This window comes from Podarcis pityusensis (assembly GCF_964106645.2).
Source record: "Podarcis pityusensis genome assembly, chromosome: 3".
In the NCBI taxonomy this organism is placed as follows: Eukaryota; Metazoa; Chordata; class Lepidosauria; order Squamata; family Lacertidae; genus Podarcis; species Podarcis pityusensis.
This window is the reverse complement of record NC_138026.1, coordinates 3,241,550-3,385,072: the sequence shown is the minus strand read 5'-3', so window position 1 is coordinate 3,385,072 and position 143,523 is coordinate 3,241,550. Positions and strand designations below refer to the sequence as shown.

The 143,523-nt window shown below is 43.7% G+C and overlaps 6 protein-coding genes across 7 annotated transcripts; 4 read left to right on the top strand and 2 right to left on the bottom strand.

Moving 5' to 3' along the window:
* Nucleotides 1-9,725: 9,725 nt before the first annotated feature.
* LOC308472503 (cysteine-rich venom protein helothermine-like) lies at nt 9,726-32,415 on the top strand. Its single transcript, XM_080997497.1, has 8 exons — nt 9,726-9,834; nt 14,409-14,470; nt 21,730-21,849; nt 22,860-22,947; nt 27,419-27,567; nt 28,342-28,436; nt 31,738-31,826; nt 32,141-32,415. Exons 2-8 carry the CDS (start codon nt 14,411-14,413, stop codon nt 32,263-32,265), a joined length of 726 nt encoding a protein of 241 aa, XP_080853623.1. The 5' UTR covers nt 9,726-9,834; nt 14,409-14,410; the 3' UTR covers nt 32,266-32,415.
* Nucleotides 32,416-60,208: 27,793 nt separating this feature from the next.
* On the top strand, nt 60,209-107,387 carry LOC308473027 (serotriflin-like; the record flags this gene model as incomplete). Its single annotated transcript, XM_080998276.1, has 12 exons — nt 60,209-60,223; nt 61,771-61,827; nt 62,751-62,855; nt 84,026-84,113; nt 94,686-94,775; nt 97,388-97,449; nt 97,910-98,014; nt 101,258-101,345; nt 102,827-102,975; nt 103,496-103,590; nt 105,542-105,630; nt 107,134-107,387. The coding sequence occupies 12 exons, from the start codon at nt 60,209-60,211 to the stop codon at nt 107,259-107,261; spliced, it is 1,071 nt and encodes a 356-aa protein (XP_080854402.1). The 3' UTR covers nt 107,262-107,387.
* LOC308472516 (cysteine-rich venom protein pseudechetoxin-like) lies at nt 67,288-71,804 on the top strand. Its single transcript, XM_080997516.1, has 5 exons — nt 67,288-67,333; nt 67,714-67,862; nt 68,303-68,397; nt 70,756-70,844; nt 71,670-71,804. Exons 1-5 carry the CDS (start codon nt 67,327-67,329, stop codon nt 71,678-71,680), a joined length of 351 nt encoding a protein of 116 aa, XP_080853642.1. The 5' UTR covers nt 67,288-67,326; the 3' UTR covers nt 71,681-71,804.
* Nucleotides 84,569-89,900, top strand: LOC308472514 (serotriflin-like). Its single transcript, XM_080997514.1, has 5 exons — nt 84,569-84,970; nt 86,163-86,311; nt 87,667-87,761; nt 89,023-89,111; nt 89,547-89,900. The coding sequence occupies exons 1-5, from the start codon at nt 84,940-84,942 to the stop codon at nt 89,669-89,671; spliced, it is 489 nt and encodes a 162-aa protein (XP_080853640.1). The 5' UTR covers nt 84,569-84,939; the 3' UTR covers nt 89,672-89,900.
* A 3,245-nt stretch (nt 107,388-110,632) lies between the features above and the next one.
* FAM161A (FAM161 centrosomal protein A) lies at nt 110,633-126,192 on the bottom strand. Of its 2 annotated transcripts, XM_080997381.1 has the most exons (7): nt 126,011-126,189; nt 123,916-124,151; nt 121,232-122,416; nt 119,053-119,220; nt 118,775-118,874; nt 117,597-117,757; nt 110,633-115,167 (listed from the first exon to the last, which is right to left on the bottom strand). In XM_080997381.1, exons 1-7 carry the CDS (start codon nt 126,143-126,145, stop codon nt 114,933-114,935), a joined length of 2,220 nt encoding a protein of 739 aa, XP_080853507.1. In that variant the 5' UTR covers nt 126,146-126,189; the 3' UTR covers nt 110,633-114,932. The 2 variants fall into 2 exon arrangements, with proteins under 2 accessions (XP_080853507.1, XP_080853508.1); XM_080997382.1 differs by lacking the exon at nt 119,053-119,220 and having other exon boundaries at nt 126,011-126,192.
* A 2,760-nt stretch (nt 126,193-128,952) lies between these two features.
* CCT4 (chaperonin containing TCP1 subunit 4) lies at nt 128,953-143,160 on the bottom strand. The gene is made up of 14 exons (XM_080997418.1): nt 142,910-143,160; nt 140,833-140,885; nt 139,853-139,942; nt 138,421-138,529; nt 137,206-137,348; nt 136,450-136,571; nt 136,228-136,360; nt 135,464-135,603; nt 134,839-134,935; nt 134,328-134,438; nt 132,003-132,133; nt 131,675-131,909; nt 129,401-129,514; nt 128,953-129,111 (listed from the first exon to the last, which is right to left on the bottom strand). Exons 1-14 carry the CDS (start codon nt 143,040-143,042, stop codon nt 129,097-129,099), a joined length of 1,626 nt encoding a protein of 541 aa, XP_080853544.1. The 5' UTR covers nt 143,043-143,160; the 3' UTR covers nt 128,953-129,096.
* Nucleotides 143,161-143,523: the final 363 nt, after the last annotated feature.

The window sequence follows — 143,523 nt, the reverse complement described above, 5'->3', positions numbered from 1 at the left end:
TCGAATACATGACATGTTCTCCCCCTCCCCCAGCAGTTTAACTCAAAGATTTATAGGGGCTGGGGGATGCTGGCAACCAGCCAGCCCCATCACATGCTCCCACTTTGGGGACTAACTGTTACCACCTGCCTGAGGGGCCCCACCCAGCAATACTTGCTCACAGGATCACTATTTCACGTCAAGTTAAACATTACTGGCAAACATTCAGCTGGCCACACTTTCTACATTATGACTTTAAAAGAGGGCTGAAGAAATGGAAGCTTACTACTAGCAGTACATGTGAAAAGGATCCTAGGGGTCTTGGTGGACCACAAGCTTAACATGAGTCAACAGTGTGATGCAGCTGGAAAAGGAAAAGGAAAAGGAAAAGGAAAAGGAAAAGGAAAAGGAAAAGGAAAAGGAAAAGGAAAAAAGTTAATGCTATTCTAGGCTGCATCAACAGAAGTTTAGTGTTCAGATCAAGGAAGGTAATAATACCACTCTATTCTGCCTTGGTCAGACCACACTTGGAACACTGTGTCCAATTCTGGGCACCACAATTTAAGAAGGATGTTGACAAGCTGGAAGGTGTGCAGAGGAGGGCAACCAGAATGATCAAGGGTCTGGAAACCAAGCCTGATGAGGAGCGGTGGAAGGAGCTGGTATGTTAAGTCTGGAGAAGAGGAGACTGAGAGGAGATATGACAGCCATCTTCAAATATCACAAAGGCTGTCACATGGAAGAGGGAACAAGCTTATTTTCTCCTGTTCTGGAGGGTAGGATCGGAACCAATGGCTTCAAGGTACAAGAAAGGAGATTCTGACTCAACATTAGGAAAAACTTTACAACAGTAAGAGCTGTTTGACAGTGGAACAGTCTCCCCCGGGAGGTTGTAGACTCCCCTTCCTTGAAGGTTTTTAAGCAGAGGCTGGATCGTCATCTGTTATGGATGCTTTAGCTGAGATTCCTGCATTGCAGAAGGTTGGACTAGATGATCCTTGGGGTCATTTCCAACTCTACAATTCTTATGATCTCCCCACGGCGTGCTAATTAGGCTTTAGGGGATAGCTTGTATTAAAGCTAAGGGGAATTTTTTCCCTAAGCCTAATTGCTGGGGGGGGTGTGATTTTTAGAGAGGCATGGATCATCCCTCCCTACATACTGTGATCTACATACATACCCACTTCACAGCAACTAGGCTTACGGGGAGACTATTATCTTGGTTTCAAGTCTTTTTTTTTTTAATAAGGTAACCTTCCCTATGGGGGTGATTAGTGAGGTGCATGGCTATTGTTCTGTGCACATCGCGGCCCCCCCATTCACCCCTTATGACAATTAGCCAGCTTTGGCTGGTGACCGAACTGTACTCCTATCTGGACAGGGATAGCCTCACTACTGTTGTCTATGCTCTGGTAACCTCTAGGTAAGGTTACTGTAATGCATTCTACATATGGCTGTCTCTGAAGATGGTTTGGAAACTTCAGCTGGTGCAGAATTTGGTGGCCACTCATAGTACACCAATCCTGGCCTGATTGCAATGGCTGCCAAATAGCTTCTAGGCCCAATTCAAAGTGCTGGTTTTGACCTATAAAGTCTTAAATGGCCTTAAACAGCTCAGGACCTCAATACCTCTCTCCATATGAACCTACCTGGACTCTGCAATCATCATCTGAGGCCCATCTTCTTGTGCCCCCTCCACAAGAGGTCCAGAGGGTGGCAACATGAGAAGGGGCCTTTTCTGCAGTGGCTCCTCCCCCAAGGAGGTTCACCTGGCGCCTTCATTATACACCGTTAGGCACCATTCCTCTTCAACCAGACTTTGGCTGATTATATCTTTTAATATGTGCATGTGGGAGGGGTCAGGGGGAGTGGGATTATTGGTTGGTTTGGTTTTGTTCTTGTTCTTATAATGTATTTTGTCTTTTTATCTTGTATTTTTATGCTGTGAGCTGCCCTGAGATCTACGGATCAAGGGCAGTATACAAATGTAATTAATTAATTAATTGAAATAATAATGGTAGTAGTAATAATAATAATAATAATAATAATAATAATAATAATAATATAGTGGTGCCAGTGTAGAGGGCAGAGTGATCAAGACTGGTGTTAGCTAGGAAGGGAAGGGAGAAAGAGTGTGTGTGTGTGTGTGTGTGTGTGTGTGTGTGTGTGTGTAAATGAATGCATAGAGATGAAGGGTGTTTATGGGCGAGAGAATTATGGATAAAAGGGGTGGATCCACATGTCCTGCACACTTTGGGATCTGGTTCCTACCTCACCCCTTACTGGTATGCAACCCGCAGCAGAGTAACCCTGAGAAAATCCTCTTTAATTACTTGACATTTAACACGAGGCAATATTGCAACATAATGAATACACTTTGTTCTTTTTTTCTGTGAGAATATTCACCCTAGAAAACAAAAGCCCATCACATTATTGACAGAGGCTGTTCACTGAAATCTTTTCTGCTATTGTTCCAGCTGCAAAGTAAGTTTAAGGAGGAACTGTTCAAGCCAAAGATCTCCTCTTGTGTTCAGATATTGACCATAACCAGTGATTACTGGTTATGAGTCAAAGGACATTATGCACAGAAAAACCAGATTCAGTGCATGTCTGTGCTGCTGCCTGGGATACTGTGCACAAGTGAGTCTTGCCTGCATGGTTCCCTTCTCCCTTACAGCAGTGATGAGCTGCACAAACAGAACCCTTTCAAAAGGCTACGCGGGAGCTACAATGGGGATATTTTGTCTTCCCCTTCACTCACATTGAATAAAACAACAGAACCCTTCCTGAAGACATATAATCATGCAATTGAGTAATGTCAGCTAAAACGGAAATCACTACTAATCCTCTTCCACTCCTCCTGCTACCGAGACAAATAAGGAAACCAAAAAGCTGCTTGAAGGCACAACTGAGAACAAAACCTGTACAGCCTTTCAGGACACTGTGTGCTAGAAGTACATCTCTGTCTAGGCTACAAGCTCAGGTCAACAAGCTTCGCTGGCTAAAGCATCGCCAAAATGCACCAGACAGCTTAACAAAGAACATATCCAGAAGATCTATCTCTAAAGATCTTTTACATTGTCACGAGGGCCGACCCAAGGCATCTTGCTGCCTGAGGTGAAGCACAAGATGGCAAACCTTACTTCCATGTACCAAAACTGGCTAAACTGGCAGCTGAATCTCAGTTCAACCCTGGCAATGGAACAGCATCAACCACCACACCTTTGTGAGGGGCAGGCTGATCATGTGGCCTGCACAGCTCTGCTGCCTGAAGCAGCCACCTCACTCTCCCTAATGGTAGGGCTAGGCTGGGCCACCCTGCCATTTGATTGGCTTATGCTGCATTATGAGCTGGGGTAACCCAGTCAAACAATGGGGTACAAACAATAAAATTATGAAGAGGAGGTGGAAGATGAATGCAGCTATATCAGTTTAATAAACAAATTTCTGTCCTACACATTCCTTAACTTACTTATTGTTCAAGTTGAAAGCACCTTCTACAAAATAAATGGACATGGCAGTCATTGCAAGACTGCCAATGGGGAGCATTTATAGAAGTTCTTTCTTGTCAAACACATAGCCACCAGGAATAGGACTCAGTAAGAATCTTTCTCAGTGATGTGCTAGTTGTCTACATACAACATTGTGGTATTTTTCATACAGGAAAGCATTCCAAAATTAAATCCTTCACTGATACCCTGACATGATACAGTTGAGGAAGGATTTTACTGTTTGTTTCACTGATCACATAACTCAGTCACAAGAGAGGAGCTCAGGAAAGGATATAGGGGTACCTTGTTTGTGGGCAAAAGAGTAAGAGGCAAGTTTGGGGATAACAGAACCACAGTATGATTAACTATTAACTATTCAACTGGATATCAGCTTCAAGCAATATCTCACATTGCAGGCCTTCCCTTTGAAGGGGCCACAAGTGATACTATATATGAAGGTTCAGTTCATGTATTATGGCCAAATTTGTACTGTAATAATGATTAATAATGTTAATGATTCAGCTAATTCCCTGGTGACCCATTGGAATGCGGAGTTAACCAGGGCTATTGACTGTCTGGCTCTGAAGCGCCCTCTCCGATTGCATGGAGCCCGGACAGCCATGTGGTTTCCCCAGAGCTGAGAGCGATGAAACAATTGTTGAGATGGCTAGAGCACCGGTGGCTATTAATCCAGAATGCGGCAGTTAGACTGGTGACTGGGAGAGGCCACTGAGACCATATAACACCGGTCCTGAGAGAGCTACAATGGCTCCCAGTACATTTCCAAGCACAATTCAAAGTGTTGGTGCTGACCTTTAAAGCCCTAAATGGCCTTGGTCCTGTATACCTGAAGGAGCGTCTCCACCCCCATCGTTCTGCCCGGACACTGAGGTCCAGCACCAAGGGTCTTCTGGCGGTTCCCTCACTGCGAGAAGTGAGGTTACAGGGAACCAGGCAGAGGGCCTTCTTGGTAGTAGCGCCTGCCCTGTGGAACGCCCTCCCACCAGATGTCAAAGAAATAAACATATATCTGATTTTTAGAAGACATCTGAAGGCAACCCTGTAAAGTTTTTAATGTTTGAGTTTTTTTGTGTTTTAACATTTTGTTGAAAGCTGCCCAAAGTGGCTGGGGCAACCCAGTCAGATGAGCAGCTTATAAATAATAAAAGTATTATTATTAAAATTATTGACATGTTGGCAAAACACAAATGTAGCATTTTTTCTAATTAATTAATTAATCGAACTATCTGTATAAATACATTTTACGATGTGCTATATATTACATAGTTCTCAATACAAATATCATATTTTTATTATAATGATTAATTGTTAATATATATATGGCTTATATGCCAAAATGACTTCTAAGTGGTTTACAATGATAACATCGATCCACAATTAAAATACACAATTAAAACATCCTCACTTGAAATATATAATAAAACAAACAATAAAAGTAGCATCTCACTTACAACAATTAAAGACAAAAGGCAAGTACAAAATGGAATCATTGTTCCAAGATCTCTTTTAGGACCTAAAAGATTGATCTTGCCTTGATTGCACTTATATTTGAAAATCTGTATTCATTTAACTTTGTCGATCAAACTAGCTACCTCAGGTTAAGGCTATTCAGAGAAGAAGAAAAATGAGCAGATGTCTTGAAGTTTTAGAATATGCTTAGCAGTCCATTCCTTAAAAAACTTAGGTGATCTGGCTCAGGTAGATTTATTTCAGAAATAGGTAACAATTGCATTGACTCTGTATTGAAATAAAATATAATCTGGATCTTTCCCCTGCAATCCATGCATTGTTTTGTTACACAGGGATTTTTGCAAATGAGCAAAGTTTCATCTTGGAAACTTCCTTAATAGTTCTTTTATGCCAAGCCCCAAGCCTCTGTCACCAAAAGAGAAACCAGGAAAACGGCCTGAATATTTACTATCCCATGAAGAAAGCCTTTCCGCAGAACCTCTACAGAACCCTCTTTGGTTGTTAGCACTCTTCAGGCAAAGCTCTCAAAATGGTTTACACAGGAATGAAAGAAGAAAACAAATACTAACCAATAAAAATAATTGTGTGACCGTTGAAGTGCACACACACACACACGCACACACGCACACACAAACTTAACAGATAACAAAAAATGAATGAATGAGTTCTTTTTTCTCCTCCCCAAAAAACAAAACAAAAAAGGAAGAAAATGTTTATTTCCCCTCACCTCAGAATATATTTATTGTTTTTTTCATATATTCAAAGAAAGTGTCCAAAAAGGAGGCGGCTGGGTTAAAGAGCTTGCCAGATGTGCTGCCTGCAGTGCACCCAGCAACTTCTATAGAACATTTCTGAAAAAAGAAGGGACCCCCTTTTCCCCCCTCACACCTCTTGGTCAGTCTTCTTTCCACCAGTACTACTATTCCAAGAATCTTTTTCTTTTTATATTTTTTAAAAATGACTTTTTAAAGAGCAGGCGCACAAGACTCCACAGTTGTGCCAACCATCTTCCACCTCCCAGAGTGTTTCTGGGCTCCCCTGGTGCCAAATATGGCCTCCTCATTCACATCACAGGAGACCCCTGAGGATGATTCTCCTTCCCTTTCTTTGCCTTGGGATACTGTCCAGAGAATTTACAAAATTCAGTCAAAACATGGACATTCCCTAAGGTGTTTTGAGGGTTATGTATATGGATCAAGAAATGTGCACATTTCCCCTTTCATGGGAGGATTATGTGCACGTTCTCCATGAGGTATAAAGAATGTGCCAATACCTGCTCAATTTACATTCCCCTTTACATACACACACACACACACACACACACACACAATTCTAGACACATTCACACCATACATTTAAAGCACTATGGTACCACTTAAAAATTCATGGCTTGTCATGGCCCTCCAAATCCAATACATCTGTATTCTTCAGTTGGCACCAAACTCTTATCCAAGAAAAAAAGGCGGCCTCGTAATATAACTTTAAATCGGGTAGGCCAAATCACCACCTCACTTTGATGTCAATTAGTAGGGTGTGCTTTATACTTCTTTCTGGAGATGTGCTACTCATTTCCACTGGGAAAGCATAAAAAGTAACATTTCCTGAACGATATCCTGCTCTCCAGTTTGGTGGCTTTGGCTCCAATCTAGCCTCAAACCTGGATAAGTATCACGAAGAAGGAGCAAAACCTTTGAAGGTGGGTAGACTTTGCTGCAACAAAGAAACTTCTGAGCTCTTTCAACAAGACTCTAGCTCAGAGAAATTAACAGAAACCTCAAAGAGGAGACATATCATCTGCTGAGCAAAGCGCTGTAGCCGAACAATTAACAAAATCACATTTGTGATGCTGATAGTGGAAGTCGTCATTATTACCGGAGAAGTTCCAGTTCTGGGTCAGATGGCTGTGCTTATGGAAATCAAACCACAAAATAAGTTTTTTGTTTTGCATGTCTGATGCTCCTCTTTATTCCGAGTGCACCTGGGAGAGGTCTCATGTGTGCCAAGGAGTTCTCTGAACATGATACATGCACAGTGAATGTCATTCAGTGAATAGAGATTAACTTTCTCAAATATAGTGGAATATTACAAGAGGTTCAAAGCAATGTTTCCACCTGTTACTGAAATTGTTTACCCTAAGATGCAGTTTCCTATTATTTTGCTTTACTGGCAGTCTACGATGATACATGTTAAAATATTTTTGCACAACCTAATTCTTCTGGCTAGAGCCACATTGGATCAACAAGTGTCACCCTCACCCTTATCTCATGCCACCAACACTCTCTTCATAGGCATCCTGAAGCCAGGCTTCATTACATACTTAACTTTCTCTAACATACTTCAGCCTTACTATCATACCAATGTGCAAGGATAGAGAGGTTGGCAAAGAAACGGATATTTTACAAGTCAGGAGCTTGAGAAGTTCAATGTGACATTGTTGTTTGTGTGTAGGGGGATTGTTTTGGTTTTTTTTTTGTTAAATTTATTACCTGCCTTTCACCAGCAGGTCTGGGGGGGGGGGGCATTTGCAACAATTTAAAATTCAGAAATTCAGAAATTAAAAACATGGGCCTCTGGTCCTATTGTGCTACCTAAGTCATGTAGGTCCCATGGCAGTCTTGAGCATGTCTCATAACCATACAAATGAAGGCACCTCATGTAATTGCAGCAGCTGCACCTTTTTGAACCTCACATCCTTAAACTGCTGTGAAGAATGTGAGGAATGTGGAATCCATCATTTGCACTAAAGACAAGAGGAAGAAAATGCTGGGCACCTTTAAGCCCCTGTAAGAGGCATTTGCCAATTAATGGTTCTCAAATTATCTGGAACAAATCTTTCTTCCGCTTTTTTGCACTGGAGCAAGGCTAAAAGGAAACACTAAGTCTGAAATAATTCATGAAGCAGAAGAGTAGATGTTTGTGCCTGTCCTAAGCCTTATAGGTGACAATCCTAAAGTCACTTGCCAGGTATTAGTCTCCATTGAAAATACTGAAACTTACTTCTAATGAAACGTATATAGGATTGTATCGATAACTGTGCTTTCCCGGGTAAGCATTAAAAAAAAAAATCCACCCCACTGTCACTTAATGTAAAGAAAGATAGCTATGCCAGCTCTAGGAGTGATGTACATTAGGGTGTATCCTGAGAATAATGAGACTTTGGATCCACCAGATCCAGGCCCTCATCTAGCACATTTGTTTTCAGTCCCACTGCCTATGGAGAATCTCCAGTGGTTTGGGCATTTTCAGCCATTGCACTAGGGAGACGGCAGCCTGTGGCTCTCTTCCAACAGTCCCTCAACTGCTATCCCTGAAGGCTTGTTCCCTAAATAGGCATAAACAATTCATAAAACTGTTACTATGTTGTATGAAGTGTTACAAGGATCCAGAAAAAGTGAGACGCCAGAGCTGATGGATTCGGTTACATGAATCTGAAATAAGAAGGTTCCATGTGCTTCCAGACTGTAAACAACTGCAGAAGATGATAGGAGGAAATCAAAGAGGGGGGCAATCAGTAATTGAGTCATACAAAATTGCTTTTCAAAAACTGTGAGCCATGGCAAGCTGGAGGAAGCCATGTATAAGTGTCAGGCAGCAATGGATCCAATCCCCACAGCAGGTCGCCAGGAATGGATAAGACAAGGAAAAGTTCTTACCAACTGCTTTTCATTCAAAAGTCACAGAGAGAGGCTTGGAAATGCAGCCTCTTGGAATAGTGGTGTTGCCCTGAGTCTCCACCCCCTCCCTCTCTCACATTATGCGCCATCCCTACGGGAGCTGAGATGTGTCCTCTGCCTCTGAGCTCTCTGCTCTCCTACTTTCCAGGCTCACTGGGTTCTGGGAAGGGGGTCTGGAATGCTTTCTAAAGTCACTGTGCCATCAGCTGTCCCCCCCTCTTGTGCTTCCTCCTCCTCCTCTCCCATTATTTCCCAGCTTTCCCTCTCATCTGCCTCTGAGCTGTGATCCCCCTCAAATCCAAAACTGTCTTCCTCTTCTCTGGAAGGGCCAGGCTGGGGAGGCAGTCTCCACCATTCCTCCTCTTCCCAGTCCCTGACAATAAGCCTTGTTTATACAGTACAATCCCCTTTGTTTGCACAGTCCTTACTGTACCAAGTCACGTTTGCGCTGGTAATTATACCATAACAGACAGAACAAAATAGTTCTACAAGTTTTTCTCAGTCGATTATGTTTGAAAGATAACAGTAATGTATGCTTTCATAAATGACGTTCCCATCAAACCAGGTTTGACGGCAGTAAAATGGGCATAAGCCAAACAGAGAACTATTTTATATTCTCCTTGGAAAACGAACTTAGCCATCAGTATCCTATTCCTCATGCAGTATTCATTATGTGAAGAATTCCTTATATTTTCAACACAAAAAGTGCACTCTGATTTAGCTGAAAATTAATAATCAATGTTAAGTTTTAAAAAATGGATTAGTTTGATATTGTTGGTAACCCAGCCTCTAGTAAAAATGTGTTTGGTTTGGGGGTGACTTTTAGTCCAGTTCAGCCACTCGTTATGGAAAGCTCCTGATTTATTTTCCTTTTTGTCTTTTGCAGAGGAAAATCAAGTTGTTCCTCATCTAGCACAGTTGTAGGGTTATAACAGCAGTAACATTTTCAGAGCCAGGAAAATATCAGGAAATAAAAGCTATTACAAAAACAAATATTGCAAGAAGACAGTGACACAATTCTCACATCCTACTTCACACAGCCTTTTCTGTGACTCACATTGCAAAGCAGGAAGCAACAGAGGTAGGGGGTTATATGTATATATATATATTCACTGAAGCAAGAAAATCCACTCATTTTCAAAGGAAGGAAACTGCCTAAAGGTACAACGAATTCTTCTGAACTCCCTAGAAAAATAAAGGTAAGTTATATTGGGGATATCACCAAAGTTACATTGCTGTGGTGCATATCGCTTAACTCAGACAGTGTTCTATAATTATTATTATGTTTTTAAACTTCCGTTTTTCCTAGAAGCTCCAGGTAGCGCAGAGCCATAGTGGGGGGCAGGGAAGGGGGGTTTGGCCCTGGGCGCACATTTTTGAGGAAGCGCAATCATGCTCCCCCACAATGCTATGGATATTGATGGTAAAACCACTGGACTAAGGGATGGGACGTTTTTTGCAAATGAAAGAGGTACAGATTCTGAATCATTTTGCACAGGAATATTCTGATGTAAGAGTTGTGTATGGTTGAGACAATGGACTCTGTGGCTTGCACTGAGATTGCAGCAGCAGCATCCTGCGTTTGTCTAGAAGGCAAATCTGTCACACTGTGGTGCCTCTCACTAAAAAAAAAAAAATTAGTAGCCAAATATATGTGGTTGCACAGGTATAGCTTGTGCTCTACTGGCCTTAAAGATGCCTTGGAGGTGCTTGCCCCCTAGACTAATTTTGCCTTCTAGACTAATTTTCACTAAAGTTCCATGCTGTTCTATAGTATTGTCACCACTGGATTTGGTGGGTCTGTAGCAATGCTAACAAGAGCAAAGATTTAAAGTGGACAATGGCCTGGTTGACACATCACAGTAAGCCAGAGTATGGCCATATTATTATTATTATTATTATTATCATTATTATTCCTATACCACCTTTCATCTGACAACACAGGGCAGTTTATAATATAACACAAAAATGCATGCCATAGTAACCAAAACAGTAACTCCCTGTATACACACAGTTTAAATTGTCATAGATTTAATTAGCCAAAGGCCTGAGCAAATATGAATGTTTTTGCCTGGTGCCTAAAGATATGTAACAAAGGCACCCGGTGCGCCTCCCTGAGGAGAGCATGCCACATGGATGTGCTGGTTCCCAAAGAGGTGCTTGCACCCATTTTGGGGCCTTTTTAATTTGATACAGGACAGCTGCTAAGCCAAGGTTTAACCCAGAATTGTGGTTAAGTTCACTCTTTATCCATGAGGATGGACTGATATGATTATTTAACTTTTTTCCTCCTTTTAAAAAATGTATCTACTCCTTACAAGCTTCTGGATAGATCAGAAATATTTTTCAGTGATAAAAAAGTGGCCCTGTGCATTGGCGCTGGAGAAAAACCTCTCAATATACTGTTTTAATGTGCTAGCAAGGATGTTTTTCTCATAAATACCACAACAACTTGTTAACTTGGAGACCCAAAAATAACACAAGTCCTGGGGAATGATCCTGTTCTCAGTTTCTTGTTATTGACATTTTGTATCTCTTTCAAAATATTTCCAAAGTGTTCAGAGCCTCAACAGTAGACAACACATTTTAAAAATAAAAAAGAACTAAATGCCACTGTCACTCATTCCTATTATAACCCTTCTTTTTCAAAGAGCTCTCCATCAGCAACTGCAAAGGAGAGCAAGTTCGGTTAATGAAAAATGTCACTAGCGGAACAAATAACTAGCATTAACCATTCAGAAGTATAGGTTCTCTGATCATTGCAGAGGGCTCATGATGACACAGCAAGCTCAGAACAATTCTCAGATTCCTGCTTACCTATAGTACTTAGTTACAGTTCCCAGCTCAGAAGGAAACAAAGTTCTGGTGTACTATTAGGAGAGGCCGGAGTGGTAGAGGGCAGTCATGGATCACTGCTCTGTGGCAGCCTTTTTCTCTTACCTTCAGGTGGGGGGAGGGAGAGAGCGATAAAACCTCAAAATATTTGAACTACTGTGATGTGCTGCTTCCTGATCTCTCTCTCTCTCTCTCTCTCTCTCTCTCTCTCTCTCTCTCTCTCTCTGTGTGTGTATCTGTTTCAAATAGCTGGCTTCTACATTAAGGATTTATTATGTATATTGTTATAGGATTGGGGTCGTGGTGGTTTAGATGATATCCTTGGATCGCAGCCAAGCCTGTGATTTTTTTTGAATCTAGTAGAGGGAATCTGCTGAGCTGCTTGAACCTGTCTCTTTTGATACGATAATGGGGCTGGTAGACATCCATTTACTTGTTAGACAAGATGTGTTGCCAAACAGACAACTGAGATCTGGGGATTGGGCCTTTCTCCTGGCTGGGTGTTATGTCATCCTAAGAAGCAGGGGATAGTCTAAGTGTAAGCCAAGAGGTGAAAGGACTTAGAAAGGCTCCCCTTGTTCTCAGCTGAATCCAAAATTATGGTTTTGGATACTCACCCACCCAGAAACTAACGAGGAGGCAAGATCTGTTACAGTGTAAATGCTGTAAGTCCCTTCATCCTATGCTTGGATTGTATATATGTGTAAAAGGCCCACATATCCTAAAGATATCACAGTCTCCACTGACCCAAACTGTCCTGTTTTTACTGGGACTTACAGAATTACAGAAGCTGCCCCAGGTTCTGATTCCATCCCAGGATGTCCTGTGATTTCAGCCAAGGGGGTTCCGCACCTTTGCCTGCTGGCCAGCTGCTGCCGCCCACCACACACACACACACACACACACACACACAGAGGGCTGCAGCATTCTGAAGTACAACACCACTTCTGGACATTTGTCACTGCGGCCCTGTGTGTGTGTGTGTGTGTGTGTGTGTGTGTGGCATTGGGCAGGCGACAGCAGCGGGCAGGTGAGTGGCGATGTGCAGTGGCACGCAGTGGCAGGCATGGACACGCACAAGCTGGTAAGGTGGCAAGTGAGCAGCAGTGGCAGGAAGGGGGGGTATGGTGTGAGCTGGCCAGCGGTGGTAGCAACAGTGGTGTGGTTTCTTCTTGGGAAATATTGGAGCATATGCTGACCTTCATTCCAAGGAAACTAAACCCTTCATAAGTAATGGCAAAAAAAATGAGAGGCACAAATCCAAGATGGGTGACACCTGGCTTGAGAGCAGTACATGTGAAAAGGATCTAGGAGTCTTGGTTGACCACAAACTTGACATGAGCCAACAGTGTGACGCGGCAGCTAAAAAAGCCAATGCAATTCTGGGCTGCATCAATAGGAGTATAGCATCTAGATCAAGGGAAGTAATAGTGCCACTGTATTCTGCTCTGGTCAGACCTCACCTGGAGTACTGTGTCCAGTTCTGGGCACCACAGTTCAAAAAGGACACTGACAAACTGGAATGTGTCCAGAGGAGGGCAACCAAAATGGTCAAAGGCCTGGAAACGATGCCTTATGAGGAACGGCTAAGGGAGCTGGGCATGTTTAGCCTGGAGAAGAGGAGGTTAAGGGGTGATATGATAGCCATGTTCAAATATATAAAAGGATGCCCCATAGAGGAGGGAGAAAGGTTGTTTTCTGCTGCTCCAGAGAAGCGGACATGGAGCAATGGATCCAAACTACAAGAAAGAAGATTCCACCTAAACATTAGGAAGAACTTCCTGACAGTAAGAGCTGTTCGACAGTGGAATTTGCTGCCAAGGAGTGTGGTGGAGTCTCCTTCTTTGGAGGTCTTTAAGCAGAGTCCTGACAACCATATGTCAGGAGTGCTCTGATGGTGTTTCCTGCTTGGCTGGGGGTTGGACTCAATGGCCCTTGTGGTCTCTTCCAACTCTATGATTCTATGATTCTATGATTCTATGATTCTAATGGCATCCCAGGAATCTCTTGCCACTCAGAGATTAGGCTGCATGTAGCAACAGGTAATTTCCCAAAATTTCACATGGAAACATAGCACAAGTGTTCTCTCCCATGGATCATGATAACTCTCAGCCAGGCCCTGTCTTTGTAACTCTAAGGGCTTATCTACACTTCCTCTTGTTCTGCTACTTTTCCCCAGGGAAAACCACTCTTTAGCATACAATCAGAGCAAATAGAAATCAGGTTTCTCACAAACTGCTGTTTGTTCCAATTTGGAGCTAAAGAGCAGGTTTTCCCTGGGAATGGAGCAGGGCAAGGGGGAAACTGCTCAGATTTGTGCCTAGAAATTGTGGGTCAAGTGGAAAACCACTTGGACCTGTGCTTTCTAGACATGGGACAGGTAGAAGTGTGGACAAAGCCTTAGACACATAGTAACCAAGACTGCCATCCTTAGTTTGAGGACACATGGTTAGGATTGTGCTGTACCACGGTCAAATATTTACACTTTCTCTTAACACTAAATTCTGTCATTCAAAACAATAAATTGTGACTTACTGAAGAGGCCTCAAATCGCTTTAATGATCCCTGAAGGAAATCTCTACTCTAGCTAGACTGCCCAGTGTGCTGCTGTAGTCATGAGTTTTCTAAATCAGGGATGGGTTGGAGCAGATGATCTTTATGCCCCTTCCAACCTGATGATTCTGTTATTCGTGGGGAGAAGAGGGACCTGCCAGATCTTTGAAATTTACTCAATGAGTAAAGCAGGCTCCCTGTTTCAGAAGGTCAGCCAACTTACAGAGGCTTATGAAAATGGCAAGCAGGGGCACAGAGCTGGCATGCTCAGCCCTAAGGGGCCCCCTCACATAGTTTCAAATTACACAGGTAAGGTGGGTGTTTTAGTGGCATAGATATATTGCAGTTAAGATGACAAATGTGTCCTGGTTTCTTTGCTTTTCAGCCATGATCCTGCTCATTTTGTGTGCATGCCTGGCGGCAGCGCTGCATCAATCTGCTGCACAGGTAGGACCTTGGTTTATTTGTAGAATGTGGGGTGTTCATAAAAGGCAAACTGGTTCCTGATGTTTTTGCTAAGGCCACCTATACTAATCAAATCCAAGGAGATCTTGCCAGGGAGTGGGAAAGCACTTTCACACCCACCCTTCAAGGTTCATTGAGGTCTGTGCTGACCAAGCTTGACATGAGCATGTCTGTGCAAAATAGCCCAAAGCTGCCAGGCAGGTGCCCAACTTGCTCCCTTTTCCTCCCTCCATATTTTTTGCTACCTAGAGAGCAAAATCCTGCCCCAACCAGGCTCAAGGTGCTTTCCTGCTGGTGACTGCAGATAGAACCCATCTGCCTTTGCTAGGCCAGCAGACAAGACGCTAGATGAGCTTCTTTCAGAGAAGACTTTTAGAGAACTGATTTCACAGCTCATACCGCTCTGGTGAGTCACATCCAGAGGACAGAGCACTAACAAATGGCCAAAGGAATTTGAAATTAATTATTCTCATTTATTACAACCAGATTATAGGTTTGTAATTTTCTGTTTTTAACTCTTCAGTTTTTGTAGGGTTTTTTTTTAATTATTTCTGCTGTATATTTGTTGTTCCCTGCTGCTGTTTTAGTATTAACTTATAAATGACTTTCTATTATTCTCCAAAGAAATACACAAAATGTTCAAAAAGGAGGCAAAGGGATTACAAGAGAGTTCACAGGGAATAATATTATTACAGTAATACACGATAAATAAGCTACTTTACAAATTAAACCTACTATGAACACTTTAGATTTATTATATTTTTTTATAAGATATTTATTAAAGTTTAAACATTACAAAGAAAAAAAAGAAAAGAGAAACAAAAGAAAAATACAAGCAATAAACAATTACAAAACCTCAGAAACAAAAATAAATACAGTAATACAAAACATCAACAATACAAAAAAGGCAAAAAACAAAAAACAAAAGCATTTAAAAAACCCAAAAAAGAACAAACAAAAATAAAAAGGACCCTGTATTTTCATGTCCTTATCTTTCATTTGCTTATTTCCTCGACTTCCTCACACCTCCTTTTTTTGTATTCTAGTTCAATTAATTATTCCAGCAAGTTCTTTCCCTCTTTCTCAAATTTAGTTCCATAATTTATCTTAACACAATTTAGCCTTAAATTTACCCCTTTACCCAATGTTGATCTATTCATATTTAATTCTTTATAGTATTTCTACTAAAGTCATGTAGCTTCTTTCCAGCATCCTTCTAACATTCATTAATTTTAGAATATTTCTGTAAATATACTTTAAATTTTTTCCAATCTTCTTCCACCGACTCTTCTCCCTGGTCTTGGATTCTGCCAGTCATTTCCGCCAATTCCATGTAATCCATTAGCTTCATCTGCCATTCTTCCCTGGTAGGTAGGTCTTGTGTCTTCCAGTGCTTAGCAATGAGTATTCTTGCTGCTGTTGTGGCGTACATGAAAAAAACTCTGTCCTTCTTTGGCACCAATTGGCCCACCATGCCCAGGAGAAAGGCCTCTGGTTTCTTTATAAAGGTATATTTAAATACCTTTTTCATTTCATTATAGATCATCTCCCAGAATGCCTTAATCTTTGGGCATGTCCACCAAAGGTGAAAGAATGTACCTTCAATTTCATTACATTTCCAACATTTATTATCAGGCAAATGATAAATTTTTGCAAGCTTGACTGGTGTTATGTACCACCTGTAAATCATTTTCATTAAATTCTATTTTAAGGCATTGCATGCCGTAAACTTCATACCAGTGGTCCATAACTGTTCCCAGTCAGCCATCATAATATTATGTCCAACATCCTGTGCCCATTTAATCATAGCAGATTTCACCATTTCATCCTGAGTATTCCATTTCAACAGCAAGTTATACATTCTTGACAAATTCTTAACTTTAGGGTCTAACAATTCTGTTTCCAGCTTTGATTTTTCCACCTGGAAGCCAATTTTTTTATCCAAATTGTACGCCTCCATTATTTGGTAATAATGGAGCCAATCTCGCACTCTGTTTTTTAATTTTTCAAAGCTCTGTAATTTTAATCTGTCACCCTCTTGTTCCAAAATTTCCCAATACTTCGGCCATTTGGCCTCCATATTGAGTTTTTTCTGGGCCTTTGCCTCCATAGGTGACAGCCATCTTGGGGTTTTATTTTCTAACAAATCCTTATATCTTATCCAGACATTAAACAGTGCTTTTCTTACAATATGGTTTTTGAACGCTTTGTGTGCTTTGACCTTATCACACCACAAATATGCATGCCAACCAAATACATTATTGAAACCTTCCAAATCCAAAACATCCGTGTTTTCAAGAAGCATCCATTCTCTCAGCCAGCAAAAAGCGGCTGATTCATAATAAAGTTTTAAGTCTGGCAGGGCAAATCCACCTCTTTCTTTAGCATCAGTTAAAATCTTAAATTTTATACGAGGCTTCTTGCCCTGCCAGACAAATCTAGAAATATCTCTCTGCGACTTCTTGAAACAGTCCATTTTGTCCAAAATTTGCAGTGATTGAAACAGAAATAACATTCTTGGCAATACATTTTTATCACAGCAATTCGGCCTAGCAACGATAGCTTCAAATTTGACCATATTTCTAAATCTTTTTTCACTTCAGTCCAACATTTTTCATAGTTATCCTTAAATAGATTCACATTCTTAGCAGTCATATTGACCCCTAAATATTTCACTTTCTTAACCAGTGTCAGACCTGTCTCCCTCTGAAACTTCTCTCTCTCAATCACATTCAGGTTTTTCTCCAGAACCTTAGTTTTCAGCTTAAAACCAGCTACCTGACCAAATTATTGAATCAATTCTAATACTCTTTTTGTACTTGATTCTGGCTCCTGTAAAGTCAATACTAAGTCATCTGCAAATGCTTTCAGTTTGTACTGTTTAGCTCCCACTTGTATACCTTTAACCAATTGGTCCCTTCTAATCATATTTAACAGAACCTCCAGGACCGAAATAAAAAGCAATGGAGAGATTGGACAGCCCTGTCGTGTTCCTTTCTCAATCTTGAATTCTTCCGTCACTACGTTATTCACAATTAATTTAGCCTTTTGTTCTGAGTAAATTGCACCTATGCCATTTCCAAAACTTTTACCAACCCCCATCCCCGATAAATTCTTCTTCATAAAACTCCAAGAAATATTGTCAAAGGCTTTCTCCGCGTCCACTAAATCAGAACTGCTTTAGTGTTAATCTTCACTTGTAGCTTTTCTAGAATATTAATTATATTCCTCGTATTATCAGACAAATGCCTGCCCGGGAGAAAGCCCGCTTGGTCTTTATGAATTTCTTCTGCTAGCACCTTTTTTAATCTTTTAGCCAAAATGTCTGCAAAAATTTTATAATCCACATTAAGCAGTGATATGGGACGGTAGTTTTTAAGTTGCGTCTTTTCAGACTCTAATTTTGGTATAAGTGTAATGTATGCGTCTTTCCACGACTCAGGTGCCCTTTTCCCTTCCAATATTTCATTACAGACTTCCTTTAATGGTTGTATTAACCATTCTTTCAAAGATCTGTAGTATCTAGAAGTCAGTCCATCCGGTCCTGGAGATTTACCTAATTGCATATTCTGAATGGCCCCTTCTACTTCCTGATCCATTATTTTATAATCTAGCATTAATTTATTTTCTTGGGAAATTTTTTGTAGTCCATTTATTTCCAGAAATTTATCAATGTCCATTTCATTCTGCTTTTCTTGTGTATATAATTGTTTGAAATACCTCTGGAAGCACCTTCTAATTTCAGCTGGATTCTGTATATTCTTTCCTTCCACTTCCAGATTCGTGATAGTATTTAATTTTTGTCTTTTTTTCAATTGCCAAGCCAGCAGTTTCCCACACTTATTTGCCGATTCAAATGTCTTTCGTCTCATCTGTTTAATCTTCCATTCTATTTCCTGATTCATCATTTTCATATATTGTACTTGGTAAAGCTTTATTTCTTTTAAAATTTACTGGGACTTTGGTTTCGCCCTCAGTTTCTTCTCTCCTTCCTTTATTTTTTCCAAAATTTTATCTTTTTTCTCATTTTGCATTCTCTTCTTAATTGCATTCTGTTGTATCAAAAAACCTCTCATTACGGCTTTACTTGCGTCCCAGATTACTCTTTTTTCCACTGTAGTGTTCATATTCATCTCAAAATAATCTTTCAAAGTTTTTTGGGCCTTTTTAATAAATTCATCATTCCTAAACAAAGAGTCATTCATCCTCCATCTGAAGGAACCAGTTGGCATTAATTTCATTTCCATCTTCACAGCATTATGATCAGAGCTGGTCTTTGGGCAAATTTCAACCTTGCTGATCTTTGGAGCCAGTCCTCTAGTTACCCAGATTTGGTCAATTCTTGTCCATGTCATTTTTGCCTCCGAGAAGAAAGTTCCCTCTCTTCCCAGAGGATTCTTCATTCTCCAAATGTCAATTAAGTCTAAATTTTCAGTCATATCAAAAAATGGTTTTGGTAGTCTTCCATCCTTGGTGATTGTTTGTCTTTGTGCCTTATCCATATTCGTAGATACAACACCATTCATGTCTCCCATTAAAATCATATTGTAATCCAAATAGTCCATCAAAATTTCATGTTGCTTTTTGAAGAATTCCGATTTCCCTTCATTTGGTGCATAGATACCTATCACCAAAAATTTATCTCCTTGAAATTGGATTTCAATTGCTACAAGTCTTCCTTGTTCATCTTTAAAGATAAATTTAGGTGATAGGTTCTCCTTTGCGTAGAGAACCACTCCTCTTTTTTTAACTTTATCCGATGAAATAAATTCTTGGCCTAATTTTTTGTTGCTTAATAATTTCCTGTGTAACCTTGTCATATGCATTTCTTGTAAACAAATCAAGTCCAGTTGCTCTTTTTTCAATAAATGAAACACTCGTCGCCTTTTCTCCGAAATGTTAAGGCCATGCACATTCCAGCTCAGGGCCTGCAGCGCCATCCTGAGACTACTTTGGTACTCCTCCAACTGCCCCCAGATCTTGCTCCTCTTCTGTTGGTGGTAGCGTTGGCTCCTTATCAGGGGGGTCCAATCCAAAAGACAGTGATGAGGTGTCCAAGGTATCCAAAGTATTTTTTTTTTGCACTTTAGATTTATTATAACACTGCTATTGTCTTACAAAAACCAAATAAAAGCATGAAATTGATTCCTGTCCTTGATATCCTTAACATTTGATATCCTTAACATTTATCTGATGAATTTAACTGATAAATTTTAATCACAGGGTCTCAATTGCTTTGCATATATTTATACACCTTGATTTTATCCCCATCGTTGTTGTCAATTTTATTATTCCTAACGGTTCCCATAATTTTCTGATCAATTCTATTTTAGCTGGTTTTCTACTGTCTTTCTTTTTAGCAAATAATATCCATTCAAAGGATATATACAAGACTTGTGTCTAGTGCTTTTTAGATACCCAATACTTTACAAAGTTCAGTAGATGCATGAATGGGTTAATAATTACGGTAAGCCCACAACTTAAGCAGGGGTTACATTGCAGGGCTCATGCCTAAAGCCAAAATCATGTAGAGTCAAAGCACATTGGGTTCAAAGGTGGGTGGGATTGCCAAAGTCATTTTTTCCTGGAACCCTGCCCCCTTTCCACCTCTATCTATCTATCTATCTATCTATTGCCACAAGTTTAAATCTGTATGCACACAAGTTGCAATATTACTGTATTGCAGATATTAATATTGTGCAGCATGAAGCAATTGGATGCATATAAACTGAGTCCTTTTGGAACAAAAATTGTCCAGACTCATAAGTATTATTCAAAGTTTTACTAACCAGAACTTCTTCAAAAACAGGTACAAAAACATCCATGTTTTTCATCCAGAAAGTTTTATAAAACATATGCATATTCAAGCATAGGTTCTTCTTCTTAAATATATAACTTAATTACAATCAGAGCTGAAATCAAGGCTCTGTTTTTCCCATGGCCTGCACTAACCTGCATCGAGCCGAAGGCTATGCAGCTTCTTGAGACGCTTCATCATCACATCCTTCCCTGACTGTGCCTGGGAGCAAATGGCCAAGCCAGCTCCCTTTCAAAATGGTGACTTTGCAATGGAATACCTTAATCACATGATCAAGGAGAGTTAAACACTCACATGAACGCTGGCAGAGAACAACAACTTAGCTAGAGCTCAGAGAGAGCTTCCTTCTGGCTTAGTAGAATTTTCCAACGTTAAACCCTTTGTGACATACATACAAACATCCTCCACTCCAATGTGCAATTAAACAATTATATTAACATACTGTACTCCAGTTTGGATGACTTCGTTGATAAGCACAATTACCATACACCAAGCACTTTCTGCCTCAGGACAGCAACCCCTCATGTGATAATAGTCATTTTTCTTTTCTTTGAAGAAGCAACAATGCCCCCCTCCCATTTACCCAATATTTTACTTCTCCACAAAGTTTCTTTCTTAAACAAAAAGTCCCATACTTCATCTGTGGTTACAGTCTGCATATTTTTCTTCTCTTTTTCTCTATAATGGAGTTTTCCTTGATAATTCTCTTGTAACATTATTCTTGTTCTTCTCTACTGTAAAAATTAAATGCTATTTTTAACTGTTAATTTATAAGTTTGTATTTAATAAATTTGGGTCATTGGTTCAAATATATGTCTCCAAATGTAAACCATTCTGGGCTGAGTTTATTTTCATGTGACCTATCAACTAAAAAAGATTTATTTGCTGGGAACTCTTATCTGCATCCCTGTGTTAGCTTGTCAATAAGGACGCAGTCTCAATTTCTTTTCTTTCTGTTTCACTTTATGTATATAGTGTACATGATTCACATTTTAAAAGTTGCTCCATAAATATGAACACACACACACCCCATAAAAAAAAACCCCCATAATGGCTCATTATTGGACCAGGGCATTATGCCTTGAGTACTTCTTCCTCCCTTCTCTTGCAAGCTTTGGTGTAAGATTTCTGGGGTTTACTAAACCATTGTTTCCCATTATGCCTCAACCAGAAAAGTGTGGCTTAAGTTGTAAGTGTGGTTAGGCTATGGTTTGCAAACCAGCATTTGGTTGATGCTTAATTCACAGTTTCCTAGTTCTGATGTAATGGGAAACTGTGGTTTAGCAAAGCCAGAAAACTTGCAAAGGGGAGTGAGAGAAAGGTAGAGGAGGCAGAGCAGGAGGAAACACACAGGCACAGGCCATGGTTTATCAGTCTGAGATGGTTGCATCTGAACACTTGGCCACTGTCTCTTTGGTTGCAGGTCTCTGACCATTTCGCTAGTTTGAGCACCATCAATGAAGACCAGAAAAAGGAGATTGTGGACATACACAATAAGCTACGGAGAGAAGTCCAACCACCTGCTAGCAACATGGTGAAGATGGTAAGACACATTTTGAAAACCCAACAGAAATGTATTCAGGAACAATACTGGCATTTTTAAAATTAATTGCTGGGGGGGACCATTTGTTAAGGTAGGAAAATTATGAAACCAGAGCAAAATATAGTGGACAAGATATTGCAACATGGTTTTGTTTTTACCTGTTGCATTTTATCTAGTTAAGTCACTCTGAAATTTTGTTTTTGGTAAAAAGTGGGTAAAAAATGTAATTATTATTAACAGAGCTACAAATATCTCCATTAACCGATGATGAGTACATAAACTACTACACAAGTAAATCCAATGTGATGTAAGGATTGGAGTGGCAAACTAGGTCTCAGGAGATGCAGGCTGAAGTACCACTAAACCATGAAGCCACAGCTCAGCCTCCTGGCTCTCAGCCTAGTTAACCTTACAGTGTTGTGTGGCTGAAATAGGAAGAGCTGCCTTGAGCTCCTTGGAGGAAAGTCAAGATACACAAACATAATAAATGAATGAATTTGGCAACATTAGCCATTTCTGGCAATGAGTTTCCTATTAAGTGACCTATTTGCAATTGCTGTTTACCCAAATTCCACTCTTAAATGCTTGGTTACAGAAAAAAAATGTCAAAAACATTGCTAAATAAATCTTCCTTCCTTCCTTCCTTCCTTCCTTCCTTCCTTCCTTCCTTTCTTTCTTTCTTTCTTTCTTTCTTTGCAAAAATAGACTAAGATCCAAATGCAGTAACAAAAATGCACTTGATTCGACTAGATAAGTAAGAGAAGCATAGAAAGAAATCCTGGGAACATAATGTGCTTCTAAATACCTATAATTTTAAAAAGGCTTGATTTCTACCATTGGCCATGATTTATTGAACCAGGCTTGTGCCAATAGCTGAGAAATTGTCTTTCAGTGTTTAGCTAGAACATCAACATCACCATAGTTACAAAATCCACTGGTAATTGATGCATTTCTGGGCATTACTGTTCTACAAACTTGTAACTCACTAATGTATTTTTATCTGTACATAGGAGTGGAGCGATGATATACGAAAGATTGCACAATGGTGGGCAAACCAGTGCACATTAGAACACAGTGCGGCGTCTGATCGAACACTAAGTAAGTAAAGAACCCATCTTCCAGCAAATATGAGTTCAAACAGATTATTTAAAGTGGAATTTTGTTAGAAGACATTAAATCTATTTCATGAAGAAGAGAATAACAAATATTTAATGCAATATTTTTCTTTGGGAAAAAATAATTTGAACTTTTATTTTAATTCAGTCCAATATCAAAAGAAACGCATGAGTGGCACATTTAAAATATGCCAATTGGCCTTTGCAGCTGAATATCTTCATACCACACTTGAGGCAATATATGCAGGTCTTGGAATTTGCTCCCAACGTTTGGGGGTTGGGAATGCCTTTTCAGAACTGGAGTCACAGAAGCTGCCCTGTACATACAAACCTATCCATATTTCTCTTTTGAACCAAGCCAAAGACTGTTCTCCTTGAAATGTCTTGCATATACTCCAGTAAGTCTTCCAGCAGCCGTAATCTCTGCCATCTATAGCAAATGGTATCCAGGTAACAACCTGAGTGCTGTAAGTTATACATTTACAGTGGTGCCTCGCAAGACGAAATTAATTCGTTCTGCGAGTTTTTTCGTCTTGCGAATTTTTCGTCTTGTGAAGCACGGTTTCCCATAGGAATGCATTGAAAATCAATTAATGCGTTCCTATGGTCAAAAAAAGTCCAAACAAAGCAAAATTTGGTACAAAAAGAGTTTATTAACTGCTCTTTAAAGTCACACATACTGTAAAGAGCATTTCAAAAATTGAAGGAACAATAATTTAAGTTTCTAAACATGACAGAAAAGCATTTAAAAATCACCAAAGTGTACTGTACATACATTTCCTAAGACTCTGGGGGACAACTCGAAGAAGGTTCCTCTTCCACTCTTTGCTTCTTGCTGAAGAACCTGTCCATGGTCTGCTGCTTCATCCGCCTTTTCAGCACCTCCCTGAAAGGCGACATGACGGTCGTATCAAAAGTGTTCGCAAGGTCATGTGCAACGTGCTTGTTAGGGTGGTGCCGCTGTACAAAAGCCTGCACATCCTTCCACTTCATGCAAATGTCCCTCAGTTCTTTGGAGGACAGCCGTTCCTCAGTTGCTTCCTCCTCTTCCAGCGAGGCCTGCTCCTGCGCAGCCTCTGCCTGCAGTTTGACCAGCTCCTGGGTGGTCAGCTCGTGGTCGTGCTCCTCCACCAGCTCGCAGACGTCCTCCTCTGTGACCTCCAGGCCCATGGTCCTCCCCAAGGAAACAATCTGCTTTTTCATTTCCAGCGTAACCTTCTCCTTCTTCCTCTCGCCGGCCTCTGCAGCAGCAGTCTTCTTGGGCCCCATGGCAGCACAGCTCCTACCTTCGCAACCCCCCCCCCCCAAAAAATCAGTGTTTCACATCCAAAAAATTCAAAAGCACCAAACCTCCCAGAAAACACACAAGCTTCCAGATTCTTGTAAACCCCTTCTCAACAATTCCCTGACCCCCCCAGCCACCCACCACACAGAAATCCAAACCCAGGAATCTTTTTTTTTTTAACAACAGCAGAGTGCCCCAATGGTCACAAAAAAATAATAAAAATGCAGGAAAAAAACACACAAGCTTCCAGATTCTTGCAAACCCCTCCCCAACACCAAGTCCTTGAATTCCAAACACCCCAACCCAAAATCCAAACCCCCCCAAAAAAAAGTTTTAAAAGTTTAACTTACCAAATGGCTGCAAAAGAAGTTTTGGAAAAGCTTCAAAAATCGCCAAAGTCTTCTAAAACCTCAAAAAAGGCTACCACACCGCGTGCTATGAGTTGCTCCTCGAAGTCAAGTCGCAACTGCACCTCTTCAAGCAATGCACCCTGGGTATTAACGGTTTTACGAAAAAGGAAACAAACTTGCAAGACGTTTTCGTCTTGCGAAGCAAGCCCATAGGGAAATTCGTCTTGCGAAGCAACTCAAAAAACGAAAAACTCTTTCGTCTTGCGAGTTTTTCGTCTTGCGAGGCATTCGTCTTGCGAGGTACCACTGTATACATATGAATGCCCAAGTGAGGAACTACAGTGAAATCTTGCAGTGTTGCCATAACTTGAAAGGGAGTCTGACAGAACAGGGGTGGGGGGAAATCTCCAAGGGGGAAAGGGGGGAAAAAACACTTTTCTCCTTCCCACCATCCTGAAAGCTGACCCCACTATCATGTAAAAGTGCTGAAGTGCTAAAGTTTGAGATTGGTGTCAGCCCTGAAGTTGAGCCTTTTGTTGGTCTATAGCAGGCAGAAACTTTCCAAAGAGTATGAAAAGGAACATTTCCCCCTTCCCTTTCCTCTTCTGTCCTCTTCTGTCTCCTGAAACCTTGAGTCAGGAGCTCAAGAAGGTACCTTTCCTCCTCCTCCCCTTGTCTCTCCCTCTCTGGGCTCGTCCCCACTTCTGCCTGCCCTGTGCCCACAAAGCAGGCCCCCAAGAGGTTTCTGCTTCCCAAACACAGGTCTGAGTAGTTTTTCTTTTGTCCCGCCACTTTCCCTGAGAAAACCCACCACTCTGCAGAAAAACCAATTGTTGTTTGTTCTGATTCAGTGGTAAACGGCAGGTTTTCCCAGGGGAGGCAGCAAGACAAGGAGAAGTGTGGATGAGCCCTTATTCTCTCTCCCTCTCAGTCTCTCTGCCAACACCCTCAATATTCCATGGCCCCATGCTTCCAATCTTCTGTGGGTTCTGCAAGACAGTGATCGCCGGTCCTTGTCAGGCTATTTTGGTTTGTGCCTATTTAGATTTATTTCCTTTCAATTTTTACAAGTGAGCATACTTCTGTGTACCTTGTATGCAGAAACCTCTGCCATTTAGAGGTGGATGCATTTCACTGCAAAGCTGATAGGCTGAGAAGACCACCAGCACGCCACGTAAACAGCATTGGTGACCACATGCTTGAGATGGCAGAGGGTTTTGCCTACTTGGGTTCCACCATAACCAGTAATCTCTCCAGTGACACTAAGCTGGGCAACCATATTGACAAGGCAGCTATGGCAAAGGCTCGCCTCTCCAAAAGGGTATAGGAGAATGGGATGCTAAGGATCAACACCAAGAAGAAAGTCTACCAGGCTTGCATGTTCAGTACACTGCTGCATGGAAGTGAGTTGTGGGCAACTAACACCCGCCAAGAGCAACACCTCAGGGCCTTCCATATGTGCTGTGTCAGAAAGATTTGGGGTTGCAAAACCATGTAATGTCAGGGGAGAGACTTCCTGGCCCTTTCATTCACATACAAGAGCAGTTTGATAGTGGAATGGACCTCCACCTCGGAAGGTGGAGGGCTCTCCATCACTGGAGGTGTTTAAGCAGAGGTTGGTTGGCCATCTGTCATGGATGTTTTGGATGAGATTCCTGCATTGCAGGGGGCTGAACACAGTGATCATTGGGGTCCCTTCCAACTCTACAGTTCTATGATTCTGTGATTCTATTACAGTGGTGCCTCGCAAGACGAAATTAATCCGTTCCGCGAGTCTCTTCGTCTTGCGGTTTTTTCGTCTTGCGAAGCACGGCTATTAGCGGCTTAGCGGCTTAGCGGCTATTAACGGCTTAGCGGCTTTAAGAAAAAGGAAACAAACTCGCAAGAACTCGCAAGACGTTTCGTCTTGCGAAGCAAGCCCATAGGGAAATTCGTCTTGCAGAACAACTCAAAAAACGGAAAACCCTTTCGTCTTGCGAGTTTTTCGTCTTGCGAGGCATTCGTCTTGCGGGGCACCACTGTACTATGTTTTATGTTTACTGTCAGAGGCAGCAGGTCTCAGTATAAAGATAAAGGAGAGGTTTCAACAAAGGAAGAATGTTAAATTTTGTATTTTTTGTGGAAAACCAATAAATAAGTTTTGTTAAAAAAAGAATTAGGGGTAAGGTCATTACAGATTTATAGAAAAGAAACTAAGTCCTAGACCAGGGTTGGCAAAAAAATTTAGCCGTGGGCCAGTCCACTGTCCTTCAGACTTTGTGGCGGGCAGAGAAGCTGCACTGGGGGGGGAGCTGGAATTAGAGGTGATGGGGCAAATAGTCCTCCTCCCCACCCCCCAACCCCAGCCGCTGCGCTTACCTACCCAGGGGCCACTGCTGCTGCTTCTCGTGGGTAGACAGAGGGAGCTTGTCCACTCCGCAGGAACACCAGGGCAGCGGGGGCAGGAAGATGAGCGGCGCGAAAGGGCTGGCTCCAGAGAGGGCCTACTTAAAATGGTGCTCAGCCAGCTCAGCCCAGCCCCCTTCCTCCTCTAGGCAGGGCAGGAGAAGCCAGGAGGAGGGAGGAAGGAGGCGCCGCCGCAGTGGGGGGGGGATGGAATGGCGCAGGGGGAAAATGGCACAGCCTTAACAAAAGAATCCCCATGCTGATCCACAGATAGTCCGCGGGCTGGATCCTGAAGGCAATCGGGCCTGATCCGGCCCGTGGCCCTTAGTTTGCAGACCCCTGTCCTAGACAGTATAAATGCTACTTTTCCTGAAGCACATGCAGAAGTAGGCAAGCCTTCAAGTTCTTGTAAATAATTGTTTTTCCACTTGCAGATGGCACATCCTGTGGTGAAAATCTCTTCATGTCAACTTCCCTCAAGAGTTGGACTGAAGCCATTCTGAGTTGGTATAATGAAAGAGATGACTTTCTGTATGCTTCTGGAGCAAAGACGGAAGGAGCCGTGATTGGCCATTACACTCAGGTACTATGACACTGGTCAGAGGTTAAAAGTTTGAACTATTTATTTACAAATTTAACTAGCTGTTTCAAAAGTGTTTGGAAGGGGCAGACTAGCAAGCAGAGATATCAGTTATTATAGCAGAACAAATATAGCAAAATATGTCAGTTCTCAAAGCCCAAGAAATGTAACTGAGGATACTGTCAAAAAATTTCAAAATCAGTTAAGCCTAAGCTTGAAATTCAATGACAATATCCAAAATGCATTAGCCTTGCTGAATGTTGCGCCATGGTAAAAGAAACGTTCACTACCTGGCTAACATCTTCATACTTTTTGAGGTTTCCAATTATTTTTTTAAAATAAACTATTTTGCTATCTTAAATTTCTCAAAGCAGTTCACAAGAGTATTTGAAACAAATCACATGGACCCAAATGCCTTTGCAAGGTAGACAGAGAGGTTTTTACTCCTGAACAGCTCTTTATGGGAAGTAAGTTTGAATACATTGCACAAACTGCCGATTCTATAGGAGAGGTTTGCATCAGTGCATGTCTCTTAGACTGATTTGTGATGAATCATCTTTATTATTTACTAGGGATGTAGGAGGGGAATTCTATTCAGTTTGCATTTAAAGGCAAACCTATTGCACTGTACATGTTAGGGGAAGGTGGGATCTGTGCAATAGAATTGCAGCACGGAGATAGGATGTGAAGGGCCCATTTCAATACTCCTTAAGGTTGTCATGGTGTGCACTCAGATTTACAGTGTGATCACATTCATGTTCATTTGTGTATCTGCAGGTGGTTTGGTATATTTCGCATCTAATCGGATGTGCTATTGCCTTCTGCCCAGACCAAGAATACCAGTACTACTATGTTTGCCAGTACAGTCCTGCGTATGTATTAACAGAAGAACTTGCTGCCTCTTGCAATGCTGTTTTTATCTTTAAGTTTAGGGTTAGCAGCCAACCTGTATTCTGTACCATTGACCAATAACATTGTACTTTTTTGAGAAATCCTCACAGGGGACTGGAAAACCAGATTCAGCCAGACTCCACCCTGCTGCTTCCAGTTTCCTCCAAGCTCTATAACAGGGGTCAGCAAAAAAAATTAGTCGCGGGCCGGTCCACTGTCCCTCAGACCTTGTGGTGGGCCAGAGAAGCAGAACAGTGGGGAAGCTGGAAGAAGAGGCGAGGGGGGCAAGTAGTCCTCCTCCCCACCCCACCCCAGCCCCAGCCGCTGCACTTACCTTCCCTGGGGCTGCCACCACCACCACCGCTGCTGCTTCTTCTTGTGGGTAGGAAGATGAGCACATCAGCTCCACTCTCTGGCCCACAGGAGCAACAGGGCCAGGGCGGCGGAAGGAAGATGAGCGGCGCAAAAGGGCTGGCTCCAGAGAGGGGCTGCTGAAAATGGTGCTCAGCCAGCTCAGCCCAGCCCCCTTCCTCCTCTAGGCAGGGCAGGGAGAAGCCAGGAGGAGGGAGGGAGGGAGGAGGCGCCACCACGGTGTGTGTGGGAGGGAGAAGTGGGCAATGGAATGGCGCAGCCCAAACAAACATAATCCCCACGCTGATCCACAAACAGTCCGCGGGCCAGATCCTGAAGGCCGTGGGGCCTGATCTGGCCCGTGGGCCTTCGTTTGCCGACCCCTGTTCTATACCTATTGCCCGCCAGAGTCTGCTTCATGCCATTTATATGTTCTGTCAGTACTGAGAGGTACAGTAAGGATCCTTTTCTGGTGCATATGGGAATGAGTTTCCCTTCTCTGCCTTCTCTCTTGGCAGCAGCCACCTGGGATTTTCTTCTGCATAATGTGGTCCCCTGTGCCTGGAGGTGGCATGTGAATGACACAACTCCATGAGGGCAGCCAACTGCAGGGGTCAATCCTACACAGTTGGCAGGTTTCAATCTTGACCTCCAAAGCGCAAACGAAACATATTATATGCTCAAAGTACTACTGCTGTGTAGTTCCTTTCAGTAATTGCTTTCCTTTCTTTTCAATGCAGCCTGCAGCATCTTGCTCCTATGTGGTGGTTTCCTCTACTACAGGAGGATAGGAAAATTGTTAAGCAAAACAAATCTATTTAGTTGGGTGCAGCACATAACCTGCCACTAGTTTTGTTTACCTATTCATATTGGTGCTTCCCTACTTGCGGCCTTCCTCATATGTCACTAGGGACTCAGCTACCTTAGTAAAGAAACAAGGAACTGAATGTGTTTTAAACATGCAACACCAGATGGCGCCAGAGAGCAGTAATTGTTTAAAACTACATTTCTCATAGGATTTTTTTCTTTTGTTAAAAAGATCTAATTTTTGACTAATTTATAGCGTTTTCCCCCTGTGTTTAAATCTACCCTATGTCTCATATTCATTGCTGAATATATCTTACACAATAAACAGGTAAAAGTATTGTCTCATGGCAGTTCACTTGGCTGCCAGCAGGTGGCACTGTGAACTGCAGGGTGATGGCAGACTGAGCTCCCAGAGCTATGGGGCCGTTGCAGCCGTGTTGCAGGGTGAGGAAGGGGGCGTTGTAACCCTTTTCTCTAATCGCAGTTATGCAGAGGCTGAATATGATTCCACAACAGCAACAGCAATGAATCGGCATATCCTCAAAAAAACACTTCACAAACAGCCCTGAGACTTGACCTCTCATTAAGAAAAGAAGTTTGGGGCTTCAACCTTAGCTTAAATTAAGCCCTGATCTTCAGTGCCTGCCAGTTAAACTTTGGGTAGCAAAGCCCTCTGCTGGGAGCTGGAATGATCTGGCCGAGGTCATGTGGATTTCATTGGATGGTTACTGGAACAGTTAAATAAAATCTGTGAATTCTTTTTGCTCAAAGTAGCTAATATGGTTTGGTTTCTTCACCCCATAACCTCCAAGGCACAAAATGTTCTGTTCTGTTTTGTATTGCTTTGTTTGAGTGTTGTTGATTTTTCTGATCAAACCTGGCCATGACCCACCCCAAACAGTGTTTGTTATGACCCCTGTATGCATCCCTGATCCGGACAGACAGTTGGAGGCTGCAGTGGCATCCAGTGTGGAGATGACTCTGGCTCAGGGTTCAGGGCAGTTTAACTATGGAAGATGGGGAGACAGCTGCTGCAGATGGACAAGAACACCCAGAGGAACACCCCAGGTCACTAGGGCCTATAGGGCCAGAGTCTGGACCCTCACAGGCCCCTTCCACCAGGGGCATAGCATGGTGGGGCCAGGGAGGCCGTGGCCCCAGGCACACAATTTTGAGGGGGTGCAAACTAGGTGCCCCCCCAAGGACCCCCATCCTGCCCTGCCTGCTGCCAGGGGTCTCTGGGCCTAGCCTCAATGCTGTGTCCCTGGCCCCCTCACTAAATGGCTGCCCAGCCAGGGCTCACTCGCTCCTTGCTTAATGAGCAGGCTCGGACAGAGGGATGCAGGCAAGGGGCAACCCCAGCATGGCCCAGCCCAGCGCTTCTCTCTGCGGGCATCAGGGAGAATCAGCCACCAAGGGTTGTGTCAGCCAGCTGGGCTCCCCCTGCACAGAGGGGAAGCAGCACAGCACACCCCGCTTGGCTCCAGTGGTGAGGGCCGGGTTGGCGTGGCAGGCTCTATTCATCCTCAGCGCCCTGCCTCTGCCTGGCATGCACGTGCAGCCACCCCAGGCATCGCCAAACAACACGATGCCGCTGCGTGCCAGAAGCAAACCAGAGGTGAGGTTAAGGAATGAAGGAAGAGTGCCAGTGGCCAGGGGGTTGTCCCTTTAAGGCTCTGAAGCAGCTCTGGAGCCTGAAAGAAGCACCCGAATAGAAGGCCTCAGTCTGCCCCCAGCCTTTGTGGGAGCAAGTTACTCGCTTGGTGCCTAGATGAATGATAGAGGGGTGTGTGAATGTGTGTTGAAAGTAGGCTTTACGTTAATGTTAATGGTACTGGCCCTAACCAACACTGGAATGTGGCCCCTGGAAAGCTCTCCCGAATGCAGTGTGGCCCTTGGGCTGGAAAAGATCCCACTGCCCTGATGCAGTGGCCAACATCTGTTTTTGGAGTGGGCATCAACTCCTCTAGCCAGCTGTTCTCTTCTATACCCCACACAGCCCCTTCCCCTCCTAACATATTTGTTGTGTGGAAGATTGAGCAACTGGTGCCATTTAAGAAGGCCATCTCTCAAGACAGAGGGGGGAAAAAGATATAAACTGCTGGTTTTCATTTATCATTCCAGAGGGAACATCAAAGGCAAGATTGCCACCCCCTACGAAGCAGGAGAACCCTGTGGGCGCTGCCCAAATGATTGTGACAAGGGATTGTGCAGTAAGTTTGAGAATGTTAAACTATTATGAGGCAAAAGGATACTGGCAAACTCTGAGTGCCCTTAAAGAAGTTTGTGAAATTATCCAACTAATCCTTGTACATGAAAACCATAACCCTTCTCTTAAAAACAAATATTCAACACCAGCTGGTCCCCAGAGTTTGCTATGGTGGAAAACATTTAGTCTGATCCAGCAGGAGGCGCTCCGAGAGAGTCATTTTTGTTTTGTTTAAATTTTCTCCAGTTTGTAACTCTCTCTCTCTCTCTCTCTCTCTCTCTCTCTCTCTCTCTTTCTCTCTCTCTCTCTCATTTTTAGCCAATCCATGCACGGAAAGAAATCTTTATAGCAACTGCGCAAGCTTAAAGGATCAAGTGGGATGTGATCATCCTATAATGGGAAAGTGTAAGGCTTCTTGCAAATGTCCCACACAAATAATATAAGGCTCCTGAATTTCTTACTTATACCAACCATCTCTTTGTATTAATATAACAATACGCTTTGCTAAATTAGACTATTGTTCATTTTTGATTATCACTGATCCATAGACTACTACAGGACAAAACCATTTTATATGTAAATGGTTTCTAATAATTTTTTTACATGTAATTGTAATTGTAATTGTTTATAGTTATTACAAAAATGAATTTAACATTAGAATTTTCCTCTCTGTCTGATCTGCAGTCAAACTAATAAAGCTTTTGAGTCTGAGAAAACAAAAGAAAATGTTTTGATTTCCTTGTGACTACGGAATGTAGCAAATTGCAGTTTGACCATTTGTGTGGACAGCAACAATCCCACAAAGAAAGAGAAATGGCCAGAACTTTACTGGTTACAACTAAGCCACTTTGACCTAGCAGAGGGTGCAAGGATCCAAATATTGGGCAGCCCGGCTCTGGGCAGAAGCACGCAGCCAATCTGCAGGCTGGGAAATGTTAGTGGAAGGTCAGAGAACTTTGAGTTCATGAGCCACTATTGCCATCCTGCAGGTCACAGGCATTCCAGGGTCAAAGCTGGTTTGGGTCCAGAAGCAACACCCAAACACCTCCTCAAGAGAGTCCCCATTGAGAAGCAGGGAGCCCAATGCCTGCAGCACCTGCCAGAAACTAAGGACAACATCATCAATAAATGTAACATCCATGCCAAAAATAACAGGGCTCTGGGGAAGGCAAAATCCCCTCCCCCAATGCCCAGCTCCATCAACTGGGGACCAACCTTTCTCCATAGCAAAGGCTGAGTGCTGCAAAACAAGAATTCAATAAGTTCAGGGCCAAGATGGCAATTGTCACAAGGCATGCCAGCTCTTCTCGTTTGGAGCTGACCCAAACCAGAGGGGAGAGGCTCTTCCTGCAGTCTGCCCCGAGGTCCCACCCCCAGGAGCTCAGCTGGCCTACCTGATTGGTGCCTGGGACACAGCCATGGACCACAGTGTGGCTGGTCTGCAGAACACCATCTGGCCATATCAATGAGGCAGTCAAGGCCCCCCCCTCCCCGGTCATCACTCCATGATGCACATGATGGTCAGTTTTGACTTAGTGGCCTATTCCACTAGATTCACAAATTTGATCTTTGCCTTACCCGATTATTAGTTTTTCTGACTTTTAATAATATTACTAACATTGCCCATTCCATGGCATTTTGTGTTGTTTGTTCTTAAGCATCATGGTCCAGAGTGAGGAGAAGCAGCAAAATGTGTGCTTGGTAGGGGTCCTGTGAGCTTCATCTTCCTTCTTGCCCACCCCCACCTTGCTGTGCCATTCTGCCTCTCCTGCACCTCCTAGGTGAGCCTGCTACCCTCAGATGCTGTGGAAGTTGATGCCCCATGGTAAGACTCAGCTGCCAGCTCAATTGGCTGCTGTACATGGAATGGGATAGGAGAGGCACCGTTTTTGCTTCAGGCAGCAAACTGTGTTGGTCCAGCTCTGTACAGTGACTGTTGGCAAACTGTTCCTATGGGTAATAATGTAACTTCTGCTGCATTTGAAAGCCATTTACCCTTTTCCAACTTTCAGGTTGACGACTGGTTCATGTGGCTAGTTCAGCCTTGTTTGGAATTTATTTATTTTTTTTAAATAATATTTATTAAGAGTTTAAAAGTTACAAAAAAGAAAAGAAAAAGAGTTAAACAAAGCAAAGAAGCAAAAAGAAACAACAAACAGAAAACAACACAATACAATGCAAGACATATAAAACAAAACAAAGACCATTTTAAACAATTTCAATGTCATATCTTTCATTCGCTTGTTTCCACGACTTCCCCCCACCTCCCTTTTTGTATTCCACATCAATTAATTATTTCAGCAATTCCTTTCCATCTTCCTCTGTTTTCTATCCTATAATTATCTTAACATATTCTAACCTTATTTTATTCCCTTTAATGCTCAATTAATCTATTTATACTTAATTCCTTATAACATTTCTGCTAAAGCCATATAACTTCATTCCCACTTTGTTCTAACATTCATTAATTTTGCAATATTTCTATAAATAGTCTTTAAACTTCCAATCTTCTTCCACCAGCTCTTCTCCCTGGTCTCGGATTCTGCCGATTCCCTCAGCCAGCAAAAAGCAGATGATTCACAATAAAATTTAGAGGTGTGGCAGGGCAAGTCCACCTCCTTCTTTAGCATCCGTTAATATCTTAAATTTTACTCGAGGCTTCCTGCCCTGCCATACAGATCTAGGGACATCCCTCTGCCACCTCCTGAAACGATCCCTCCCATCCAAACCTTGCAATGTTTGAAACAAAAGCAACATCCCCGACCTCACCGCAACCCTCGTCCCCACCACAGCAACTCGGCCCAACAGTAGCAAATTCCAGAGACTTCCAGGGTCAGCGCCATCGGTAATGGCGGAATTCCTCTGACTAGGAGGAATTTGCTCTGTGGAAACCGGGTCTGGCTGTCACGGCGAAGGCGGAGACCCTTCAAAAATCACAGGAGGGTGAAGCCTGTGAACGTGGGATTCGGCGGGCACCTTTTGCGCCCCCCCCCACTCGTGGGGAACCCCGATTTTGGGGCTCCAGAGCGAAGCGGGGTGAGTGGCACGGTGCTGTGAATCGACTGCTTTTTCCACGGAGCGAAGCTGCACAGCCGTTGCCGAGGGGCGCTGACTTTTTCCTGTGGACAATTGGATTTTAAAAGTAACTACCCGTGAGTAGGATAAATTGGAAGATTTTAAAGGGGGGAAAAGATTTAATTTGGCACTGAAGCGGGGAGGCTCAAACAGGATCATAGAATCATAGAATCATAGAGTTGGAAGAGACCACAAGGGCCATCAAGTCCAACCCCCTGCCAAGCAGGAAACACCATCAGAGCACTCCTGACATATGGTTGTCAAGCCTCTGCTTAAAGACCTCCAAAGAAGGAGACTCCACCACACTCCTTGGCAGCAAATTCCACTGTCGAACAGCTCTTACTGTCAGGAAGTTCTTCCTAATGTTTAGGTGGAATCTTCTTTCTTGTAGTTTGGATCCATTGCTCCGTGTCCGCTTCTCTGGAGCAGCAGAAAACAACCTTTCTCCCTCCTCTATGTGACATCCTTTTATATATTTGAACATGGCTATCATATCACCCCTTAACCTCCTCTTCTCCAGGCTAAACATGCCCAGCTCCCTTAGCCGTTCCTCATAAGGCATCGTTTCCAGGCCTTTGATCATTTTGGTTGCCCTCCTCTGGACACGTTCCAGTTTGTCAGTGTCCTTCTTGAACTGTGGTGCCCAGAACTGGACACAGTACTCCAGGTGAGGTCTGACCAGAGCAGAATACAGTGGCACTATTACTTCCCTTGATCTAGATGCTATACTCCTATTGATGCAGCCCAGAATTGCATTGGCTTTTTTAGCTGCCGCGTCACACTGTTGGCTCATGTCAAGTTTGTGGTCAACCAAGACTCCTAGATCCTCTTTAAGTTCAGTCATATCAGGTGTCAGCTCGTATTCATCAAATCGTCCTTGTATGGATGGGACTCTCTCTCTCTCCAGTTGAATTACTTTAACTTCAGCAGCGAGGGTTTTCTCCTTAACTTCATCCGCAGTTTGCCGTATCAGGATAGATTCCTGTATCAATTTCTGGGTGGTTTCTGTTTGGAATTTATTTGCCATCATTGCAGGGTCATCATCCATCTCACTCATTCCATGATGACACTGTATACTGCTTTGCTTGGTAAGCATCCTGAGGGCTTCATTTTCCCACTTGCCCACCCCCACCTTGCTGCCCCATAAGATTGTGGGAACAACTGTGTTAATTCTCCCAGCTCATTTGTGCCCCAGAAGGATATGGAAATGTCATTGAGGAAGTCCATGTTGAGCTGTGTCCAGGTTAAACTGCAGAACACACTGGTATGTGCAGGCAAAGGAATGAATGGAAGAAACTTAAAAGTGCAGTAAAACACGTATGCTGCAGTTCTGGAATTTGTGGTTTAGGAATTATTCCAGTTCACCCAGAATTCAGGAAGAGTGGGATGTAGGAATGCTCTGGCACCAACCAGAAGAACAGCTGTACATAGCTTTGGGACTTCCTTAGTGGGAAGCAATGCACAAATCTAACAAACCTATACAATGAAAAGCTGTAATGGCCTCCCTAAACTAACCATTTCTCTTTACCTGTCGCCTCTTTTCAAATGAAACCTATCTATTCCAGATTCTCAATATAGTGCGTCTAACAAAATGATTTTTCAAGTCCACATTCACTTTGACCTTGTCATACGACATATCTCCATGTCATCCAAACCTCAAATCATGGCATTCTAATTCCAAAACCCTCCTATTTCTTAGGATCACCCACTACAGTGGAACCTTGACAAAAGTCCAGTCTATTATAAGTCGTTTTGGACTAAGTCCAATTGCGATCTGGAAATGAGTGCTCCGGGTCGGGCCCAGCTGCTGTTTTTGGGGTCGCTTTTCATTGTCTGGTTCCTGTTGAGTGTGTTTCCTTTGTTAATTGAGTCCCATTTGCTAACTGAGGCTTCCTATTTGAGTCTGCCAGCTGTTGAGTCCCGTGCACCCAAGCAACACAGAGGTGATATTTGGAGGTTTTGTTTTTGCTTTTTTAAAAATTTTAATTTTTTGCATTTTGGTTTGTGTGGCTTTTTCGGTTTTTTGACTGTGGCTTTGTTTTATGGGACTGACCTGTGACTGTGCCTTGTGACTTCGTTTTTGTGACTTGTGTTGTAACTGTGTGGAACCTAGTTCAGCTACTGGTTGACTGTGTGACTGCAAAAATGGATAAAAGTCCCCCATCCAAACAATGGCTATCATCAGTGCACGTAAGAAAAAAAAGAAATGTTAATTTTTTTCATCTACAATACTGTCTTATTTATTTTATAGTACAGTACATTGATTATTGCCTTCATTTCATGGATCAATGGTCTCGTTAGACAGTAAAATTTGTGTTAAATTGCTGTTTTAGGGGGTGTTTTTCATTGTCTAGAACAGATCAATCCATTTTCAATTACTTTCTATAGGAAAGCACGCCTTGTTTTAAGTCCACTTTGTTTTAAGACCGGACCTCCGGAACGGAATTTCCCAGCTGCCAGCCACCTAGTCGCAGCCTTGTTTCCTGGGGGTCAGAGCCTGGCACGATGGGAAAGCTGTGTCTGGGTATTCCTCTGAATGGCGGCATTTGCTTAGCCAGCGAACCAGGGAACATTCGGAATGGAAAGGAGGAGCCAAGCATTCCTCCGAAGGGTGCCATTTCTTCGCCCACGAACCACGGAACAGGCGGAAAGGAAAGGAGGAGCCAAGCATTCCTCCGAAGGGTGCCATTTCTTCGCCCACGAACCACGGAACAGGCGGAAAGGAAAGGAGGAGCCAAGCATTCCTCCGAAGGGCGCCATTTCCTTAGCCCACGAACCACAGAACATGCAGAAAGGCATTGCCATTCAAATGGTGTGCGTGGACCACCAATGGTGTGCATGGACCACTTACCTCCCGCCCCGCCCCCCATTTTATTCAAGTTGGCACCCCTGCTGCCAAAACTTTCAACTGCCTCTCCTCTGCTGTTTGGTTGCTCAGATACAGGTTCAAGCCAGGGATGTCAGCTCACATCACAATCCTACATGAAGGTTATATTGAGCTTATCTGGGGCACAGAGGGTATTTTGGTTGATGTGAATCAACAGGAAAAAGGGGTAAGTTAGGTGAAAAAATTGGATGTTATGGGATGTAAATTAGGCCACATCTTTATTGATTCCAGGTGTAGGTTGGATTTGGCTGGGGCCAAATCTGTATTGGCCAGAATTCAAAGAAAGAGATAGCGGGAAAGCCGGCTAATCCAAGCGGCTGGCACGGGAATTTCCCAGCTGCTGGCCGCCAAGTCGCAGCCTTGTTTCCTGGGGGTCAGAGCCTGGCACGATGGGTAAGCTGTGTCTGGGTATTCCTCTGAATGGCAGCATTTGCTTAGCCAGCGAACCAGGGAACATTCGGAACGGAAAGGAGGAGCCAAGCATTCCTCCGAAGGGCGCCATTTCCATAGCCAGCGAACCAGGGAACATGCGGAAGGGAAAGAAGGAGCCAAGCATTCCTCTCAATGGCGCCATTTCCATAGCCAGCAAACCAGGGAACATGCGGAAGGGAAAGAAGGAGCCAAGCATTCCTCCTGGAGTCAAGGTAATCCATTGCATTTATGGCCTTGTAATGTGTGAATAATTTATTTAAATAAATAAATAAATGAAACCTCCCTTCTTTAATTAAAAAAGAAGAGGGAGAAATGATTCTTGATGCCTTTGTTAATCATATGCCTGTGGCTTTGTTTAATAAGGTTGAATTGGACAGTTTAGATTTGGGATTTTTGTGTCCCACTTTTGAAAGACTGGTTAAAGAACAATATGTATATCTTTTCCAATCGCAAATCAATGAATGTAAGAGCTTGTTCTCAACATTCCGTCACCCTTTCAGGCATGACCAGGAAAAACAATGAAGTTTTAGCAGATGTAGGGCTGGAACTATGATGATGGGAAAGCCTTGATGGGGTAAATCAACAACAACAACCAAAAACCCTTTATTGGGAGGGGTTGTCATGTGCTTCTTTGTTGATATTGAGCATTGTCCTCGTATCACTTTATATTATACAGTGGTACCTCGGGTTAAGTACTTAATTCGTTCCAGAGCTCTGTTCTTAACCTGAAACTGTTCTTAACCTGAAGCACCACTTTAGCTAACGGGGCCTCCTGCTGCCGCCACGCCGCCGAAGCACGATTTCTGTTCTTATCCTGAAGCAAAGTTCTTAACCTGAAGCACCATTTCTAGTTTAGCGGAGTGTGTAACCTGAAGCATATGTAACCTTAAGCGTATGTAACCCAAGGTACCACTGTATAGCAAGACATTCAAGCAGTAGAGTTTAGTTCATCTGGGTAAGTGGGGCACCGTCCTACCAAGCAAAGCCTGTCCTTAGCCAGCCCCCACCTGCTCCTGCTCCTGCTCCTCTTTAGCCCCAGGGTTGCTGTTATAGACTTTGCCTATCATTGGCTCTAACTCCCCACTCCTCTTGACTCTCCTGCATTCTGCCCCCAAAGCCCAATGGGCACCATTCGGACTTCCAGCCAGCTGTCATAAAGAATGTCTCATCCTCGGCGAAGACTTGTGCAAAGAAGCGAGAGCCGTGGAAGTGTACGACCGTGTCGCAAAGGTGGTGGCCCCAAAACGTGAACGACTCAGGGAGGCTGAAGGTTTGCTTGCTGTTCAAATGCAGGAGCTCAATACGAAATGAGCAGAACTCAAGAAGGTGATTGACTGCCTCCAGAAGCTAAATGATGAGCTGGAAGAACTGAATAACCGGAAGAAAGAACTTGAGAACAGCATTGACGTAAGCTCTCAGAAGCTGGACAGGGCTGAAAAGCTGATCAGTGGCTTAGGAGGCAAGAAGGATAGGTGGACGGAAGCAGCACGCTTGCCAGGAATTTGATACACTGACCTCTTTGGGGATGTCTTCTTATCTTCAGGGATGGTGGTGGCTTCTTGGGGAGCCTTTACCGTTGATTACTGTACAGAATGTCAGAAGAAATGGCTGGCTTTGTGCAGGAGGAGAAAGTCCCATGCTCTACTGATTTCAGCCTGAGTAACACTTTAGGGGAAACAGACAAGATTATTAACATCTACATCCAGTCTCTTAAAATCACCCCGGCCACCCAGCGGTTCATCATAGACAATATGGGGGAGATATATATTGAACCCCCAACATTTGACCTTGTTAGAAGTTGCCATGAATCCAAATACTGCGCAGCTCTCATTCTTGTCTTGTCACCAGGTACTGATCCCATGGCAGGTGAGATTTCTTAAACAACTGCCTTTCAGTTGAACAAGGCGGTAATTTGCATCTTTCACTACCCACACCCTGAGCAGCAGCTCAAACTCTGACCCAGAGGAGGAGTGTACAGCCAGGTTTTTTCAAAAAAAAAATGGCAGTGCAAGCAGATGAGGGGCTGGGCCCAGACCCGGGTCCCCAATTCTAAACCTGAGCCAGAGATTCCATGGTCAGAGGCAGTAATGCCTCGCAAGGCCAGTTGCTAGAAACCACAGAAGGCAAGAGTTGTGTTCAAGTCTTACTTGCGAGTTGCGCTCAGGCATCTGGTTGACCATTATGAGAACAGGATTCTGGACTAGATGGGCCATTGGCTGATCCAGCAAGCTCTTCTTGGGCTCTTGGGAGGCCCCCAAACTGGGATCCCTAGAGGCAGTGAAGAACTGCATTTAAGACTGGAAATATTAGAAACCTAAAGGGACAGATTCACCCATCCATATTCCCGAGTGGGGAATTTAAAGTGGATCTCCCTGATCTACTGCGCTGTCCACAACACCACACTGATGCTCTCAACGTATATGTGCTGCACCTCAAAACTAGGGAACAGCACAGCATGGATTAAACAGGCACTGGCAACAGCTTTTGACCCCATGCCAGTAATGGCACAACCATTGCACCAATCATTGTGTCAGTCTGTGCGATTAAGCGGGGGCTTAGATTTATTGAAGATTTCCTCGGTATGTCACTCACTGGGCCGTTTTTGCTGCTCAAAGCACCTCAAATAACAAATGGGAGTATTTTTATGTGGTTACAAACTTGGGTCTATTTTGCTCAGATTTCCTAGGTGGCCATACAGTATAGGCAGCTTCTGTTCAAATTAACCAGAGGCACTTGTGGCTTTTCTGTGTCCATCAGAATGCAGCTGTTCAGTTTTGAGCTCAGCAGCTTTCAAATGACAGCTGAGGGGCACATTAAATAATATTTAACATTAGCGGCTCAAATTAATGTAAGACCTGGAACACACCGGTGAACTGTCAGGGAAGTTAATTAAAGATAAATATCTCCCTCTTGGATCCAATGTTGAGACATATGCCTGGGCTTCACTATAGTTTTGTTTCAGTGTAGCCTATTAGCATTGAATGGCATTTTATTGTTTGCCATCAGAAGAAGAAAGCTTGCTGTCTTGCAGACTCACTTTCCCCCCACTCTGACCTGGACAGCTTGGAACATTCCTTATGAATTAAAAGAATCTGATCTGAGAATCAGTATGCAGCAGATTCAGATGTTTCTGAATGAATATGAAGAAACCTCATTTGAAGCTCTCAAATATCTTACAGGTATGGACATTATGCCTACATTCAGACATAGTGATGGTTTCGCATCATGAAAATGCGTTTAGCATGATTTAGCTAAACCATGATTTATCATTATGAACTTGAGCATACTACAAATATTATGAAAATGAGCCCCCAAGGCTTGCACACTTCCCCTCGCCATTCCTCAGTGTGGCCATAGCAAAACAGCTGGAAAAGAGGAAGGGGAAGAGAGGAGCATGCAAGGCACACTGCAGCTCATGTGATGCTCGCTGCCTTATACAAAGTCAGTTGATTGGTCCATCTAATTCAGTATCGTCTGCTCTGACTGGCTGATACCTTCCTTTGCCACAGGCAAAGATTTCTCCCAGCCTGCTCTGACTGGCTGATACCTTCCTTTGCCACAGGCAAAGATTTCTCCCAGCCTTACCAGGATATGGCGGCGATTGAATCTGGAATCCTCCCCAAAACATGGTTTCCTATTACATCTGGGCCACAGTCAAATAGCCGCCTCCACCCCCACCATACCACCCTTCCAAGGTGCATCCAGGACTAGCCCACAGCATATGGGGATTTGTGACGGGAGTCCAATTCTGACCAAACTCCATCATCCCTGTAATGCCAGGCCAGCTAACATATAGCTACTTATTAAAGATGTCCCACCTGTAGGTTCCAATTCCCTCCTGAGCCTGCAGTATGTGGGCTCCGGTCGCCTTGTGAGCAGAGTCTTACTGGTCTCCTGTTTTAAACAGAAGGTATCTCTGTACGTTCCATAAACACCTTACCATTTTCATCCTAATGCGTTGTTTCAATCCCTAGGCGAATGTAACTATGGCAGGAGAGCAACGGAGAACAAGGACAGGTGTCTCCAGCTCTCTCTTATTTCCATAGTGTATTACAGAAATTCAGAAGTCCTGGAAAACTATCAGCTTTCCCCACAGGGGGCATATTTTGTACCATCCTTCAGTACATCCTTCGGGACCATAAGACACACCTTGTTTTTAGAGGAGGAAAAGAAAAAAAATATTCTGAACGAAACAGTGGATGTATAATTTTTGTGGTTCATGCTGTGGCCACAGACATGTGATTTGACAGTGAGTTTGGGGTAGCCCAATGCAAAAATCCTGAGGATCCATGTGGATCCGTGCTTTGCAACCATGTTTTTGCGCCACTGTGGCCCCAGGCAACAGTGGGTGCGTGATTTTTTTGGTGCAGGCTGTAGCCATGGACATGCTATGTGATCTGATGGTGAATTTGGGGCGACCCAATGCAAAAATCCTGAGGATCCATGTGGACTTGTGCTTTGTAACCACGTTTTAAGTGGGGAGGGAAGGAAAAGCACTCAAGGGACAAGGAGCACGTGTTGAGTGTGTGGAGAAGGAGGCTGCTAATAATGCGGGAGAAGGGTTTAAGTACTGAAGGGACAAGGAGCACACATGGGGTGTGTGGAGAAGGAGCTTTTCAGCGAACTGAGCGGGGAGGAGGGAGGGAAAGAGAGCATGGTACCTTTAAAGCAGCCAACCAGACAGGAGCCGCTTACACCCATGTAAGCGGCTCCTCTCCCGCTTTGCTGCATCAAAGTGAGCCACAGAGGAGGGAAGGAAGGGGAACCGTGGATCCTCTGCTCGCAACTGCAGCAGGATCCCCCCGCTATCCATAGGCATTCGCTCCATGAGACACACAGACATTTCTCTTTTTAGGAGGAAAAAAGTATGTCTTATGGAGCGAAAAATACGGTAGGTGCCAAAAAAGGTGCTTACTTAAAATGTTTTCTCTCTAAAGAGCCAGTGTGGTGTAGTGGTTAAGAGCAGTAGTCTTGTAATCTGGGGAACCAGGTTTGAATCTCCGCTCCTCCACATGCAGCTGCTGGGTGACCTTGGGCCAGTCACACTTCTCTGAAGTCTCTCAGCCCCACTCACCTCACAGAAAGGAGAACGTGAGCCGCTTTGAGACTCCTTCGGGTAGTGATAAAGCGGGATATCAAATCCAAACTACTTCTTCTTCTTCTTCTTCTTCTTCTTCTTCTTCTTCTTCTTCTTCTTCAAAAAGAGTACAGTGAAGCTGCCTGCAAGATATCAAATGGCAAGGAGTTCCAAAGTGCAGGGCCCACCGCATCAGTTTCTTCCAGATGCAGACTGGGTATTATGTGCCTGAATCCCACCCAAGACTAGCGATGGTCTGAAGGTACTCTTTGCTTTGCTCTCAATTTGCCGTACTCACAGCAACCCGTTTGCTCTCAGGGTGACTCAGGAGGGAAGCAAAAGGCACCACGGCCAGATCTCTCGCCAAACTCCTTTGCCTTGGCATTTCATTCAACTTCGCTTCTGGCTTTCCCCAGTTCCGACCATGGCAACTGCATTGTAGGATGTTGAACTAGATGCCCCTCTAGGCCCTTCTAGCTCTATGGTTCTTTGATTCTGTGACTTCATAATCCGTCCATTCCTGTGCAAAGACTTCCTTGCCCTCAGCCTTCCACTCTCTGCCCCAGATGTTCATCTCCTTGTGGTTTTAGGCCCCATCTGCACCATACATTTAAAGCAATGTCACACCTATTTACACTCTAAAATCCTGGGAACTGGAGTTTTTTAAGGGTGCTGAGAGGCAAGTTCTTCTTCCTACGGGACTCTGGGCAAGGCAGTTGGGAGGCCTTGCACAACAAACCCACTCCCCCCAAAAGTGTAAGAGATGAGAAAGTGCACTGGAACGTGTGGGATAATGCTGGCTTGATGCAACATCGCTCACATGCACAGTATACATTTAAAGCACATGGCCTCCTCCAAAGAACCTAGAGAACTGTAGTTTACCCCTCACAGCGCTACAATTCCCAGGACCCTAAACAAACTACAGATTTGTCTGTGAGATTGTCTTACCCCATACATGCCCTCTCAGACTGCTTTGATCTGTGGAGGGGGCACATAATATCCGTTCTGCACCTGTAAGAAACTGATCTTTTAATGTGGTGGCCCCTACACTTTGGAACTCCCTGCCAATTGATATCTTGCAGGCAGCTTCACTGTACTCTTTTTGGCACCCACTTAAAGCATTTTTGTTTAGACAAGCCTCCTTCTCTGTCTGAAATACTGACGTGTTTATGTTTCCTGCTGGTTTTAATTTACTGAATGTTTTCATTGTTTTTACTAATGATTTTATTGTTGTATTCTTTGTATAAACCCCTTTGAGGGATTCTGTGTTTTTTTAAGAATCAAACAGCATATAAACTTGCATGAAATGCATACATGCATACATCAATGTATGGTGTAGATGCAACTGCCGTCTAACCTCCCTGGAAACAAATCAGAATGAATGTGCAGTAAAACAAGTTGCTCAAGCCTTAAGGTTTTGTTTTGTTTTTATTTTTGAAGGGGCGATGGTTGTAGCCCAGGACTTCAGGCTTCTTTGTTTTTTTGGGTGTTGGCTGTAGCCGCACTTTTTCATTAGACAGCGCAGGCATGTGTCCCCAATCATTTAGTTGATGCGCTGGCAAAGCGCAACTATGCCCTTCTTGATCTGGGGCAAATCAGAAGTGATCTCCATGGAGACCACGTAATTGTTGCATTGGCAAGTGGTACCTCTCCCAGCACTGGTTTCATAGACGGTACACACGTACAGGTGAAACTCGAAAAATTAGAATATTGTGGAAAAGTTCATTTATTTCAGTAATTCAACTTAAAAGGTGAAACTAATATATGAGATAGACTCATGACATGCAAAGCGAGATATGTCAAGCCTTTATTTGTTATAATTGTGATGTTTATGGTGTACAGCTGATGAAAACCCCAAATTAACAATCTCAGAAAATTAGAATATTAAATGAAATCAGCAAAACAAGGACTGCAAATAGAGCAATATTGCACCTCTGAGAAGTAGAAGCATGCATATGTACTCAGTACTTGGTTTGGGCCCCTTTTGCATCAATTACTGCTCTCCCTGTGCAAAGGTCAGAGGGGGCAGGGTTTCTGTTGAGGCAGGTGATTAGCTGTGGGAGGAGCTTATCAGAGCTTGCAGGGCAGTTTGATCCATCTTTTAGATTTAGGGGAGCTAGTCTCAAACGTTTGTTGGGGGAGACCTAGGTTTCTTTTTGTGGAGGGGGAAGTTATTTGTCCTGTCTTCACGCTTTTTATGATGGAGGACCGCTGTAGCCACCCCCAACGACACGTTCTCAAGATGGAGGGGGAGGGAACAGCTGCAGTCGCCTGCGGTTCCTGCGCAATGTTTGCCATCTTGCCAAAGGTTGCAGGCAGCTTTACCTGCAGCAATTGCATGTTGATTGCCCTCCTAAAAGACAAAGTCCAGGAATTGGAGGAACGTGTAGCTATGCTCCAAAGAATTAGAGAGCTGGAGCTCTTCTTGGAAGCAGCAGAGCACACCGTCTCCACCAAGGAGGTGACAGGGGACTCCCCTGAGAAGGAGGCTAGTTCACCAACACAGGAGCCAGATATATGGAGAAACGTGACTCAAAGAAGTAGGAGGTCCAGGGTTCGCTCTGATTGTTTAGAAATACACAATCGCTTTGAGGTCCTCTCCCCTAGCATGGAAGACGAAGAGCAGACTCCATTTGAGGATCTCTCCCTCATTACAGTTGATCAGGTATATGAAGACGAGCAGCAAAGTCAGTCCTCAGGGAATGTGCAGGAACCTTGGAACGGACAGCTCACGGAAGAACCCCGACCAAACCTAAGAGGAGGCGTGTAGTGGTGATAGGGGATTCCCTACTGAGGGGAACAGAAGCAGTGATCTGTGGGCCTGACAAGATGTCTCGGGAAGTGTGCTGTCTCCCCGGGACTAAGATCCAAGATGTAACTGAACGACTGCAAGAAATCATAAAACCCACTGACAAATACCCCTTCCTCTTGGTTCATGTGGGAACCAATGACACTGCAAGCAATAGCCTCCAGAAGATCAAAAGAGACTACGAGGCTCTGGGCAGGAAATTGAAGCAATTAAATGCACAAATTGTCATCTCATCTGTCCTCCCAGTTGAACGACGTGGCCCAGGGAGAGAGGGAAAAATAGTGGAAGTGAACAGCTGGCTTCGCAAATAGTGTAAACAGGAACGGTTTGGATTCTTAGATCACGGACTGCAGTTTCTTGAAGATGGACTTCTGGCAAGCGATAGGCTGCACCTCACAACGGTTGGGAGGAATGTGTGATGGCCTGGGATTCCGAGTCTCGCGTCTCATCTAGTGATTGTCTACCCTGCTAGTGACTCTGGACTGAACTTCAGCTACGGTATTAGTACCTTCCCCCCCCCCCCCGGGACCAGCACAGTTTGCTCCCGCCACACCCGCACTCCCTCTTTGTTGGGGTGCGTTCGGGAAGAGTCAGAGGCCATGGCCGACCAAGCGGCTACACTGTTGGCAATAGCCCAGGAGAACCAGGCCTTGACGCACACCGTGCAGCAGCTCAGTAACGCGGTTACGGCACTTCAGCAGCGGTTGGACGCCCTGCCGGCTCCTGGGGCCGACGCCCCGGCTCCTGGCAAGTACCCAGTGGCCTTGCCTGAGAAATTTGATGGGGCCCCGGCCAGCTTTCCCATGTTCCTTGCCCAGGCCAAGCTGTATATTCAGGGGCGCGCCCGGAACTTCCCTGACGACCGCACCAAGGTGCACTTTTTGATTAGTTTGTTAAAGGACCAGGCGGCCGCTGCTCAGGCAAGACTCCCCCTTGCTGGTGGACTATGTGGGGTTTTGCAATCTGTTGGAGGCCGCGTTCGGCAACCCCCAGAAGGGGAGTCAAGCCAACCGGGCGATTCGGCGGTTGAAACAGGGCAAGTCCACGGTGGCCGCATACACCACGGAATTCCGGCTGCTGGCACAGGACTTGACCTGGAATGACTCTGCTCTTCGGGACCAGTATCTCGAGGGGCTTTCAGACGAGATACTGGACCAGCTGGCCACAATGGAACGCCCCACCACGCTAGACACCCTCATTCAACGGAGTCTACAGATAGACGATCGGCTAGAGGACCGTCGTCAGGCTCGGGGCCGCCGGCACTTTCAGTTCTCGGCACCAGTTTCTACCAGCAGCCCCACAGGCACAGCTGAGTCATTGGAGGAACCTATGCAGCTTGGGGCAGTGCGGCCACGCCTCTCCCCCGCAGAGAAGTCGCGGCGTCGGGAGGGGAATTTATGTCTCTATTGTGGCGGAAGCGGACACTATGCCCGGTCCTGTCCTGAGAAACGCCAGCCACAGGGAAACCGCCAACCCCAGTAGCTGATGGCCCTGGCTACCTGGGGTCCCAAACAGCACAGAATGGGGCCGCACCAATTGAACTACAACACCTTATGGTTCCGGTACGTCTATACCCTCCAGGTGGACCCTGGATTCTTACCCATGCTCTAGTGGATTCGGGGGCAACCCGCTCCTATATGGACGCTGCTTTTGCTGCCCATCATCGGGTGCCACTTCAGAACAAGCCAGAACCGGTACAGGTGGAGGCAATCGACGGGCGGCTCCTGCATTCGGGTGCCGTTACTCAGGAGACTCAGCCCCTGGTCCTGTGCCTCCAGCAGCACCGTGAGATGCGAACTTTGGATATTGCCTCCATGCCCCGGTTCCCCCTGGTGCTTGGGATGGACTGGCTGGAGGCTCACAATGTGCAGATTGACTGGGTCAAACGGACTGTACACTTCCCAGACCCAAGTTCTCCTGCTGAGACTGAAATGCTAGCAGCTGCGCCCACTGAGGAGGCTGCTGCAACGCTCCCCGCTGAGTACCGGGACTATCACGACGTGTTCGAGGAACGGGGGGCCGACCAGCTGCCGCCGCATCGGTCCTTTGACTGCGGCATAGACCTCCAGCCCGGAGCGCCCCTACCGGTGAGTCGCTTATACTCTTTAACAGAGCCAGAGCGCGAGGCTTTGCAGGACTTCTTGCGCAAGAACCTGGAGCGTGGGTTCATTAGGCCTTCGACCTCGCCCACTGCTGCGCCAGTGCTCTTTGTTAAAAAGAAATGTGGGGAGCTCCGCCTTTGCCATGATTACCGGGCCCTGAACAAAATTACCATCCCAGACCGGTACCCCTTGCCCCTTATTTCGGAGTTGCTGGAGCGGGTGCAAGGGGCGCAGGTGTTCACCAAGCTAGACCTCCGGGGTGCCTACAATTTGATTAGGATCCGAGCCGGGGATGAGTGGAAGACAGCATTTGGGACCCGGTACGGGCAGTTCGAATACCTGGTTATGCCCTTCGGTTTGTGCAACGCGCCTGCTGTGTTTCAACGGTACATCAACCACGTGTTCCAGGACTTGCTAGACAAGTACGTGGTGGTGTACCTGGATGACATTCTGGTTTACTCCCGTGACCCGGCGCGTGCTGCAGCGCTTGCGCGAGCACCGTTTGTATGCAAAGCTCAGCAAGTGCGAGTTCCATCAGCGGTCAGTGGACTTCCTGGGTCACCGACTCTCACCAGGTGGGGTGCAGATGGATCCTGGGAAGGTGGCAGCGGTTCGAGAATGGGCGGCACCTCGGAACCGCAAGGACCTACAGCGTTTCCTGGGGTTCGCCAACTATTACCGGACCTTCATTGCGGATTATGCTCATCGCACCACCCCGTTGACCCGGCTACTGCGCCCCAAGACGCCGTTTTCCTGGGACAAGGAGGCAGAGGAGGCATTTCAAGGGTTGAAGGCCTGTTTCCAGAGAGCGCCAATCTTGCAGCATCCGGATCCTTCTCAACCCTTTGTGGTAGAGACTGACGCCTCCAGTACGGCTCTCGGTGCCGTCTTGTCTCAGCAATGCGGACCGGAAGCGCCACTCTTACCCTGCGCCTTTTATTCCCGCCAGCTCCTTCCAGCGGAGCGTAACTATACCGTGTGGGAGCGGGAACTACTGGCCATCAAGGTGGCCTTTGAGGTTTGGCGCCACCATCTTGAGGGGGCACGACACCCGGTGGAGGTGAGAACCGACCACCGGAACCTGGAGTACCTCCAGACCACCCGCAAGCTGAACCAAAGGCAGATCCGGTGGGCGTTGTTCTTTTCCCGGTTCCAGTTCCGGATCCGCTACATCCCTAGCTCCCAAAACCAGAAGGCGGATGCCCTGTCCCGGAAACCTGAAGACAACGCAGACACGGTACAGCAAGCAGTACCCACCACGATTCTACCACCAGCTGCATTCCTGGCCACCCAGGAGGTTGAGCCACTGCAGGCTCGGGTGCGGGAACAGCAGCGGGTCGACGCTTGGGCCCAGGAACGACTCCGGGAACTGGCCGAAGGGTCATGCCCTCAGTATCCAGGGCTGGTCTTGCATCAGGGTCTTCTGCTGCACCACGGGCGCCTGTACATCCCACCAGGGCCGCTGCGGGCTGAGGTTCTCCGGATGACCCATGATGCTCCAGCAGCGGGGCACTTTGGGCGGTATCGGACCACCCATCTGGTAAGCCGTGAGTTTTGGTGGCCCCGTCTGAAGGCTGACGTGGCTCGCTACGTCGCTGGTTGTGATGTCTGCAGGCGGGCCAAGGGGCCTACCGGGCGACCCCCCGGCCTTCTTCAGCCGTTGCCGGTTCCACCACGTCCTTGGCACACAGTTTCTCTGGACTTTGTAGTGGAGCTACCCCCGTCTCGGGGCTACACCTGCCTTCTAGTTTTCTCCAACCATTTCACGAAGATGGTGCACTGTGCCCCCTGCCCATCCGTACCCTCAGCTAAGGAAACCGCTCAGCTGTACCTTCAGCATGTCTTCCGCCTGCATGGTCTACCTGAGCGTGTGGTGTCCGACCGTGGCGTTCAGTTCACGTCCCGGTTTTGGCGTGCTTTGCACCAGGCCCTCGGAACAGAGGTCTGTCTCTCATCTGCTTACCACCCACAGACTGATGGCCAGACGGAACGGGTGAACGCGGTGCTGGAGCAGTACCTCCGGTGTTACTGCAGCTACCAGCAGGATGACTGGGTCGACCACCTAGCCTTGGCGGAGTTCGCTTATAACAACGCGGTGAATGCGTCCACCCAGCAGACCCCGTTCCAGGCCAGCTACGGTTTTCATCCACGGTTGTTCCCGGATGTGCTGCCGGCATCTGCGGTCCCTGCGGTGACAGAGTGGCTTCAGGAGCTCCAGTCCCAGCAACAGCTGTTGATGGAGCAGCTGCGCCAGGCCAAGGAGGCGTACAAGGTCCAGGCCGACCGCCACCGCCAGGTGGGGCCGGAACTCCACGTCGGTGACCTGGTATGGCTCTCCACTCGCCACCTCCACCCTTCTCGACCTTCGCGGAAGCTGGACGCCCGTTTCACCGGCCCGTTTCCCATCGTGCACCAGGTCTCGCCGGTGGCATTCCGTCTCCGGTTGCCAGCAACCCTGAAGGTTCACCCGGTATTCCACAGGTCCCTTCTGAGTCCGGTGGCCCCACCCGATGAGTTCCACCCGAACCGTCCCCGACCGCAGCCAGTTTTGGTTCAGGGAGAGCCTGAGTACGAGGTGGAACGCATTCTGGACTCCCGATACCGCAGGGGAAAGCTGCAGTATCTCATAGACTGGAAGGGGTATGGGCCGGAGGCGCCTGCCTGCCTCCGAGAGTTTCATGCGGCGTACCCCAACAAGCTGGGTCCGGACCCTCAATTGAGGGGGGGGCCTGGGAGGGGGGATGGTCTGATGGCCTGGGATTCCGAGTCTGAGAGTGAACCGGAGGAATCCCAGCCGGCACAGGAGTCCCCGCCTCCAGGGCCGGCTGAACTGGGGCAAGGCCTAGATGCTGAGGAGCCTGCACCTGTGCCAGATCCTCAGGGGCAGGCACCAGGTGAGACCATTCTGGCCCCAGAGGTGCTGGAGGACTCAGTGGCTACAGGTGAGCCTCCCCCGGGGCCCAGTAACCCTTCGGCCTCTCCTGAACTGCAGAGGCTTAGGGCAGAGAGGCGAAGGGAACTGGTCTCTCCCAGGAGGAGTGCTCGCCTTAAGGCCAAGAGAGGCGGGGCTCCTGGGGGCCGGGACCGCCCCCGGCCTTAGAAGAAGATAAAGGGCAGGCAGCCCGGTCCCAGGTTGCGGGAGCAACGTCGTTGTGGAGTACCTGCTTTACCCAGACCTAGATCTGCACTCCCAGTGTGCCTGTTCCACGCCCGGCTTCCTGCTCCTGACTCTCCGGTGTTCCTGTTCCTCGCCCAGCTGCCCGCTGCTGACCCACCAGTGTTCCTGTTCCCCGCCTGGCTCCCTGCTTCTGCTCTACCAGTGTTCCTGTTACCCGCCTGGCTTCCTGCTGCTGCCCTACCAGCGTTCCTGCTCCCCCGCCCGGCTCCCTGTTTCGGACCTCGCGTCTCATCTAGTGATTGTCTACCCTGCTAGTGACTCTGGACTGAACTTCAGCTACGGTATTAGTACCTTCCCCCCCCGGGACCAGCACAGAATGTTTTTGCCAAAAATCTCAGAAACCTCATCAGGAGGGCTTTAAACTGACTAATGTGGGGGAGGGAGACAGTGCTCCTGAAGGTAGGAGTCTATCAATTGATGAAGATGATCATCCAAATGTCATAGACCAAATGGAGCAAACAGCACGCAGACCTAGTGGTGGGAGGAAAAAATCCTTAAATAAGAGACACGGGGGAATGATTAATGGACTTCAATGTCTGTACACTAATGCGCAAAGCATGGGAAATAAACAAGATGAGCTTGAGCTCTTGGTACAGCAAACTAAATATGACATAATAGGCATCACTGAAACCTGGTGGGATAAGTCCCATGATTGGAATGTAATAATGGGGGGATACAATCTATTTCAGAGAAACAGACCAGACAAGAAAGGGGGAGGAGTGGCGTTATATGTCAGGGATGTGAAGAGATCCAAGATTTAGAACCTCAAAGCCAAAGTGAGAGCATTTGGGTCAAAATTAAGGGAGAGAAGAATAACAGTGACCTCATTGTGGGAGTTTACTATAGATCCCCAAGCCAAACGGAGGACATAGATGATGCCTTCCTGGAACAGATGGCCAAGCATGCAAAAAGAAGGGAGATAGTAGTAATGGGGGACTTCAATTACCCGGATATTTGTTGGATGTCAAACTCAGCCAAGAGCATAAGGTCAAACAGGTTCCTCACTGGCCTTGCAGACAACTTCATTGTCCAGAAAGTGGGAGAAGCAACAAGAGGAACAGCCATTTTAGATCTGGTCCTAACCAATGTTGATGACCTGGTTAGTGGGGTAGAAGTGGAAGGATCATTAGGCGCGAGTGATCATGCTCTTCTGAAGTTTACTATACAGCGGAAAGGAGCAGCCAAGCATACTAGGACTCAATTTCTTGACTTTAAGAAAGCCGACTTCATAAAACTTAGGGAAGTGCTGGGTGAGATCCCATGGACAGTAATACTAAAAGGAAAGGGAGTTCATGATGGCTGGGAGTTTGTTAAGAGGGAGATAGTAAAAGCACAACGTCAGGCAATACCAATGAGACGGAAACATGGAAGGCGCCTAAAGAAGCCAGGGTGGCTATCTAAAGAACTTTTAACTGAGTTAAGATTAAAAAAGGATGTGTACAAAAAATGGAAAAGGGGGGAAACCACCAAAGAGGAATTCAAACAAATAGCCAGCACGTGTAGACACAAAGTCAGAAAAGCTAAAGCACAGAATGAACTCAGGCTTGCTAGAGAGGTTAAAAGCAACAAAAAAGGCTTTTATGGGTATGTTCATAGCAAAAGGAAGAACAAAGAAACAGTGGGGTCACTCAGAGGAGAAGATGGTGAAATGCAAACAGGGACACAGAAAGGGCTGAACTCCTCAATGCCTTCTTTGCCTCAGTCTTCTCCGATAAAGAAAACAATGCCCGACCTGAAGAATTTGGAGCAAATGATTCAGCAAAGGAAACACAGCCCAGAATAACTAAGGAGATAGTACAAGAATACTTGGCTAGTTTAGATGTATTCAAGTCTCCAGGGCCAGATGAACTGCATCCAAGAGTATTAAAAGAACTGGCAGATGTGATCTCAGAACCACTGGCAGTCATCTTTGAGAATTCCTGGAGAACAGGCGAAGTCCCGGCAGACTGGAGGAGGGCAAATGTTGTCCCTATTTTCAAAAAGGGGAAAAGAGAGGACCCAAATAATTATCGCCCAGTCAGGCTGACATCAATACCAGGGAAGATTCTGGAGCAGATCATTAAGCAAACAGTCTGTGAGCACCTGGAAAGGAATGCTGTGATCACCAATAGTCAGCATGGATTTCTGAAAAATAAGTCATGTCAGACTAACCTGATCTCGTTTTTTGACAGAATTACAAGCCTGGTAGATGAAGGGAACGCAGTGGATGTAGCCTACCTTGATTTCAGCAAGGCATTTGACAAGGTGCCCCATGATATTCTTGTAAAGAAGCTGGTAAAATGCGGTCTTGACTATCCTACCACTCAGTGGATTTGTAACTGGCTGACTGACCGAACCCAAAGGGTGCTCATCAATGGTTCCTCTTCATCCTGGAGAAGAGTGACTAGTGGGGTGCCACAGGGTTCTGTCTTGGGCCCGGTCTTATTCAACATCTTTATCAACGACTTGGATGATGGACTCAAGGGCATCCTGATCAAATTTGCAGATGACACCAAACTGGGAGGGGTGGCTAACACCCCAGAGGACAGGATCACACTTCAAAATGACCTTGACAGATTAGAGAACTGGGCCAAAACAAACAAGATGAATTTTAACAGGGAGAAATGTAAAGTATTGCACTTGGGCAAAAAAAATGAGAGGCACAAATACAAGATGGGTGACACCTGGCTTGAGAGCAGTACATGTGAAAAGGATCTAGGAGTCTTGGTTGACCACAAACTTGACATGAGCCAACAGTGTGACGCGGCAGCTAAAAAAGCCAATGCAATTCTGGGCTGCATCAATAGGAGTATAGCATCTAGATCAAGGGAAGTAATAGTGCCACTGTATTCTGCTCTGGTCAGACCTCACCTGGAGTACTGTGTCCAGTTCTGGGCACCACAGTTCAAGAAGGACACTGACAAACTGGAACGTGTCCAGAGAAGGGCAACCAAAATGGTCAAAGGCCTGGAAACGATGCCTTATGAGGAACGGCTAAGGGAGCTGGGCATGTTTATCCTGGAGAAGAGGAGGTTAAGGGGTGATATGATAGCCATGTTCAAATATATAAAAGGATGTCACATAGAGGAGGGAGAAAGGTTGTTTTCTGCTGCTCCAGAGAAGCGGACACGGAGCAATGGATCCAAACTACAAGAAAGAAGATTCCACCTAAACATTAGGAAGAACTTCCTGACAGTAAGAGCTGTTCGACAGTGGAATTTGCTGCCAAGGAGTGTGGTGGAGTCTCCTTCTTTGGAGGTCTTTAAGCAGAGGCTTGACAACCATATGTCAGGAGTGCTCTGATGGTGTTTCCTGCTTGGCAGGGGGTTGGACTCGATGGCCCTTTTGGTCTCTTCCAACTCTATGATTCTATGATTCTATGATCTATGATTCTATGATTCTATACTGCCTCAATGCGGCGTGGCATGGATGCTATCAGCCTTTGGCACTGCTGAGGTGTTATGGAAGACCAGGAAGCTTCAATAGCAGCCTTCAGCTCTTCTGCATTGCTCAGTCTCATGTCTCTCATCTTTCTCTTGGCAATGCCCCATAGATTCTCTATGGGGTTCAGGTCAGGCGGGTTTGCTGGCCAATCAAGCACAGTAATCCCATGTCCATTGAATCAGGTTTTGGTACTTTTGGCAGTGTGGGCAGGTGACAAAGTCCTACTGGAAAATGAAATCAGCATCGCCATAAAGCTCATCTGCTGTAGGAAGCATGAAGTGCTCCAAAATCTCCTGGTAGATGGCTACATTGACCCTGGACTTAATGAAGCACAGTGGACCAACACCAGCTGATGACATGGCTCCCCAAATCTCTTTTCTGATGAGAGCAGCTTTTGCATCTCATTTGGAAACCAAGGACCCAGAGTCTGGAGGAAGAATGGGGAGGCACACAATGCCAGATGCTTGAAGTCCAATGTGAAGTTTCCACAGTCTGTGTTGATTTGGGGAGCCATACCATCAGCTGGGAGATCAGAGTTCGACTCCTCGGTCGGCCATGAAGGTCACTGGTTCCTTGGGTCAGTCACACTCTCTCAGCCTGACCTACCACGCAAGATGGTTGTGGGGATAAAACAGGGAGGAGGCAAACTTAAGTACAGCACCTTGAGCTCCTTGAGGGCTAGAAATGTGATAATAAATAAATAAATATCCTTTAAGTCCAATATTACATAGAAAGCGAAGCATTCTTTATGTGAAATAGCCTTTGTGTGAGGGGCATCGGCAATAATATTTCCAGTTTGCATAGCAGCCAACTCCTAGGGGCCGAGGTCCCTTTGCCCCCGCCCCTTACAAAATATTTGAGGGAGCCAAGGTCCCCCATAGGTGATGGGCATTGCCATTCAAATGGTGTGCATGTGTTGCATCTTGTGGTCGGTTATGCAGGGTGGGGCTTACCTGAGCCCTCCCAATATTTATTCAAGTTGCCACCCCTGCCAGTTGGGATGCTAAAACTGCCACATCCTAAGCATAATTGTTCAGAAGAAAACCCCTCTGAGTTTGAAGGAAGCTGTTCCCAAGCAGGTATGCACAGAACTGCAGTATCAATAACCTTCCATATTTCTGAGGTGGATGGAGAATTTCAGCATGATGGGGGTACTCACAGTAGCTCTAAGGAGATTGTTGTATTGGGCAAGCAGAAACGCTTCCACTTCATCTCCTCATCAACACAAATGAAATGTTTAAATGTTTTGGGGTTGCCCTTGAATCTTCCCACCAGGCTCGCTATCCTCTCCTGCCACACCCTTTGAGAACCACCAAATTAAGGAGTCCCTGGAATTTGAATCCATTGGAGGCATTCTGCTTTTGTTGATGTCTAGTCTGATGGTGGTGTGTTTCGTGTTCTTTTCACTTTCAGACAATCCTTGCAAACGTGTAGATAATTACAGCAACTGAGCTGATGTAGCGAAGTAAGGCAGATGCAAGAAGAAAGCTTTGAGGCAGATTGTCCTGCTTCTTGCCTGCATACCACTGAAATAAAATAGGGGCATTCGTCCTCTCTGTTGAATTCTGCATTCTCATTCAAATCAGGCCATCCGTCAGGACCTTCTGGATGACCCCTTCCAAATGAAACTTGTTTTACCCACCCGGGAAGAATGGCAGATGAAGTTGATGGACTATATGGAACTGGCGGAAATGACTGGCAGAATCCGAGACCAGGGAGAAGAGTCGGTGGAAGAAGACTGGAAAAAGTTTAAAGACTATTTACAGAAATATTGTAAAATTAATGAATGTTAGAAAAATGTTGGAATGAAGTTATATGGCTTTAGTAGAAATGTTATAAGGAATTAAGTACAAATAGATTAATAGAGTATTAAAGGGAAGAATAAGGTTAGAATCTGTTAAGATAATTAAAGGATAGAAAGCAGAGGAAGATGGAAAGGAATTGCTGAAACAATCAACAGAAGTGCAATACAAAAAGGGAGGTGTGAGGAGGTCATTGAAATAAGTGAATGAAAGATAAGATATGGAAATTGTTCGATGTCTTTTAAACTGTTTTTGTTTTCTTCTGTTAGTTTAATGTGTTATGTAGTGTTTTTGTATTGTATTGTATTGGGGTTTTTTTCTTTTTTGTGTGTGTGTTTAAATTGTTGGAAAAGTAATAAATATTATTTTTATAAAAAAAAGAAACTTGTTAACAGGCTTTTTAAATTGAAAACTCATAAATTACCTTGCAAGTGTGGATTTCTTTATTTTATTGCTTGTCTAATGGGGGGGGGAGTGGACGTTGTTGGCAATCTGAAGTGTCACCCCTGACATGTGGCCCTCAGACAGTTGCCCAGGAGGTTATATGTGGACCTCAGGCTGAAACCCCCACCTTGCAGTCAGAACCTGGTGTATGCATGGCTGCTTCTGTGGTAAATGTAACTCATAACCAGACTTACCCATTGAGTAACTTCATCCATTGGCTCTGGTGGAGCTTAACAGGATCAGGCCATTATATGCTGATCTGAGACAAGCAGACTTCATAGCTTCTTAGTGAAGATATCATTGCAGGTCATTGGATCCATTTTCCAGCCAGGAACACAAGCGTGTGATCAAGGGCTCAACAGAAATAGCTAAACTTACTCTTAATCAGGTGTGTGTCTACCAAGCTGATCTCAGGACCCCTTGTTCCCAGAGGAAGTGAGAGGCTTAGCATCATTCTATAACATATTACTCTCCATCCAAACTGAGTTGCCACTCTGGTGGGCAAGCTAGAAAAAAATCATCCAAGCTGAAATCCCACTAAGAAAAGAAGAGATCTTGGTTTGACTTCCCAAATATAGCTGTTCTTAAATCTTTCAGATAAGACATGTATTGAAAGCTGGACCACTCACAAGACTGGGATACGTATGGATATCTGCTATAAGATGCATTTAAATAATCAATTCATGGTGGAAAAAGTGCTTGTGTAAATCACCTTAAGTAACCCTGAATTCGAGATGCTAGAACATTAGGAAGAGCCCTTCTTAGAAACATATTTATGGGAACAACTTAATTTGCACTGAAAAGTTCATTGCTAATATCTGTCATAACCAAAAGTAACACAATGCACCACTATGTGGACTCAATTCACAATGGGCCAGTTCACGGACAATGGGCTGGTTCATAGACTCACCCATCCAGGGATATAATATGCACACAAGGCCACAATTGTACTTCACCTGTGCAATAACCTCCATTTCCCCACTCACTTGTCAGTGGCCAGGGTTATTCTTCTGAAGGAGGGAAGGATGAAGGTCCATGGGCAATGAGACCACCAACCAGAGCCATGACTCCATCACACTGATGAAGTATTTGAGCCTACTCCCATTTTCTACCCATTTCCCGCACCAATGCATCTTGTGTAAGAAAACCAGAATGAGAGGCCAAACCTTAAGACAAGCATAGGCAAACTCGGGCCCTCCAAATGTTTGGAACTACAATTCCCATCATCCCTGACCACTGGTTCTGTTAGCTAGGGATGATGGGAAATGTAGTCCCAAACATCTGGAGGACCGGAGTTTGCCTATGCCTTCCTTAAGATAATATGTGAGATATGATAACGTATTACGACATATTATTGGCTCAATGCTTTAAAAAAAAAATCCAGCAGAAAGAAAGTCATGGTATCCCTTGTTCTAGAAGAACATTTGAATAAGAACATTCAGTTTTGAACATTATGACTTGCCACAATCCAGAAAGGACATGTAACACAGTATAAGTCACTGTATTTTGCTTTTCCTGATACATCCTCATGCTCCCTCATGCTTCAGCAGATTCCAGAAGCACATGCAGCAGAACGTATGTGCAGCAATTATGTCAGGATGCTAAGTGGACAGAAGCAATCACTGAATGCTGGAATGCCACTCAGTATGCCATCATCAACATCACCTCTGGAAAGATCAGCTGTGTGGCATCACTGCATAAACAGATACAAGCTGCCAAGGATCAGCAAATGAGGGACACCAGAACATTTCCTATCACTTCAGCAGTGCATAAATAGTGCAAGTAGTCAATAGCAGGCAGAGTCCAACTATTATCAGGAGGAGGACTTAACCCTTCCCTTGCGACAGTTCTGATCCAGGCTGGGTGACTGACACCTGCTTCCATTGGCTCAAATGGGAGCTTTACTTCCAATATAATTAGCAGGCACCAGGGAGAAATTCACCAGGGAGACTCCAATACTTTGGCCACCTCATGAGAAGAGAAGACTCCCTGGAAAAGACCCCGATGTTGGGAAAGATGGAGGGCACAAGGAGAAGGGGACAACAGAGGGTGAGATGGTTGGATAGTGTTCTCGAAGCTACCAGCATGAGTTTGAAAAAACTGCGGAAGGCAGTGGACAACAGGAGTGCCTGGCGTGCTCTGGTCCATGGGGTCACAAAGAGTCGAACACGACAAAACGACTAAACAACAACAACAAAGGGAGAAATTCTTCTGCTATAGGAAACACATAAGTCTGTATCAAAAGAAAGGGTAGCCATTATTATGCAATGCTACCTAAAAGCATTTATCTATGAATGTTAACACATCCAACATTTAAAATCCTCACATCTTCGAAAAGAAAAGTAAAGGAAGGCACATCAGTGATCTGATTTAACTACACACCTATGCAAATGAAATGGGGTGTTGATAAATTGGGTTTTCTAAACAGCTTGTGATCACATACTGCAATCTGTAATGATTCAGTGCCTTCAACCATTCATGATGGTTTGCAGTTGGTTTAGACTCTTAGGCTGCAGCTGCAAACACAGTCTGCTTTGGGGGGGAATGGGACTTGCTTGTAAGTAAATGTGCTGAGCTCTATGGGTGATGAAATGATGCCATGGGATAAAGACCAAGCACAGATATCAATCCTTCATAAGAAGTTGGCTGGCATGAAAGAGCTCACTAATAAGAAATGCTTTGTTGTTGCATAGAAGATGGTTAATAAATTTCAGGAAATAAATCTTTTTTTAAACAACATAAGAGAAATCCAAAGTTCTCCCTCAACAAAACTGTGTGATTTACTGTTGGACATTGAGTCATTCTGCAAAGCAGGAAACAGGAGAGGTATATAAGCCAGTGACATCATCCAGTGACATCCAGAACCTTCTTAAATCTGCAAAGGAGGTTATTCTGGTCTCACTGGAAATGAGAAGGTAAGATTTTTGGGGGGGATGGGGCTAGCCAGTTTATACTATAGCCTGCTATATCACATAGCCTGCCATATGAAAGTTATTTGCAACTAGAGTTGCCATATTTCAAAAAGGAAAACCAGGAAACCCCAAAATTGCTGAGCTTTTTGTTGTTGAACCAATATTTCAATTGACTTGCCTAAGATTCAGGACAAAGCATCGCCTTTCAGAGATTCCACCTGGACCTCAATTCCAAATCCGGACGTATGGCAAATCCGGACGTATGGCAGCCCTAGCTAAACACGTTAGGTTAGCTCAGGAGGAGACATCTTAATGTTCACATTTCTATTATTCATTCATTTATTTCATAAAATTTATACACCACTTCACGGTTAAAACAACAACAACAACCACCCTGAAAGCAGTTTACAAAACTCTTCTACTGAAGACTCTGCACTTAAGCCAGCTGATAAATTGTGTCCTCCTCCCAGATAGCACGTGTTGCGGTGAGATCATCAGGACTGACCTCATTGCTTGTGTGGGTGGGAGTGATTGGATAGCCACAATAACCTGATTGGTGGTCCCTCGGTTGCTGGGGTAAATCTGGCCATTGGGCTTGTTCATGCATTAACCAAGGGACCTATATATGCCACTGCACGTTGCGTTGAGCTTCCTCTTTTCGCCTCGTGCATCAGATCACCCTCCCTATATTTAGGGTCCATTATGACCTTGCTATGCCATCATGGGTCATCTGTTCTTGGGACAGGGGCCCAGTAGGAATTTTCCCATTTGGCTGATTGGCTGGTGCCACTTGGGTTTCGCCTGCCGCGTAGCAAATCATAACAATTTTGTAAGGTTTGGCAGTTAGGGATTGGTTCAGTGTGGAGTGGGGGGGTGGTTGTCACATCTGCCCCTCCAATGCGCGAAAGGTATTCCGTTAAAGGAATCCAGGGGCTCACCTTGCTTTTGTCCAATCCCCTTCCAGGGCTTAGAGCCACGCCAGAGTGTGGGCTTGAGTCTGAGCCTGGTCCAATGCTCCCCCAGGATGTTTCCCCTTACTGACCTCTGCCAGAGTCCAGTCGTCAGTGCTGCCATGACAAGGTCAGTTGCAGCTAGTCAGGAACCAATGCCTAAGCAAACCACTCACGATCTGTAATCAATAAAGTTGTGGCCAAAATTATGCCAATAACCTTAAACTAAATTCTGTGTCAATTGTGTCTTTATTTATTGGGGGAGGTCTTGGGATCTGCAAGAGCATTACCATAGTCTTCAATGGATATAATGCTAGGGATATATCTAATGTATATTTTACAAATTCCACTTTTATACCTTCCCCCAGAAGAATCCTGGGAACTATACTTTTCAGCAGGTGCTCACAATTCAGTCTGGAGATCACAGACAGAACTAAAAGACCCAGAGCCCCCAGGGAGAAGGAGATTGTGGTTAAAGCAATTTCAAGGCTGCCATTTTATGAGCATTTACTTGGGGATTCCCATTCCAGTGGGAATGACCTTTAAGGAACATGTACATCCGAGTTACTACAGGTCAATTATTCCTTCTAAGAGCCTGATGTGTTGTTTTTTTGTGGAGGATTAGTATACTATAAGATATATTAAACATTTTCTTACATTGGGAGGGTGGGGCAAAAATCTTCAGCAGTGAATTTCCACTGTTAAACAACTGGGAGTCCAAAACCCTCTTCCATCTTCTGCAAACTATCCAGAGATCTTCCATCAGATCCTGATCTGCCACCTGATCAGCCCTGCTCTGGGAAGCAGAAATCGACTTCTTGACTGCTGCCACATGAGTAGTTTGGAATCTAAACCAGCACTCAGGAGAGTGGTGCCATGTCTCAATAAGTACATTCTATATACAAACAGCAAATGTAAGGTAAAACCCCTGCTGTTATTTTGTTTTCAGAGATGATCATTCTCATTGTGTTGCTGAGTTTTGCTGCTGTGTTACAACAACCTGCTTCAAAAGTAAGTTTCTTAGCTACACAGGCATCCATGCCTAACTCTCTCCCATTTAAATCAGTAGGGGGAAAAGTGTTACTAAAATTGGTTGGGTTGTTTTCAAATCTAAGATTGGTTTGGGTCAGCCTAAATATTCTCTTTAATCAGTCAAAATGTGTTTTACTGCTTCATCCAGGAACACAATGAACTTGAAAAATATCATACTTAAGGGGAAGTCCAAACAAATGTAACTGTATTTTTTAAAAAACAAAAAACTTGATTGAATCTCGATTCTTTAAGGATGTTGTGGTTTTCAATTCCACTAAAAGTAATGGTAAGTCTCTTTTTTATTTCAGTAACTGTAGATTTATCCAAAGCATAGGTGCTGGGTGCCCAGGGCCCTGCTGCCATGGCTCCCACAACATTTTAAATGAGGGAGCCAGGCTCGGTTGCGCATGCATGCTGTCATCATGCCCCTGGCGTGTGTGCGCCACATCACCACGCCCGCATTACGTGTATGAGTGACGTCAGCATGCGGGGGGGGGGCATGATGACATAGAGCACACACACCAGAAGGGCGTGATGGCAGTGCCCAGCCTCAGGCATCTATGGTTGCCGGCGCAAGCCGGCACCACTGATCCAGAATACGCCAAAGGGAGTTTGGTGGCACTGCATTACCCAACAGTTTACAACTCAGATTTCATTTCGTCAGAGGAGCCTGACAGAGGCAAATGGGGCCTACAAAGCACTTTTTCATGATTCTTAGAGGAACAGTGGTAAAACTATATTAGCATAATGAAAAATAATCCTGTAGATAAAGACAAGAGGAATATTACTCGTTCTCTTACTTCAGGCACATGCAGTAGGAATTGGACCAGCTGAGCGAAATCAGATTGTTGACAAGCACAATGCCCTGCGAAGAGGAGTGCAGCCACCGGCAAGCAACATGCTGAAGATGGTAAGCAAGGAAGAGGCCCGATTCATGTAGGTCAGGGGCCTTGCAAAGGCTTTCCAGGGATACTACACCTCCTTGCAGGCAGAAAACCTCTCATAGATAGGACTAGATTCAACAACAGCATGAATGCCACTTACATTGAATCCTGACAAGACAGAAGTACTGTTTCTGGGGGACAGGAGGCGGGCAGGTGTGGGGGATTCCCTGGTCCTGAATGGGGTAACCGTGCCCCTGAAGGACCAGGTGCGCAGCCTGGGAGTCATTTTGGACTCACAGCTGTCCATGGAGGCACAGGTTAAATCCGTGTCCAGGGCAGCTGTGTACCAGCTCCATCTGGTACGTAGGCTGAGACCCTATCTGCCCGCGGACTGCCTTGCCAGAGTGGTGCATGCTCTGGTTATCTCCCGCTTGGACTACTGCAATGCGCTCTACGTGGGGCTACCTTTGAAGGTGACCCGGAAACTACAACTAATCCAGAATGCAGCAGCCAGACTGGTGACTGGGAACGGCCGCCGAGACCACATAACACCGGTCTTGAAAGACCTACATTGGCTCCCAGTACGTTTCTGAGCACAATTCAAAGTGTTGGTGCTGACCTTTAAAGCCCTAAACGGCCTCGGTCCAGTATACCTGAAGGAGCGTCTCCACCTCCATCGTTCTACCCGGACACTGAGGTCCAGCACCGAGGGCCTTCTGGCGGTTCCCTCACTACGAGAAGCCAAGTTACAGGGAACCAGGCAGAGGGCCTTCTCGGTAGTGGCGCCCTCCCTGTGGAACGCCCTCCCACCAGATGTCAAAGAGAACAACAACTACCAGACTTTTAGAAGACATCTGAAGGCAGCCCTGTTTAGGGAAGCTTTTAATGTTTGATGTATCATTGTATTTTAATATTCTTTTGGAAGCCGCCCAGAGTGGCTGGGGAAACCCAGCCAGATGGGCGGGGTATAAATAATAAATTATTATTATTATTATTATATTACACATCGTTTTAGAAAAGACAGAAGAGGACAAAAAGTGGGCACATATTTGCATATCATCATTTATGCGTATGTCACTATTCCATCGTACAAGCCATGCTCAATGCAATTTACATAATCAGATAAATATAACAAAATTTGTCATAAGCAAAGAATAAAACACATCCAGACATATACAACAAAATTAAATATTCCCCACATATGTCCTAATAAGATCTAAGAATAAGTATAAAGAGGGAAAGTAAACTTATATCAAGATTAAGATAAATTTTCAGGATAAAAATTCTGAAGAGAGGGAAAGGGTTTGCTGAAATGGATAATTGACTTAGAATACAAAAAAGGGAGGTGTGAGGAGATCAGGGAAACAAGCAAATGAAAAATAAGTTATGGGAAGGTTCGATTTGTTGTTGTTTTTTTTTTCTTTTGTTTTTAATTGTTTCTATCTTTCTGTTTTTTTATTGTGATGTGTTGGTTTTGTTATTGTTTAATTTGGTGTTTGTACTTTTGCCTTTTTGTAAACTTAAAACTTTAATAAATACTATTTTTTTAAAAAAATAAGAATAAGTATACAAAAAAAAACCCTCACGGTGGTGGCAGCCGAGGTGGTGGAGAGAGAACCCAACCAGCCAAGTTAAGGCAGCGGGGGGGGGGCAGCAATGGCGTGCTGAAGTGGCCTGAGTGGGGGTGGGGTGAGCAGGGAAGTGGTGTGGGGGTGGCAGTGGTGAAGGTTGGCCTGAGTGGGTGGGGTGTGTGCCCCAGATTTAGGCTAGAAGAAGTTGGAGGGTATGCTATATAGTGGCTGGATCTACACACCTCAAAAAAGCATTTCAGGAAAACGTGTTGTAAACCTCATAATGGGAAATCATGTTGGCGAAAGATGGAATTCCACAGTGTCATCTGGGGTCACAGTGTTATAACACATTTAAAACACTTTTTCTGTACTAATGTAGCTGAGTCCAATGTGTCCTGAGTTCTGTGGCCCAAGGCTCACCACCACAACTTTGCCTAAACATGCAGACTTTTCTCCCCCAGCAAGCAGCTGTGGCAGGTGGAATGGAGGCTGTCTTCTGTGAAAAGGAAGGGGCGCTCCTGGCAAGAGAGGTGTAGGAGGAAGGAGATGGGGGAACTCTCACGTCAGACATGTAGGACCACCGCCCCAGAAGGAAACATCAGTGTCTCTAATGTACACCAGGGCTTCACTAGAAGTGGGACAAGGCTACAATGCTTACGTCAGGCTAAATTTGACTTTGAGGGAAACACACCAAAGCACAAGAAATGGCAGCATACGTTTGGAATATGAATAACATTGTGCATCCATAGATTCAAAGCCCAGTGGTTGGGGTGCCCTAGAACCCCAGTAAATGGTAATGTGTGCACATCCCAATGAGTAGCTGAGAGCACCTAACTCACCATCTTAACCAGAGTTTGAAAGCTGGCTAGGGATTTGGGTGGCGTTCTGATCTAAACCACTGAGCCCCTTGGGCTTGCCAATCTGAAGGTCAGCAGTTTGAATCCATGCAACAGGGTGAGCTCCCATTGCTCTGTCCCAGCTTCTGCCCAACCTAGCAGTTCAAAAGCATGCCAGTGCAAGTAGATAAACAGGTACCGCTGCGGCGGGAAGGTAAACGACGTTTCCATGTGCTCTGGTTTCCATCACAGAGTTCCGTTGCACCAAAAGCAGTTAGTCATGATGGCCACATGACCCAGAAAGCTGTCTGCGGACAAATGCCGGCTCCCTCAGCCTGAAAGTGAGATCAGCGCTGCAACCCCATATTCACCTTTGACTGGACTTAACTGTCCAGGGGTCCTTTACCTTTTTTACCTTACTATCGTTAAGCATGGCTGGCATGAGTCAGGCAAAGGTAATGCTAAACAATGCTTAAGATCATCCAGGGACTGAGGTTGGTGACTGACTCTAGAACAGAACACATGAAATTTTGAAAAAATCAGAGGTATATAATGTTCTCCATTTTTAGAGTATGTGTCCATTCACACATTTACTACTTTTTTTTTCATTTAGAAATGGAATTCAGCTGCTGAAGCGAATGCAAAACGCTGGGCAAGCAACTGTCAATTTGCTCACAGCCCAAGTAACCAAAGAGTTGCCGGCAAGTACATCTGTCAGTAAGCACTGTGCAAAAAATTGAGGGTGATCTAAAATCTAACCCACATCTAATATACATTCACAATTGTTGCACTGACTCCGCAATTGTCATTCTGAGCATAATATTAAAAATACTCGAGGAATCCCACAGAAAGAGGCACAATGGAGAGGAATGTTCCAATTCTCCCTAACATCTGAAGTGAGAATTCCACATGCCATTCGCACCAGCCAAGCTTTGCCTTGGCACACACTGTGTCCACCTGTGATACATATAACTTTTTAAGCACAGAGGACCAGTACACTGCAGCTTCCTCCTCCCTCAGGTGTTCGAAAGAAGGTGAAACCTGAAACATTTTGCTTTTGAACTTCTCTGGGAGTCATAAAGCCACGGCAAAGGCTTGTAATATTGCAGGGTGCCCCCTGACCTCGGCTGACCAGCACTCTGAGCTTTACAATGTATTGGAATGTATTGACCTTAAATGGAGTTGTGTTTCCTCTGGGCAGTGATGACCCTATATGGTGATGGGGCAATAAAAGCCTTGACCGGATGAGGTAACATGAGACATTGGCAAACGGCCATGTGGCTGGAGAGAGACAAAGGATAATAAAAAAGCTACGGGAGGAGAGAGAAGTTCGAAAGGAGCTGCTCATACCATCCTGAAAATATTGCTGGCTCTCTGTGTCTTTATTTTATGCTAAACTGCGCCATTTGTAACGGCTGGCTCCGACAAACTTCAATATCTCTGCCTTGTTAATCACAGTAATGGAGGGAGATGGAGATGATAGATAGAGATGGGAGATGGGAGATGATGGGAGATGGGAGAGATGGGAGAGATGGGAGAGATTGGAGATAGAGATAGAGATAGAGATAGAGATAGAGATAGAGATAGAGATAGAGATAGAGAGCAATACAATACAGTGGTGCCTTGCAAGATGAAATTAATCCGTTCCGCGAGTCTCTTCGTCTTGCGGTTTTTTCGTCTTGTGAAGCACGGCTATTAGCGGCTTAGCGGCTATTAACGGCTTAGCGGCTTTAAGAAAAAGGAAACAAACTCGCAAGAACTCGCAAGACGTTTCGTCTTGCGAAGCAAGCCCATAGGGAAATTCATCTTGCGGAACGACTCAAAAAACGCAAAACCCTTTCGTCTAGCGAGTTTTTCGTCTTGCGAGGCATTCGTCTTGCGGGGCACCACTGTAATTCAGTGGCAAGCAGTGAAATTTTTCATAGGGAAAGTTAAGGTAAGAGGTGACAGCTTGCAAGGGCAATTGGGGTGATGTTGCATGTGTGACATTACGATGCCACAATGTCACACATGTGAGCATTGCACCTCCATCCCTAAGCTGGGCAGAAGCTTCCTGGGCTTTGAGAAGGAGGCGCCAGGCCTCTGACAAGATGCCAGGTGGGCTTTGGAAAGGTGTCAGGAGGGCTCTTGAACTCTTATGCCTAGTCCACTGACCACACACCACTGCAATAATTCTAAAACCCCCAGAGAGCGAGTGCCTTTTAGAAGAGACATTTACAGGCAAATATACACGTGCTAACAACAAAACAGGTGTACCTTTTGCTTTAGAATAATTATTTTGCATTCAAATGTGAGTAGCTTTAACCAACTAGCTAACCAGACAGATTTGTGAGTGGGGGGGACAAATTCTGCTTGAATAAACAAGCTTCTACCTGTTGCAGCATGTTCCCCTGAACATTGCATGACTCCTCTTGTTTACAGAATTTCCTAGGTCAGGAATCACGAGTTTTGTTAATGCTTCCCGTCTCCACTTCTAGATGGCATCTCATGTGGTGAAAATATATATGCATCATCTCACGCTACTCCATGGAATGACGTGATTCAAGCTTGGTACAAGGAGGTGAAAGATTTCAAGTACGGTGTTGGAGCAGTCCGTCCAGGGGCCGTAACTGGTCATTACACTCAGGTAACTCAAACACCGTTTTGTATCTTTGTCAAGCACATGGTTCAGCTAGTCAATCCATGCCTGATAGCCCACTTGCATCTTGGCTTGCTGCTGCCTGGAACCTCACAGAAGGAAGGAAGAAAACCGAAGAGGTGGGTTTTTCCCTCATATTTCACCCAGTACTTTTTCCATATTTTTCACACAGAAGTTCAGATAATGGATTGTCCTTATCTCTGCTGTGCCTTTCTTTCTGTTTTTTCTTCAGATGCCATTCTCATTCACAGCTTATTCAAACTTCCTTTCCCTGAGGGGAAAAATGAGGGTGCTTCAATTAGACACAACACAAAGTGATGATATTTTGGTTGTTTTTTTTAAAAAAGCTGTTAAATGTATGTTTTCCTTGCTCGACATGGAAACAGATTCCAATATGTTTTCTTGTGTGGATGTTCTTATACTTACAGGTGGTTTGGCACAAGTCTCACCTCATTGGTTGTTATGATGCCCATTGTCCTCAAAGCAGCATGAAGTACCTCTACGTTTGCCAGTACTGTCCTGCGTATGTATTATTTATTTATCTGTTTGTTTGTTTGTTTGTTTGTTTGTTTGTTTGTTTGTTTGTCGTTTGTTACCCATAGTCTCCAAAGGATTTATGTTTCATATCAGTTTTCCTTTTATATATTACAAAAAAAACCAGAAACCTGAATAAAAGAACCCTCATAAGAGCCACAGGACGCTTGGGCAGCACACTAGTACAGTATTAACTCTGCATTTCAATGGCTGCCAACCAACCAGAAAACAAAAACAGCAACGTCCTTATTACCTTTGGGCTATTTGCCTAAAAAATAAGGAAGCAGCAGTGGATTTATTTTTTTAATGACAAAGTCAAAACCCCTCAGAAAAGAATTTTCTGACATTTTATGGAAACCTCCACCACCACCACCCCCGCTCCCTTTGGATCCTCCTAAACAGTTGAAGACTTTCATTCCGGAATGTTCATTGCACTGAATATTCAGTGAAATGGACTCCCTAACTTCACCACCAGGGTGGATCCAGTCAGACCTTAACCATATCAAGTTCCTTGTGCCAGCTCTAAAATCCTAGGGAAATCCCGTGCCACCCCAGAGAATATTTGGCAGAAAACCTCCATTTGCCACCCACAACTAGTATAGAGATTCTGGGAGGCTTATTTCATTCAGCCCAATTTTTTCCTTGTTCATAGGAGCAGTCACAGTTATCATCCTCAGGAGAATAGGCAGGGAAGTCACAAAACTAGTGACTTCCCATTCACAAAACATAGATGTTTGTAACCCAGATTACATACAATTGCATTTTAAGGTTCCGTCTTATATAATTTCATCCTCTTTAACATGTTTCTTAATATATTCGGCTATTTTCTGACACTTCAAACCCCAATGTGGTCTTTGCATATGGGGAATAACTTCTTTAATACAGTGGTACCTCGGGTTAAGTACTTAATTCATTCTGGAGGTCTGTTCTTAACCTAAAACTGTTCTTAACCTGAAGCACCACTTTAGCTAATAGGGCATCCTGCTGCTGCCGCGCCGCCGGAGAACGATTTCTGCTCTCATCCTGAAACAAAGTTCTTAACCTGAGGTACTATTTCTGTCTGTAACCTGAAGCATATGTAACCTGAAGCATATGTAACCCGAGGTACCACTGTAGACTAGAAAGGGTTTCCAGTCTTCTTTAAGGATTTGAAATCTGTGTCTCTTATCAGTGCTGTCAGTTTTGCCATCTCTGCGTATTCCTAGATTTTCACCAACCATTCTTTTTAGAGGGTGTTCCCTCCTCATTCCATTTCTGTGCATTGAGATTTCTGTGCATTGCCATTGTAGTCACATACATAAATACCATTGAGGCTTCATTTGGGATTTTGCTGTCTAGTATCCCCAGTAGGAAGGATTCTAGCCTCTTGGGAAAAGCCAATTTATTTATTTTTCTTAATTTCATTATATATCACATCCCAAAAGGCCTTCGCCTCCCTGCAAGTCCACCACATATAATAAAATGACCCCTCACAGTCATTACATTTCCAACACTTATTTGATACATTTTTGTACATTTGAACTAGTTTATTTGGGGTTAAATATTATCTGTAGATCATATTGTAATAATTTTCTTTTAAGCCATAAAATGCTGTAAATTTCATTCCTGTTTTCCAAAGCTCTTCCCAGGCAGCCATATCTATATTATGTCCAACATCCTTAGCACAATTAGTCATTGTTATTTTAACCATTTCATCCTTTGTTTCCCAGCCTAACAATGATTTGTACATGTTAGAAACTAATTTCTCATCATTGTTACGTAAACCTACTTCCAAGTTTGCCCGGACTTTTTCAGTTGAAGAGTGAGTTGGCCAGTCTCCTTTTTCCTGCATCTGACTAGAACAATAAGCCAATATATTTGGGAGGCAGAAGGAGTTGCTGCCCCTCCTTCTCCCTGCATCCCACCCTGGCAGCTGAGGGTTCAGGCCTGCTCAGCTTCACCGAATGGCTGTCTTCCCTTGCTGGGAAGAGGTCTCCTTCTCCCAGCTGGCCAGTCGCTCTGGGAGGCTGACCCTGTTTGGCCTTGTCTCCACCCGACTCAGCCAAAGCCCCAATCCACCTGAATGAGCTCAATTCATTTTAGGCTTGGAGCTTCAGCAAAATCCAGTGTGCAACCCTATTCCTCACATTCATTTCAAAAATGTATGCACTGCTTGTCAAAAAACATCCGAGCAGTTTGAACAATAAAATTAAGGAAAAATTAAGAACAATAATTTACAGCACACAAAAGGTTAATACAACAGTAGAATAAAGGAACTTTCTAAAAAAAATGCATAAATAATTGAGAACAGAAAGCACAAATGTATCCCTGTTTGTTTACTTCTTATTTATCTTATTTATCATCCCAGAGGGAACATGATGGGATCACTTCAAACCCCATATAAGTCTGGGTCACCTTGTGGGGACTGCCCTGGCTCATGCGACAATGGATTATGCAGTGAGTAGAAATAACTTCAAATATTATCATAATGCCTTTTTGTACTTTAGAAAGGGCACTTAATAAGAATGGATCCCAGTAAATTTGATGGAAGCTTATTCCTGAGTAGATGTGCACAAGATTATAGACCCCATAACCTTCCTTATTCTGTAGGTGGTTGCAGGATGTCTATGTAAATGTTCTCATGACCTGTACAAGGTAAAGGTAAAGGTACCCCTGCCCGTACGGGCCAGTCGTGTCCGACTCTAGGGTTGTTCGCCCATCTCACTTAAGAGGCCAGGGGCCAGCGCTTTCCGGAGACACTTCCGGGTCACATGGCCAGCGTGACGAAGCTGCTCTGGTGATCCAGCACCAGCGCAGCACACGGAAACACCGTTTACCTTCCCGCTATAAGTGGTACCTATTTATCTACTTGCACATAGGGGTGCTTTCGAACTGCTAGGTGGGCAGGCGCTGGGACCGAACGACAGGAGCGCACCCCGCCGCGGGGATTCGAACCGCCGGCCATACGATTGGCAAGTCCTAGGCACTGAGGTTTTACCCACAGCGCCACCGGCGTCCCTTATGACCTGCACATCCACCCTTAAAAACATGCCCAATTTATTCTGGGTTCTGGGCCAGGATTGCTAAAATAATTACTAATTCAGTTCCTACATTCATTAAAACAAACTGCTAAATAATGTTTTACATGTTCTTCTTTTTCTTTTAAATCACTTTCAGTTTTGATCTTGAACTCCACTATGTCAACTAAAAATGAAAAAGTCCCTGGAGTTTGAATCCTTGGAGGTGTTAACTCTGATGTGTTCTTGTCCTTTTCATTTTTAGCCAATCATTGAAAATATAGAGATAAGAACATCACCTGTGAAGCTGTAGTGAAATCACAAGGATGCAATAAGAAGGAAATTATGCAAGAATGTGTTGCTTCTTGCAAGTGCCCCCCCCCCGAAATAACATAGGAGGTTCATCATCTTCGTTGAACTCTGCATTCTCACTTAAATCATACAATCCTCCAGTTTCTTCTGACAGATCCCGTCTAAATGAAATTTCTTAACATGTTTTTGAAACTGAAAACTCATAAAAAGTCTTGCATGCATGGATGTTTTCATTCTTTCTTTTTGCCTAATGGGGGGGTGGGGAGTTGGGGGGTAGGGTCTAAAGAGTCACAGGAGAAATAAAAGGCACACAGATGCACACCTGCAAAGGATCCCAAGAGGGATGCAATGTATGGCTGAGTAAATGCGGATACAGGAAGCCTGGAATGGAAAGGGGACAAACGTAATGATATGAAGTGCAACTAACCCACAGCTGCTCCACCTGGGCTCACACACTGGGCTAACACAGGTTGGATCCTAGGCTAATCCTGCAGCTGAAGCAATTCTGCAATACATAGCAACCCAAAAACCTACACAGCAACACATGTGCACAAGGGTCCTGGTATCCCCAGTGCTTGGAATCAACTAGTGCATTTGAACAAAAATCTCTGAACGACCGCAGAAAGTTGCTACCATAATTGCTGGGTGAACTATGGGTGAATTAAGTTAATTTGGGAGTGGGACGATTTCTCATTCATCTTTACGCTCAGTCCCTCCACCCAGTGCTCTGTAGGGGGACTCTCAGACTTATAGCATTCCGCAGTTTTTAAAATAAAAATATTAGTTGTTGCATTACCAGGAATGGGAGATGAGAAGCAAATGGTGTTCTAAGGTTTCTTTTGTTGCTAAGGTGACTTAGGTCCATACAACATAAGAAGAGTGTGCTGGATCAGGCCAATGGCCCATCTGGTCCAGCATCCTGTTTTCACAGTGGTGAATGAGATGCTGGCAGGGTTCAAGCCCAAAAGAACTCTTCCTGTAACTGGGATTCTGCGTTACTGCCTTCAGCTGTGGAGGAAGAGCTTAGTGAGTGTGGCTAGTAGCCTTCAATAGCACTCTCCTCCCTGAATTTGTCTAATTCTCTTTTAAAGCCGTCTAAGTTGGTGGCCACTATTTCCTCCTGTGGAAGTGAGTTCTATAACTGATGTGATCAGAAGGAAGGAATGGGAAGCATTTCCTGTATCTTCCTTGGTGACAGTGAGATCTCTGACAGGAGCCGTTAGAAGCTCCTGATCAGCTGCAGCAAGTCTTTTGTGAAACTCCTAGTAAAATGACATGGAGATTAATGAGGAGCAGGGGAGAAAGGAGGAGAAACTAATATTACATGCAGCCATGATACAAATGGGTGGAAATGAATACTTAAATGAGAGAAGGGATGGGAAGGGTTAATAGAAGGAATCTAATAAAGTGCAATGGGGTGAGGAGTGAAAACATTTCTCAAGCCAAGAAGTGAGTAAAAAAAGGCAATAAGTTAAGTTACCACATTATTTTTGTGTTTATACATACACACATACGTATATTGAACCTTCCCCAGCAACTGGCTAAAAGATGAGAATGCAAAGGCTCCAATGTGATGCTATAGCCCAGCGGAGCGGCACAAAAACAGGGGGAGGTTGTATTCAACTCAGTTTTACTCAAACCTATAGAGTTGAATGGACCTACCTTGGTCATGTTTATTAATTTCAGTGGGTCTGTTTGAGTGAAACCAGCTAAGTACCACCCAGGAGTTCCCACTTCCAATGTCTGGCGACAATCCCACAGGGAGAAGACTTGTCTTGAGGCAGGGCAGGGCTATAGCCAATCCGAGTGGGTGGAGGAATAACCAATGTCCTCCTCCAGTTAAGTGGCTTAAGCAACCAGAGGAGTAGCAGTATCAATCTGCAGCAGCCAAAACAACCAGGACGCTTGTAGCAAACACAGTACTTGAGTCATAAGGCATGGACTGCTGAGGTTAAGTTGTTGCAGTCCAGGAATGGCCCAGGGAGCTCACTTGGGCCTCTAATAACAGAGATGGATTAAGGAGAACCCCCAGACAGCATACCTGCTCCTTCAGAAGAAGCACAAGCCCATCCAGTATAGGACGTTGACCTGTCGTCCAGATAGAGAGCCACTCTATAGGCCTCCACCTTTCCAGGATTCAAGGTCAATGTATAGATCCTCGTTCACCACTGCATCCAGGCACAGCTCCAACAACTCATAGTGACCATATGGGTGTTGAATAGCATTGAACTTCTCAGCTGAGCTTCTCAGATAGACTGAGGTACAACAATGGGTTTGATTCCCCTCCTCCCAAGGTGAGGAGTGGCCTAGCTAAGCCTGACAGGACAGCTTACTCTATGCCATTAACCCCTTCATGCATCAAGTGGACTTAAGCATGTTGGTTGTATGAGGCTGGTGATCCCACAAGCCCAGATGGGCAACCAAAACATACATGGGGGGCACACACACCCTTGCTGGAACAGGGTCGGGAGCAACCTGTCCCAATGCATGCCATGGCAATTCGGCCGAAGCCCACTGCCTAAGGCACAGCTTGGTCCCAATGTTTGGCTTTGCCACCTGGTGATCTGCCTAGAATACCACACTAGGCCACATACCATGATATGTGCCCAGTCTGATCCAGTTCAGTGATCTGTCAAAAACAAAGGCTGAGACACTAAGGACCTCCTCCCCACCACTAACTTTGAATCACGAGTGAAAGTAAGGGGGGAGTATGGACCAACACAGGGGATGCAAAACTTTAAAAAAAAACCTTCCTTAAGATATAGGGTGTCTGCCTTTGGGGAGGGGGGTAATTTTCCATCAGATGTCACAAAGCTGCTGCACTGATTGAGCTGGGGCCGTTTCCCAGGAATAGTGCTTGATGGTCCCAGCATCTTACCCTGGGAATCCCAGAAACCACCTTAGCTGAACCTTTCTCAGGGACAAGTCGTGAAGGGATGAGGACCACCACCCCCCATGCCAAGATGGAGCTTGGGAGGGAAAGCGCAACATCCACACACTCTTTCTCCCGCTCCCCCCCCAACCACATGCTCTCCCCCACCACCACTACCGCAACCCTTCGCTCTGCTGGCTCTTTCTCCAGTGCCGCGGTGGCTGGGCCTCAGCCTTCTTGCAGCCTACTCAGCCTTGCCACGGCGACCAGAAGTGAGACACCTACGTCCAGAAGTGTGCTTTCGGATGTGTTGCACCCGTTTCTGTGAATATGGACGCGGCAGGTATCAGCCACAGCAGTGGATGAGCCTATGATGGAGGCTGCTCCAGCCACCCTGGAAGAGGTGGCGGTGGCTAGGTCACACAATCAGGACATCACAGATTTCAAACAGCCGCTGCGGCTGTTAATTTGGGGAAATTGAGTGGTATGAACCATCAGGGATTCGGATGATACCACAATAACTGTACTCCCAGCAAAGCAAACAAGCTTGAACCCCCTCCTACGCTGTAGGAACTTGAAGGAAGAGCAACCTGCCTAGCCAGAAGATGGCCATTATCAGTCCTGTCCCTACAGATCAGATAAGAGTGAGCCATAGGTCCACCTCCTTCTTAAAGGTAAAAAAAGGTAAAGGACCCCTGGATGGTTAAGTCGAGTCAAAGGCGACTATGGGGTTAGAATCATAGAATCATAGAGTTGGAAGAGACCACAAGGGCCATCGAGTCCAACCCCCTGCCAAGCAGGAAACACCATCAGAGCACTCCTGACATATGGTTGTCAAGCCTCTGCTTAAAGACCTCCAAAGAAGGAGACTCCACCACACTCCTTGGCAGCAAATTCCACTGTCGAACAGCTCTTACTGTCAGGAAGTTCTTCCTAATGTTTAGGTGGAATCTTCTTTCTTGTAGTTTGGATCCATTGCTCCGTGTCCGCTTCTCTGGAGCAGCAGAAAACAACCTTTCTCCCTCCTCTATGTGACATCCGTTTATATATTGGAACATGGCTATCATATCACCCCTTAACCTCCTCTTCTCCAGGCTAAACATGCCCAGCTCCCTTAGCCGTTCCTCATAAGGCATCGTTTCCAGGCCTTTGACCATTTTGGTTGCCCTCCTCTGGACACGTTCCAGTTTGTCAGTGTCCTTCTTGAACTGTGGTGCCCAGAACTGGACACAGTACTCCAGGTGAGGTCTGACCAGAGCAGAATACAGTGGCACTATTACTTCCCTTGATCTAGATGCTATACTCCTATTGATGCAGCCCAGAATTGCATTGGCTTTTTTAGCTGCCGCGTCACACTGTTGGCTCATGTCAAGTTTGTGGTCAACCAAGACTCCTAGATCCTTTTCACATGTACTGCTCTCAAGCCAGGTGTTGCAGCACTCATCTTGCTTTCAGGCCGAGGGAACCGGTGTTTGTCCACAGACAGCTTTCTGGGTCATGTGGCCAGCATGACTAAACCACTTCTGGTGCAACGGAACACCGTGACGGAAACCAGAGCGCACAGAAACGCCGTTTACCTTCCCGCCACAGTGGTACCTATTTAGCTACTTGCACTTGTGTGCTTTTGAACTGCTGGTTGGCAGGAGCTGGGACAGAGCAACGGGAGCTCACTCCGTTACGGGGATTTGACCCGCCAATCTTCTAATCGGCAAGTCCAAGAGGCTCAGTGGTTTAGACCACAACGCCACCCACATCCCCACCTCCTCCTTATGCCATAGTAGGAAACATTCAAAGGCAGCCCTAATACAAAAACCCTCTTCATATGCCAGCCATTCTCTGCCCACAAACTCAGAATAGGCTCTGTACACAATATTCCAATATCAGGTCCACATCATCTCCTTCTGCCCATACCCCCTTCCAAGAAAGGAGAAAGGGTCCACAAAAACACCTTTACAAATTCTCTCTTTAGGTGGTGAAAGCCCCAAGAGGCCACTGTTTCCTGAAAAGGTATGCCCTTCCTCCTGACTGACTCCTGACCATCGCCCCACCCTTCAGTGCTCCACCATGTGCAGGTGTGTCCAATGACCCAATGGAAGGTAGAGCCAGCAGAGGAACCAGAGATTCACTCACCATTGGTCTTACTGAAGGTTGTCCAGGGATGGGAACTGAAGCATCCAGTCCCAGTAGCCTCCATGCCTGGTAACTGGCAGAGCAAAGAAGTGGTCACTGTGACACCCCCTTTTCCGTGGGGTGGACAATGCCAGTGAAGTCTGTCTAGCAACCACAGAAGACTGGCTGGGCCCCCAATGTGGAAAACTCCATGTAGTTAGGGACCCCAGACAGGTCAATCCCATTTCTGAAAAGGGGAAACTTCTCCAGGGAAGGGACCCACACCTGAATCAGAGGCTGGACTAGTATCTCAAACCCTGGCAGGTATCAACAGAGTTGGAGATTCCATGCTAAGCCAGCTTCCCTGAATCCAAGGGCCATAGACAGTAGGCTTGGCCTTCTTCGAAGGCCACCTTCTCAGCCTCGGCATTCTCCAGCCTGCCAAAGCAAGCCTGAATTAGCTGACCATCGAGGCCTTTCTTCAGCTGAAGACAAGGTGGGCATTGAAAGTGGTGCTTGGCTGTAGCTTTAGGGGCCTTGACTTTGCCCTTCCAGCCTGCTCTGGCTGCCTATGAGTCACAATAGATACCAGGAAGCCAGAGAGGTGCAAAGTGCCCTCCCAAAAACCCTGTAAACAGTGCTGACAAAAGTAACCTTACTCTAAATCCAGTGTGGGTCTGCCAATATGACCCCAGGACCACTTGTTCCCAGAGGGAGTGAGAGGCTTAGAATCATTTTATAACACATTACCAGTATGGTGTAGTGGTTAGGAGAGGTAGACTTGTAATCTGGTGAACCGGGTTCGCATCCCTGCTCCTCCACATGAAGCTGCTGGGTGACCTTGGGCCAGTCCCACTTCTCTGAAGTCTCTCCACCTCACTCACCTTACAGAGTGTTTGTTGTGGGGGAGGAAGGGAAGGAGATTGTTAGCTGCTTTGAGATTCCCTAGGGTAATGATAAAGCAGGATATCAAATCCAAACTCTTCTTCTTCTTTTCTACTTTCCACCCAAACTGAGTTGCCACTCTGGTGGGCAAGCTAGAAAATATTCATCCAAGCTGAAATCCCACTAAGAAAAGAAGAGATCTTGGTTTAACTTTCCAAATACAGCTGTTCTAAAATCTTTCAGATAAGACACGTATTGAAGGCTGGACCACTCACAAGACTGGGATACGTATGGATATCTGCTTTAAGATGCATTTAAATAATCAATTAATGGTGGAAAATCACCTTAAGTAACCCTGAATTCAAGATACTAGAACATTGGGAAGAGCCCTTCTTAGAAACATGGTATTTATGGGAACAACTTAATTTGCACTGAAAAGTTCATTGCTAATATCTGTCATAGCCAAAAGTAACACAATGCACCACTATGTGGACTCAATTCACAATGGGCCAGTTCACGGACAATGGGCTGGTTCATAGACTCACCCATCCAGGGATATAATATGCACACAAGGCCACAATTGTACTTCACCTGTGCAATAACCTCCATTTCCCCACTCACTTGTCAGTGGCCAGGGTTATTCTTCTGAAGGAGGGAAGGATGAAGGTCTATGGGCAATGAGACCACCAACCAGAGCCATGACTCCATCACACTGATGAAGTATTTGAGCCTACTCCCATTTCCCACACCAATGCATCTTGTGTAAGAAAACCAGAATGAGAGGCCAAACCTTAAGATAATATGCGAGATATGAAAACGTATTACATCATATTATTGGCTCAACTGCTTTAAAAAAAAAAAAATCCAGCAGAAAGAAAGTCATGGTATCCCTTGTTCTAGAAGAACATTTGAATAAGAACATTCAGTTTTGAACATTATGACTTGTCACAATCTAGAAAGGACATGTAACACAGTATAAGTCACTGTATTTTGCTTTTCCTGATACATCCTCATGCTCCCATGAATCCCTACTCTGGTTCAGCAGATTCCAGAAGCACATGCAGAAGAACGTATGTGCAGCAATTATGTCAGGATGCTAAGTGGACAGAAGCAATCACTGAATGCTGGAATGCCACTCAGTATGCCATCATCAACATCACCTCTGGAAAGATCAGCTGTGTGGCATCACTGCATAAAGAGATACAAGCTGCCAAGTTATCAGCAAATGAGGGACACCAGAACATTTCCTATCACTTCAGCAGTGCATAAATAGTGCAAGTAGTCAATAGCAGGCAGAGTCCAACTATTATCAGGAGGGCCTTAACCCTTCCCTTGCTACAGTCCTGATCCAGACTGGGCGACTGACACCTGTTTCCATTGGCTCAAATGGGAGCTTTACTTCCAATATAATTAGCAGGCACCAGGGACCAATGATGCCATTAAAGAAACAACCAAACCAGCTAGTTTAATGTGTGGTGACAGACCAGGAAATATCAGACAGACATAGGAGAAACTGCTCTGGAGAGTCCCAGGACTGCAACCCTATGCAAACAATTGTGACTGAGAAGCAAGATCCGCTATGCTCATTGTGGCTTACTCTCAAATTGGTGCTTAGCACTGAAACCATACATTCATGCCTGGAAATAGGCAATAAAACTAATTTCTGCATGTCGTAGGAGTGCTGGGGAATAGAGACAATTATTATTTCAGAAGAAAACCATGTCAAAAGGTAATGTAAAGAATTGCACATTTTTCTAGACACACAGGTAATAATGATTATTCAATGAAGAATGGTCTATGCTACAATTAAATCCTAAACTGAAGGCCCATATTGTTAGATCCTCACTTCTGAAGCCCATCCCATATAACTGTAAACTGATCTTTTAATTTTTCTTATAAACTTTTACACACCCATTATCTTTGCTTAATTAAGTATTCTATGTATTTGTTTAAATCTACGTTCGGTTCTTGCTCAGATTTATTTAATAATTATTCATTTAGATTCATACTGTTATGCTATTTATTTAGATGTTTTGCTTATGCTGGTCTATGACCATAATAAAGTACTTAAAATAATAATCATCATCATCATCATCATCATCATCATCATAGTGATTAGTATCCACACTGAACTTTCAGGTACTGAAAAAAATACATGAAATGACATTTCCCCACCATCATGATGCTCCTGTGATCTAATCACATTTTATCCTCCTCTTCCTCCTTCAAGTACAAAGAATGTCTTCAAATCATATTGTGGGCGAAGGGGAGATTCAATTGGCAGTTCTGTATTAATCCTGTGGCAAATGTTTTAGCATATTTTGACAGAAAACCATTAATATTTGATGCGTTAATTGTTGTCTCATTTCCTCTTGAAAAAAAATGTATGATTCCAGGCTGTTAGCAACCTTCACAGATAGCAGCAGAATTTTATGGTTAATCTGCATCCCTGAAAAGAACAGTTCATATTTAGTTATTTACAGTGCTTTTCCAGGGGGGTGCAGGGGTATGCGTACCCCTAAACATTTTGTGAATTTAAGCCTTGTTTCTTTGAAGGGCAGTATTTCGATATAAGTAGGAAAATGCGAGTACCCCTAAACATTTTTAAAGGAAAAAAGCACTAGTTATTTATAGAGGTTTCTTAGCTTTTCAAGAAAATTTGTCTGTTATAGGAAGCACACAATTTTGTATCAAAAGAAATGGTAGCCATTATTATGCAATGCTACCTAAAAAGCATTTATCCATGAATGTTAACACATCCAACATTAAAAATCCTCAGATCTTCTAAATCAAGAGTAAAGGCAGGCACATCAGTGATCTGATTCAGCCACACCCCTTAACTTTTGTAACCTATGCAAATGAAATGGGGTGTTGATACATTGGGTTTTCTAGACAGCTTGTGGTCACATACCGCAATCTGTGCAATCTGTAATGACTCAGTGCCTTCAACCATTCATGATGGTTTGCAGTTGGTTTAAAGTCTTAGGCTGCAGCTGCAAATGCATTCTGCTTTGGGGGGAAATGGGACTTGCTTCTAAGTAAATGTGCTTAGCTCTATGGGTGATGAAATGATGCCATAGGACAGGGGTCAGCAACCTAAGTCCCATGGGCTACAGGCGGCCCATGGGGGTTGTTTAACCGGCCACCGAGCTGTCCCCGAACTGAGCCACTCGCTCGGTGAGTCCCCACGTGCTGCGCTAAACCAGTGCAGCGCAGCACGGGCACTCGCTTCCGCAGCACTGAAAATTGCGTCTGCGCAGGCACAGGCAACAGAAATCATGGGCAGGCGCACACACACACAATCCGGCCCACGGAGGGATCTCCACTGGAGTGAACTGGCCCAGGTGAGGTAAACCTTGCTGACCCCGCCATAGGATAAAGACCAAGCACAGATATCAATCCTTCATAAGAAGTTGGCAGGCATGAAAGAGCTCACTAATAAGAGATGCTTTGTTGTTGCATAGAAGATGGTTAATAAATTTTAGGAAATAATATTTTTTTAAACAACGTAAGAGAAATCCAAAGTTCCCCCTGGTCAAAATTGTGTGATTTACTGTTGGACATTGAGTCATTCTGCAGAGAAGGAAACAGGAGTGGTATATAAGCATAACATCATCCAGTGACATCCAGAACCTCCTTAAATCTACAAAGAAGGTTATTCCAGTCTTACTAGAAACAAGGAGGAAGGTAAGATTTTGGGAGGGAGGGTGCCAGTTTTATACCATAGTCTGCTATATCCCATAGTCTGCTATATGAAGTATATTAGCAGAGTTAAACAATTTAGGTTATCTCAGGAGGATACAACTTTTTGATCAAATTTCTATTATTTATGTACTTATTTCATAAAACGTACTAGGGTTATCATATTTCATGAAAATCCAAACACAAAAGCTGTTGAGCTCTTTTAGGCAAAGTTGCTGAGCTGTGTGGGGGGAGGGGGCAAAGTTGTTGAGTGATTTGCTCCCAGGCACTGTTCCTGACAGCCGGATCCCGGGTATGTAAAAGGTAAACGACCCCTTATAGTTACGTCCAGTCGCGAATGACTCTGGGGTTGTGGTGCTCATCTCGCTTCACAGGCCGAGGGAGCTGACGTTTGTCCACAGACAGTTTTTCCGGGTCAGGTGGCCAGCATGACTAAGCCACTTCTGGTGCAACAGAACACCGAAACCAGAGCAGCACACGGAAACAGGCCATTAATCAGCTGCCAGCACAATATCAGTGTGGCTGAAAGGACCTAGTTGAGAACCTGTGATTGTACCACCTGTGAATTTTAGCATGTACTGGAAGAGATTTCTGTTGCACAACAGATTTAAACAATGGAAGTTCACTTTCTTCTCCTCCTGCTGCAGCCCCAGACTTACTCACAGAATCTGTTCCAGGGTGATGGGAGCCCCTCCAGAGCAAATTGAGGGGCAATTCAGTGAACTGCAGGGGAAAAGAAAGGAAAGGATGGCTGCATAATAAAGGAAATTTGAAGGGCTCAGGTGGTGTTTTCCAGTGCAGCCACTATGTCCACTAACCAGAGACAGAAGCAAAATAGTTTAGTGGGGTGGAATCAGATGCAAAATGGTGACTCTGGATCAGAGACACTTGCCTGCGGCACTCCTATTCCAGGAGGTACAAGTCTCAACTAGTGCCACATGAGCAATTTGAAATTTAAACTACTACTCAGAAGAATGGCACCATGTTTCAATAAGTACGCTCTTTATCTAAACAGAAACTCTAAGATAATCTCTCCAATGTTATTTTGTTTTCATAGATGATCCTGCACATCGTGTTGCTGAGTCTTGCTGCTCTGCTGCAACAGCCTGCTTCAAGAGTAAGTTGTTTACGTTGTGTAGTGTAGCAATACTGGGAGATGCTAAACAGTCTCAGTCAGTGGGACATGAAAAGTTACTAAAGTTAGCTGGATTGTTTTCAAATGCAAGATTTAGTTGGGCCAACTAAACCCCCACTTTAATAAGCCAAAATGCTTTTGACTGCTTCATCCATAAACACATTGAAGTGAAAAAAGATCATACTTAACAGGAAGTCCAAACAAATGGAATTAACTTGGGTTAACCTTAAAACATGATGGAAGGATGGTCCAGTTACATATCCCACTAAAAGTAATGCTAAGTTTCTCATAGTTTTCAGTAGCTGTGGATTTATCCAGAGGAGTCCAGAGACATCTTGACGCCTCTGCATCACCCAACTGGAGGACCTGTTGATCTGCTCCATGGAGCCAGTGTAGTGTAGTGGTTAAGAGCGGTAGTCTCGTAATCTGGTGAACCGTGTTCGCGTCTCTGCTCCTCCACATGCAGCTGCTGGGTGACCTTGGGCCAGTCACACTTCTCTGAAGTCTCTCAGCCCCACTCACCTCACAGAGTGTTTGTTGTGGGGGAGGAAGGGAAAGGAGAATGTTAGCCGCTCTGAGACTCCTTAAAGGGAGTGAAAGGCGGGATATCAAATCCAAACCAAAAAAAAATAATGGTCAGAACACTTAAAATACATCCCTTCAATTTTAGTTTACAACTGATGTTTCATTTATGACAGAAGAGCCTGACAGAAGCAAGTGCGCACTTTTTAACCATGTCCATGATTCTTAGTGAAAGTATGCTAAAATTACATTGGTGTAATGAAAAATATAATCATATAAATAAATACAAGGAAAAAATACTCACTCTCTCACTTTAGGCACATGCACAAGGGGTTGGACCAGGTGAGCGACAGGAAATTCTTGACAAGCACAATGCCCTGCGGAGAGGAGTGCAGCCACCAGCAAGCAACATGCTGAAGATGGTAAGTGTTTTAAAGTTTTACTACGCTTTCTGGCTGGCAGAAAATTGCATGCGCTAGTTTATACATATCTTTTATTATTTATTAATTTATATTCCTTAGTGGCTACTACATGATTTGCAACTATAAACCCAATCTATAATTAAAATACACAATAACATTAACTTATTTAATTCATATATACGACTAAAAGCATTCATTGTCCACTATATAGACAATGAATATGCATTTTTCTGAGAAGCTAAGTAGTAGCTAAGAGCACCTAATTCAGCATTTTAACCTTGGTTTGAAGTGGTTTACGGATCCTGGTAACTACTGTTACGTATGGTTGGCATGGGTCAGGAAGAATAAACAAAAACGTGCACACAACCCAGGTAGTGTCTGAGAGCACATGACTCAGCATCTCTGAAAGCTGGCTGTTGCCATTAACCATGACTGACATGAGTCAGGCAGATGTAATACTAAGCCCAAGAGGGAAAAGACTGCACACTTTGATTTTGCTTCATGTATTCAAACCATGACATAGCCTGAGAAGAACGATCATTAAAAAGACACACAAGTTTTTTAAGAGAGCTGAAAGGTGAAAATGATCAGGCAAATATGAGCCTCTCCATTTTTACATTTTGCATCCAGTCTCATGTTTAATACATATTTTTTTCTTATAGGAATGGAGTGGAGCTGCAGAAGCAAATGCCAAAAGCTGGGCAAGTAGATGTCAATATCAACACAGCCCACCAGAACAAAGAGCTGCTGGCAAGTAGAGCTTTCACTAAGCATTGTAGAAATAATTTAGAGATCTGAAATAGAATCCACATTTAGTCACCATTCACTAACTCTTCAGCAACCCTGCAATTGTCATTCTGCAGATAATACTGAAAATACTGGAGGAATGCCACTAAAAGAGGAACAGTGGAATGTTCTGGTTCTTTCAAAAGTTTGAGGTCAGAATTCCACACTCAGTTCTGACCAGCTAAGCTTTGTCTGCAGGAGTGGAGGAAGGGGTGTGTGGTGGGGACGGACCACCCTGGGTGTGGTGTCTTCGCTGAGGGGGGTGACATTTGGCACGCCATCCACCCGCAACTCCCAAGCCTAGCCCGAGCCGTAGGGGGGAGGGGGAGCTGCGCCGCTTTGCCATTATCATTTCTCCCTTCCCCTTTGTTTCGACAGCTCGAGGGAGACTTGGGAGTCGTAGGCAGGCTGCGCACTGAATGTCCGCCATTGGCGACTCGCTCCACCCTCGGCTGCAGGGTGCGCCCGAGTGGCTATCCTGCGCCTGGGAGGGCACCCTCCGCACCCCACACCCTTCAGAAGTGCGCCCCGCCCTGGGCAGCACTGGCATATGCTCCGCCACTGTTTGTCTGTACACACACTTTACACCACGCGTGTCCAAAGTCCGTTTCGGGGCTTAATCTGGCCCGCTGGTCAGTTTAATCCAGCCCCTGTAGCAGTTTATTTCTGGGGGGAAATCCCCAAAAAACCTCAACAACTTTGGACGGCCCTTTGGACAGCCCTCACGGCCCTTCACTTCATCAAATCTGGCCCTCTTTGAAAAAAGTTTGGACACCACTGTTTTACACCAATGATGCATACTCCCTCATTCTCTGAGAATGGTAATGGGACTCACTTGAGTTCCAGCTGGAAAAAAGCCCTGCTTCCACATACTCTATTATGATCTGTTTTTTTAAAGCATTATTTATGGCCACATCAAAGAAACTGACCCACCACTCCAGGTTCTCAGAGGGGAAGTGGACTTTGTGGCTCTCTGTTGATTTATGTAACTTATTTAGTAACTGACGGCAAACGTGTTTTCATATTGTGGTGTTCTTGATTATGAGGCTTTTGATCGGCCATTTTCCCTTATCTTGGTAAACTGCTGTACAGTGTTGCTTCTTTTGCACAAGTTTCTTTAATATTTTTCTCTATATCTTTATTTTTCTTTATATACCTGTGATCATCATTTGAGACACTTCTTCATGTGTCACACCATGAAAGGTCTAGATGGTGTAAATTCGAGATTAGGCCTTTTCTGCAGTGGCTCCCCATTTTGCGGACTGCTCTACACAGAGAGGCTCAACTGGAACCACCATTATATATCTTTAGGAGCCAGGCAAAAACTTTCCTCTATAACCTTAGCGCTATCAGTCAGTTTGGTTTATTGTGTTTAGCAAGAAGCTATTACACACTTAAAAACAATAACAGGAATGCTAATAATAGCAGGAATACTGCACTGCTACTAATAATGGCTAACATTTCTACTCCCCAACGCCTACCTCTTTAACTATAATTGGCCTTTAACTATCTATGGCCTTTTAGAAATGGGTGGGATTTTTTAATGTATTTCTTTTTCTTCTTGGTTTTATGGTTTAGCTAGTGTCATGGTGGGGTGGGAGCTGTGTGGCTGTCTGGTTGGTTGGTTGGTTGGTTGGAAGTCACTTTAGGTTGCCGTGGGTAAGATAAAGCAACTAACATATTTAATAAATAATAGGAATAATAGGAATATGCTCAGTTGTTTACTCCCTTTCTTGAATTGTTGAAATACTCTGTTATGGGGGTGAAGAGAGAGAGAGAGCGCACTATACCTTTTGCTTTGGAACTATTGTTGTACATACAAATGTATACAGATTTACTTAAGCAGACAGATCTGCGGGGGGGGGGGGGGACGACGACAAATCCTGCTTGGAATAAGCAAGTTTTACCGGTTGTAGCATGTTTCTCCAAAGCATTGAAGAGCTCCCCTTGTTTATAGAATTCCCCAAATCACTAATCATGACTTTTCTTAATGTTAACCGTCTCCACTTCTAGAGGGATTCCGATGTGGTGAAAATTTGCTCATGTCAAGTGGCCCTATGCCATGGTCTAAAGTAATTCAAGAGTGGTACAACGAGGTGAAAGATTTTCAGTACGGTGTTGGAGCGGTCCCTGCAGGAGCCAAAGTTGGCCATTATACTCAGGTAACTCAAACACCGTTTTGTATCTTTGTCAAGTGCATGGTTCATCTAGTCAATCCATGTCTGACAGCCCTCTTGCATCTTGGCTTGCTGCTGCCTGTAGTGGGGTAGGAGAGCTGGAAAAAAGAAATCCATATTTAGACAAATCTAAAATGTCTGGGATACAAATTTTCATGGCCCTCTGGCAGCTATAGTGGTTCCTAGGGGCTTAATTTGGTCAGAATCAACTATAGACTTCAGAATTAACACTAAATGCATTAGTTCTGGTAAATGAGCCACCATAGTTGCTGGTGGGCTGTGAAAATTTGTGTCCTGGGCTTTTTAGACTCGTCTGCAATAGTGCTATTTTTCTGGAAAGAGAGGTGCTGGAACTCACCATGAACACCTCCCTTAGAATAGCACCTGAGAGGCGCCCTGTACAGTCTACCCATGTACTATCTGAAGCCAAAGGGTGTGTTGGTTGCCAGATGTGAAATATATTGGCATTATTTTCAGCTCTCCCACTACACTTCTGGGACTGTGCAAAAGAAAAGATAAAGAAACCAAGGAAGGTTCTTGTGCCACCAACAGGAAGGTTCTTGTGCCACCATCACATGGCAGGTAGACTGCTTTTGGTTTGGTGGGTCACTTTGGGCAGGGGCAGCCTCTCTCACATATTCCTATTCATAGTTTTCACACAGGAAGGATCATCGTTCTCTCTCCTACACCTTTGCTTCTGAGGGTTCTTCAGGCACCCATGAGGCCATTCCTATTCACAGCTGTATATAGAATCATAGACTCACAGAACTGTAGAGTAGGAAGGGACCACGGCGGTCATCTAGTCCAGGCACGTCCAACAGATAGATCATGACCCACCAGTAGATCACAGGATGTTTGTGTTAGATCACTGGTAGATCACTGTTCCCCCCAGAAGCTCAACAACTTTGGCTCTTCTAGAAAAAGCTCAAGAACTTTGACTTGAACCCCAAAAAGGGGGGTAGATCACTGCCAGTTTTTAACTCTGTGAGTTGATCACAGTCTCTTGGGAGTTGGCCACTAGTCTAATCCCCTGAAATTTTGCCCAATGTGAGGCTTGAACCCACAACCCTGAGATTAAGAGTCTCATGATCTACCAAATGAGCTATTTCTGAGCTGCTACTGCCAGAGGAAGAAAATGGTTGAAATTGTTATCTGGAAATTGTTTATTTCTTTAGTATCGTACTCCTTTTCAAGGTGCTCCTAATTATACACAACTCAAAGTGGTGATTGATTTATTTTTGCGGGGGGAGTTTAAATGGTATTGTCAGGTGAATGTTTTCCTGGCTCAAAACAGTTAGATTCTAACTGTTTTTCTTGTGTGGATGTTTTTATATCTACAGGTGGTTTGGTACAGGTCTTACAAAGTCGGTTGCTCTGTGAACCAGTGCCCTCAAAATTCCCTAAAATACTACTACGTTTGCCAGTACTGCCCTGCGTATGTATCATTCAGTCAGTCTGTCATTAAACCTATTAGTCATTTCTTACCCAAGGTCTCTAAGGGACTTACAACACATTTAAAGCACAAATAAAAAGGCATTATACTATAAAAACAACTTCATTAAGAACCACAGGATGCATGGGCAACACACTAGTAATGTATTAACTCTGCATTTCAATGGTTGCCAACCAACTAGAAAACAAAAACAGCCAGGTCGTTCCTCTTAGCTTTGAGCCATTTGCCAGGAAATCAGGAAACAACAGTGGATTTTTTTTAAAGGGCTGAGTCAAAACCCCTCAGAAAAGAATTTTCTGGCAATCTATGGAAAACTTTATTTATTTATTGGTTCCTCTGAACAGCTGGAGATTTTCACTCCTCCTCCGGTGAATATTCAGTGACAGGCCCTCCCTAATTTCACCACCCATTACGGTTTGGTGCACCGGTGAATCCAGTTTAACCTTACCTTCATATTGTTGCTGAAGGAAGCAAAGGGCTGTGCTCCCACTCCTTGCAGCCCTCCTCTCTTAGTGCCCATGGCTTCTGTCATCCACCAATACGCACCTGCAGCATAGTCGACATTAAGTGAGCCACAGTGCCTCAGAAAAGAATGTTCTCATTTTTAAGCTTTTTGTAAACTAGGTGTGGGAACCACCAACCCAGAGACCTAATTAGCCTTGCTCCCAGACATTCAAGCCCTGCCAGGTGCTGGATTTTGTCATTTGAAGAGTTAGTTGGCCGGTCTACATTTTCCTGGACTTGAATAGAACAACTCATAGTAATAGGCCTAATTGAACATATATTTGGGAGGCAAAGAAGATACTGCATCTCCTCCTCTCCCCCCACCCCACTCCTGCAGCTGCACCGCAGGCACAGAAGTGTTCACTCCTGCTCAGTTTGACCACCTGGCTATGTTCCCCTGCTGGGAAGAGGAGTGCGGCCAAAGTTCCTTCTTCCCACACAATGTCCCTTCTCCTGACAGCCCAAACACTCTGGGAGGGCGATCCTATCAGTGCTGTCTCCACCCAACTCATCCAAAGCCCAGGTCTACCTGAATTAACCTTAATTCGATTCAGGCTGAAGGCTTTGGCTGAAACCAGTTCACAGCCCTACTCCTCACATTGCACAATATTTGTGCTATAAGTTCATTGATTAAATAAATGGAATAGAACTTTTCTAATTAAGAAAATCATTTACTGAGATTATACGATCATTCTAGTCAAATATATCCTTGTTTACTCCTTCACTTTCATCATTCCAGAGGGAACGTAGTAGGATCACTTCAAACCCCATATAAATCTGGATCACCTTGTGGGGACTGCCCTGGCTCATGCGACAATGGATTATGCAGTGAGTAGAAATAACTTCAAATATTATCATAATGCCTTTTTGTACTTTAGAAAGGGCACTTAATAAGAATGGATCCCAGTAAATTTGATGGAAGCTTATTCCTGAGTAGATGTGCACAAAATTGTAGACCCCATAACCTTCCTTATTCTGTAGGTGGTTGCAGGATGTCTATGTAAATGTTCTCATGACCTGCACATCCACCCTTAAAAACATGTCCAATTTATTCTGGGTTACAGCCAGGATTGCTAAACTAATTACTAATTCAGTTCCTACATTCATTAAAACAACTGCTAAATAATGTTTTAAGTGGGGGGCTTTTTCTTGTAAATCACCTCCACTATAGCAACTAAAAATGAAAGCATCTCTTGAGTTTGAATCACAGGGGCATTTTGCTTTTGTTAACTCTGATGTGTTCTTGTCCTTTTTCATTTTCAGCCAATCCTTGCAAACATGATAATAAGTACAGCAACTGTGACGAGGTAGTGCAATCGCAAGGGTGCAAGGGCAGCCTTGCGAATGAGTGTGCTGCTTCTTGCTATTGTCCTACTGAAATAAAATAAGGGGTCCCCCTACATGATCTTCGTTGAACTCTGCATTCTCACTTAATTTCATCCTCTAGCATCTTCTGACAAATCCCATCCAAATGAAATTTGTTAATTTGTCTTTGAATCGGAAAACTCATAAAAAGTCTTGCATGCATGGATGTTTTCATTCTTTCTTTTTGCCTAATGGGGAGGAATGGAAGTTGGGAGTAGGGTCTTACAGTCGCAGGAAAAATAACAGACACAGAGATGCAAAAGATCCCAAGAAGGACACAATGTATGGCTGATTAAATGTGAATGGAAGGTGGACAAACGAAATGAAATCAACACAGCATAAGCAGCTGCTACACCTGGGCCCACCCTGACATAACACAGGTGAAAATTCTCAAGCCAGGAAGAGAATAAAAATTGATGAGTTAATTGAGTTTAGAATGTGAGACTGCACGTGATCAGAGCATTTTGTTGCAGTTTATCAAGGTCTGCGAACTGGCTTGTGTACCAAGAGTGGAACGTAGCAACCAAAGTACAGAGGGTGAGGAAATGTTTGCTTTCTTGGCTTTGTCATGAGTTTCTTCACATCACATTATTTATGTATTTATACACACACACACACGGACCCACATTTGTATTGAACTTTTCCCCAGCAACGGGCAAGAAAAGGCTCTGGCGTGATGCTGTAGCCCAGTGAAGCAGTACAAAAACAAGAATTGGCATTAGTTTTATTTGGTTCCTTTGTGGGAGCATAACACTGGTAACCCATTTTCATCAGTGAGATATTGGAGGGCCAGCTACTCTAAACAGGAAAGATCCCTAAGCAGGTATATTTAGAGTTGTTGGAGAGAGAAGGGCCCAGAAACAAGAGGAGGGCCCTGACTCTTGTGGGACCAGGCGTCGGGCTCCCCAGCCCATATAAATAAGAGACAAATATGACTGGTTTTGGGGTCAAAACAGGCCACAGTTTTATTGAATACAGATGAAAGAGGTTTGGCTTGGGCATGGGGCAATCTAAATACTTCCGGCCCACCCGCTGGAAGTGACACGTGGTAAATCCAGGCAGGGGTTCCTAAGACTTGCATCAAATAGGGTGACCACTGTCTGGGGAAGTGCCTTCAGCCCTGGCTTCACTGACTTGAAAGATAATCCAAGCATCTATAAATTTAGAAAGCCAAAACATGAAGGTGATATTTTATCAGATGGCAGCAGGTGCTGAGCACCCTTAGCAACAACGGCATGTCTGTATCCAAGTCCCACTAGGGACTCAAGAAGGTAAGGGGCTCCCAGGTCAGCAGAATAAATCAAACAAACTTATTGTACCTGCTGCTAGCCTGACACTGCCCAGAGGAGGACAATCTAACTGTATACTGGAGTGTGTTTGTTTAAGCACTTTCCTCTGTGTCCATACTATTTCATTCACTGTCCAAGTGTGCTGCCTTTCTTCCTATATACATAAAAATGTAAGGTTGTCATCACACAGCCCCCATTGGAAGACTTGTAGTGCATGTAACCATGTACAGTATGTATGCATCCCTGTAAAGTGTAGGTGTATAACAACTGACTGGTAGGGGAATTCCTGTAGCTCCAATAAAACAACTGAGAGATGTATGGAGGGAGCTAGTGGTATAAGCCTTCTTCCCTGAGAGTATGAAGCATGCAAAGTACTAGGGCACACAATAACCCTCAGGAACAAATGGGCAAGGGAGGAACTTAAGAGGCTATGGGAAAGTCACACAGCATCTACCTTCCATCATAATTTATGGAACTTCTTAGCCTGTCAAAGGCTATAAAATGTTGACAGGAGCCCCAAACATTAACAGTAACCTGCCCCAAAGAGAAAATGGGTGTGTATGATAAAATTACCCCCCTTCACCACAGAAAAACCTGCATTCCTGGAATGGAGCAGGGAGGACTGAAAACTGCCCCCTGATGGGCTGCACAATAGGGGGAGGAGAAGGGGAATGTAGGGAACCCAGGAGAAACCCCTACACAGCCTGCAACCACTGAACCCTGCTGCCTCAAAGGGGGCTGTAAACAGCACATTGTTGTGGGGGAAGCTGGCCAGGATGCCCACCCAGCTCCCAGAGGCCATACACCATGGTGATCTTGATGAGGCCACCACACCTGCCACTCACCCCAGCTTCTGCAGCTGCCAACCCATCTCCATGGATTATGATAACCCTTGGAGCAGGAGCCATGAGGAAACCACAGTTGCTGGGCACACTTTAATGCCCCAAACACATCTGACTTCCACCTAGGCCCAACCTACTAAGTAAATTCTTATGATCCTGAATCATTAAGGTTTCAGTGGTGTTTTTCCACCAGATTTGTCCCTGTTTTTGAAATAATCTGAAGGCTATATTTTTTTTGTGTTTGCAAATATGGGGGGGGGGGTTACTTGGGGATTGCTGTTTCATTTCTGATTTCCCAATATGTTTTTGATGCCTTTTCATTTATTAGCTAATTCAAGCAGCCCATATTGTTTCCATAATGACAAAGTAACCAACAATGTTTCACAATCTCTTTAATATAATTAATTGCAATCAGTGGAGGCAGTCCTAGACAAAGTTTCCTCTTATATTATGAGGCGGGGAGAAGAGACCAATGTTTTTAATGTTCCAAACATAGGTTGCTTTTAACAAAATCTTTTAGTCATAGCAACCTGAGCATATATTGTAGGCTGAACCATTCACAAGATTGGAATGCACCTTCACTGGTCCTCAGTTGTAAGAACACTTGGAAGTGTTCTTTTTTAGAAATATATTTATGGAGACGACTAATATTTTTCATAGCCAGAATTAACACAATGGGACCACTCAGACTCAGTTTGCAATAGGCCAGTTCATGGACAATGGGTTTGTGGACTTAACCATCTAAGAATTTAATATGCATATAAGGCCATGATTGTACTTTAATTGAGCAATAAATCCTCATTCTACACCCTGACCGCTGATTTTTAAGTGGGAAGGATTGCTCTTCTTTTCAAAGAGAAGTGGATGAAAGAAAGCCTACCAATGCAGAAATGAGACCACCCTCCAGACCCCTGACTCCATAGGACAGGCATAGTATTGGAGCCCAGCCCAATCTTCTCACTATTTCCCAAACCAACCCATATTGTGTTGTTGTTGTTGTTTAGTCGTTTAGTCGTGTCCGACTCTTCGTGACCCCATGGACCAGAGCACGCCAGGCACTTCTGTCTTCCACTGTCTCCCGCAGTTTGATCAGACTCATGTTTGTAGCTTCGAGAACACTGTCCAACCATCTCGTCCTCTGTCGTCCCCTTCTCCTTGTGCCCTCAATCTTTCCCAACATCAGGGTCTTTTCCAGGGAGTCTTCTCTTCTCATGAGGTGGCCAAAATATTGAAGCATATTGTGTTAGAAAACCAAAACAAGAGGCAAAACTTCAGTCTAGTAAGTGAGGTATAAATGACATATTATTGGCCCTGTGCCAACAACTTATCAAGAAGCGTTCAAGATATAGCTTGTTCTAGCCGTATGTTTGATTTTGAGCATTACAGCTTGTAGAAATCAAGAAATTACTTACAATATTACTTACTGTTTTTTGCTTCCCCATTGTCATGTTCTACCTAAATAGGTTACAGAAGTGCAGGAAGGGCTGGATTAAGACCTACAGAAGCCCTAAGCAACCCTGTATGTGATTTTTAAAAAAGCAATACGAAACCATAAAATAAAATAATATTTTTCAAATGACATGAAACTTACATGTGTGCTGAAATTAAAATCACTTTTCTGTCTAGATTTTCTGATTGCAAAATTCTGGATGAATTCATCGAAGCTGACTTGATGAAGCATGTCTGCAATGGCGGAGGAAGGGGGTGCGGTGGGGGCAGACCACCACTTGGGGACAGGGTGACAAAATGCCGGGCGGCACTCAACGCAGGGCCTGCAGTGCACCCGAGCCACACGTGTCTCCTGGGAGAGACACGGTGGCTTAGGCGCACGCAGGCTCCACGCTGCCTAAATGGTCCTCCTGCTGCCTCCCTCCCCCCAGCTGTAGGACGACTGAGTGGGAGGAGCGGTGGACTCGTAATCTGGTGAACCGGGTTCGCGTCTCTGCTCCTCCACATGCAGCTGCTGGGTGACCTTGGTCTAGTCACACTTCTCTGAAGTCTCTCAGCCTCACTCACCTCACAGAGTGTTTTTTTGTGGGGGAGGAAGGGAAAGGAGATTGTGAGCCACTTTGAGACTCCCTAAGGTAGTGATAAAATGGGATACCAAATCCAAACTCTTCTCCTTGGAGGCCCCGCGGAGCGTGCTGCCCCGGCTCGCCCCACAGGCAGCTGGCCCCGCCCACTGCCCCAAGAACCCGATCCGCTTGCTCCGCCGCTGCATGCCTGCTTCCCTACACAGTACAGAAAGGGAATCAAGTCCGTCCTGAGAGTTTTTTATTCTGTTTAGCTGAGAAAAGGGGCAGAGCACTTGTTAGAAAAATACATTGTACACAATACGATGCACACTTGGAAATACACACTGTGTTCCATCATTCCATATTGCATCATTGTGAGAATATATTGTTCATATTGTTCATATATTGTGCATATAGTTTAGAAAAGAAAATCTACCTGGTGCTTCTTCACCTCTCCTCTTCATATTAGCTTCAACTTCAATTACAGCATAGATATCAGAAATTTGTCTTTGAAGTGCAGTGCTGTTCCTATCGCACTGCCATTGGCTTGTTTTTTCATAATTTTCTTGCAGTACTGGGCTTCTTTGCAGTCAGTATAAGGCAATATATCTTTTGATATGTCTTCTGCAGGCAAGTCGGCAGTAGCCATAAAATTTCTCACTTTTCTCAGTGGAACCATTTTTTTTTAAGCCTCCTACCTTGTGGAATTCCCTTCTAAGAGACATAGAGTTGGCACTATCAATCCAGGAACTCCAGGACTCATTTATGGGAAGAGGCTCAATAGCCGGCTCCTGTCAGGAGAGGCAACGATCGGTATCTGTGTGATCCCTGTGATCTGCTGGCAGAGTCTGAAATGTTAATGAGCACCTCAATGCTTCTTTCTCTCTGCAGTTCTGCATCAGGAAGAGATTGCCCTGATTAATGCTTCCGATTTTAAAAAGAACAGAAAGATGTTAGAAGGCCGTGGAGGGGTTTACAAGGGTGTGTTTAACTGTACAGTTGGACTTGGGTTACATTTGGTGATAGAACAATATGGGGAACAAGGTGTTTCACTGTGTGTTCCCTCCATCTTAGGAGAAAGGAGTAACTTCAGACACCTCCTCCACACCTGTCACAGCCTGGTCAGGTTTGTGGGCAGCTGTACCCATATCTATAAGACCAGAGTCAGATTTATATGTATTAGCCAACTGGTATCAAGTGATTTGCTTTTAAAGTCTATTTCAGAATTTTGTAAGTTTAATTTACAATGAATGGATGTCTGTATCATCAAAACAAATCAACTGGATTGTCATATTGTGTCTTGAAATGAATTACAGTGGTGCCTCAGGTTACAGACGCTTCAGGTTACAGACTCCGCTAACCCCGAAATAGTACCTCGTGTTAAGAACTTTGCTTCAGGATGAGAACAGAAATCGCCCCATTAGCTAAAGTGGTGCTTCAGGTTAAGAACAGTTTCAGGTTAAGAACGGACCTCCAGAACGAATTAAGTTCTTAACCCGAGGTACCACTGTAGCGTTAAACTTTGTAATGATAATACATTTTTGCTCTTCTGTTCCCAGCCACTTTAGGCCTAAAACTGTTCTTAACCTGAAGCACCACTTTAGCTAATGGGGCCTCCTGCTGCTGCCGCACCACCACCACGTGATATCTGTTCTCATCCTGAAGCAAAGTTCTTAACCCGAGGTACTATTTCTGGGTTAGCGGAGTCTGTAACCTGAAGCATCTGTAACCTGAAGTGTCTGTAACCCAAGGTACCACTGTATTAAAGTTTTCAACAACAAAAACATCCTCTCATTTATTATTTATTTTATGGTGCCTCTGCTTTGCTGATTCCGTAAGGACATTCTTAGTCTGCTTATTGGGTAATCCAGAACTGAGCACATGCAACAGGAAGTATTTGCAGAAATTATATCTCCACTGTGATGCTAATTGAACATAAGCAAATACTGAAGATTTAAATGGCCGTTGGCGTGTGATAACATCATCTCCAGGAATACCAGCTGAGTGGCATCAATGCATCAATAGATGCGGGAATCAGCAAAGGAGTGGAGCAGGGGAGGGAGGGAATGGGTCCAACTTTCAAAACAAGAAGATTTCCTATCACTTCAACATCTGCAGTAACAGGTTAAAAACACTTACCGTACATCCTTGTTTACTAGATTATGACAGCACCAGTGCATTACTTCATACACAGAAAGAAGGAAGGAAGAAACATCTTTGGTAGCAGCAATAGCTTGTGAATTCCTCTCATTACAATGTATATTGAGTCAATGATGTGTTTAGATCTACCAGCGATAAAATGATGCCACAGGATAAAGAAAAGGCACAGATATCAATCCATCATAAGATGCTGGTTGGAATTTTTCAGGAAATAAAACATTGTTAAAAAGACATGTGACAGATTCAAACTTCTGACTGGTCAATGAGGTGTGTAATTTACGGTTGGACACTGAGTCATTCTGCAAAGCAGGAAACAGGAGAGGTATATAAGCATAACATCGCCCGTTAATTTCCATAACCTCTTTGAAGCTACAAAGAAGGTACTTCAAGTCTTCCTTGAAATAATAAGGTAAGGTTTAAGCGGGGGGGGGGGGTGTTTGTTAACCTATACATTAGCCCGCTGTATCCCATAACCACCTACATGAAGGTTGCTAGGAGAGTTAAGTAAGATAAATTGTATAAAAATAATTGCTCAGGAGGATGCATCTTATTGATCTAATTCCTACTGAAGAATCTGCACTTAAGCCATCTGTCTTCATTGGCTGTAATGCTGGGGGTGTATCTAATGTATGTTTTACAAAAGTTTACTGTCATGCTTTCTCATGGGAGGTAAAGGTAAAGGACTCCTGGACAGTTAAGTCCAGTCAAAGGTGACTATGGGGTGTGGTGCTCATCTAGCTTCAGGCTAAGGGAGCTGGTGTTCCGGGTCATGTGGCCAGCATGACTCAACCGCTTCTGGCGCAACAGAACACTGTGATGGAAACCAGAGCGCATGGAAATGCCGTTTACCTTCCTGCCACAGCGGTACCTATTTATCTACTTGCACCGGTCTGCTTTCGAACTGCTAGGTTGGCAGGAGCTGGGACAGAGCAATAGGAGCTCACTCTGTCACACAGATTCGAACAGCCGACCTTCCCACTGGCAAGTTCAAGAGGCTCAGTGGTTTAGACCGCAGCGCCACCCGCGTTGTATGTGTAAATACAGTGTGTGTAAATACAAATCTGCATCCGAGTTACTACAGGTCAATAATTATTTCTAACTGCCTGATTTTGGGGTGGGGGTGGGTTTCAGTAAGTTGTAAGCTATTTTGAGCATTGTACATTCATTGGGAGGGTGTGGTATAAATCTGCTAAAATAAATTGCCACTCTTAAACAAGCCTTATTCATCCATTGCATCCAGAGATCTTCCAGCAGGTTCTGATCTGCCACCTGCCCTGTTCTAGGAGGCACAAATCTATTTTCTCATGTGGAGCCACATGAGCATTTTGAAATTTAAACTACTACTCAGAAGAGTGGCACCATGTTTCAATAAGTACGCTCTTTATTTAAACAGAAACTCTAAGATAATATCTCCAGTGTTATTTTGTTTTCAGAGATGATCCTGCTCATCGTGTTGCTGAGTCTTGCTGCTCTGCTGCAACAGCCTGCTTCAAGGGTAAAGTGTTGTTGTTTTTTACGTTGTGTAATGTAGCAATACTGAGAGATGCTTAACTCTCCTGTCTCAGTCAGTGGGACATGAAAAGTTACTAAAGTTAGCTGGGTTGTTTTCAAATACGAGATTGGAGCTTCGTCAACCTAAACATTCTCTTTAATTAGCCAAAATGTGCTTCACTGCTTCATCTGTGAAGACAATAAATTTTAAGAAGATCATACTTAATGGAGGAAGTTGATTTCAATAACTGTGGATTTATCCAGAGTACGTCAGAGAGAAGTTAATGCCACGGCATTGCCCAACAGTTTACAACAGCTTACAACTGAGATTTTGTTTATGTCAGATTTCATTTATGGCATGTATTCACCATGGCCATGATTCTTACAGAAACAGTGCTAAAATTATATTGGTGTAATATATTATGAATAAATGCAAGAGGAATTTAATCACTCTCTCATTTTAGGCACATGCACTAGGGGTTGGACCAGGTGACCAAAAGCAAATTCTTGACAAGCACAATGCCCTGCGGAGAGAAGTGAAGCCAACTGCAAGCAACATGCTGAAGATGGTAAGATAGAAAGAGGTGAAATTCATAGTTCCAGGTACATTGGCAAGTGCTTTGCATGTTTACTACACTTTCTTGCAGGCAGAAAACTTGTTCTTGATCACTTCAAGAATGAGGCTCACAAGCAGATTTGCATTTCACAAGGGAAAAAGGACAAGCAGGCACATGATATTTGCATATGCTAATTCATAGGTATAAGTGCAAATTTAGAACTAATCAGTATGATTTCAACAGAAATACAATGCAAATGGGGAACCAGACTGTAACCAGGCTACCCCTTGTGCCTCCTCAGTTGGCTGGCTGGGGGTTCTTAGCTTGTGATATTAGAGTCAGCTTAAGGAAGTCATGCCAATTCATGTTAAGCAAGCAAGGTTCAGCTTAATGAGTTGCAGTAATCATTAGAAATAATAGCGCAGGCTCGGAGTCTATTGATGCCGCTTCTCACCTCTGCGCTTTGTGTTCCCTTGGACAGATATAATCCACCCCCTTGCTTGCTTTAACTTCCTACATGTTCTCGTCCAATCAGGAGGAAAAAACCATGTATGCTTTCCCTGCCTCCACTTGTCCATGTAGTGGGCTATGAATATGCACTTACCTCAGTAGTAACTTAGTAGTAGCTGAGAGTGCCTACCGTATTTTTCGCTCTATAACACGCAGATTTTTTCTCCTGAAAAGGAAGGGGAAATGTCTGTGCGTGTTATGGAGCGAATGTGTGGTCCCTGGAGCCGAAAAATCAGACAAAAATCAAATCGGGCTTCACGATTGCTGAAACGGAACAAAGAGCAGGGAAAGCCCCTCCCCTCCAGGCAAGCAGAGGGGAAAAGAGGAAGCAGCTGCTTTCCTGCATTCTGCCTCAGGGTCTTACTGCCCACCCTCTCTGTTTCGTTGCTGTGTTTGCTGAAACGGAACAAAGAGCAGGGAAAGCCCCTCCCCTCCAGGCAAGCAGAGGGGAAAGCAGAGTGTCTGCTTTCCTCTCTGTGCTTCGGAGGGAACAATGTTTGTGAAGGGAAGAGAGATTACAGGTTCAGCTTAAAACTCTGATTTGACTTCCTGCTTTTTGTTTTTGGGGACACACAGCATTCAAATATGCTTTCTTCAATTTAAAAGGATGAAATCCTTAAACAGTGTTTTGCCTGTAAATTCATGCGATCTGGAAGATTACAGTGTCTGTACCTCTTAAGGGATGGCAAAGCTTAGGTTTCGCTGCTAAATAGTTCTTAATGCAGTTAAAATGCTTTCTTCTGTCAAGGCAATTAAAAAAAATAAATATCAGGCAGCCGGAAAACATGCAGATGGGAGAGAGAGAGAGAGAGAGAGAGCGAGCGCGCTGGCTGGCTTGTGTGGGTGGGTGGGGGGGAACTTTTGCCTTCCTTTCCTCACGTTATAGCCCTCTCCTGCATTCTTAGCCTTCTGTGTTTTTCCTTCCCTCCCCACTTAAAATGTGGTTACAAAGCATGGATCCACATGGATCCTCAGGATCTTTGCATTGGGTCACCCCAAATTCACCATCAGAGCACACAGCATGTCCATGGCTACAGCCTGCCCCCCCAAAATCACGCACCCACTGTTGCCTGGGGCTGCAATGGTGCAAAAACGTGGTTACAAAGCATGGATCCACATGGATCCTCAGGATCTTTGCATTGGGTCAGCCAAAATTCACCATCAGAGCACATAGCATGTCCATGGCTACAGCCTGCCCCCCCAAAATCAGGCACCCACTGTTGCCTGGGGCTGCAATGGTGCAAAAACGTGGTTACAAAGCATGGATCCACAGGGATTCTCAGGATTTTTGCATTGGGTCACCCCAAATTCACCATCAGATCACATGTCTGTGGCCACAGCATGAAGCACAAAAATGATACGTCCACTGTTTCATTCAGAATATTTTTTCCCTTGTTTTCCTCCTCTAAAAACGATGTGCGTGTTATGGTCAGGTGCGTGTTATAGAGCGAAAAATACGGTAACTCAGTCTCTTAGGTAAAAGGTAAAGGACCCCTGGATGGTTAAGTCCAGTCAAAGGCGACTATGGGGTGTGGTGCTCATCTCGCTTTAGGCTGAGGGAACCGGCGTTTGTCCACAGACAGCTTTCCGGGTCATGTGGCCAGCATGGCTAAACTGCTTCTGGTGCAACCAAACACCGTGACGGAAACCAGAGCGCACGGAAATGCTGTTTGCCTTCCCGCTGCAGTGGTACCTATTCATCTACTCGCACTGGCACGCTTTCAAACTGCTAGGTTGGCAGGAGCTGGGACAGAGCAACGGGAGCTCACCCCGTTGTGGGGATTCGAACTGCCAACCTTCTGATCGGCAAGTCCAAGAGGCTCCGTGGTTTAGACCACAGTGCCACTCGCATCAGTCTCTTAATCAGGGTTTGAATGATGGTTACTGCCATTAAGCAGGGCTGACAGGAGTCAGGCAGATGTGATGCTAAACTATGGTTAAGATCAGCCAGGTGTTGGGGTTGGGGCAGAACCAGCCCTCCCATGAGGCAAGCTGAGGCAACCGCCTCAGGCAGCAGAATCCACAGGGGCAGCAGTTCTGACTCCAAGGAACATGCTGCCTGTCACTGTTGCCACCAGTGGTGCCTTCCTCGGAGGACAGGTCTGCTACCACCTTGGTACCCCCCCCCCCAATGCCACTTCCCCCTCAGCAAATAGGAGGGACTGCTCATCTCCTCCCACTTCTAAGGAGGAAATATCTGGGGCTGCCCTCTGGGGTCTCCTGGGCTCTGCACCCACCTGGCATGATTCAGAGATGGCCCCTTTCCCCCCATGAGAGCCTCTGATTACCAGCTCAACCATCAGGTAAGGCTGATTTGATTCCCTCCCTTGTTCCCAATGTAGTTCTTCAGTCCCCATTTGTTCCCAATGTTGGTCTTTATCCCCCCCCCCCCATTTTTTTCTGATGTAGAACCTCATTCCCCCCCCCTTCTTTCCCAGTGGGGGGCACCATTTTGTGGTTTGTCTCAGGTGCCAAGATATCTTGGGCAAGTGCTGGGTTGGGACTGGCTCCCAAGAATGAAAGAGTGATGGGAAAGGACGGCAGTTCTGTTTTTCCTTCATATATTCAAGCCATGACACAGCCACAAAATAACTATCATTAAAGGGGAACATGCATGCACACGTGGACATACACATCAAGGTTTTGAAGAAAGCTGAAAGGTGACAAGCAATCAGACAGATATTATCTTCTCCATCTTTACAGTATGCCTCCATTCTCACCTTTGCTACATCTTTTTTCATTTAGGAATGGAGTCCTGCGGCGAGAGCAAATGCCGAACGCGTGGCAAAGAAATGTCGTTTTGCCCACAGCCCACCAGACCAAAGAATTGCTGGCAAGTAGAGCTGTCAGTAAGCACTGTAGACATGTTTTAGAGAGATCTATAATATAATCCACATTCAATCAGCATTCACTTATTCCTTCAACAACCTTGCAGTCGTCAGTCTGAGCATAATTTTTAAAAAGCATATTTTTAAAAAAAACACACTGGAAGAATGCCACAAAAAGGGAATAATACAGAGGAATGTTCGAGTTCTTTCTAACATCCAAACTCAGAAATCAGCATACCTTTGCCTCTATACATGCTGCATCCACCTTAGATGCATCCAATTTTTAAAGCACCACACAGCAGTTCATACATGTTCATTCCGGATCCTGGAAGTATGTAGTTAATCACTAAAATAATAAATCTTTCGCAGTCACTAACAATTCAGAAATGGTAACATTTTAAAACAAGACCTTTCAGCTTCCACTTTCTTCCACTGAAGATATTACTTTGGAATTCATCAAAGGATGCCAGCTATTCAGCAATTTATACAGCACAGCTGAGATTAGCCTTTTTGGGCTGTATAATAGATATGTTTAATGTCTTATACGCTGACAGGTTCTAAATTCAGAATATTTTAATTTGCTCTAGTGAACCTATGGATAGTCACCAAAGAATCAGAACCACATGAAAAACATTTACTAAACATTTACTAACATTTACTAAAAGTAACTGACAAATGTTTCTTTCTGGTAACACCTTTGAATAAGTTTACTCGTTAAAATTAATTCTTCATTATTTATTGCTTGTACCAAAATGCAGACTCTTCTTTCTTCCTCTACCTTTCATTGCAACTCAGTTTTCCATATCAAATGTAAACTACAAATTCTGCCCACATCTGGGACTCAGCTAGACTGGTAAAGAAAAAGTGATTTATATGCACTGTATTTGTGATATAACATTGTGCCACCAACGTAGAGTTCCATTTTTCTCTACCTGTTACAACACTTTAAACTGAAACATTTCTAGCTAAGAATGTACCCTACTGAAACAAAGACTTCTGTCTCTAAAGAGGGATTATAATATTGGTTGAAATAAAGATATTCTTGTATAACAAACATTTAATATAAAGACAAATACCTGGGCAATTATACATTAGTGTGCCCAGTTCATATTTTATATCCCCCCTTTCACCCCATAGTTTAAAACTGAACAGCTGCTTCCCAGTTTAATCAGATATAGATAACTCCTAAACACTAAGCAAGAAACATGGAACATCAAAAGGTATCCCAAATAGAACTGTATCAAAGAAGTTATAAGATTTATGATTCTCAATTAAGCAAAGATTCTGTGTTGGTCAAGCACTGGCTCAAATGGGTTACATACAGTAAATAAAATCTCTCCTTTTCGGGTGAACAAATTCTGCTTGAATAAACAAGCTTTTACCTGTTGCAGCATGTTCCCTTGAAGCATTGCATGACTCCTCGTTTACAGAATTTCCTAGGTCAGGAATCATGAGTTTTGTTAATGCTTCCCGTCTCCACTTCTAGATGGCTTTTCATGCGGTGAAAATATATATGCATCATCTCACGCTACTTCATGGAATGACGTGATTCAAGCTTGGTACAACGAGGTGGAAGATTTCAAGTACGGTGTTGGAGCAGTCCGTCCAGGGGCCGTAATTGGCCATTACACTCAGGTAACTCAAACACCGTTTTGTATCTTTGTCAAGCGCATGGTTCAGCTAGTCAATCCATGCCTGATAGCCCACTTGCATCTTGGCTTGCTGCTGCCTGGGACCTCACAGATAAGGAAAGGAAACTGAGAAGGGGTGGTTGTGTTCCTCGTGTTTCACCCAGTACTTTTTTCATATTTTTCACATAGGAAGTTCAGATAATGGATTGTCTTTATCTCTGCTGTGCCTTTCTTTCTGTGGTTTCTTCAGACCCCCATGATGCCATTCACATTCACAGCTGTATACATTTCTGAGCTGCATCTCCCAGAGGAAGAAAATTATTGGAAGAAAATTATTGGAATTGTTACTTGGAAATTGTTTATTTCTTTAGTGTCATACCCCCTTTTCAACACAAAGTGATGAAATCTAGGGGTTGTTTTATTTTTATTTTTAATGCTGGTGTTAAATGTATGTTTTTCTGGCTCATTATGAAAACAGTTAGATTCTAACGTATTTTCTTGTGTGGATGTTTTTATATCTACAGGTGGTTTGGTACAGGTCTTACAGAATTGGTTGTTATGCTGCCCACTGCCCTCAAAACCGCTTGAAATACCTCTACTTTTGCCACTACTGTCCTGCGTATGTACTATTTAATTATTTATTGAGCTTGTTAGCTGTTTGTTACACAACGTCTTCAAGGGATTTAACAACACATTTTAAACATAAATATGAAATACATTAGACTATAAAAACGGAATGGAACAACTCTCATAACAGCCACAGGAAGTTTGCACACTAGTAAAGCAGTAACTCGGGATGTCAATGGTTGCTAGCCAGCTAGAAAACAAAAACAGCCAGGTCATTCCTATTACCTTGGGTAATCAGGTGGCAGCAGCTGGTGTTGTGTTGTGTTGTGTTGTGTTTGGCTGAGTCAAAATCCCAAAATAATTTTCTGGCAACCTCTGGAAAACTTTATTTTGGGAGTCCTCCTGAACAGTTGGTACCTTTAGTCCTGTTAAAGTTTGGTGCACCAGTTTAGCTATAGTTTAGGTAAAGGGACCCCTGACCGTTAAGTCCAGTCGCAGATGACTCTGGGGTTGCGGCGCTCATCTCGCTTTACTCGCCTAGGGAGCTGGTGTTTGTCTGCAGACAGCTTCCAGGTCATGTGGCCAGCATGACTAAGCCGCTTCTGGCAAAACCAGAGCAGTGCATGGAAACTCTGTTTACCTTCCCGCCGGAGGGGTACCTATTTATCTACTTGCACTTGACGTGCTTTCAAACTGCTAAGTTGGCAGGAGCTGGGACCGAACAACAGGAGCTCACCCCGCTGCAGGGATTCGAACCGCCGACCTTCTGATTAGCAAGCCCTAGGTTCTGTGGTTTAGACCACAGTGCCACCCACGTCCCTTAGCTATGGTTTAACCTTGCTTTAATACTGTGAAAAGGCACAAAAGGCAGCGCCCCCACTCCTTGCAATCCTCCTCTCTTAGTGCCCATAGCTTCTGTCATCCACCAATTCACACCAGCAGCATATTCAGCATTAAGTGAGCCACAGTGCCTCAGAAAAGAATGTTCTTTTTTATTCATTTACATATTTATTAAGTTTGCTCTAAACCAGTGTTGGGAACCTCCAACCTGGCTTCCCTGTTTGACCCACCAGGATATTTCAGCCAAGCCAAGCCATACCTGCCTGCCCTGCACCAGATGTCATATAGGAGCAGATGGGGGCAGACAAAGACCTGGCTCAGCTGAAAGAGATTTTCAGGCACCTCTGTTAGGCGGACCAGTAGCAGCTGCAAAGCCCTGTTCAAGGGGCTTAACAAAGGCTGGCATCTTTGACAAGCAACGCAGAGCCAAATTCTTCAAAGTTCAGAACCCAGGAAGTTTTACCCAAGAGGGTAAAGGATTCTCTTGAAAAGTGTATGGAGATACAGGAACCCCTTGATCATATTTTGTTGCATTGATAGTGGGCACATATGGTACAGTCTGTGAATAACGCCCATGAGATTCTCTTTACTGATGATACAGCCCCAGCCCTTTGGAAGAGGTATCCAGCTATTAACATTCCTGAGAGATTACATAACACTGGCAGGTCCACAAGATAAAGGGAGTTAATAGCAGATTGTCAACGGACAGAATAATCTCCACAGAACATTAGAATAATCCAAATTACAACATGCTGTGTTCATTAAGTTCATTTGCATTGGCTTGTTCTGGGTTGAGTTGTCACCCTTCTCTGTTTAGAAACAGGGATGTGGTGTTGTGCAAGCAGCTTAGGTTGCACATAGGAAAATAAAGTAGTTGTGTTTTATCCCTCCCAATGTGATGTCCTGCCTCTCTAGTAATTCTACAGGCAAGACTTCTTCACTCTCCAGCCAAGGCATCCCAGCCTCATTTCCATTCCCACTAGCACCTAGAGCACAGCATTACTGGACTGACGCCACTAGGTTGCTCCCTCTGAATACAAACAACCGGCTACAGCATACCAGGACTGAGCTGCTTTGGGGTTTTTAAAAAAAATATATATTTATATAAATTTCATGAGATAAATTAAAAAAAACTGTGCACTTTTTTGCATTTCTCATTCCAGAGGGAACATACAAGGCTTACTTAAAACCCCATATAAGTCTGGACCATCTTGCGGGGACTGCCGTCATGCTTGTGACAACAAATTATGCAGTACGTACAAATAACTTCAAATATTAAAGCTTCTCCATCTTTTCTTTAGAAAGGGCACTCAGTCAGAATTCAGAACTCATTGGGCCTGTTAACTGTCACCAAGTTAGTATAAGGGATAGTAGGAAAAGCTGTGCTGATTTCTGCTTACAGGCCCTACTTCTGGATCTGCCCCAGTGTGCACTGGGAGCAGTGCTGGTGTGATGTGGAAGTCTTGCATCCAGATATGATACTTCTGCGCTGCATGCACAATACACTGCCAAAGAGATGCTCGGCCCGGACAGTTTAGCCAGGAAGAAAGCAGGAGATGGGCAGGCAGAGATCCACTGCTGCTTATGAAGATCTATATAGATATATAGATATCTCTGTTCCCCCAAGATTACAAGGTTATTTGTAGAGTGGAAGGGATATCGCCAATTATATTCTAAATTTGAATGCTAAAACCAGCATATTCCAAACCTAGTTACTCAGAAGAAAATCTCACTGAATTTGATGGAAGCCGGGGCAGCACATCCCATTTCACCACTAGAGGTGAAATGAGAAGTTCTGTCTTGCCTTGCTGCCACTCCCACCACCACCTAATTTCTCCTGCCGCTACTGCACACCCTGACACATCTGCCAAAGGCGGAGTAGCAGCGCTCCCATCAGCACCAAAGATCTTGCCCCAAATGGACACAATCTTGCCCAAAACTGGCACTGATGACAGTACCACTTCTCCATTGATGGTGGGGAGGTCATACCACCTGCGGAAAGGCTTCTGCCTCCTGAGTCACAATAACCTTTTAAATTTTTAAGGTGAATGTAAGGATTTCTACATAATGTTCATAAGATGTGGCAATGAAAGCCTGCCCAATTTCACAGCATCATAGGATTGTAGAGTTGGTATGGTCATCTAGTACAACCTCCTGCAATGCAGGAATCTCAACTAAAGCAGCCAGGGCAGATGGCCACTCAACCTCTGCTTAAGAACCTCCAAGCAAGGAGAGTCCACCACCTCCCAAGGGAGTCCATTCCACTGTCAAACAGCTCCTCCTGTCAGAAGTTCTTCCTGATGTTTTTCGGAATCTCCTTTCTTATAATTTGACTCCATTGGTTCAGGTTCTATCCTCTGGAGGAGGAGGAAACATGCTTGCCCCATCTTACATGTGACGGCCTTTCAGATACTTGAAGTTAGCTGTTATATCACCTCTCCGTCTCCTCTTCTCCAGGTTAAACATGCCCAACTCCCTCAACCATTCCTCATAAGGCTTGTTTTTCAGGCCTTTTCTTCTGAGTTATGGTCAGGGTTGCTAAACTGTTTATGCATTTAATTATTGCATCCATTAGAACAACTGTTAAATAATATGTTCAGTGTTCTTTTTTCTTTTGTATAATCTTCAGTTTTGATCTTAAGCTCCAGTATATGAACTAAAAATGAAAGCGTCCCTAGAGTTTGAATCTATTGGGGATGTTTTGCTTTTGTTAATGTCCAGACTGATGGTAGTGTGTTCTTCTTTTCACTTTCAGCCAACCCTTGCAAACATACTGATATGTTCACCAACTGCCCTGACTTAGTGAAGTCACAAGGATGTACGAAACCAAACATGCTGAAAGACTGCACTGCTTCTTGCCTGTGTAAGAATGAAATAAAATAGGTCTCCTTTTGGCACTTATGATTTTCGTTGAACTCCACAAACTCACCTTCAGAATCTTTTAATGATCTTTTCCAAATGAAATTTGTAAACATGCTTTTAAAATTGAAAAATAAATTATCTTGCATACATGGATGTATTTTTTGTGTAAGGTGGGACTGGAAGTCAGGACAGGAAGAAAATTTACAATTTACAAAATTAGCAGCTGCTACACCAGGGCTCACATTGCATAGCATAGTTAACATCCTATGCTCAATGAGAAACTGAAACAATCGCTCCAAAATGCTAGGGAGTTGTTTAGAAACAATATTAGAAACTCAACTGGAGTGCAAGCCACAGATCAGCAAAGGTAACATGAAGACCAAGAGGGTGCCAGTGAGGTTAAGAAGTGGAATCTAAGGAGGTTTTAAACTGTTCAAATGAAGGGAATGAAAAGGAACACAAAATTTGGCCACAAAATGGTAAGCAGACAGTAAGGGATCCTAAAAAAAGAATTTGTGGAACAGGAACACATTGCTAAAAATATTAGGACCGACCAAAAAAAAGTTATTTAAATACAGTAGCATCAACAGAGAAAATATAAACTGAAAAATTGCTGGGTCCAGATGACATCCACGCAAGAGTTCTCAAAGAACTCAAATATGAGGTAGCTGATCTTCTAACGAAAATATATAACTTGTCCTTCAGATCAGATGGCACACCTGAGGACTGGATAGTAGCCAATGTAACAGCAATTTTTAAAAGGGAGGCAGGAGGATCCTGGAAATTAGTTTCATGTTTCTGGGGAAACTGATGGAAAGTATTGTCATATAACCAAGTATATAGAACACCAAGAAATAGGGGCATGTGGAAGGAACAGAAGAACTATGATAAATCCATTCTAGGAAGAGACAGGGTTGGATCCTAAGTTAGTTAAGGAAATTCAAGGAGGGAAAATGTCCCATCCCTTTCTTTCCCCCTTGAAATCCTCTCTGGAAGGCCAGGAAGCTCTCTGTTCAATCTAGGAATTTCCCTCAGCAGTCCCCTATGGCACACCCTCTATTCATAAGGCCACAGAACTTGAAAGGACCTTGACAGTCATTGTCCAGCCCCCGACTGAGTCCAGTATCCACAATGGAGGATGCAACTGCAGCACTCCCAGACACCCGGTGGCTGTGGAGCCTTTGCTTAAATACCTCCAGAAAAAAGAGCCTACATCTTCTGAGGCTGTCTGTTCCATTGCTGAACAGCTCATACCATTAGAAGCTTCTCTTAATCCTTAGCTGAAATTTGCTTCTGGAAACTTCTGTCCATCATTTCTAGTTCTTGCCTGTGGAGCAACAGTTAACAAATTTGCTCCAACTTCATACCCTCCAAGATTTCTCTGATGAAAATAGGGACGTCCCATTCCATAACGATAATTTTACTATTTATACCCCACACATCTTATTGGTTGCCTTAGCACTCTGGGCAGCTTGCAACATATATAAAAACATCATTAAACATTAAAAAAAAACTTCCCAATACAGAATTTCCTTCAGACGGCTTGGAGGTCAAATAACTCCATACCCTCCAACATTTCTCCCATTAAAATAGGGACAGCCTAAGGAAAAGTGGGACATTCTGGGATCAAATCAGAAACGGGGATGACTTCTCTAAATTAGGGACGTCGCTGGAAAATAGGGACACTTGGAGGACCTGCAACTTGTATTTGAAGACCACTATCATGTTCTCCCTAAACCTTCTTTTCTGCAGGCTAAGCATACTCAGCTCTTTCTATTACTTGGTTTTGAGACCCCTGTCTGTCCTTGTCACTCTTCTTTAGAGACACTGCAGTTACGTCAGTGTCATTCTTAAAATGTGGTGCCCACAACTGGGCACAGCACTCCACATGTGGCCTGATCAGCACAGAACAGTGTGAAGCTATTACTTCCTGTGGTCCGGACACAATGTTCCTGTTGTTCTAGGCCTTCTCAAACATACCGTATTTTTTGTTCTAGAAGACTCACTTTTTCCCTCCTAAAAAGTAAGTGGAAATGTGTGTGCATCTTATGGAACGAATGCAGGCTGCGCAGCTATCCCAGAAGCCAGAACAGCAAGAGGGATTGCTGCTTTCACTGCACAGTGATCCCTCTTGCTGTTCTGGCTTATGAGATTCAGAATATTTTTTTTCTTGTTTTCCTCCTCCAAAAACTAGGTGTGTCTTGTGGTCTGGTGCATCTTATAGAGCGAAAAATACGGTATATCCGTGCCTTGGATTTTATGCTCCTAAATACAGAGCTTTATTGTTTATCTCAGATGGGGGCCCCGCTTTCTGGAGAGACTTTTCAAGGGGTCCAGTGGGATCTAGAGGGAAGGAAGGTGCTGGAAGCTTCCTTAACATATCTTAGGATCCAAACCACTTTTATTAAAACTATTGCCAGGCTCTGATATAAATACTGAAATAAATATATATAAGTGAACAATAGAGAAGAGTTACCCCTATTTTCAGCTTCCTTCCTGATGCAAATGGCAGCTGCCCAGGGCTTTTTTCAGCCAGAGCTCACTGGAACTCAGTTCTGGCACCTCTCAGGTGGGTGCCATTGCCATCATGAGAAGAAGGGAGGCGCTCATGGTGAGTTGCAGCACTTTTTCTAGAAAAAAAACACGGGGTAGATGAGTCTAAAAAGCCCAGGACACAAATTTTCACAGCCCTCTAGCAGCTATGGTCACACTCTCTCTCTCTCTCCCTCTCCCTTTCTCTCTCTATCACACACACATTGAATGACAAGTGTCTCCTCCCACCCGACATCTCAAAGTGCTTCCACCAGCTTTAAAGGATGTTTGCCCTGTGACTAACCACAGTGGGATAACTGCTATTCAAGAAGCAGAAACATCTCAAGGCCTCTGGTGGACAGGAAACTCAGGTGCCAGGAAACATTACCTTGCCGATCAGATGTTCCCTCTCTTGTTGAGAAAAAGCCTTTTCTAGGAGGGGGGAAATTATTATGTTTGTACTTTTGGATGGCTTTAAGAATGTCTATTGGACAGTAAATAGAAAAAGACTATGATACTTCAAGGGCTAAGTCTTGAAATGCCTGAACCGTTTTACAATTTCTTAATTTCAACATTGAAACACAAACTTAATTCACTGTGTTTTCAATGTCCAAGTGTAAAAGGCACACCCTTTCATTTTTTAAAAGAGAGACAGAAAACAGTCTTCTATGAGATGTAATGGTTTCTGGAAAAAGCAGCTCCATATAGAAGATAGATGGTAAAGAAAGGCGAAATAAAAACAGAACATGGAAATGGAAATCTTAAACTTGACATCGAGTTAACAAGTAGGGCAGCGGATCTTAACCTTATTTGGGTCATGAACCCTCCTGAGAATCTGAAGAAAGCACATAAACACAAAATTTCACATTCAATTTATTTTATTGCATTGGAAAATCATTGCTTTTCTGCCCAGTTCATGGACCCTCTCAAGCCCATCCATGGACCACAAGTTAAGGACCCCAGATACAAGTTTAACCAGTGTAACCTTCTCAATGAAATCAAGAGAAGCTGTTTCACTGTACTCAGCATCTTCATATAATTATTTAATAACCAATGTATGTCTGATATTACTATTGTGTTTTTAACATGTTTAGGAACACTGTAACAGTAAGAAAAGTTTTATTTTTGAAATGCTGTATATATTTAAAGTAATGCATCAATGCAACACTGATTAAGCCACACGATGCTGAATCAATGGCAAAAGTCCTTTTGAATTTTAAAGAAGCCACATTATAAGCAGAGGTTTAAAACGTTCAGATTTCCTGATAGTAGACTAGCACTGAGACCTGGGGAACTCTTGGAGTAACTGATGAAATCTTATCTGAATAAATAAAAAATGAGCAGTTTGCATGCTATGTCTGTTTAAGACGCAGTTTGCCAATTCTTTGGGGTCGGTGGCCATATTTGAGGAAATTTTGAGAAAATGTCTTACTGGCATATAGCAACAGACTCCCTGGAAGGTGGTGGACACTCATTCATTTGAAGCAGAGATTAGATGGTTACCTGTCAAGGACTCTTTAGATGTGATTCCTGCATTACAGGAGGCTGGACTAGATGAGCCTTGAGGTCCCTTCCAACCCCACAATGCTATGATCCTATGAACAGGGTTGCCATGGAGATGTGGTATAATACAAAAGGATTGCCACAGAAGTGTGGAATAACACAAAATGGCTGCCACGGGGGGGGGGGGATGCCATTGCTACTGCATCTGAGAGACAGGACCACAAAGTGATGGGGCAATCTGCAAGGCAACTAGACCAGCCACTGCCACACCTGCTCTCAGAAGGAAGCTATTTGTACCTCTCCTCTGTTCAAAACAGATGAAATGGGGGCATGTTCAGTGGGGGGGGGAGGGTGAGCCAATGCGAACAGGAACTGAGTAGGAAGAACAAGTTCTTCTGTACTGAGGATTTTTGAAGAGATATTTATGGAGATCTACAGTACCACTGGCGACCCCTGAGCTAAGCATTTACTGCTACACATATTAAGTCATTTTGTTTTTCCAACTATAATTAAAAAGTAACCTATTGGCTGCAACCTAATTTTTGTACATTTTATATTTTCCTCATCACACTCAAAACACTTTTAGTATAAAGATGTTATCACTATACTGAGATTCATGACTGCTGAGGAAAGTATCATTTTCACAACCCCTTTACAGAACAGTAAACCTACATTTTGAAAATTCAAAGGATGAGTCCATATTGATATTATACTGTGAGCCACCTGATTGGACTGTGCCCCAAAATGTGACGTAGAAATAATTTGATAAATGATGTAGCAAAGGAATCTTAGGCAAGCACTAGGACCGAACGTATAGGTACCACCTCAGTTACTGTCATAGTGCATGCCATACCACTCACTCAATAAAATTATTGTGTGGTGATCTAATTTGCGATCTGAAATTTCTTCAGATGGAAAGGAATAGCGAAGACAGAATAAATAAAAGTTAGAAACTATTAAAAAATGACAATAACAGGGTACAACTATGTTTTGAAGTAACAAGTGTTCACAGATGCTACAAATCTAGTGTTTGTATCTTAGAGATGAATCTTGGCAATAATTAGAGGTACAGCTCTTGGCAACTTTCCCCACTTCTAAGCTCTGCTGCACTGATTCACATGGGACTCAGCTGCATTCATCCATTTTATTGTAATAAACATGTAACACCAGATGGCGCTGTAGGGCTGTGCTTCCTAATGGAAAACATTGCCCAACGGTGGGTGTGGGGTTCTTGTGGACCAGAAGCTCCCATTGCTTCTGCAAGCTTCAGGGCAAAATGTATATCCAGAGGGAGATGATTTTTACCACTCATAGAGGAACTTTGCATTCTGAGAGTGACACCCCCTTCGACCACTATGCAATAGTTTGGGCTTCAATTGACTCATTTACTTAAAGTATCACTTAAAATTAATCTGTAGTTTTACTAACATTTAGACTGCCACATTTCTGTTTGAGGGTTGTTGGTTTTTCCCCCCAAACAAGTGGTATATAAATTTTATGAAATAAATAGAACACACACACGCAGAACAGCCATTGCTTGTTTGTCCCAGAATCCTAAATGCAAAACCTGATTCCCTACAGCACTAAAGAGAGACTTACCAGTTTGCAATCTCTACCCTGGAACACTGTCTGAAAGCTAAGGCTGTCCACAGAGCCCAAGATTTGCTTTGAATCTATATGTAATTTCTCTCTGTTCCTGCCATGCTCTGTGCTCTCATCACTTCAATCTATGTTTTGGATTCCAAGCTGCATTATATAAAACAGAGCTCTATGGTGTAGAATCAAAAAATACCTAGGACTTGCCCCCCCCCCCCTTTGGCCAAAGTAGACAAAATACAGAGGCATAACTGGCCTTCTCCAGAGTGGATTAAGGCTGCCAAATTGCAAACAAAGCCTGTCCAGTTGTGCTGTAACTTTCCTTCATAATCTATATTAGGGCAATGACTTCAGTAGGCCAACTAAAACACCCAAATCCATAGCAGTTGCATCTTTTCAAAGGAGACTGTCTCTTGCTCTTTCTTATCTTAAAACAATAAATAGAAGGTCCATGTGATGTGTATTCTTGCTTCTACATTTAAAAATTTTTTCCTGTGGCTGTTTGTGTCCTCCAAGGTAGGCCTTCAGACGTCTGATACAGGCCCCACAATATGAGGCTCTCTAGAAAATAGCCTGGAGAGATTTCTTTTGGTTTGATTAAAGCGGGGCAGCAAAGAATTTATGAAAAATATGTAAATTTTAACTTTTAAAAAGTATCCTCTGCTGCTGTGCTTTAACAAAATTCAATCCAAATCTCTTCAGGGCTCTACAAGCAACATTTTTAGCAGTCTCGTGTTTTACAAAGCCCATGGACCTAGAGAAAGAGAGATATACAAAAAAACAGAACTATTCTGTACAAAACAAGCAGAAAATCACATGGCCTTGCGGGAGCACTTACCCAGTTCTGAGAAGGGGGATTACATACATTGTGCTTCAACTTGGGGGGATACCTCAAATCAGCCTAATTCACCTTGTTATTCAGCCTCTACACACAGCTGATGCACACCTCTACTAAAATCTATATACTTTATACTTGCTTATTTTTCCTCATTCCCCTGCCCTTGCTCTATGTAATATCTTGCCTGATTAAGAATTTTGGAAAACACAAATGCTTGCCACTGCTTTGTGATATTTCGATTTGTCCTAATAAGGTATTGCAAACTGCAGATTTTGGAGGGGGATTTTCCCCTTAGGGACCAACACAGCTACCTTTGCTTTTTATAATAAAAGGAGTAAATGAAAGGTGGCTTCAGTGGCCCAGAGAGCCAGAGAGCTTATGAGCTTTGCCTGGTGGCCCAGCCATGCCCCTATCTGGACAGGGATAGCCTATCTACTGTTGCCTATGCTCTGGTAACCTCTACGCTGGATTATTGCAATGCATTATATGTAGGGCTGCCTCTGACGGCAGTTCATAAACTTCAGCTAGTGCAGAATTCAGCGGCCAGGTTGCTCACTGGGGCAAGACAGTTTGAGCATATTACACCAATCCTGGTCCAACTGCTCTGGCTACCAATTAGTTTCTGGGCCCAATTAAAAGTGCTGGTTTTAACCTATAAAGCCCCAAACGGCTCAGGACAACAATACTTCAAAGATCCACCTCTTTCTATATGGACCTACCCAGACCCTGAGATCATCTTCTGAGGCCCTTCTTCGTGTGCCTCCTCCACGAGATCCAGAGGGTGGGAACACGAGAACAGGCTTTCTCTGCAGTGGCTCCCCATCTGAGGAATGCTCTGCCCAGGGAGGTTTGCCTGGGGCCTTCATTATACACCTTTAGGTGCCAGGCAAAAACGTTCCTTTTTAACCAGGCCTTTGGTTGGTTGACATCCTATGCCTTTTTAAAATGTGGGGTGAGGATTACTGGGTTGTTTTTGTTTTGATTATGAATTTTGTGGTTTTATATTGATTTTATCCTGGGAACCACCCTGAGACTTGCAGATATAGGGCAGTCTACAAATTTAATAAATAAAATAAGCCAGTTGAAAACTCACAGCTGATCAACACATTAAAAATGCTTCAAAACTCTATTTGCACCAGTTGTCTCATTTTCTCCATCTCTTATATTATTTGGAGCAACAGAATAAATTCAAAATACAAAAACCCACACAACATGCATTTCAGTTAGCCTTCATCATCACTGGATTTTTCTGTGGCAGCTTGTTCATTGTTTTCACTTTCATACTCAGGAGCCTCCTGGCCATCGTCATCTGGCTGAGCTTCCATGTCCACCTCCTCTTCAGAGGCTTCCACATCCTCCTCATCACCATCCTCCTCTCCACAAGACTGGGCAGAATGGAGCTGTGAGCTCTCCCATTCTCTCTCAGATTCTCCATCTCCTGCTTTATTTTCATTATCACTACAGGAGAAACAGAAGAAAAACACTGCCCATTGGCATCCTCTGAAGAACAGCTGAATACATATTATGACCCAATCAGATCACAGCCATAAGGAGCTATTTTCAAATTTGTCAACTGGCGTGATTTCGTGTTATTGCACTGGTGACAATGTTATTGCATTGCAAAATTTAGTTTCAACTTGTGTAGCATTATGGCTTGCATCCAATGCAGCACTAAGTCACAGGTCCATCAGTGCAAGGATTTATGCTTTGTGCAGCAGGTCCTCTCACTTTTCCTTCCCCCCGCCCATGTGCCCTGAACCCTCCCAGATACCCTCAAAGGAGGCATCTGCAGAGACAAAACCATCAATCTCGGAATGCCTCATGAACAAAGAAGCCATCAGGCTGCCATGCACGTATATTCAAAGGGTGCACTGGTACAGAAGATCACTGTCCCCCAGATGAAATGGATCGTAAGCCCACAAGAACAAAGAATCCTGGAGCAGCATGCAAAGTCTAAATGCCTGCCCTTCTCCATCTTGACTGTAAGAAGACAGTAAGTGATAAAACCATCACTGTGTCCTTTCTTGAGGACATCCTGAAGCAAGTCTCCAAACAGCCTGCTTTCTGTGTGAAGCAATATACAGAATAGCCTTGTTTTTAAAATCAGCACTCCGATATTGGAGCCATGCATGTGGTTGGTCCTCATACTCATGGACCTAGCTCTAGCTATAAGTGCCAGTCAGTCTCCAAAGAATAATCAGCCACAAGCCCAGCTAGCTCAGCTCAATTAGAAGCTATCAAGCTAAAATTACTAATGTTCCAACATGATTCGTATACCGTATTTTTCGCTCTATTGGAAGCAGTTTTTCCTCTCCAAAAATTGAGGGGAAATGTGTGTGCGTTCTATAGAGCGAATGCAGGCTTGTGCCATAGCCGCGCGCAACCCCTCCGGGAGAGGCTGCACGGGGCTATGGCTTCTTTAGCCCTGCGCAGCGTCTCCCGGCAAGGAGAGGCTGCATGGGGCTAAAGGGGAAGCCAAAACAGCGAGCGGGATGGATCCTGCTCGCTGCCTTGCCTTCTTCCATAGCTGCGCGCAACCCCTCAGGCAAGGAGAGGCTGCACAGGGCTATGGCTTCTTTAGCCTCACGCAGCCTCTCCCAGGAGGTAGAGGCTGCACGGGGCTAAAGGGGAAGCCAAAACAGCGAGCGGGATCCATCCCACTCGCTGCCTTGCCTTCTTCCATAGCTGCGCGCAACCCCTCCGCAAGGAGAGGCTGCACGGGGCTATGGCTTCTTTAGCCCCACGCAGCCTCCCCCGGCAAGGAGAGGCTGCACGGGGCTAAAGGGGAAGCCAAAACAGCGAGCGGGATCCATCCCGCTCGCTGCCTTGCCTTCTTCCATAGCTGCGCACAACCCCTCTGGCAGGGAGAGGTTGTGTGCAGCCTGTACGCTGCTTTTTGGGGCTGGGGGGGGGAAATATTTTTTTCCTTGATTTCCCCCCCTAAAAACTGGGTGCGCCCTATGGTCCGGTGCGCCCTATGGTGCGAAAAATACGGTATATGGGATGGTTCAGGGGGTGGCCTCACAGCCCCTCCATTCTAGGGAACACTCCTGAAAAATAAGGGCAGCTATTGTCATGTCCACTAGAGAGCTCCAAGTCTGCTGTTGATCTTCCTAAAGCTGCAAATAAAACCTCTTGGCTGCTTGATTACCTTGCCCATTCCAGTTCTTGCAGTTCTGATGTAATAACCGAATAACTGAGTAAAAAGGGAAATGCACACTTAGCATAATCCCAGATAGAGGAAGCATCCGTGGACTTTTGGGTTTTGGCAGTTTGCTTTACTTTGAGTACTTTTACCACCAATTCATCAATCCACCAATCAACTGCAGGTATAAGGGCGGTGAATATTTTCACATTCTTTTCAATGGGTGAAATCCAACAGTGTCCATCTGCCAGTAGAATGACCACAGCTGGGAGGACAGATCTCCCACCATCTCCCATGTAGTCCCCTGCATGCCCCCCAAATGTGCTCTGGAGAGTTGGGGAACCCACTAGACCAGACTGGGATAGCAGAGGAAAAACGAGGGAAGGGAAGTCGATGCTGACTCACATGATGCTGTCACCCAATGGAGATTTAAGTCTCTCTCCAGAGAGGAGGCACAGACATACCACATGGACATGAGGCTTTGGATTTTAGAGCTCTGTGCTATTAGAATAAGCTACAGCAAAAGGGGCAGTTTGAGATTAAAGTTGTCAGTCTTCCTCTTAAAACATCTAGGGCAGGGATGGGGCATCTGCATCCCTCCCAATTTTTTTAGACCACGGCTTCCATCATCCTTGATCCTTGGCCACATTGGCTGGGCAGTTGCTGGCAGTTGGAGTCCAACAACATCTGGAAGGCCACAAGTTGCCCATCATGATCTATGGCAACCACTGGCAGTATTTACCTTTCGCCGTCTGCTGTCAAAATGTCAGAGCCACCACTGGAATGGTCCTGCAAAAGCATTTCTGTAGCTGTTTCACCTTTCTTTGAAACAAACTCTTCACATAGTCCCAGCTCTCGAAGAATACCGGAGTAATGCTTCTCGGCTGCTATTCGTGCATTTTTCTATATTTTAGGAGAGGTAGAGTAAAAGAATAACAAAATACATTACTAAGATACTCTTAAATTTAAAGAATATACAGTGGTATCTCAGGTTAAGAACTTAATTCATTCTGGAGGTCCGTTCTTAACCTGAAACTGTTCTTAACCTGAAGCACCACTTTAGCTAATGGGGCCTCCTGCTGCTGCCACCGCGCCACCACCGCATGATTTCTGTTCTCATCCTGAAGCAAAGTTCTTAACCCACGGTACTATTTCTAGGTTAGTGGAGTCTGTGACCTGAAGCGTCTGTAACCTGAAATGTCTGTAACCTGAGGTACCACTGTATACGGCTGTGGATGTGTACACTGCTTGCCAAACATCCATGACCTCAGAGCATGAAAATGTTGTGGAACACAAACACAAAGCTTTAGACAGTGGGATTTTTAAATTTGGTACTCAACACCTCTGCACCGGCAAACACATTAAATGTTTAAATTACATGTTAAAAATATTAAACGTTTAGATTACATATCTGCTCAGCTAGGGCTGGTTCATCCATCTCTGCCCTTGACTTGCAGCCTTAGGTAGAAGGGAAGACATACTACCACAGAGCAATACCATGTGCCAGAAATGGAAGAAGCAAACCTAATGTTGTTGCATTATTTTAAGTAAGCCGCTTGGGATCCTTCTGGATCAAAAGGCAGACTAGAAATCAAGCAAGTAAACAAAACAAGTGTAAATAATCACAGTTAAATTAAGTGGCATCTCCTCTACTCTTCACACTGTGGTGGGTGGATTAGGAATGCAGAGTATAAAATAAGACAGCTTAACTGGGACATTACTGTACACAATTATAACCAGGAAGGCAGCAATCATTGCTGGTTGAGAAAGCACAGACAAATGAAATGAGGCAGACAGAAGTGATGCAACGGGAGACCGGAGCCTGGGAGGGTGGCATAACTTGCATCACCTCAATGACAGTTCTTGATCATCAGATAAAGAAGAAAGCTGGCACCCCAATATATGAGAGATGTCAATAACCTGTGTGGCTTGTTCCAACAACAGCGGCCTCTTTTTCACTCTTTCTTCCATTTCTTCCAGCTCCTGGAGATATTCTTTCATTCTCTGCTTTTCATGTTTCCTGTTTTTTTAATATACCATGACATGGAAATGGTATGGAATTTAATCATGAACTTTGACAGCGAAATAAAAATAGAAGCAGCAAGACTAAACTATGTTACACACTTTGAGGGCCTGCTACGGAACTAATGATCTTGCACCTATTGGGTCAGGATTTGGAGGCTACAATAGCAGAATACCTGAGTATTTTAAACTTCGATTTATGCATCTGAGCTAGACTTTGATGGGGATCATTTGCCTCAGCCCGGGTGTATATAAGTCTCTGTAGCTTTCTTGCTCTTTCTTTTTGTTTTGTTTTATTTTTCTTCTTCTCTTCTTCTACCTTTCTTTTTTCCTCTGCTGACTCCCTGAATAACAAAATAAAGTAGAACTAAATAAATTTAAATTGAGGAAAGGCTTTATAGAATTTTTCAAGGATAAACTTACACAGATCAAGAAGTAATGTACTTCACACAGATGGCAAATCCCACCCAAATATTATTTCATCTGGTGCCTGTGTCCTGTCTTGGAATACTGCCATGTTGCCTCTTTTGTGTAAGTTTATTTTTTTATTATTTAAAAATATGTTTTATCTCTTTACCCTTATACATGATTGTGCGCAATTGTTTTTCTTTCTTTCTTTTGAATTGCTGGAATATTTTGTTAAGTCTTGTGATACATTTAATAAAAAATGATGTGAATGGGTATATGTCAATCTCAACTTTTTCTATGACTTATTATTGTAGATCATGGAATGAGTAAGAAGGTTGGCATAACTTAATATAACAGGAGATCCCCATTATGAACTTTCTTGATGCTGGTACCAGCCGTATCTCAAAAATATGTCCTGGAAGGCACTGAAGAGACATCCTGAGCTCCAAATACCTTGTGTAAATATCAGCACGTGTAAATCTAGCAACAACTAATAACATCTAATCAACACCTGAATGGATGATCACGATAATAGTAAGGTAACTTTAAGACAGGAAGTAAACAAGGATAAACAGTTCAGTCATTGCTCACTAGATCCTTTCAACGTTTTATTAAGCAAAATAAAGAAAATGGGAAATAGGCAGGAAACTCTGGGAAGGAACAACAGAACAGTAGAAATACTAAAATTATAGGAATTGCTCATCTCAGAGCTCCCTCCCTTCTCCATTAGAATGAATTGGCTAAAATTTTTACAATGGTTTTCAATGGTTGGTTAGCTCTCCAAGCTCCAAGAAAGAATTCTTACTTCGCTTCAAGGACAAGTCTACCTTCCCCCGCTCCATTTATTGACTTGCTATTAGTGTGGGTTCTGTGGTGAAATTGTCGCGCTCATTTTCTATAGGCTTTTGAGAACAGTTAAGGATTCTTTCACTCACTCTTTGCCTGCTTAAATTGTAATTTTGCTTTCTGAAGCAACATTTATCTATTCTGACACTTTCATTTCATATAATACATCTCTGGTGTAGGAACTTCTTGTTGGCACAACGGACGCACATCATAACTCTATCAAAGGATCCTAAACCTCTCAGTAGCGTGTGTATGAATACACGAGTGTGGGACATGCATGTGAGTTCAGACATACATGCAATGTAACAATGTATTTCCTCTAATACTCCACCGTGAGACTAATCAAAGATGGTTTCCTTGCCCTAAAAGAGAACATAGCCAACCATCCATCCACAGTTCTCTGGAGACATCCATTGCTACAACCACTACATCAGAACACTGAACTCAGGAAATGGTTGGCCCCCTTGGTCTTGTCAGTTGTGTAACTAGGGCAAAGTGACTGGTGCCCCAACACCAGACACAAGATCTGGGAAGAGGGGACGCAAAATCAGCTGCTGACAATGGAGTGTAGCTTAAAACAATTATGGGGAGAAGAAGGACTTCCCCCCCCCCGCCCTGCCCCCATTCCCTGAAAGCCCCAGAACAGCACATGGAGGAAGGAAAGGGGGGTTCATTTCATCTGAAATGCTAGCTCTGATGAAATGATTGCCTTACTGCAATACTGAATTCCTCTCCAAAATAGCATGAATTTCACGCATTCAAAGATAATCTTCATATTTCATTATCAAAGAAACCAAAATTAATATGATTAACATGATTATGTTTAGTTGTCTACTTATTTGTTGTTAAACAGATACGAAAACCAATAAAAACTACTTATATAAAAAAAATCCACATGCAATTAGTAAAACCATTATAAACAGAGAATAATAGTTTTATTAATCCCATGTGGATCATAGTTTTAACTTCACTTAAGATATGCAGCGATTAACTAAAACAAGTATTTAGTACCTTATTGCATCAACATGGTTTTATTTTCCACAAGCAACTTGAAATTAAACTAACGACAATTACATCAGTCCAGGCCTGTGAACAGCTCACCTGACTACTTGTAGTCGTCGTCTTGTAGATTCTGTAATTCTTGGAGATACAGATTCTTCACAGCCTGAAGGAGATGAATTTGCATTCAAAGACCTCATTTGAGGCTTAGCTCTTGAAGAAGCATAGGGCCAGCGTGTTTCCTTTAATTTTTCTTCATCCATTTGAATGTCCTCAAGAATTTTCTCTTTGTTGGATGCTATATTTGGTGTACAGAGATTGAAGGGTTCACAGGCTGTAATGTGTTTCACATTCTTCTGTCTCTGAAGCCGCTTCAGGAATTTTTGATGTAAAATTTCAAAATCTGGGACCTTGGCTTTGGTCTTTGGTTTGTGTTCCACTTCTTTAGTCAGCTCAAGATGATTTTGCTGCCTATTCTTATTAATGCCTCTGTTTCCTAACCTACTGTTAGGGAGAGATGAATTGCGCAGAAGTTCTTCTGATCTCATCTGAATTCTAATATCTCTATAAAGCTCTTCCTCCTTTAGCTTCTCATTAATTTCTGAACTATAAACAAATTTAGGAACTGGCTTTGCTTTGAATACTTTTGCTTTCTTTTCTGGTGAAGAAACGTCCTTCAACTGCATTTTCTTCATTTCTTTCTTTTGTGCTTCCCGCTCAATAAACTGAAATGGCTTTTGTGTAGCTAGAAGGATCTCTCGCCTCCTCTCTCTTAGTGACTTTCTACGTTCTTCATTTTGCTGCATAATATCATGATAGAGAGGGAAAAAGACATAAGCAGGCACTGGATGGGCTCGGAATTTCTTTTGACATTCTGCTTCCTCCTCCAATTCTTTCTTCAGCAAGTTATTTTCCAGTTCAATCAGTGACTTTGACTTTATGTTCTGTTGTTTTATCTTAGCTTCTCTGATAGTCATCTGGAAAGGCTCAGGTATTGTGATCTTTGGGGACCACTTTTTTTTCTTCCTCCTGCTCTTCCTCAAAGTCTGTAATTTGGATAAAATACTTTGGTTGCAGTGAGAATAGTCCTCCAAAGATGATCTATCCCATGAATTTTCAGCATGCTCCTTACCAAATGTTAGTGATCTGTTTTCACTGTCATTTTCTTCTAACTCTATTTCTTTATCAGATATATGAGATAAATCTGAATGAAAAGAATTGTTCAAATCAGGCTCAGAAAATGATTTACACATATTCTGAGGTTGAAAAGGGCTTGCCTCCCAAGATCTAAAAGGAAATAAAAATGTGAAGGTTAGTTTTCTGCAAGCAGCAAAATATAACCAGACTGCTTTGATGAATAACAGAATGGAGGAGCATTTCAAGTCTAAAGAATCCCACCAGTATAGAAGGTTGGGCTATACTGGTTGTGTCCCAGCTCATCGCCTTTGTTACCAGAAGCCTGAAAAAGAGCTCTCCCCAAACTGAATTTGTTCCTTATGATAACATGTACAGTTTAGTGAAATATTTGTGTTAGGACCAAGCAACCATAGGCTGGATGTTAGCTTTATGTCTGCAATCAGAACTCACATCACTAGAAGTAAAAATAAGAAGTATTCCTATTAGCAAAACTGAAAATTAATTTTAGAAGGCGCTTCCTAAGGAGTATCTGCAGTGTTCTAAAACCTTTGGAAAACCCTATGCAAAAGTACTTGTTACTATGAATAGGGAGACAGGCCACAGCTCATTAGCAGAGCCTCTGCTTTGCATGCAGAATGTCCCAGGTTCAGTCATTGGAATTTTCAGGTGTTGCTGGGAAAGAAGCCAACTGGAAACTCTGGAGAGCTGCTCCCAGTCAGTGAGGCAATATGGGGCTAGATGAATCAATGGACTGAGTTGGTATTAAAGCCGCAAACTATGTTCCCAAAATTTCATTTCAGTCCCATTTCAGTATTACTGTCCTAAGCTATGGCTTCAGATTCTGATGTAAGCAGGAAGCCTGGTTAGTCTTAGCAGCAGCTAAAGCCACCATCCGATGTAATAATTAACTGGTGCTAAATCTCTAGGAAGAATTTACACCCCAGTCCAAAAGGATCGAGTGGGGAAGAAAGTGGATGCAATCCTGCACTCCCAATTGCTTAAGCATAGTTAAGCAATTAGCAGTGTTACACACTCGGTAACTCTGAAAGTTAAATAATTACCTTCCAACAGCTATATCTATATATAACCTATTGTACACCACAACAGTTGAACCCATTCTGACGTTTTCAGTAGGATTAAGGAGTTTATCCTACAATTAAGGATATTTTCAAACAAATCAAGGCAAGAAACACACACACACACACAATACTCAGTTTTCTTCCTTGTTCAGCTGTTCTTTCTGAGTTACCTGCAGGGAGACAAGTGCGGCCAGATACAAAAATCTAGAACTGAAGGTTCTTCAGCAGTTTAAAAAAATTAAGCTGTTGGCATATAGTATATAAAACACAGTTTTGGTGAGATTATCAGCATGCAGATTCCTCCATAATATATATACAGGCAGCAACTATTTCATGCAGGGGCTCTGTTCCTGGCCCCTGCGTGTGTCAGCAGAGCCCACATAAGCACACCCCACCCCATTATGCCCTGCCCCCCACTCCCCCCACCCCCCATTCTGCCCTCTTCCAGGTCCAAAAGACCTGCGCGTCGGCAATCACGTGTCAACCCCTAAAAGGGTTGCTGCCTGTAACTACTATATTTAACATCTTCAGAGAATTAATAATACGACAAAAATAGATTATAAACCATACCTATCATTCATACTATGGGTCACATCCACATTTGTTAAAGGTTGAACATCTTTTAGATACAGTTTATTCCGATACATGTTTTCCAATTTTGCCATGGTCTCCAGGTGAGCGTACTTAAGCTCTTCCAGCTTTAAATAATATTCTTGATTCGAAAGGTACATTTTGGAGAGGTCTATCCAGTCTCTGCAATTGGCATGTCCAGTAGAACGCTGCTGTCTCTCAGGATCCAAACTATCCTAAAACAGAATATTATTATAATGTTTTCATTCCCCTTGGAGAAATAAGTATAAAATGCTAATAATTTGGTCAAGTGGTAGGTGCCACAAACTGTGGAACTTGGCGTCTCTCAGCACTGAAAACTGCTGAGACATGGTAAAAGTAGGGTCCAATCTGCATGACATCATCCTGTAGCCAAAGTTGCTCAACTGTAATAAACATTTAAATCCATTTTTATTTCTAATCTCAAATGAATAATTGCATTTCAGCAACAGCTGTACTACAACACTATGTACCTTTCTGGTTAGCTGCACGTAAACTCATTTTGACTCCTTTGATGTAAAGCTCATTAAGAGATTTGTGTAGGCTTGGTATACAAATACCATCTGGTTCCTATAGTATTTGAGACTTGCAAATTCTCAGAAACATTACCTATGCTAATGTCTTCAATCAAAATGCAATAAGAGAAGTAAAACCATTTAGAATTGATTCCATCGGTTTTCCTTTATTTCATACAATTTATATACCACTTGATTGTTAAAAAAGCATGCAAGTTAAAGAATTTAGAATGTTTCAAAACTTGCAGTGTTATTACCTTTGCAGTTGACAAATTTAAAAGTGCAAGCTTTTATTCTTAGAACACTACTACTCATTAAACAGCAGGTTTTCAGTCTGCCACCTTTCTTGTTCTAAGTGACAGCCCAGTGACATGACTGGCAGCAGAAAAGAGGGGAGGCAGGAAGACGACCCATGTGTCATAGAGCCTAATCCATCATACACAAAGACACACAGACTTTACAATATGCACTCTCCTGACTGCCAGAGAGGAAAGGCAGACCTTAGCACAGCCTGGCAAGGTACCACTTCCACTCATACAGAACAAAACTGGACCTACAGCAATATCCGACGGTCAGCATTTTCAGCCCAGCATATAAAAAATGTCATGGTTACTCCCAACATCAGAAAGAACTGCCACCTCTGTTTAAAGCAAAAGTGCACAAGAGGCACATGTTTCACTCGCAGAGTTTTCATTGTGCTAATACAAACCTTGCTGGTTAAATGTGTGCCAATCCGGCACTCAGTCAAGGCACAAGCATGGGTGATTTTGAGAGGAGTTGTCAATCTTTCAGTGTTTCTCTTTCTTTCTTATTAAGCATATTTGGTTTAACAACTGTTTTTCTTAGCTGCTAGCATTTGTGATTTCCAATCATTGCAATCACAGCTGGAAAAGCTTTGGTTGCTGATTTCTCCTAGTTATTTACATGGTGGTTGTGTTGCTTTTATTTTTTCATACATGTTACGTTAGACGATGTATTGATGTATAATTCCCCATGGCCCAATATTTTCCCTTCTCTTAAGGCATTGTGTCACTTGGCAATCTTCTGGGTAAAAAGTGACTAGCAAGCTTACGTTTACCTTTTTAAGCTTAAAAAATAGATAATTTTTTTGTTTAGACAAGCCTACCCAGGTGCTTAGAAAGTTCAGGTAATTTTAATCTGTTTCAGTATTTTAACTTCTGCAGGTTTTAAACTATGGTTGTGAATTTTTCTCGATTTTATTGTTTTATCTTTTTCTAAAAAGCTCTGAGGTTTTTAACAATCAAGCGGTGTATAAATTGTGCGAAATAAATAAATAAACAAAAACAATAAGAAGATTTAACTTCCATCTAGCCTAATCCCCCTCCCTGCTCTTTGACAAAATAGTAGCCTGCTAATTACTGGGTGTTCATTATTATTTTTCTTTCTTTGCGGTGATTGCATGTGTGCGAGTGTGTATAATAGACCTTAAGGCTCCTCCTGCCGTTCCCTCCCGCGGCCACCAGGGGGCAGCCTCCTCCCCCCCACCCGCCGCCTCCGGCCTCCCCCCGCTTTCGGCCTACCTGCCGCTCGCCGCCCCCCGGCGCGGGCCGCCCGCCCTCCCTCTCGTAGAGCGCGACCGGGGCCCTGGTGCGGGGGTCCACCGGCGTGTGGAGGCAGGAGGCGGCGAGCAGGGCGGCTCGGTGGGCCGCGTCCATGGCTCTCTTCGGGCGGCGCAGCGCAAGGCCGCTTGGCCCGGCTCGGTTGCCAAGGCGACGGCGCTACGGCGGCTCCCGCGGGACAGAAAGCCCTCGCCCGCTGGCGAACGCGGAGCCAAGATGCTCTTCTCGTCCTTTCTCTTATCTCTTGCATTGCGGAGTTGGAAGGGACCCCAGGGGTCATCTAGTCCAGCCCCCTGCGTTGTCCTTGGCTGGGCTCGAACCACCGACTTTGTGGTTGACATCCAGGCGCACTGACGTATAATCTCCCTTGTCTCCCGAGACAGACGGGGGCCAACTCAATATATAGGAGGCAACCTGTCCTGGGCGCTTTAGCTGAGATTCCTGCACTGCAGGCCACAATTATTCCCCCCCCCCCCCCACTGTAGTGAGCATAGGCACTGACTTGTGGCTGGGCTCCCACAAATTTTTAATGGAGGGGTCACCGCCCTCCCCCAAGTTCCACTCTGCAGCGTGGGGGTGCACACATCACATCAGCATGCCCCCCCCCGTCATGTGTGCAAGTGACAGCAGCAGGCCGTGTGAGGGATATTGTTACTATAATTATTATTTAATTTATTATTATTTGTTGTTTAGTCGTTTAGTCATGTCCGACTCTTTGTGACCCCATGGACCACAGCACGCCAGGCCCTCCTGTCTTCCACTGCCTCCCGCAGTTTGATTTTACATATATATATATATATATATATATATATGTTTGTAATTCCATCAAATAAATCAAATTGGTCTGGCATGACTTACTTTTGAGAAACCTATTCTGGGTTTTAGTAATCACAGCATCCTTTTCCAAATGCTCACAGACTGACTGTTGATTATCTGTTCTACGACCTTCCCTAGTATCAATGTCAAGTTCACCGGTCAGTAGTTACCTGGGTCTTCCTTTCCCTTTTTGAAGATGGGGACATTTGCCCGCCTCCAGAGTGTAGGGATCTCACCTGTTCTCCAATAATTCTCAAAGATAATAGACAAAGGCTCTGAAACTACATCCACAAGTTCCTTTAGTACCCTTGGATGCAGTTCATCAGGCCCTGGAGATTTGAATTCATTTAAAATAGCTATGTGTTCCCTTACTACCTCTTTTCCTATCTTGAGCTGCAGCTCCCTCCTTACATCATTTATTCTGTCGTCACCAGGTTGGGCAGCATCACTTTTATTTTGGGTGAAGACAGAGGCCAAGTAAGTGTTGAGTAGTTCCACTTTTTCTGTTACCCAATAGCATTTCTGCATGTTCCCCACGCAGAGGACCTACCACTTGCTTGTTTTTACTCTTACTTCGGACATAGCCAAATAAACTTTTTGCAACAGCTCTCTATAAACTTCAAGAGCTATTGCCTTATTGGGTTTCTATTGATGAAATACATTATCGGGACAAATCTCCATTCATTCTATGCTGTACAACTATATTGTTACCCAAGTTGAAGAGAGCACTGGATGATGAAGATGTATGGTTACTGCCCTTGAATTTAGCTAAACCATGTCTACTGAAAAGTAGCAATTGCATTGAAAATGGACAATACTGCAAGAGACCTTTCAGAAAATATGCACCACAGCTTATTGTACAGGTAAGTATGGTTTAACAGCGGTCCTCTGAACCCAATGGCAGCACCGAATTAACGCATGTGCATTCTGCTCTATTGATTTGTATGCAGAGGTCCCAAATAAAACAGGAATTTGGATATTTCTCTAGTTTTCTTTCTATTCCTGCACATTACACTAATGTGCAATCATGTACACGCTTGGGAGTAAGCTTAATTATACTCCAAGTGGTTTACTTCTGAACAGATGTGTAACAGATTTCATTAACAGATAGGTAGCCGTGTTGGTCTGCCATAGTCAAAATAAAAAAAATCCTTCCAGTAGCACCTTTAAGACCAACTAAGTTAGTTCTTTTTTTGGTGAGGTTGATGGACTTCCATTTCATGCGGCTCAATGTGGTGCCTTCCATGGTTCCAGTTACAGATAGGTAGCCGTGTTGGTCTGCCATAGTCAAAATAAAAAAAATCCTTCCAGTAACTAACTTAGTTGGTCTTAAAGGTGCTACTGGAAAGATTTCATTAAGAATATAAAAGCTGTTTTTATTAATTCAGATTATGACATTTATATCCCACCTTTCCTAGCTCAACATGGTTTACATGGTTCTTCCCCTCCAACTCTGCAAGGTCAGTTAGGCTGAAAGAGTGACTGGCCCAACGCCATCCAGTAAGTTTCATGGCAGAGTGGCAATGCTGATCTCCCACACCCAACACTCTAACCACGAAATTACACTGGCTTTTTTCCAATGGTGACAGCAAGTCTAGGCAGACTTGTTCAGGACAAATTGTAGAGGCAATTGTATTAGTTGTAGGTTCTGTTGTTACAAAGTCTTGAGGCACCTTAGAAGACTGACCTACATTTATGGTACAAGGGCTCATGTCACCAGCAGCATGAACTGATGTAACTTCTGACACCATTCATTTTAGGCGTTTAATTAAAGCTGAAATGAAAACATGTCGTCTTAGCTGAAGCAAAGATGTGGAATTACAGACAAACGAGAAACACAAATTACTTCCATCCTTATCCAGAAAACCCTTTGGCTTGTCTTCTGTTAAGTTTGACTTTGAGTTTGAAGCTACCATGGCTTACTGCCTAGCATTAACTATAAACATTTTTAAGTGACTGATCAGTTGAAATCAAGAGTGGCAACTTTAGTTTCTGTGGCAATACTGGTTTTAACTCTAACAGCATCAATTGTTGTAAACTGCTGGGGGTGTGCTTTGTTTAGCTATAAAGACAATATAAACAAGATATGCCTTGAGAATTTAAGGTTTTATTAATTTAAGTTGACAAGTATACATGAAATGTAACTGGGAGTTATGCAACGTCCAATGAAGGAACTGCATTCCAAACTTGTGACACTGTGCTGAGCTGCACAGTTTGTTTCTTTAGTCATCTCATCGAGTATTCACCTGCAAAGAGAAACAGAATGGTATGGGATGATACTTTTAACCATTACGTTCAAATGTCTCTGCATCACCAACATTCTTTTGTATCATTGTTTGTATCCAGCATTAATCTACACTTTCACTAAGTTATTTGTCTCTTTAAATTTGAACAGCAACTTTCATCATTTAGTTACAAATGCAGTATGTTAACTTGCAGATTCACATTATGATATAATAGGAATTGTCATTTAACATTTGCTAACTGCTATGAAATATCCATTTGCAAGAATGTTAGCCTTTAAGTGTAACTTACCACATCATCAATCTTAAGAATACTGCGGACTGTTTCTGTCGCTAGGGTCAGAGCACTGATGGAAACCAACAGAGGCTGGACCACCAATTCTTCCAGGATATTGGAAATTCCACCCTACAAATTAAGCATGGAAACCTCAGTTTAAAAACAAATTACCAGCATACCGTATTTTTCGCTCTATTGGACGCAGTTTTTCCTCTCCAAAAACTGAGGCGAAATGTGTGTGCGTCCTATAGAGCGAATGCAGGCTTGTGCCATAGCCGTGCGCAACCCCTCCGGCAGGGAGAGGCTGCACGGGGCTATGGCTTCTTTAGCCCTGCGCAGCATCTCCCGGCAAGGAGAGGCTGCACGGGGCTAAAGGGGAAGCCAAAACAGCGAGTGGGATGGATCCCGCTCACTGCCTTGCCTGCTTCCATAGCTGCACGCAACCCCTCGGGCAAGGAGAGGCTGCACGGGGCTATGGATTCTTTAGCCTCACGCAGCCTCTCCCAGGAGGTAGAGGCTGCACGGGGCTAAAGGGGAAGCCAAAACAGCGAGCGGGATCTATCCCGCTCGCTGCCTTGCCTTCTTCCATAGCTGCGCGCAACCCCTCTGGCAGGGAGAGGTTGTGTGCAGCCTGTACGCTGCTCTTTGGGGCTGGGGGGGGGAATATTTTTTTCCTTGATTTCCCCCCCTAAAAACTGGGTGTGCCCTATGGTCCGGTGCGCCCTATGGTGCGAAAAATACAGAAAATTACATGAAATTAGATATCCCAACATTTTCATTCTGGAGAAATGCACTCCTGCCTCATTAGGTGGCCAATCAACTCACTTAACCATATTCACATCCAAGTTTACAAGTGTTTTTCAGCACGCTGTACATGATCTCAGCTTGTAGGAAAGAACAAATATTCTTGTGCAGTAAGTATATGAGGCACTGATGGCATGCAGCCAAGGAATATATTTAATTATACTAATTCTAGTTGAAGTAGCCTTAAAATAATCAAACATTTTATAGTGCTGACTATGTTAATCTTTACCATTTTTAATAAAACCGCAATAAGCTGTGCAATCAAGTGATATATATAATTATTTTTGTAACACCAGTAAAATGTCATAATAATAATAAAAATAAAAGACTTATCAGTTGTTACATAGTAGGTTTCCATCAAAGATTAAATTTCACAACATGAAAATAAAAGCAAGCCACTTTTTCTGTTGCTTAACTCTGGGCAATAAAAGGTCACTTTTGATGGATCTACAGAGCCAAATATTTAATTCTTGGTTCCTTGGATCAGTAAGCCATCAGTAGGCCACAACAATCAATTATCTCTAGGTACATTCCACTATCAAGCTTCAAAAACAACACTTGACATTTTTCAAACGTAAGTAAAGCGAAGTTCCAATGAGTAGCTCTTGCATTTAAGATAAAGTTTTATATTTTGGAACCAATTGGACCAAGATCCGTGTTGAATGAATCCATCTAAGTCTATGTTTACGTTCCAACTGGACCCTGTATCACTAGATTTGTTTTTATGATACCATTTTATGTTAATTTGTATTGCTTGTACACCACTAGAATTTTTTAAAATATTAAACAACTCAGAAATAAACAAAATAAAAATACATTTAGCAACTGTCACAGCAGAACAGCAAAATAGGCTTGAGAATGCAAATGAATTTTATGTCAATGCTGTTTTTATGAAACTGAATATATTAATTGGGGTCAACATTTAGTCTCTGATTTTTGAATGCAACCCAAGAGATTCCTCTATTGTATTCCTTTGCAGAGGCTGCCAATTATTATTGAAATTACACTTAGTAGTAGTATTCTGCGCACCTGACTGGGTTGCCCCAGCCACTGCAACAAATCGTTGCAGTGCAGGCAACTGCTGTTCATGAGTCCAGCCACTTCAAACCTGGTTTTCTATTCAACCAGCCAAACCACCCTAACCACCAGTCAGCATTCTGTGGTCACTAATCAAGTTCAATCTTAATCAGGCTGTTTCTAGGAAGCCCCCCCCCCCCCGATTTTTTTTTGCCTTTAAATATACCCTGTACCTCAGCGATCCACAAAACCTTTTGATCTCTCTCTGTTCTGCACAGATGGTACCAGGCAGAACACGAGAAATAAAGAAAACAAATACATGATATTTTGCCTGTTCCTTTGAGTTATGCATAATACAGTGAGCAGCATACAATAAACTACATAATAAACTCCAATATAAAAAACAAAATTCTATGGAATAATATACAATAATATGTATTTCTTTTGTCTCACCACTTTGCACCTTACCTTTCTGACATTAATTCCTGCAGTTCTCTCTCCTTGTGCATGTCTGTTTCTCAACTCAGTCACAGTAGAAATAGGATTAAGGCCTGCATTTTCAGCCAGGGTGGATGGAATTATTTCCAAGGCCTCTCCATAAGCACGTACACAATAAGACTCCATGCCACTCAAGGTGCGAGAATATTCATCCAAGCGTAAGGCCAACTCTATTTCTGGTGCTCCACCACCTGCAATCAGGGCTCTGAAATTAGAATTTTGCAGTTTGAAAATGTTAACAAAAGGCGTTGGTAAAGTTGAATGGTGACTTTACTGGTCTGTAAGTCTTATACATTACCTTTTCTTTACCAAACAGCGTATGACACACAAAGCATCGTGAATTGAACGTTCAGCTTCTTCAATTACTAGTTTGTTGGAGCCACGGACCACAATTGTTACCGTTTTTCCAGGGCTAGCACACCCTGTAATCTGCAGGACAAAAACAGTGTCACTACAATATTTAGAGAATTAGCAGCACTGCTCCTATAGACCCCCGCCCAAAGAGAGTCAATAAAGCACTCCCAAAGGCCATTCTAGATCTGATTGAGCAGAAAGAATTGACTCCAATATCCGGACAATCCCAATGGAGATGAACAAAGTTCTTGATCAGATGGAAAGATGACGACAATCATGCATGTCCATCAAACCACCTAAAATACTGTGATGCCTGCTTGGGGCTGCTCTTCACATTGTTGGAAGCGTCAACTGGTGAGAAATGTAGCAGTCTACTCGCTTTTGAATTATGGTGCTGGAGGAGACTCTTGAGAGTCCCATGGACTGCAAGAAGATCAAATGCATCCATTCTGAAGGAAATCAGCCCTGAGTGCTCACTGGAAGGACAGATTGTGAAGCTGAGGCTCCAAAACTTTGGCCACCTCATGAGAAGAGAAGACTCCCTGGAAAAGACCCTGATGTTGGGAAAGATGGAGGGCACAAGGAGAAGGGGACGACAGAGGACGAGATGGTTGGACAGTGTTCACGAAGCTACCAGCATGAGTTTGACCAAACTGCGGGAGGCAGTGGAAAACAGGAGGGCCTGGCGTGCTCTGGTCCATGGGGTCACGAAGAGTCGGACAGGACTAAACGGCTAAACAACAACACTCCCTTATAGGACTGTATCAGCAGAAGCATATTACCCCGCTGTTCCATGAATGGTCTGCTGTAGAGGCTAACTATGTTATAAGTGGCTTGGCCCATCACAAATTAGAGATGACTGTCTTCCCTGAGTCCTGCTACAATCTCCTGGTACCAATAAATGGTGGACTATCTTTTTGCCAGGTGAAGATGAGAGCCTCAATGAGCAATTTTCACAGTAGTCCAAAAGTTATGAAAATACCCCACAGTAAAGCTTCATAATTTCTTTTGGGAATCAGCACTATGATAGAGGGATCATTAACTCAAAGGTGGTGAGGTTTCATTCTGTATGGAAGGTTGCGTTTCACACACATTACTATCAGTGTTACTATTAGTATACAAAGCCCTTAATACAGTCGTACCTCAGAAGTCAATCAGAATCATTCCGGAAGTCCGTTCAAATTCCAAATTGTTCAGAAACCAAGGCACAACTTCTGATTGGCTGCAGGAAGGTCCTGCAGCCAATCGGAAGTTGCGGAACCCGCGTTGGACATTTGGGTTCCAAAGAACGTTTGCAAACCGGAACAATCACTTCCAGGTTTGCGGTGTTCAAGAACCAAAACATTCAACTCACAAGGGGTTCGACTTCTGAGGTACAACTGTAACTTGGGACCAGTTTCCCTATGAGATTGCCTTACCAAACATGTATCCACTTGACAACTTCAATCGGTGGAACTGGCACTACTACAGGTGCCACATAACACCCCTTCCACATTTGTAATAACTCAATAGTTTAGTGTGGAACTCCCTGCCTATTTATATCAAACAATAGATACACTTTCACTGTACAGTTGTACCTTGGAAGTCGAATGGAATCCGTTCTGGAAGTCCGTTTGACTTCCAAAACGTTCGAAAACTAAATCACGGCTTCTGATTGGCTGCAGGAAGCCGCAGAAGCCCTGTTGGACATTTGGGTTCCAAAAAAAGTTCGCAAACAGGAACAATCACTTCTGTGTTTGCAGCGTTCAGGAGCCAAAACATCAGAGTTCCAGAGCGCTTGGGATCCAAGGTACGACTGTATTTGTTTTGAGCTCTGTTAAAGACATTCCTGTTTATACAAGCCTAACCAAATGCTTGGTAATGATATGAATTGTAATCTTACGTTTTTTAACTTTTTGTATGTTTTAATGCAGGTGGTCCAACACAGAGCCCAGGGGCCGTCTGCCACCCTCGAGGCATTTCTGGCGGTTCCCAGCAACATTTGACCCCCTCTCCGTCCCACTTTCCCAAAGCTGGGTAAGCAAGGCGCTGGGCTTTGGGAAGGAGGCAGGAGAGCTCTGACAGGGACCTAGAGTATGAAAAGTTGGGCCTCCCTGTTCTAATGTATTGTATTTTTAAAAATACTGATTTTATGGTTTTATCTTTTTGTAAACTGTTTTAAGGTTTTTACAATCAAGCGATGTATACATTTTATGAAAATGAAATGAAAATTACTTCCTCAAGTGTCATAAAGAAGCAAGCTAAATAGCTAAACAGGAGTTCTGCTTACCTTTACTAGCTTTCCAGATCCATTTAAATTGACCTCTTCTGCCAGTTCAGCAGATCCCAGCATATCCCCAGTAAACTGATCAATATGAGCAACTGGCTTAGTTCCAATGGTCTTTTCAAAAATAAATAAACACAGGGACCATAGATTAAAAAGGTATGATGTAGTTCAATATGCTATACTTTTTACTCAGGCAGCAATCCTATATCTACTTACCCAGGAAGAAGTCCCATTAAATTTGGTGGGACTTACTTCCGACCACTCATGTATAAGCTTGAAGTAAGACAGTTTACAGCTGCATCTTTATAAGCAAGATGACACATTACTATTTCCTTGAGAAGAAGTGAGACTAATAGAGCCTACTAATTCTTTCACGTATTGTTTCCTCCCACAGCCTACATACAAAATGTGTAACAAATTCCAAAGCAGAGCCAATCAGTATTATGACCAATTTCAGTTACTTTTTGAATCAAATATTCACCTACAGCAGAACTAGCTAACAGCTCCTCCTTACCTTACATATAAACTCAATGTCTTCTCTTTCAATATCTTTAATCACCATTATCTTCATTTTGTTCAAGAAATGTAGCGCTAGATCACTTAGAGCATCCCTGAAATCAACACAATGAATGAGCTAGAAAATCAACCAGAATCACAGCAGCGTTATTAATGATGGGCAAGCTACGCTGATCAGACCCAGAATTTCCCAAGACTCAGAACACACCTTAACGTATCCTGGGCCCAACTAGATGTCATTATTTATCCTGGGCCCACCTGGATGTCATGAAGTGCATCATTGGTTTGAAGCTATTACTAAATCTCTCCAAAAGGCCTACAAGCCCTCTCCCTCTCTACTTCCCACTTTACTCAAACTGCTGCTTCAGCAGCAGACTAGCGTCACCTAACATAATAGGTGGTTGGACTAAACATTCAACCACGTGTGTGGGTAAAATCTGACAGTTGGTCAGAGCCTCAAATGTGGCTGAATGTCTGATCCACAGGCCAGATTCAGTTGCCCGCCCCTGGTTTAAGGAATACGTTTCAGAGCAAGTCTCTTAAACTTTATCACACCGTGAACAATTTTAATCCCGAATATCATTCATTCTTCAACAGCAAGCACGTTACTGGAATAAACATACCGCAGAATAGATTTCTGAATGAGCAGCACATTGCATCCTGTCTTCTTAATTTGCTTAACTAAATTGAGAATGTAAGCTCTCTCTTCACGCAAGACTCTGTCCATTTGAGTGTAGTCAGAAACAACAATTTGGTTATCCATCTAACAGGAGAAGAAGCATAATAAAGCTTAACTAAGCATTTAATCAGAGATAAACATTGTGGTACAACTCCCAAAATTCCTTACTATTGGTCATGCTGCCTGGGACTGATGGCAGTTGGAACCAGCATGCTGGCTACCCTTAATCAAAATTTCCATATGTAGTATAGTAATATATAACTCACTGTCTACAATCAAAGCATTCAGTTGCAAGTTAAGCAGTAAGATGTCCTCTTAAGCTTAGCTTATAGAAGAATATGTCACTAATGACTATTTCTTTTATGCTAATACCTCTTTTTCAGGCTTAAACTGAAGAGATATAGGCAGTTCAGTAGTGGGCCAATAGTTCCTGCTGATTCTTAACAGGAAACCTTAACAAAGATTTTGACTGTTAAAAGCAAGAGTGCTTAATAGCTGATATGCTGTTGGACCACATAAAATCTATGTAAGCAACCGATCATACAAGTCAGTCCACCCCTATTTTAAGTTTTTGACATGTAATTCTATTCAGAAAGTAAAATAAAATAATGTACTGTTAGCATACTAAAAAATTTTAAGAAGTTGCAATCAATGTGTAAAGATAGCTCATAATGATGCAGACATAACAAATTAAACAAAGCAACTTACATCTGTCTTTGGAGCTGACAAGCAAAATTGAATGAGACCTATCTTAGCTTTTTCAACTCTGGTTATACCACCATTGGCCACTTTCTGGGTGAGGACCAGCCCTTCAACCAATTCACAGTCATCAATTGTTCCTCTAGAAAGAAATATTGAAAGAGTAAACTTGCACAATAATAATTTAAAATAAATAGGTTACAGAATTTGTATTTTGAGATTACTACTTACCCAAGCTTTTTAACAATTTTGATGTCTCTAAGATCCACACCGCTAGCTGTATTTGGATCTATCACCTTCATCACAGCTTCCACACTCATTGGAGAAAGCAAACTAGAATACTGTGATACAACCTGCAGGGATTTAGTGAAGACCCACATTTTACTTCATTGGTTTTGCACATTTCCATAAGAACTTCCACCAACAGATCTGAATTTCAATCTACCTAACAGTTACATTAAATTAAACAAACGGAGATCAACAGTTTATATTGTTTCTTTGTAGGACTCGTAACAGTAAGTAATTGGCATGTTGTTTTCTTAATTTTTCTTTTCTTATTTAAGACAGAATCAGAGAGCAGTATGGAGGTTGCAATTCCCATTCTGAATCTCTAAGTAAATCTCTGACTCAGCAATCCCAATTTTAATGGGAAAGAATACGCAGTTGCAAAAGCTTTTCTGGCCAGTGCAGCTGGAATTTTCACTATTAAAAGGAAACATTGCAAGTAAATAGTGATGCCATACACATTCAAAGGATCCTGCAGAGAGAGCACCTCTCTTTAAATGCTAGCAAGCAGGATCAGAGCACCACCATAAAACATTCCTCTCAAGAAATGTCTGGCAATTCTAAATAATTGAAGCATTCCTAATATTACTGTAAGGAGGGTCCAAACTTTGGTCTCAATTATTAGTTAATACAGTTGCATGCAATTTATATTTAAATCACAAGCTAGACATGCTGTAACCACATATGTCACAAGTTACCCACCTTTGAGTTCAGTGCAGTAGCTGCATTGTTAAGTAGGGTTTCTCTGTCACTCAGCTCAACAGGCTGCCCCATGCTGGTCAAGATCTCAGTACCTTTATCCAATGCCTTCTGGAATGACTCAGAGATGATTGTGGGATGAATTCCTAGAAAACAGTTTATTCAACGACACTTAAAAACAAGTCATTGGGGGTGAAGTTTCCAGTTGAATTAGCATATAAAATATGCTTTGCAATATTGCACATTAATATAGCTCACATCCACTTATTGCCCTTAATCCTGAATATTAAACTGGTTGACAAATGAACTCTAGCAATCGAATTCCAAACCTTCCATTGCCTTGACTAAAAGAAAACACTAATCATCCATTTTAGCTGGATCCCACTCCCATTATTTTAGAGAAAACACAATGCATGAAACAACACTTTAGGCCCATCATAAAAACGATTGTTTCTTTTTCTGATTAAGATCCAATTCCTTCCAAAAAAAACAACACCAAAACCCTAATAAAATTATAATAAAGTTTTCTGGAATATTTTCTTTCGCCATATCCTGATCTATCATCATCATTATTATTACTAACCTCCAAAAACTTTGTATCACTGAACATATACACAAAACTCCATTCGGGGGAGATATGTTACGATTACCACAGGTACGTAATAGTGCCAATACAAAAATGTAGATACATCCAATAGTCATATCATGTCAGGAGTAGGGCTGGGCAATATTTGATTTTCAACATGCCAATATATCACCAGCTAAACATTATGATACACTGATATATCATAATGTCAGAAATAAGGATGAAGCTATGTAGAGGCATTGGCTGGCTTCACCCCCCCCCTGTGATTTTTACATGGCGCGCGCGCACACACACACACACACACACACACACACAATGATTCACAATATATTGCCAGGTCAAAAACTGTGAAACTGATATCATGATATGGACTTCAAACTGGCTTTGGATGATATATCAATATATCCAAAAAATAGTAAGTCCAAAATAGACAACCACCTTCCCCCTTCCCTCCCACAGACCCACTAGTACACATACTTTGGGAAAAGAAAACACGTATGCTATACTTAGGACTACACTGGTGTTTATATCTTCAGTTTTCTCTTTCAATTGAGTCTCCATTTATCCTTTTGAGTCTCCATTTATTTCATACGCCAAAATTACCTATGTATTTTTTTAAAAGTGAAACCTACCTTTCTGAAGGAGTCTGGAACAAGCATCTAGCAGAGCTCCGGCAATGACAACAACAGAAGTAGTGCCATCCCCAGCTTCAATATCTTGCGCTTTGGATAACTCCACCAGCTGTGTGTTGCCAAATGTTAAAAAATTATTATTATTTGCCCTGAATTGCAAGAAAAAATGCAAGAACAAAAAATAATATTCTGTGATTAACAGTATACTGAATATGCTGCAAAACCTCACTGCAGTAACTCTGGGGAAGTATTAATCCAGTTGAAATCAGTGCTGTTCCCAAACACAGCAGATCTAGCTTACCACATTTTGAGGAAATTGAAGTTAATACATATTAGCATCTAGTGAAATCTCTCAACCAGTGCTAGAAACTGAGATATGAAAGCTAGGAGCTAAATGGATTATAAAACTAGGTTATGGGTGCAACAACGGAATGTCTAGGCGCTGTTTTTATAACAAGAATACAAAGCTGAAAATGAATGAACTGCAGCTAAAATATTGTGCTCATTTTCCACATGGTCTAGTCCTTCCCCTGCGTACACCCTAATATTCTTAAGAGGGTCTCTTCTACAGTATTCAGAGAGTAGCTGGAAGTGGGGAGGCAGAAAAAGGTCCTCCTTTCCTTCCACTCTGCAGTTTTAATCTGAAATCTTAGGCGCAGTACTGCCCCAGAGCTCAGAAACTGCTCGTGCTAATGAAATTCCCTGTCACAAAATGCACCTAGAACAATGGGAGTTTTCAACACCACTCTCAACCCTATGTTAGACCATTAAGCCCAGAACATTAGATTACCTAACTACACTACTTGAAGTAATGTTTTTAAATATTGGTTAAATGTCATACTCAAAGTAGACACAACTGGGTTTGATTTAGCTGTCACTACTCAATTATATGCTCTTCTTGCCAAGGAGCACTCTGGTCAAATACTGTAATAATTTAATTCATGCCACTCAGCCTGAAAATCCATTCTAACAATCTGCCACAATGAACATTAAATTTTAACTAAAATGTTCTGGCAACGGCCATTTGTCCATTGTTACTTGGAATGGTACACCAATAACCCTAATTCAGGTTAAACAAAAAACAAAAAAAATGCTTATCAGGCTTATGTGGACCATAAGCATTTTACAATTACAGTAGTGGTTTTCTGTGGCAGTTTTGCCAGTTGTTTCTTCGGGAGGGGCTGTGTAATGTCCCAGATTCTGCAAAAGGATCAACATTATGTGTACTGAATCATTGTAACAGTCCTGTATATTTCTTATTTGGACAGATGCCGTCAGAAGGAAGAGCTCCACATATAGCTGCACAAAATTCTAGGCCCAATGTTGTTTTCTACAAACAACTAAACAACAGCTAAAAATTTGGAGGATTGTATGTGCATGATTTGATGTCACCTTGGGGACTGACAGGAAATTTAATTTAAATATTACTTGCCATTTTGGCTGCAGGGTGAAGGACCTGCATCTGCTTCAGAATTGTTGCACCATCATTTGTGATTGTTACATCTCCTTTGCCATCTTGGATCTGAAAAAACATAAGTGTTGTAGACCAACTCAAGAAAGAGAAAAACAAAACCAAGAGTGCATGCTAGGCTGCCTGATTTTGAAAGGCACGATGTTCCAAATTACTACGCTAAAAGCCTTGGCTTGTACCAGCAGTGCCACCTGGCAGTGAAGATTGAGAAGGCTGCCTTATGCTACATGCACATAAGGCATGCTTGTGATGTTACATGTGCAACATGTGACGTGCACTTACGATGCCGTGAGAAGGCCAGGCGCTGCTGGGCACCCCGCAGTAGGGAGGCCAGGCACTGCACCAGAGCACCCCATACATTGGGGTGGCTGGGCCCCTCCCTGAAAATACTGAAGGGGCCCAAAAAATCTCAGCCCCTATGAGCCAGCACCTCTGGCTTGTGCTGAAGCTAAATGAATGTGTGAAAACTGGGACAGTGAGGTGAGGAGGGCTTCTCCAGATGATCACAGTGATCTGGTCTGTTTGTAAAGGGCAAAGCTGGTTCATCAAGTGTGACAGATACATGCCCTTCAACATCTAAGCACACCTACCTTGGAGCCTTGATTAGGCTATCACTCCCCAAACATGTGCCCTCCCTTTGCGCTATTCAAAAGCCTGAAGCATCTTGCCATTCAACAACCTCACTTTGTTTGCATTCTCAGCACAATCTCTTTATGTTTGTCTGCCTGTATAGTTAGTGCTAACCAAAATAATCCATTCCACTCAACATGAAACCTGCTCCATGACAATTTAATCATAAAGCCTTTTCCCCACACAACTGAAAGTTTATGAACAACAACAAAACTTCACAGCAGCTTAGAAAATGGATTATATAGAATTCATAAGCACCATTAAAAATTTTGCTACATGCACAATATGATAGGCATACACTCAAGACGTACCATTTTATCCATTCCCTTTGGTCCAAGGCTTGTCCTAACCGCATCTGCAACCGCTAAAATAAAAGTGAAAATGTAATTTTTATTTTCCAGCAGACATTGGAATGATCCAGGCAGCAACCACACATGGCAGATCCCTGAAGCTCTGATGCTCATCTAATTATTCTAAGTTGGTTCTGCTGGCTGCACAGGAAAGCCTAGCCATGGACACCGCTAACTGATGGGATGGAGCTAGCAGAAATGCTACCCCGTGCATTCCTTGGGCTCTGATCCCATTACAAATCTATCCCTGTCTGGAGCCAAACTCCGACTAGACCTGGGAGGTGATGGAGGATGGGACTAAAAGCACCACCACCTATGGGAATTTCCCTTCTCTCTGGGCACAAGAGGAGCTGTTCCCTGCAGCACTAAAAATGTATTTGCTGACATCTTGAGGCATGCCAGGTTCCCGACCAACCTTATGATGCCCCCTAAATTTATTTTCTTCACTTATGTTTAGGTGCCTTTTTAAGTCTTCCAGGTGTCAACAGGCCTTTCCAGGTATCTATGCACATTTTATGAGATTGGTCAGTTCTTTATGACTTTGTGATTGGTGAATTCTTGACAACTTTTTCTGCTTTTAGTCTTCTTACATTTATCCGGATTTTATGTTTGTTGTACACGGCTTAGATGTTTTCAATACAAGTTAACCCTGCCATCTCCAGCCCAATACATGAAGGCACCATGGTGTCCATGAAAGCCTTCCTCAGCCCTCTGGGCTGTTACTATCTTACAATGACAACTCTCTTACACAAAATACAGGAATGCCTTTCATAAAAGGTGAAGCTTATTTCAGATCACTGTAATTCTGTATTAGCATTTGGGGGGCCCACAGTCCACCAATATGTTCATTTCGATTTACTTTGCTCTGATAACCAAGATACATACCTCCAATTTATTCATGATTGTTACAGCATTATCTATGTACATGGCACATGCAGTCTCAAACAGTAAGGGAACAAGGGCCTGATTTCTGAGTAGGTATGCACATGAATGAGCAACACAGAAAGTGTCCGGTCCCCCCAATAGCTTTTATTCAGCAAGCTGTGTTTGCACTATTAATACGGTTTCATCTTTGGAGCTCTTCTGGCTTTGCAGAAGAGATGCCCCCTTTCCTTTCCCCTCACACAGCAAAAGATTGACTTCAGCAATCTTCAGCATGGTTACCTTTGTGCTGATCCTAACACCATAACTTAGCAGTTCTCAAACTTTCCTCTGGGTCAGACTTTTAGAATAAACTTGCCACATCAAGTTTTTTGTTGATAAGAAATGCATTGGAAAACAAAAAGACACAACTGCTATTGGTGCTTGATTTATAACACAGAACACAACCCCTTTATAATAGGAGCATGAGACATCCAGAAAGTATGAAACAATGCAGAACATGAATCATTCCCAAAATACTGATCTGGTTGGCAACTGTGAGAATAAGGTGCTAGATTAGATGGGCTACTGGTCCAGCAAGGCTCATATTATTATTATTATTATTATTATTAATTAAATCTATCATCCAAAGTTTCACAACACAATATTTAATCACTATGTACAAGTGGTACATTTGTAGCTGAAAAATAAATTACTTGCATCACAATGTACTTCTGCAAAATCACTGTCTAGCATGCTTGGTTATTATCCTACTACTGCCATCATTATTATTATTATTATTATTATTAATTAAATTTGTATACCGCCTTGCCTCCTGAAATCTCAGGGCGGCTTCCAGCACAAAAATGCAGAATACAAAGCACATAATAAAAGCAAGAAGAAAAACTAAACAAAGCAATAGCCCCCTATGTTATGTTCCCAGACACGTTCAGTGGATTCTGCACAGCGCCAAGACCACACACGGCGCCACCTGCGAAGGAGGGAAGGGGAGCCGCTGCCCGGTCCCCGAGGGGTGGAGGGGCGGCGGAGGGCGTGGCGCGGCCTAGGAACCCCCCCCCCGGCCGCCCATCAGGAGACAATGGCGCCTTCCGCTCGCCCCCCCCCCCGCGCGGCCTGGGGCCAAGGGGCGCTTCCCCGGCCTGGGCCGCGACATTACCTTTCCCCGCCGAGATGTTGCTGAAGCGGATCTGGGTGGGCTTGTCCCTGTCCTGGTAGGAGCCGCGGTTCCCGCCGGAGCTGCGGCTCCCCGCGCCCGCCAGGCCGCCCTTCGTGCCCGCATTCTCCGGCATGACTGACCCCGGATGCCCCTCTGGAGCCCCCGATGGAGATGGATTGCGCTGCCTCCCCCCGCCCGCCAAGCTCCGGCGCCAGCCCCAACCGATGCTCCTCGCCGGCACGAAAGTTCCAGAAGGCGCCGGGGAAGAAAAGGGCCTTTCCCGCAGTCGCCGAGAATGACGTCATTCATAAAGGCTGTCTATCGCAAACGCCTTTCCTCCGCACCAAAAATAAATTATTATTATTTTTTAAATTATTTGCTGTGGTATAACTCTGGAGAAGAGAAGCAGGAGCACGTAAGAACAGTCACCTGACAAAAGCCAAAAACATTTACAAACGGGGGCTAGTAGGAACTGGCGAGTGCGATAGGCACCTACAGGCAGCGCTCTTCTGAATTCCGATCTCAGAGTGCAAAATATAATATCGTTTATTTATTCATAAACTTTTCCCCCTTCTAACAGTCTGACAAAGACTTTGCTGTTCCAGAAGGCTTTT

What these genes read in the sequence shown, in the direction of transcription:
- LOC308472503 (XM_080997497.1), top strand. Translation starts at nt 14,411, where the DNA reads ATGATCCTGCTCATTTTGTGTGCATGCCTGGCGGCAGCGCTGCATCAA. An exon ending in TGCATCAATCTGCTGCACAG is followed by an intron (nt 14,471 to 21,729) that starts GTAGGACCTTGG and finishes CTTTGGTTGCAG; the next exon opens with GTCTCTGACCATTTCGCTAG. An exon ending in CTAGCAACATGGTGAAGATG is followed by an intron (nt 21,850 to 22,859) that starts GTAAGACACATT and finishes ATCTGTACATAG; the next exon opens with GAGTGGAGCGATGATATACG.
- LOC308472516 (XM_080997516.1), top strand. An exon ending in TAACTGGTCATTACACTCAG is followed by an intron (nt 67,863 to 68,302) that starts GTAACTCAAACA and finishes TTATACTTACAG; the next exon opens with GTGGTTTGGCACAAGTCTCA. An exon ending in GTTTGCCAGTACTGTCCTGC is followed by an intron (nt 68,398 to 70,755) that starts GTATGTATTATT and finishes TTATCATCCCAG; the next exon opens with AGGGAACATGATGGGATCAC.
- LOC308472514 (XM_080997514.1), top strand. Translation starts at nt 84,940, where the DNA reads ATGATGCATACTCCCTCATTCTCTGAGAATG. An exon ending in TCCCTCATTCTCTGAGAATG is followed by an intron (nt 84,971 to 86,162) that starts GTAATGGGACTC and finishes CTCCACTTCTAG; the next exon opens with AGGGATTCCGATGTGGTGAA. An exon ending in ATGCGACAATGGATTATGCA is followed by an intron (nt 89,112 to 89,546) that starts GTGAGTAGAAAT and finishes TTTCATTTTCAG; the next exon opens with CCAATCCTTGCAAACATGAT.
- FAM161A (XM_080997381.1), bottom strand. Translation starts at nt 126,145, where the DNA reads ATGGACGCGGCCCACCGAGCCGCCCTGCTCGCCGCCTCCTGCCTCCAC. An exon ending in TGTTGGAACAAGCCACACAG is followed by an intron (nt 117,758 to 118,774) that starts GTTATTGACATC and finishes CCTAAAATATAG; the next exon opens with AAAAATGCACGAATAGCAGC. An exon ending in TTGACAGCAGACGGCGAAAG is followed by an intron (nt 115,168 to 117,596) that starts GTAAATACTGCC and finishes TTTCTCCTGTAG; the next exon opens with TGATAATGAAAATAAAGCAG.
- CCT4 (XM_080997418.1), bottom strand. Translation starts at nt 143,042, where the DNA reads ATGCCGGAGAATGCGGGCACGAAGGGCGGCCTGGCGGGCGCGGGGAGC. An exon ending in TGTCAGCTCCAAAGACAGAT is followed by an intron (nt 135,604 to 136,227) that starts GTAAGTTGCTTT and finishes TTCTCCTGTTAG; the next exon opens with ATGGATAACCAAATTGTTGT. An exon ending in ACATTGAGTTTATATGTAAG is followed by an intron (nt 134,439 to 134,838) that starts GTAAGGAGGAGC and finishes ATTTTTGAAAAG; the next exon opens with ACCATTGGAACTAAGCCAGT.